Source organism: Magnolia sinica, chromosome 19, assembly GCF_029962835.1.
Source record: "Magnolia sinica isolate HGM2019 chromosome 19, MsV1, whole genome shotgun sequence".
In the NCBI taxonomy this organism is placed as follows: domain Eukaryota; kingdom Viridiplantae; phylum Streptophyta; class Magnoliopsida; order Magnoliales; family Magnoliaceae; genus Magnolia; species Magnolia sinica.
The window spans coordinates 20,685,241-20,829,419 of NC_080591.1; the positions used below are offsets into that span (position 1 = coordinate 20,685,241).

Sequence of the window (144,179 nt, forward strand, 5' to 3'; positions counted from 1 at the left end):
TAATTATTTTGTTAAACCGTATGAATGCTTAAATTGGATTGTATGCTAGGCACTTAAACTTGTAAGCACACACAAGCTCACTATCTTTATAAACTAGTTGTTTGATTGGTAAATCAATTGTAGTTTATGTGATTGGACCCACTTTGACTCAGAAGCCTTAGTGTTAATTGACTTAGTTAAATTAGTAATTTGTTTAAGTAGGCATTTGTACGCTTAATTAATAATTTTTAAATTGGTCTTAATTACCCCCTCTAAGACTTAACCATAATTCTATAGCTCTGCTTAGCTTCTGCACGTGCCATGGTATACTTTATCCCACCACGCAATTTCAAAACAATCATATTACCAAGTCGTAATCACAATTAGGCTTCAATACCCTCGATTTCCATAAAAACATGCAACAAAACTGTAGTTCATCAGTCAGACCGACAACGTGCTGTCGGTCGAACCGACTGGGACCGACATGTCCTACTCCACTCTAGTCTCCGGGCCCAAAAACTCCACACTATCGGTCAGACCGACTCCCTATATGTCAGACTGACAGTGTCCTATTTCCTGCTCTAGACTATATATAATCTATGGCATCCGCACAATAGTTAGCTTTAGGTTGAGCTCAAACCATGCCGATGTCCAAGTATGGTTGGAGTTGAGTCAATGATAAATCACACAATCCATCGACCCCAAAGATAGTCTACAATCTACAACTACTTTAAGTAGAACATCTTAATCATACAAATATGTGGGTCACAAGACGAAGACTTTTATAAAAAATAGGATTACTCGTTGATTAAGCAAGTTATACTATGAAGACCAATAAACAATCAACAATATGAATTACTGCATCTTTATTATCCACCTATTAGTTTTTGATTTTTTTTTTATTTGTACCATTATTGCCACTTGATAAGGGTCTTGACCAATGAAAATGAGCCGAGCGATTGCTACCTTTGAAAAGAATTGTACGTAAGTAAAAGCATTGAAAATACACCAATTAAAAATTTGCAAAAACAAAATTACCTCGAATGCATAACTATGATCATCATTGTCACTACTTAGAAACACATATAAAGATAAAGAAAGCACATTGGAGGTTTTTAATTCTCCATCACAAGAGGAAATAAAACATTATACAAACTATGAAATCTCTAGATTTGTTAGACTATGGTTTCTAGGAGAAAATGGATTTCTCAATAATTAGGGTTTGAGGTGAGACGGAGAATCCATACAAACCAAAATCCTATATCTATATTTATAGGACTCCATCTTGTAGAAATCTCAATTAAATACAAACTCCAATATCTCTTATGTTATGTGCTGGAGTTGTGTCCTTAAAAGCTATGTGTGTGTGGAGCATGTTTATTTTCATTATGGGTTTAAAAGGATTAACTCTAGATGTCCTTGAGCACCATGAGATTGGACACCGTGATCGATAGCCAATCAAGAGTTGTGGTCCATGGATGTTAATGCTTTGGAATTGACCATACAAGTTCTTGGACAAACATATATTACTCATGTATATGGTCATCTTATGAGAGGGAATTGATTTGATTACAAGATGGACTATCTTCACTATCGGAGATTGACTTGGTTTTGGCATGCATTCACCCTAAACTCCTATGAGTTCATAATTGAACCATGAATAGTACCCTGATGAGACCTTTAATCACTGGTATTAGAAAGATCACTCAAAGTATGTAGACCAGGATGCCTATTATGCCCATACTAAAAGATACTTGTAGTTACATTAGCTCTATCAAATCATTAGAATCGATGATGTATAGCCCAAGATATCCTCTTTAATAGTGCTTTAGCTCGATTTATGAGACTATCACATTAACAAAAAAAAAGTGGGCAAGTCGAAATGCTTTCGTTGGGCCATTAAAGATGACACGATCCAAAATGGGATGTACTTGGTATACCTAGGACATTAATATGTAATTTAATTTTCAAGTTTGGACTATCCATCGGGTACTTTAATGGTTGGCCTACACCTCTATAGTTTCTAATTGGTTAATCACAAATTTTTTGTCCTGAATGGTTTACAAATCAACAGAATAAGCTAACAACCTAACAAGTAATTATACGCATAATTCACAACATAAGCATGATACAAGTGAATACATATGAATCATAGTACGCCACATTACCACGTAAATGTTTTCTTTAGTAAACAATCGGGGCCATAACTGCGCACAATGTCCGGCCTGCCAATGCCCATCTAACTGAGATCTATAAAAGCCCAACACGTGTAAGAGTTTACTCACATCCTGCTAGAGGTGGGCATCGAGTCGAGTCGGACCGGATTGGGTCCAACTCAACTCGATTCGAAATTTTCAATGAAGTGACCCAAACTCAATCCGATACGGGACCGAGTCCGGGTCATCTGACTCGATCTGATCTGTTGCACTACTGGCTTGACCCGAACCAAGTCAACTCAGTCAGGAAAACCGAGTTGGATCGAGTTAGGTATGGTTTGGATCGAGTCTTCTTTTTTTTAAAAATGATTTTCACCATCAAAAATTCGTAGGGCCCACCATAATGTTTATTTTCCATCCAATCTGTTAATAAGGTCACAACTATATGGATGAAGAGGAAAAACAAATTTCATATGGATCCGAAACTTTTGACCCCTAAAAGAGTTTCAATGGTAGACGTTCAACCCCCCGCTATTTTTTGCAGTGTGGTCCACTTGATCTTTAGATCTGTCTTATTTTTTGGCTCAAGCCTTAAGATGACCCTGCAAATGGATGGATGGTTGGGATATAACACATACCTCATGATGGGACCCACAGAACTTGTTGACATCAATGCACCAGCTGGTGCATGGTACACCTACTCATCCGCTTCCTCACATCAATACACTGTCAGAGTGTCAGGATTCAGAGTCGGTGCTCAAGACGCCAGCTGAGAGGACTGAGGAGACGGATTGACTACTCCCCGTGCCACCAACCAATTGTTGGTGGTCGGCGCTCTGTGGACCCCACCATGATGTATTTATTTCATCCATGTCGTCCATCTATTTTGTAGATCATTTTATAGTATTAAAAAAAAATGAGGTATATCCTAATCTCAAGTGGACATCATTATAAGAAATAATGTTGAATAAATGTTGTGAGGATCGAATCAGATCAAATCCGATCGGATCCCGGATCAAATCGGTCTAGATTGACCATTGACCTGAACTCGACTTGATGTACGGTCGGATCTGAGTGGGCCAACTCGATCCGACCTGATCTTGGCCTTCAGTGCTGGTCGGATCGGATTAGACCGATCGAATCAAGTTGGATTCTTCCCAGCTCTACATCCTACACAGACGTTGGCTTGAGGTATCACACATACTGTATGTAACTATATAGTCTGGTAATGAGTGACCCACTCTAGAGATGGCAAAACTCCTTTCCCAACATTAACCGTTGTCCACAGAAGAGACCTTATTAGTATTAACTCGTGTTCCATTGGGAACTCTGCACGAGAATTTAAGGGATAATATGATCCCCAAGTTGTCTGGTGTTCTCAGAATAACACATCAAATAAAAGATAGTTGTATACATAAACATATATTAATATATTATAAAACTTAAGTAAAAGTAAGCATGTAATGTTATACAAAGCATGCGAAAAAATCCATCCGTGATGGTGACTACTTACCCATAACATTCATTCCTTATTCGACCATTTTGACATTTTGATCATTTCCTCATGAATTTGATGGCTGCACTCAGATCTACGGTTCATAGAAAGTTTCATTTTTTGAGTCATAGTTAGAATACAAGCATCAAGTTAATTTCTTCCTTACTTAGTATCCATTTTATCTTATAAGACTTATAAAAATAAATAAGATTCTAAGATCTAAGCCATATATAGTCGATTTAACATGTTTCTAACTGTAGATCAAATGTATTAATCTTTGTTAGGTTTAACTTATTATCACGATCTACCTTAAAGACAATTGGATGTTAAGATAAACCCTATCCGACCATTTATTTTCTTATTTTTCAAGATTTTGGTTCAATGGTCATGATTGATCTTTAGAAAGAGAGAAATCATTCATAATCCAAGAAAATATGTAAAGCTTAAATATGTAAGATAAATTCAAGAAAGATTATGCCAATATTTGAAATTTAAGACAATCAGCAGAAGAATTAATACCAATTAAATTTAACAATAAAATGAATGAACCCAAATGTTAGAAATCTAAATAAGGGTAGTAAACAAAGACCCTGAGTTAGAATGGAAAAATATAATAATTGTTTTCAAAGAAAAATGGTTAGACCCAAGACAAAAGGGCTATACCAAAAGTAAATGAATCTGATCACAACAAAATTTTATTACAAGAAGAAAAACATCTAAAAAATATTTAAATTTTAGAAATGATGAAAGAATACTTGAAATAAGGTAGAGGAATTAAAAGTGAATATCACTCATATTGAAAATGAACTAAATAAGAATATAAAACAATATTATATAACAAAATATGGAAAGAATGTGATGAATCACTCTCCTGAGGAATGAATCTAAAACCTATATTTTAGCCTTCATTCTCTCTCTCTCTCACTCACTTTCTATCTCTCTCCCTCCTTATATCACACACACCCTCCAACACCCCCATCTCAAATCCCTCTTTTATAAGAAAAATACTAATCATCCTACCTCTAATTCTTCTATTTTTTTCAAGTCATCCACGTTGGTGGTGTAGACATACATCGAAGGGTAATTTTTACTCTTTTATATATATATATATATATATATATATATATATATATATATATATATATATATATATATTATGTATGTATGTATGTATGTATGTATGTATAATCGAATTTCAAGGAAACATCAACACAAGAATACATCTTTCCATTTTTTAATTGTGTGTGTATATATATTTATATTCATTTTTCAACAATACCACTGCTGAAATATCTTTCATCGACAAGTAAGGTAGATGATTTTCTTTTTTATTATAATATTTTTTTTTAATATCAATGTACCATCGCCCATCTCTCACATGTTCATACACACACATGTGAGATGAGAACTAGTGATGTTTTTTACTTTCAAAAATAATAATAAAAGAAAATTAAGATAACATTGTTGTTGCAACAAAAGAAGAAGAAGCCGGGCATCTTTAGAATTTCTAAAAAAATGAAAAGGGAGTGTCAGCCTTGGGCTGTCCCACACGTGTGAGGTGGGGTTAGAAAATGTTTGAATACCGTACACATGCCGTGTATTCAGGAGTCCCTCTAATGAACAATTTATATCAACATAATTTGGGTTCTGCTTTGATATTATTAAATGGACATGTTATGTTTATTTGGAACATGGTTGAATAATCGGGTATCTGGTCCACATAGTGTATAAGTGCCCTCAAGACACCCCTTAATGTGTAATATAAATCAATGCGAAAAGCATACCTTGGTGTGGATCATAAGGGATAGTCAAAGGGCTTTTAAGCCTCACACATTTTCTTCATTCTTATATGGGTCTCATAAGATGTGTGAGCAGTTCCTCTTTAAACTAAACCGGTATACTCGAATAGAACAATGTATACCATTTAATTGTCTATTAAAATTTTGCTCAAATGAGCTATTTGATGGCTATTAAAATATATATGATGAATGGTTTAATGAGTTTGAAAATAAGATTTAAGTGGACCATATGGTTCTTCAATAGATAGAGAGGTCACTATACAGTCAATCTTGTAAACAAATAACCCGATTGTGAGATATGGGGAGATATATGTAAGCATGTATATATGCATGGTTTCTCTCCCTTTAAAAAAATATAAGATTGCCACCAAAAGGTATCAAAGGCTTGTGGACTTCAAAAACAGGTCTAACCTTGGTCTGATGCAAAAGGTAACTTGATAGATTCGTTGAATATATATATATATATATATATATATATATATATATATATATATATATATATATATATATATATATATATATATATATAAGGATTGTCATAATGATTTTTGTTTGATTTTTGGTTAATTATTATATTGATATGATGAAACTTTTTATAAACCATTGGAAACGATGATCTAAGAATGGAGATTAAGGATGCACGACTCAAATAATTTGAGTGGCCATTCAGTAAATTTTTTACTAGAATCGGACATGTACATATGGGTCTTTTATGGTCAAGAAGTGTGGGTGTGTGCACCATTAGATTTTCTAAGTAATTTATATATATATGTGTAAGGTCCTTAGATCGTGATTTTAACAATATGAATATTTCATATAATGTTAAGGAGTAAGATAAATGAATCATAATCTCAAATGGATGTATGTATGAATTGATAAAATTACCTCATAATTGGCTTACTATGATCGAGTAGTCCAAAAGTGAATTGAATGATCTGATAGCTTAATCTAATAATGAATAGTTATTTCAACGGTCGGTTTGATAAATGGTCAAATATACTAAGGTATAAGAAGGCATGATAATTATTATGGTGTGTATAAGCATATAAGTGTGTGTATATGTGCACACATCTATATATCTTTTTCTCCTAAATTTAATAAAAAATTATTTGTTAAAAATAAATGTTAAAATACACGAGTGGATGAATACTCAAGAATTTACATGTGCACAAAAAAATTGAGTCATTACACATCTTAGTCACTAATCACTTTTCTTAAACCATTAATTTGATCACACCTAGCTTGTAACGCCCTGAAAATCGGGGGTCGAGCAGGAGCCCAACTCCCAAGTTCCAACATATCACTTATGCAACATACATAATGATGATTAAATGTTGTCTATATTAGTGCCTTAAACATGAATGGGATTATAGCAAATCAGCATATCATACTCTAGAGACAGTTAAATTACGCAAGCAAAATGCTGTGATAGATATATAAGATATATAAACTGTTGTAAGTCTCCAGAGTGTGAACATGTCACCAGGTCAAATATATACATGTATACTCAAAAACTGAACAAAATGAATATACATGGGTGTTCCAAAAGTACAAAATGACAAGTGTAATGGCATCTATTCAGTATCCCTGTAACCCCGTCGATCAGAACATAGTCTACGTAGACCACCTGATAAGTGCAAGTAGGAGAACACCTCCTCATCATCATCAAAATTCGGCTCCGCTTCGTAAGCATTGTTATCATCTACAACTACAACAGGGTCTGGTTAGTGTTTAAAGCATTGTCCCAGAACGTGGGACTGAGTGATCAACTCAGTAGAGCTATAAAGCAAAGGTTAATATGTTATCAATTCAATCAAGCAGTAATGATAAAGCAGTACAACACTCATTCCTAAGTACTCTGGTTAATGCAAGGATAATATGCGATAATGATGTATGCCCTCCCCTGCACTCCCTCTTGCTACAATATCTCACGATCGCGGTATGTAACACTCCTGCTGTGCTCAACTCCAACACCAAAGGCACATGCAATGCGGTGCATGTGCATGATTAGCCAAGTTCTTTATTAAGCATTTCATACAGCAGGATTGAGAAACTAAGGTACCTCGCTTATATCAATTTCTAAATAATAATCCATTCTAGGGTCGTCAGTCCTAGTAAATCTCATACGATGTTGCGGTTCTAGGTCACTACAAAGGGCTCTTCACCTGATCAGTGTAGACCTAGTTTATACTCTAGTTGCTGCGGAAAGGCTCATCACCTCAATGTAGTCTCAGAGTATGCTCGAAGTCACTACAAAGGGCTCGTCACCTGATCAGTGTAGGCCGACAGCTCAAATACAGTGTCCTATACCACCGTATTCGGCCCACGAGGCGGTGTTGCTCACTGGTCACTACGGGGAGGCTCGTCGCCCTAGCGTAGGACGACAGCTCGACCACGGTGTCCCATACCACTATGTCCAGCTCATGAGGCTTAGCAGATTAAGGTAACAAGATTAACGGGGTTTTCACTGGTGAGTTTGGTACCTTAGGTTCAAGCAGTAGCGTCCATGCATGGTGAACATACATTGGGCCAATCGGGTTACTTGACAAGCTTGACTGGTACGAGCATACGTTGAATTGATCGACATAGAGCGCGTAAGCACTCCACGTGGCCTAACCATTGTCAGCAATCTCCGTACGACTCGGATTCCTCGAACATATCCGTTGTGGCGAGGCTAACTCAACCACTCGTTCGGGAGCTATTACCGATAGCCTGGACTATATAGCAGTCCCAAACACATTTAAACAAAATAGGCTAACATGTGTGATGAGCATTTCAACATTAAACAGTTAATTCAAAGAACGTAAGCATTTGAGCATTTCACAAAATACAAAGTAAGCATGTTTCACACATATGCATTTCATACTAAATCACACAGTTTTAAATCTAAGTTGCATGAAGGGATTTATACACATAGCTAAGGAAATTGAGAATCTCACCTCAACACCTTCATAAAGTACAAGTTTTCGAATACTTACTCAGACATTTTTACAAACACTTAGACACATACATGGCGTATGTTGGCCATAACACGTATTAGGGCAATTCCTTTCACCAAGGAGTGGTCACACATGCAACCATCATGTATCCACGACGGATAATCATGGCAAGCACGAATCCAAATTCTAAACTCATTCAAACATTTCAACAAATACATGAAATGCACTATACTCAACATAGTTCATATATATCTGTAAAGCGAGTGAAACATCGCATTTAGCATGTGAAATGACACCCAAGTCAGTTATAAATTATTAACCAATATTAAAAGCCTTGAAAACCATAACCTAAACGTTTACAGTCTGTACCTTACGCCTGTAAATGCATAACGAATTCAGTTTAGACACTAAGTCTTTGTTAACAGTAGAATGACAACCTATAACATGAAATAGGTTAGCTATTTCATCACTTACACTATTGAAAATCCTAAAACAGATTAGAATTAGGTTTTCTTACCCAAGTACGGAGTTGGAATTGCCGAAAAAGTGATACAGGTGTGGTGGTTAAGCACGTGGAGTGATGGGATTGAATCCCAGGAAGAAACGATGACTCCCTCTTTCACTCTCTCTCTCTTTCCTTCTCTTTTCTCTCTTCTCTCTTAGGGCTTTCCAAATTCATATGGAATGTGAGAGAGAGGGTTTAAGGCACTTATATAGGCCCAGAACTGATGGGAATGGCCCTAGGGCCATGGTATACTTAGGTTATAGCCAAATAATGGTTGTTTCAGTCCAACGGAGCACTTCTGGGGGCCCCTTTTCTGCGTGCGGTCGAACTTAAGCTCCCTGACATTGGATCTAGGTCGAACTAAGTTTTCAGTCCGATCGAATTTACAGATCGACCGTGGCGAACCAGTTTCAGTTCAACGGTCACCGGTGCTCGATCAGGGCCACAAGTGTACTGACATGTGTTGGAAATTTTTACTGATCCGAGAGTGTAATTGGGTCAGATTCTGACGGTCTGAATCCTTAGATTTAGCCTGCAAGTGAAACGACTCAATTCACTTAAGTCCTAGTTCATTTCCTAAAGATATTCGCGTTTCTCACACACTTTACTCCGAGCTCAAGTTGTGCGTTTCTGGATATTATTAGGACTTGATTTTCGAGGTGGTAGTCAAGTCCAGCAAGGCGGTCATAACCATATGGTTTCGTAGTAATCGGACTTTCGACGCACGGTTCAGGTCCGATACGGAGTTTCGATGTGCTCCCGAGAGCAACTGGGATTAGAGATTAATCCTAAGTTTTAAGGTAATGTAGTAGTAATGATTCTGCACATTTTGGGTCTTACAAATCATATTTAAAGTGATTAGTATTAATTTCACAGGTACTCTAGTTAGCACTAGCTAATTCTTGCATAATTTCTAAAGCATTTGGTCCTAAGTGATTTCTACCTGAGGTGAAACTCGGGTCTTTGTACGGATTTTTCTGAGACGTTACATAGCCAGACATGTTTGACTCCATACGTGCACACTCATGAATCTTAATACTCTGATTATTATATACACGTATCCACTTTTGAAAACAAATGAATTTTATCTTCACAAATGTAATCAATTCAAACTTGTTAAAAATATTGATAGCAATATTAATGGCCTGTTTAGTTTTACAATTGTAATGATAATTGGCTAAAAATGGATAACAATTGCCTCGCCCTATAATTGTGTGGTGAAATCAATTACATTTTATTATAATGATTACATTATACCATTATATGTTTAATACGAGTATCACTGTAAAAATGGGCTATATAAAAAATAATGAGTATAATTTCCTTTATTTGTTTACTTTACATGTTTATTTGGCTATCATTTTTTGTGTTGTAATTATCTCTTAAGCAAACACTCTGCAAAGATAATAATGGCTTATTTACTTTGAATCCAAAAATTAAAAAAACCTGACACACCCTTATATTTTTCCAAAATAGTTTGCAATAAAATCTAATCATTCAATCCGATGGCTTAGATAAGTTTCTTATGTATCATCACCATTGTACGATCATTTATGATATTTCTTTAACTCATTTATGTAGCTTGGTTATAATTTGACCACTTTCATAATGTACTTCTGACTCAGTAAAATTTATGCATGTGATGTATGCCAAAACAATATTGCCTCGTTAATTACAACTTTGCCACATAGTGTAGAATAATAAGGACACTAAAGTCACCTATTGTCACACCTCAAAATTTGGCATCTGAGTATAAGGACTCTTATATCGAATTTAAGGTGTGAGATAAATAATGAATAAATACTTGGCATCTCCTTTTTTTTTTCCCTTTTTATCCACTTTTCGCATTCACACTCGTATTAACATCCGCGTTCATTCATTTCTTATATAAAGATACTAATAATCATTCACCATAAACTCAAATATTATTCATAACGCTCATCTACTAATCAAATGATCAAGCCGTCAATAGTTTAAATCTAATCATTATGTAACATTATTATATAAATATTTTTAAAAGAAATAAACTATGATGAAGTCTTTTAGTATCCTTCATCTTTAGGGAAATTCTCCTCAATGTCATCACCTAAAACTAATATTCACAGTAAAGTATAAGCTACATAGGTCAAAAAGATAACCTCAATTAGTTTAACATATAATTAGAATTATAAAATCATATAAATAGATTTTCACATAAATACAATATATTGAGTATTTAAATTCAAAATAGTATTAAATCAAGTCATTAGAATATGCATGTAATGAAGAGTATGTAAGTATGTATCAACTTTCTTAGTATGTTATCGGTAAAATTCTAGAGCTAGTTTCATTCAGTCGAGCCTACACTATTAACAAATCTTCGTCGGGCCTGCAAAGTTGATATCTTGTACACACCTAGGTACTCACTCAATTGGCCACAAGCAACGGAATATCGACCGGATACGATAGTTGGTCTATCGCACACACTCGGGCACTCACCCAACTTAGTGACAATTGATAGAGTAAACGGTCTATTACATATACTTAAGCGCTCAACTAGAAAATATTGCACACACTTGAGTGTTCAACTAGAAAATATTGCACACACTTGAATGCTCACCTGAAATTCACAGAGATTATTATACACACTAGGCACTCAACCGAAAAATAATTACTGAGCCTAAAGATACTACGTTTATTACACACACCAGGGTGCTCACCCAAAAGTAATAGCTGGAATTTTCAATCGTGCAATGCATGGATCAAACAAATCATTTCTAAAGCCTTTAAAAAATAATTCATCAATGCCCAGCCTATCTAGGGCATCAAATCACAATCATAATCACTAATAATCACATAATTCACATATATATAATGTCGTTTAACAAATTTCACATAAACTATCAAAATTATAGTAAAACATATTGTTTTTGTATAAATTCAAAAACTGTATACTGATACGAATATAAAATCCAAACTTTCAGTAAACAGCCAACACTAAAATAAAATATAAGTAATAACTAAGGATACACAAATCAAGAATTCGGATTCTACATTGATAAGATAAACTGAATACAATTCTAATGTCAATATTAGAAATCAATTTTAAACAATACTAAAATTAAAATTTTAAATAGGAGAAAAAGAGAAAATTACACATTAGAAAAAGAATATGACAACTCACTATGTTGGAACTAACTCAAATTGATTTGACTCAGTTCATAACTCAATAGTTTAAACCTAAGTCAACGTAACTCAATGGTCAACATCACTTCACTCTCTCTCACATACTCCATGCATTAGTTACTAGAGTTTTCAGTCTCTCATTGGGGTTTCCAACACTTTGTGAATTTAAATTTTAACTTAACTAAGAGTAGACTCCAACTTAGTAAGTCATGAATCAACTTCTTTTCTCTCATTATTTCTCTCACCTTCTCTTAGTCTTATTATCTGGTTTGTTTCTTTTGATCTAGTGTTGTTTTTATAATCTTTGAAATGTCATTCTCTCCTTTTTGGTTTCAAATTTTGGCTCGTATAAGAACTTCTCAAAAAATTACGTTTAAAGCTTTTAATGAACGTTTTCGTCACTGCATTCATGGTGTTTGTTGTTATTACATATTGGTTTGATCTTGATTAAAATTTTAATGGTTACATGTTGAATAGATGGGCCCTACAATGAATGGTTTGGATCTTAAAATAAGGCATACTCATGATCATACGGTGGTGGTTTTATGCAAGGAAGACAATGCATTTTAATGGCATATTTGTGCCCATGGCATAATTTTTTAAAATAAAGCTTATGGATGATTCAGATTGGTCACTGGAGCTTATGGACGTGGTCGTTGTATTCCACAAGTGGAGGACGCGACTTTTGTTGTTTATTTTTGTGAGAAACATAGAGAAACCATGTTGTTTCTAACTCAATTGGAATCCAACTAAGACTTTATGATCGTTCTGGTGAAAATTAGATGGTCTGAATTCGGTCTAGGGATCTCTTGGAGGTTAGGTTTCTAATTTTTTTGAGCAAGAGAATCGGTAAGGAATATCGTACGTTGTTTCATATTAACTAGTGATCCAAATGTTTTCTGTTTTGGATGGCTAAGATCCTCCTAATTGGACGGTCAAGATCATTTTACCTTCACACATATTGTGAGTATGTTGGATTCCTGATCGAATGAAGATGGAGAAAAAAATCACTCTTCAAATGCAACATCACATGCTATTGCAAAACCCTGATTTCTTTATACGCATGCATGTGTTATGCACGCGTGATCAACTAAAGGCTACACTAAGGATGATCAAAACTTAGAGTATATAATAGTCCACCAATCATGTAGTCTGGATCGTTAAATAATGTTTCCAAGCGAATCATCTAACGAATATGATACAAAATTCGATGGACGGTGAATCTGGGGAGTTAGATCCCGAAATTGATAATGTGTGGTTCAATTTTTGTAATAAGGCATTGTTTGAAATTTCATTACGATCGATTTCGTAAAAATAGATTTTATGAAAGCTAAGGTCGAGTGTGAATATACATACCGTGAAAAACTAAAGATGATAAATTGTACGTATGTAACCATTGGGATTGTATTTTAATAGTCTAAAATACTCCTAAGTACATTAGGATCATGATATATGGTTTATATTTGATAATAATCACATATGAAGACTTAAATCGTATACATAGTCTGTTTTATGAAGGTATGATGGTATATATATATCTAAAAGTTAACAGTTGGATAGCTATATCTATTAATGAAGAGTACTCTCAGTGGTTAAATTTAAGCTAGGTTATAGATGAATATGTAATCTTAGTATAAAAAAGGGATTTACATGAGTATGCTTAAATAGATGTAAGTGTACATACTTGCGTGCATGTGTACATGCACCAAAATTTTCGGTCATTACACCTATGGGGTTAGCATATTCACACAAGTATATTGGAATCGATCATTCGCTTGTAAATAATTAGTCTTGCAATACATATAGCTTAATTCATATATGATGAATAATTAAGCGTTCATCATCTACATGATCATGGGATTTATCTAATCAAGTAATGATCAATCTTTCTTATAATGCATAAGCTTACATAATCTGATTGGGCATTTACCAATCGTGCCAATCTATATTAGATCTCTTCCTGATCATCCCATAAATCAAGGTGGAGGTACATCTTACATGTACAAGTATCTTAATATATTATTCTTGTTATGCAGACTTGCACGATAGTCTACGTTGGGTAAAAAGTGGACTAAGCCTCTAATTGACAGATGTTAACCATGTCTCGTCATCATGGATTCATATGCGTATATTATCATGAAACAATCGCATTCACACATATAAACCTAGATAACAGAAAAATCTCAATATAAATCAATAGATAAATATGCACTCGTGTCAACAACACTTTGATAATTATTACTGTAAACATCTCGCCCGAAAATAAAATAATCAATCATGTCCGATTAAGATGATCACTTTTTACATGAAAACTATAAACCACACACCACTGTCCAAGTCTATATAAGTCAGTATAAGCAACCAACCAAATTACCCCCAAAACGAATATCTAAATTTGTTGTCACATCTTCTTTTCTAAAAGCTGATAAGTGTCATCACAATCAATGGCTAAATAGTTAAATGTCAGTATTTAGAAAAACATCATAAGTGAAAATTAAATTTCTTTTTTAATAACAATCCGGTTATGATATTATTTTCTAAGTTTTCAAATTTTCTATCATTCGTCCCATATCATAAGTCATTTTAAAATCTTATTAAAAAAAAAAAAAAAAAACTCGTAAAAAAAAGTCAATTTACATCTTTATCTATAAACTTGACCTGAATTACAAGCTAACCACCCATATCATTTAATAAGAAGCCATATGTTCAAGAGTTTTTAAGAGAATCATTAAAAAAAAAACCCATGTGATACTTTGCCCCTCACATACCCACTAATAAACAAAATATCATCACTTCTAACTATATACACATCTCCCTCCTTTCATTTCCAATACTACAACATAATAACACCAACACAACTAAAAGGCTTTAAAGATTAGGTGAGGACGTTTTGGAAAAATTCGTAAAATGTCTTCCCGCCCTTCTCTCTTTAAGACCATTCTCCCATAGATTTTAGGTGAGAAACCTTAAAGGCCAGGTGATGACTTATTACATGTTCTGTGCGAGAAGGTTGTAAGAGTAGGCCACAGATCGAAGAGCTTCAATAATCTTTTTTAATTAAGTGTTGGTGTTTTTCTTTCTATGCTTACATCTTTAACATTGTGATTGAAAACTTTGTAGACTTGGGAGTTCTAAAACCTCTTATCATCTTCTCTTAAAGGAACGTCAAAGTTTTTCTTTGTTTGCTCATATATCCATGCCCTTACCAATAAGGGCAGTTCATCTAATTTGTTCCTTTACATGGCTTTTTGTTGGTTGCGGTGCTATATTTTCCTTCTCATATAATTCTTTGTTATAATTTTACTTTATTTTCCGTCATTGTTGATTTCCTCACTTAAAAACAATAATCTAGACCTTCAATTTTAATTAATCTCAAATTTCATAAAGTAAACACCATATGATCTTATGGAGGTGGGAAAAGTGTTAGATACATTTATTCTCTATAAAAAGGGCTTTTATCTGAAATATATAGACAAACCACATTAAGTTATTTAAATTCAAATGGCACATTTTATTCGAGATTTTGGCTAGTGACATTTCCCTGAATCATTTTTCATCTCTTTCTGGTCTGCATCCGCCAGTCTATTTCACACCCGCACAAAGTCTAGCACTGATTATTTCTAAAAACCAGAACACGCTTAAAGCATGAGGTCTTAGTGTGCACCTTATCTCAATAATGCAGTGGGCTCCTCCATCCATTTGGCCGTGATGCAAAACTCAAATTTATTGACTTTTCATTGTGGCCCACCAAAGTTGATTGGTCCCTGACATAATTTTGGTTAGAATAAAGGCATATAACAATCAATTCTGTAGGCCACTGGTTAAACCAATATTCCATGGTATGATTTTACCCACGTTGAGGTCCACCACGTGAACTCTCCAGAACCGTTGCACTGTATAGCTTTTAGAATAGAAGAATTATACGGCCTTGATGCATGGCATCTTGATCCAAACCGTAGACACGATGGGTCCCACATGACACGATGATGGAAAATCTTCTAGATTGGAATATCCAATGTGGAGTCCGGCTCCTCTGCAACACTTGTATGATTGGGGGGTTATTTTGATACTCTGGCTGTGTATGACACTTGATATACAGGCACTTAGAAATGGTAAAGAGGTTATATATTAACTCAAATTAAATGGACCACTTTGTGGAGCCTGCTTTCGCTAGGTTAAAATCTGAAAATCAGATTAGTTGAATAATCTTAGCCTCTGATTTATGGGCAGTTGTTTATTGAAACAAGACCGTTGGATATTTTTCATTTTAACTGTACATTAAATGCCATAAATCTAATATATTGATATCCAAACAATAGTAAATATTGGTTTTTGATACATATAAACCTGGACCAATAATTTGGACGGTTTAGCTTGAATTACTTATATCCACGCTTGCAATTTCTTGGTAATATCTAACTGCCTGCGTATCATCTGTTGCCTGAGCATCAAAGTATTTCACTAGTATGATAAGCGTGATTTCAACCCGAATCCCAAAAGCCAGTGATATCAAAACACGAAGGCGAGTCGCACTACGGGGAAACAATTTGGGATGGAGATCCCACCATTAAAAACTCCATGATTGTATTTGGAACCCATTAGGTTTTGTATACTCCATCCAATCCATTCATAAGATGTGTCTCATCAGGATTAATAGGAATTTCGAAAATTAGGCCATTATACATCTCAGGTGGTCCACCCCACGTGATTGTCATTATACATCTAAGGTGGGCCACACCACGTGATTTTGGACGCAAGTTTCAATTCAAGAGTTCAGGCAACCCAAAGCTCTGTGGCCCCACCCCACTGTCGTGTGAAATCCATTCCAGCATGTCTTTTGTCAGCTCAGGTTAAGATGAAAGCCCAATAATAGGGAAGATCTAAGGCTCAATTGGCCACACCACAAGAAAAGCAAGGATTGAACGGCCACCGTTGAAACTTTACCGCAGCCAACAAAAGTTTTAGACCAAGCTGAGGTTTATGTTTCCCCTTCATCCCGGTGAGATGACCTTATGAATAGGTTGGATGGCATACAAACTTCACAGTGAACCACAAGAAGGTTTTAATGATGGGTGGTTCCATCTATACTATTTCCTACTATGTGGCCCACTCGAGTCATCTATCTACTTTCATTTTGGGCTCCCAACATAGTATGAGTTAGAGAAACTGATGTACGGAGCGGATTTCACGTAGACATTATAGTGGGCCCACAAAGGTTTGGATTATGGGAAACTCCATTGATTTTAGAGGTTTTGAGTATGATTTTACTAGTTCACCTAAGTCTTGGGTCTACCTATTTGAGTACACATGCGAACTTGAAGTGATAAACCAGATTGTTGAATTGAATGTTATACACATATCACCATAGGCCCCACAAATCACCTTGTAGGATAAGCTTGTTATTTTATAATTTTTTTTTTTTAAAAAAAAAAAAAACAGTATAGTGGAACTGGCCTTATCTCATCCATTGAATATTTAGACTTCAAAAAAAAAAAGATTATATACCCTTGTTACTAAATTTCTTAACTTTGCTCTCGTGGGCCTGCAATCAAAGGGCTGTATCTCCCCAATCCAGGAGACTTTTGGTCATCCTCTATCGTTGATCACGCCTATTAGAAAATGGTTTGGCCATCGAACCAGGGCCCCACTCGCAGAGGCCGAATATGGGGGGCGCGCCTTCGATGGATCCCCGGATCCTCTGAGGGAGCGGATTGGATACTGAAAACATCAGTAGCCAAAACGCTACTGAAGTGACGTGGTGAAATACAATTGGTTGAATACTAATAGCATGTTCTCTTATAATTAATGCTCTTTTCATTGGAGATCAGCTAGACGTCTCTCTGCGTTTGCCCGTTCACGGACTCGACCGTGTAATGGTAAACTTTATTTTCAAGTCTTTTTTTTTATATCTTTTGCGCTCCCCTGTTGAAGTGACGTCACCACCTTTTATGGTGCCACCATAATGTATGTATTGTATCCACACCGTCCATCCATTTCATGATATCATTTTAAGGTATAATCCAAAGAGTGAGAAAGATCCAAATTTCAAGTGCACCCCACTGTAGAAAACAATGGAGATTGAACACCTACCATTAAAACCTCTCTAGGCCACGGAAGCTTTCGATCGACTTAGTATTTATGCCTTACCTTATTCCATGTCTTTTTCAACTTATAAAAAGGTTGGATCTCAAATAAACATCATGGTCGGCTCCAGGAAGGTTTCAATGGTGGCCATCACCTCTCACTGTTTTCTATGGTGGGGTCCACTTAAACTTTGGATTTGCCTAATTCTTTTGCGTACTCCCTAAAATAATCTCTCCAAATGGATGGATTGTGTGGATACAACACATACATCATGGTGGGCCCAAAGAACTTAGTGAGGTAACATCCGTCTGGTTCAGAAGCCAACCAGCTTCCTTTTCCAACCGTTCCAATTGCGGCCAAAGCCATCCGCATTAACTTCCTTTTCCACAGCAAGCTAGGTGGGGCACACAATGATATTTGTGAGAAATCCACTCTGTCCATCATTTTTTTCATATCATCTGATGATGTAGGCTAAAAAATGAGGCAGATCTAAAACTCATGTAGGTCGAACGGCTTGGAAACAGTAAGTGGGGGAATTCTGTGGTTGAAAATTTCCTGGGTCCACCATGATGTATTGTTGAGACTCAAATATTGCATAATTTTCCTTATTTATATATTGATTTTATGAACATAAATTATCTTAATATTTTATTTTACTCATGTATGTGTTGCAAGGTAAATTTAAGAGTCTTGATTGAAAAGGGGTGCTAAAAAATATGGATTTGATGCTCAAGAATCACCAAGCAAGGGATGGATCTTAGGAGACCAAGATTGAAGAATTCACATGCCAAAGATCTAAGAAAACCAAGTGAAGAATGAAAAGAATCGAAGATTTGAAGTGAAGAATCCTGAAATCGTCCTGAAAAAGTGTAATATGAAGCTGTGAAGTTTATTTTGGGAAACTACACAGCAGAAAGTCTATTTTAAACGAACTATGCAGCGAGAAGTCTATTTTGAAAAAATACGTATATTTTAGATGGTTTCTAAGGTTTTTCAACTTTATACGAAAATTGGAGTTCCCTACTTATGAATAGGGCATTCCTAAACATCATTAGAAGCATTCAAGAGCAATATTTAGAGTTTTTAAAGAGTTTTTAGTTTTATTAAAGCTTTATAAGTTGTTTTTTTATTTTAGATCTTTTCTATTTGCATTTTTTTCTTTATTTCTTGTTATTTTTAATTTCTGCAATTTAATTATGTTTTTCTAAGTTCCCTCTAGCCCAAGTTAGAAGGGAAGCACATGCGTTTAATATTTCTTTAAGATTATGATGATTGATTATTTTAATGATGAGAAGAATGGTGTATGCATGTTATCTATTATTTAGGTTTTATTTTTTTATTCTCTTGTGAGATCCATATGTTTCCATCATATGAGATCCACATTGATGGATAGGCTTACCCTAGATCAATCAGATTTCCTAAATAGGAGATATTCTCAACCTGTTATATTTCTTTGATATTCATTATCCTATAGATATTAAATACTTAAAATCACTGGCGCTTGAGAATATATGTCAATGGTGCAAATCCATTATTTTCTAATCTTTTATATCATTTATTAAACTATTTAAACTGTTTTATTTTCCGATTAGGCTGACCATAGTGCTCAGATCCTAGTTGTGTTATCTAAGTCATCATGATTTTGGAACATTAACCTATGTGTGGAACTTTAAAGCTTGGGTGTTATTTTTTTCAGTTGAATTACATCCATTCAAATATCTCAAAATTAAATCATCAGATTAATTTTTATTATTCAGTTTGTTTTGCATTTGATTTTTTTCTTCTCACAATTCATCTCCCTGTGGGATCGACCCTGTATTCAAGGGATACTACTTACGAAACTCTGCACTTGGAGGCAAGCAACCAAGTTTTTAGCGTCGTTGCCGATGAGAGACTGAGATAGATCAGAACTGTGCAAGATAGCTAAGGTAAGTTTTCTTCTAAGGTAAGTTCTCTTTTAAACCCTCCAAATTTTCTGTAGATTTTTTTTCTTTTCTTTTTCTTTGAAAATAAATTCAGTTGGGTCTTTCAAGCACTAACTATGACATAAGGTTGCCCTACTTAAGATTTTATCACCCAAGTGCTATGGTTGTCCTACAGTTGATGTTTGATCACAAAGATCATCCACTGAATATATTTTTCAAATTAGCATAGTTTAATTTCTGCATTTGTTTTACTTTGTTGATTTATTTATTTATTTATTTATTTATTTTATTTATTATTATGCTTTGTGGACTGAACCCTCATGGTCGGCCCTGCCACCTGGGTTGTTGATTTATTTTGCTTTGTGGACTGAACCCTCATAGTCGGCCTTGCCGCCTGGGTTGTTGGTTAAGTTTTTATTTTTATTTTAAGTATCATATTTGCTATTTGAATTAGTGGTATTTGTTGTATGGTGTGGATGGTTTATGTCCCGTTGGAGTAGGGATCAAAACAATCGACTCTCCTCTGAAAGGAGACTAGTTCTAGGCCTTGATCATTCACTTAGAAGAGGCACTCAACATCACTTGGATTCTATGGCAGACCCAGTTGATAATCCAAATCCAAATCTGTCAGATTCAAGTATAAATCAAAATAAAGAAAATCAACATAATCCTCCTCCTGATGATGAAAATGAAGTTCATAGGAATGTGTTAAACCAACCACGGACTTTATGTGAACATTTACACCCTGAGTGATCAACTTTACCATCTTGCATAGTGTTCCCTACTCACACAGGGAACATTAATTTTAAACCAGGTGTGATTCAATTAATTCCTAAATTTCATCACTTGGATTCTAAAAGCCCCTACTTGCACCTCAAGGACTTTGAGAAAGTAATTGCAACGTTACAGGTAAATAATGACAATAGGGATGTACTTAAGCTTAGGTTATTCTCATTTTCTCTAAAGGATTGGGCCAAAGCATGGCTCAACTCTCTAAGACCTAATACTATCACTTCATGGCAAGCCTTAAGTAGAAAGTTTTTGAAAAAGTTCTTTCCCGAGCATAAAATAAATGCACTAAAACAAGAAATCATATCATTCTCCCAAAAGGGAAATGAACTATTTTTTCAAGCTTGGGAGTGCTTCAAAGACATTCTAATTACTTGTCCACATTATGGTTATGAACCATAGCACGTGATTGATGCTTTCTGAAAGGGGCTCACCATGGATACCCGTCAGTTCATAGAGATGATGTGTGGTGGAACCTTTCTTGACAAAGATCATAATGAGGCTTGGGATTTTCTAGATATGTTAGCAGAAAATATGCAGACATGGGATGTCTCTGCTAAATCAGACCAAACTAGACTCATTCCCAGAGAGAAAGCGGAAATGTATGTCCTAAAAGAGGAAGACGACATTAATGCAAAATTCGTTGCATTGGCTAGAAAGGTCGAAGCCTTGGAAATTAGGAAGGTTGATATGGTTAAAGCAAACGCTTTCTTAGGTAATTTTTGTAGCATTTGTGGTGGTACAGACCATGACACAAAGGATTGTCCAATAATCTCAGTTGTACAAAATATCACACATGAGCATGATCAAGCAAATGCTATAAATAATTACCAAAGGTCAGTTATGCAACCAATAGGAAATACGTAAAATCTAAATTGGCGTAACCATCCTAATCTTAGTTGGAGGAATGGACCACAAATTAATGCGCCCAATGCACCTCAAATGCCTTCACAAAATAACTTCTTTGGGGCACCTAACAATGCCCCATATGTGCCCTCACCAAAGCGATCATCTGTGGAGGATGCATTGACCACATTCATGAACTCTCAAGCTCAAATGAATCAGTCTCTAATCCAATCAAATCAGGAATTAAAGACAGCTGTGGCTATGATTGAGACTCAACTAAATGCTAGGGAAAAAGACACTCTTTCTTCTCAACCTGTGTCAAACCCTCGAAACACACATTTAATTGGAGACTCAAATCTAAGTGAGGTACATCATGAACAAACTAAGGCCATTATTATCTTGAGAAGTAGAAAAGAGGTCGATAACAAGATAATGTAACCGGTAGAAATACCGGAGGATGAGCTACTGTCTCAAGAAAATGATGAACCGACTATGGTTCAAGAGCCGCAACAACAAAAGGATAAAGGGACTAAGTCATATGAGCCTCCAGTTCCATTCCCATCTAGACTTCAGAATCCGACTGTCCCCATGAAATATCAAGAGGTGTTGGATGTGCTCCAAAAGGTTACTGTTAATATTCATCTATTTGATGCCATTAGACAAATTCCATCATATGCTAAATATCTCAAGGACTTGTGCACTGTAAAGAGGAAATTAAATGTGCACAAAAAGGCCTTCCTTACTGAGAAAGTGAGCGCTATCATTCAACAAAGGGTTGTACCCAAATACAAAGACCTAGGAAGTCCCATTATTCCTTGTGTTATTGAAAATTTTTAAATTGAGCATGCTTTACTAGATTTGGGTGCAAGTGTCAACTTAGTACCTTATTTAGTTTACAAACAAATAGGGTTAGGCGAGTTTAAACCAACCACGATTACACTTCAACTCGCTGACCACTCTATTAAGGTACCAAGGGAAATTTTAGAGGATGTGCTAGTCCAAGTGGAGAAATTCTACTTCCCCATGGATTTTATTGTACTAGACACTGAACCATGTATAAATGCTAGCGCTTAAGTTCCCATTATTTTAGGCCGCCCATTCCTAGCAACTTCAAATGCAATCATAAATTGCGAGAATAGAATGATGAACTTGTCTTTTGGTAACATAACTCTAGAGCTAACTTATTTTCAATATATGTAAGCAGCCCATTGATAATAATGAAATCCATGAGCTGAATTTCATGAACTGCTTGATAGAAGAAGAGGAATTAGAACCTAGTCTGACTGAGGAATTGATTCAAGTCATTGGGAACTTGAGAAATTCTAATTTAGAAAAAGTGTTTGCCGAAATTTGTGATGATAATGAGAGCACTACCACCGAAGACATTAGTATGTACCAATGGAGATCGCATACTCAAATCCTATCTATCGAGGACTTGCAACCTCTGTCATCACCAACCAATATTCCAAAGCTTGATTTAAAACTACTACCAAATGAGCTTAAGTATGTATACTTATGTGAAAATAAAATTTATCCTATGATAATCTCTTCATTTTTAGATAAGGATCAAGAGATTAAATTGTTAAAAGTTCTAAGGGACCACAAAGGAGCCTTGGGCTGGACCATTTCTGACATCAAGGGTATAAGCCCTTCCATATGCACCCATCGGATCTACCTCGATGAGGATGCCAAACCAATTAGACAACATTAAAGGTGTCTCAATCCAAACATGATGGAAGTTGTAAAAAATAAGGTGATCAAATTATTAGATGTGGGAATCATCTATCTAATATCTTATAGTATTTGAGTGAGTCCAACTCAAGTAGTCCCAAAGAAATCTGGAATAACTATTGTGTAGAATTCTAATAATGAACTCATACCAACACGTGTCACCACTGATTGGCGTGTTTGCATTGACTACAGAAAATTAAACCAGGTCATAAAGGACCATTTCCCTCTACCATTCATTGATCAAGTTTTAGAGAGGGTAGTAGGTCACTCATTCTATAGTTTTCTTGATGGATATTCCGGATATAACCAAATAGAGATAGCCCTAGAAGACCAAGAGAAAACCACGTTCACTTGTCCATTTGGCACGTTTGCTTTCAAACGGATGCCATTTGGATTATGTAACGCCCTAACAACTTTTCAATGGTATATGTTAAATATTTTTTCAAATATGGTTGGAAAGTTTCTTGAGGTTTTCATAGACGACTTTTCTGTAATTGGGAGTAGTTTTGAAGAATGCTTCAATAATTTATCTCTTGTCTTGTCTAGGTGTGAAGAGAAACACCTTATGTTAAATTGGGAGAAATGTCATTTCATGGTTCAAAAGAAAATTGTTTTGGGCCATGTTATCTCCAAAAATGGGATCGAGGTAGATCGCTCAAAACTCGACATTATAACTAATCTACCTATACCCCAAACTGTTAGAGATATTAGATCACTTATACGGCATGCTGGTTTTTATAGAAGATTCATCAAGGACTTTAGTGCCATTACTAGACCCTTGACTAATCTTCTTCAAAAGGATGTTCTATTTAAGTGGACAGATGAGTGTGTAAGTGCCTTTAATAAAATTAAATCATCCCTTACCACTGCACCTATCATGCGTCAACCAGATTGGACACTTCCTTTTAAACTAACGTATGATGCAAGTGATTATGCCATAGGGGCTGTTTTGGGCCAAAAGAAAGATAAACGGCCCTATGTTATTCACTATGCGAGTAGAACTCTAAACTCGGCCCAAGTGAACTACTCAACAACTGAAAAAGAGTTACTTGCAATAGTTTTTGCTTTGGATAAGTTTAGGTCCTACTTATTGGGATCTAAAGTGGTCATTTTCACGGACCACTCAGCTTTAAAATATTTGCTATCTAAGAAGGATGCAAAGTTGAGACTTTTGAGATGGATCCTCTTACTCCAAGAATTTGACTTAGAGATAAAAGATAAGAAAAGAGTAGAAAACATAGCGGTCGATCACTTTTCTAGATTGGTGTTAGATGATTCCACTGAGGAGATGCATATCCAGGATTCTTTCCCTGATGAACAATTATTTGTGATCTCCGAATTGCCTTGGTATGCGGATATAGTGAACTATCTTGTAACGGAAAAAATGTCATATCATTGGAAGTCACAAGATAGGAAGCGTTTTGAAACCGAGGTTAGGAACTTCTTCTGGGATGACCCATATTTATATAAATATAGGACTAATCAGATTTCTAGACGTTGTGTCCCAGAGGATGAAGTTCAGAGTGTTATTTCCTTTTATCACATGGAAGCATGTGGTGGCCATTTTTCTGTTAAGAAAACTACTGCAAAAATCCTGCAGTGTGGTTTTTACTGGCCCACCATATTTAAAGATACCCATGCTTTCTGTGTTGCTTGTGATAGATGTCAAAAGTTGAGAAGAGTGTCCCGACACAACATGATGCCTTTATTCCCAATTTTACCATTAGAGATTTTTGATTGTTGGGGTATTGATCTATGGGCCTATTTCCATCTTCTTTTGGATTTCTTTGTATATTGGTTGGTGTGGACTATGTTTCAAAGTGGATTGAGGCAGTTCCAAGTAGGACCAATGACAATAAAGTGGTCATAAGATTCCTCAAGGAAAATATTTTTGCTAGATTTGGAACTCCAAAGGCCATCATTAGTGATGGCGGGTCTCACTTTTGCAATATGACATTTAAGGCTTTGATGAAGAAATATGACATCAAGCATAAAGTGAGCACCTCATACCACCCACAAACGAGTGGGCAAGCTGAGATTTTTAATTAGGAAATCAAACATATTTTTGAGAAAATTATAAGGCCAGATAGGAAGGATTGGTCCCTCAGACTATCCGACGCTTTGTGGGCTTATAAGACTACTTATAATACCCCGATTGGAATGTCTCCATACAGATTGGTGTATGAGAAGGCTTGCCACTTACCTGTGGAATTGGAACATAGATCCTACTGGGCAATAAAGAAATTAAACTTTGATATGAATCAAGCAAGTGGACAAATGAAATTAGAGTTGAATGAATTAGAGGAGCTGAGGAGAGACTCCTATGAAAATTCTAAAATCTACAGAGATAGGACCAAAGCTTTTCATGGCAAAATATCATGAGGAAGAATTTTGAACCTCAGCAAAAGGTCCTATTGTACAATTCCCGTCTCCAGTTCTTTCCGGAAAAGTTAAGATCAAGATGGATAAGACCCTTCATTGTGAAGAATGTTTATACTCATGGGGCTGTTGAAATTAAGAATCTACGTAATGGTAATGTGTAAAAGGTTAATGGTCAGAGATTGAAACCTTATATGGAAAACTTTCATTTGGGAGAGGAGTCCATCCCTCTTTATGAGCCAAAATATTCAGATTGAGAGCATTTGTGTAGGATTTGTATCATATTTAATTTTTTTAGTGTCACATAGCAGGTGAGTTTTTTATGGCAGGTACTATCCATCCTTTCTTTTATTTTTATTGTTCTCTACATTACATTATCATTACATTGGGGACAATATAGATTTTAGGTTGGGGGGTGTGGATAGTCATCCATGTGAAGTTTTTTTTTTTTAGGTTTCAGTTTATTTTATTATTATTTTTATTATTTTTAGGTTTCAATTAGGTTTAAGTTTTTTTTTTTTTTTTTAAGGTTTATGTAAAAAAAAATTCAACATTTTCAAAATAATATTTTTATATACAAGAATGTAAACATGATATTTTGTGAATTCCAAAGGTAAAGTTAATACTTAGTTTAGGTTGATAGTAGTCAGAATTTTGATAATTGAAAATTATAGACTTGAGTTCAATTATCTAATCACTAGTTTAAAGTGAGTTGTAATTTGATGTACTGAATTCACAATACACCCTAGCTAACTAAGTGAGGAATATAATATGTGAACTAGAATAATAAATTTTGATTCAAACAAGGTTGAATGAACTAATACCATTAATATATGCTTAAAAGAGAGAATATTGAAGAAAAAAAGTGATGAAAAAATAAAATTTTATTATACAGCATGAATGCAATGACCATAACAATCGTGTCAGTAATCCGGAGTAAGGATACCTAAGTATCCATTACTGTTACCATTACAAGTACGATACCTTATGTTATGAAGTAAACTCGATGAGAATCTTCATCTAAGGGTGGTCTATAATAATGTGGATATAATGATAAAAGAAGAAATGACATAACTAGAGATTTCATATTCTTGGAATGATTGAAAGAAGTTAGGATAGATAACATGCATATTTTTCAAAATTAGACTAGTGTCACGGAGCACCTAAGGATATCAAATCATAATTATTCTAAATTTTGATTAGGTCTCTGAACTCAAGGATTTAATGGATTAGGAAATTGAGATTATAACTAACTTCAGACTTAGGGTAAGTATTGTTTTTGGTTTGGAATTCATATGATGAATGGAGACATAATTGTATAAATTTCTGAGTGTTGAACTAGTTTTCATGTTTTCAATGTTTGTGGGTAACATTTCTGGAAACCCTCACGAGACTATAACTCGTCCACTAGGGAAAACTTAGGGGTTTAAAGGCTTGTTGCATATGCTAAATGCAATCGAGATTACCTACGAAAGTGGTGTAGTTAGAATTTTGTTTTTATTTTAATTTTATTTGTAGAATTATTTTTTATTCATATTTTTATTTTTTTCTTTGCTTATTTTGCTCGGGACTAGCAAAATGCTGGTTAGGGGGTGAGTTGAGACTCAGATATTGCATAATTTTTCTCATTTATATCTTGGTTTTATGAACATAAATCATCTTAATATTTTATTTTACTCATATATGTGTTGTAAGGTGAATTTAAGAGTTTTGATTGAAAAAGGGTGCTAAAAAGCATGGATTTGATGCTCAAGAATCACCAAAGCAAGTGATGAATCTTAGGAGACCAAGATTGAAGAATTCACATGCCAAAGATTCAAGAAAACCAAGTGAAGAATGAAAAGAATCAAAGATTTGAAGTGAAAAATCTTGAAATCATCCTTAAAAAGTGTATTCTAAAGCTGTGAAGTTTATTTTGGAAAACTACGCAGCAGGAAGTCTGTTTTAAACGAACTATGCAGCGAGAAGTCTATTTTGAAAAAATACGTATACTTTAGACGGTTTCTAGAGTTTTTCAACTTTATACGAAAATTAGAGTTCCCTACTTATAAATAGGGCTTCCTAGGGCATTCCTAAACATCATTAGAAGCATTCAAGAGTGATATTTAGGGTTTTTAAAGAGTTTTTTGTTTTAGTAAAGATTTATAAGTTGTTTTTTTATTTTAGATCTTTTCTATTTGTATTTTTTTCTTTATTTCTTGTTGCTTTTATTTCTGCAATTTAATTATGTTTTTCTAAGTTCCCTCTAACCCAAGCTAGAAGGGAAGCACATGGGTTTAATATTTCTTTACGATTATGATGATTGATTGTTTTAATGATGAGAAGAATGGTGTATATATGTTATCTATTATTTAGGTTTTGTTTTTTATCCTCTTGTGAGATCCATATGTTTCCATCATATGAGATCCACATTGATGGATAGGCTTACCCTAGATCAATCAGATTTCCTAAATAGGAGATGTTCTCAACCTGTTATATTTCTTTGATATTCATTATCCTATAGATATTGAATACTTAAAATTACTGGGGCTTGATAATATATGTCAATGGTGCAAATCCATTATTTTCTAATCTTTTATATCATTTATTAAACTATTTAAACTGTTTTATTTTCCGATTAGGCTGACCATAGTGCTCAGATCCTAGTTGTGTTATCTAAGTCATCATGATTTTGGAACATTAACCTATGTGTGGAACTTTAAAGCTTGGGTGTTATTTTTTTCAGTTGAATTACATCCATTCAAAAATCCTAAAATTAAATCATCAGATTAATTTTTATTAGTCAGTTTGTTTTGCATTTGATTTTTTTCTTCTCACAATTCATCTCACCGTGGGATCGACTTTGTATTCACGGGATACTACTTACGAACCTCTACACTTGGAGGCAAGCAACCATGTATATAAGTCATCCATATGGTTCGTGAGGTCATTCATAGTGGGTGATCTGAAATTCTAAGAACATTAACATAATCCAAAGCTTTTGTGGCCACTTGAATATTTCAGTGGCGGAAGCTTAATCCTAACCTTTTCCTATCGTGTGGCCCACTAGAAGTTTGGATCAATATCATTGCTAGGTCTATGTTGTAACATAATCTAGAAAAACTGATGGCCGGGATAGATTTATCCAAAACATTATGGTGGGTGCCACCTAGACATGTTACTACTTTTTAATACTCATGTGACCCCATTTTTGTAATTTGCAGAGGATGGGACTTTTAATTCTTTAAATTAAATAGAGTTTGGGCGCCGGTTGGCTACTGAACCAGACGGTAACTATTCTTGCTACTGATGTCACATCACCACGTTCTTTGAGCCCACCATGATGTATGTGTTGTATCCACACCATCCATCCATTTGGAGAGATCATTTTAGGGAGTGAGCAAAAGAATTAGGCAGATCCAAAGTTCAAGTGAACCCCACCATAGAAAACAGTAGGAGGTGACTGCTACTGTTGAAACCTTCCTTGGGCTGACCATGATGCTTATCTGAGATTCAACCTTTTTATAAGCTAGAAAAGACGTGGAATAAGGTAAAGGATAAACATTAGCTTGATCGAAAGCTTTCGTGGCCCAAAGAGGTTTTTATGGTAGGCATTCAATTTCTATTGTTTTCTATGGTGGGGTGCACTTGAAATTTGGATCTTTCTCACTCTTTGCATTATGCCTTAAAATGATATCACGAAATGGATGGACGGTGTGGATACAATACATACATCATGGTGGCACCTATGGAAAGTGGTGATGTCATTCCATTAGGGGAGCAAAGAAAAGAAATGAGTTGAAAATAACGTTTACCCCTTATTTGATCGAGTGGGTGCACCGGCAAACGGAGAGAGCCGTCTAACGGAACTCCAAAGAAAATTGCATTAATTGTGAGGGAACACGCTCAGGGCATTTAACCAACTGAATTTCACCACGTCACTTCAGTAGCATTTTGGCTACTGAAGCGTTCAGCATCCAATCCGCTCCCATCCTCTGAGGTGGGTGGGACCCTGATTGTGGGGCCAACCTTGATGTATGTGATTACATACACACTGTCCATCTTTAAGGCATGATAATAAATGAAGCGATTCAAATCTCAAATCTACCGTAGTACAGATAGGAAACAGTGGTAATCGACTATTAAAAACTTCATGTAAGCCATACAAGCTTTGGATCAAGATGATATTTGTGTGGTCTCATCATCTAGGTCTTTGTGACCTTATCAACAGGTTGGACGGAAAATAAACATTTCAGTGGAATCTAAAGTTTTTAATGGTGGGGATTCAATCATGGATGTTTCTTGTGGTGTGGTCCTTCTAAGATTTAGGTCACTTTCGTTTTTGGGATAGTGCCCTAAAATGAGCTGTTAAAATTGTTGGACGGTGTGGATTTAAGGTACATACATAACTGTGAGCCCCACAGACAGGTGTCCCACCTAACTCGGTGGATCGGGGATCTACCGAAGCCGCGCTAGAGTCTGTGACGACTGAAGTTTGAGTTTTTTATGAACGTATACCCCACTTTTCACCCACTGTCTTTTCTGTGCAACTCAAACTTTACTTTCCCAAACTAATACCCTAATGTAGGGATACACCACCATTAGTGGATGAAAATACCTCTTGCTTATAATTTGCATTCCTTTCACTCATTTACACCCCAAAAAACGTAAGAACGCATCTATATGAAAATATCCCTTCTTTTTACTCATTTTCTTCCTAAAATCTCCATTGAATCTCCATACACTATCATTATACATTTGCCATCCATCTTCCATTTTCCTCAGGGCTACATTCATTCCCTTAAACTAGATGCATCGATAAACATAGAATCTTGAAGGCTTTTCTCCATAAATTGTGTTTCACTTCAATGTACTCTTCTTCTTATTCTTCAACATGGATTTCATTGATATGACGGTTGTGGGAGGTAAGCATGTTTAAAATATGAATAATTTACCGAGATCTCAAGCAATTCCACGTATAAATTTATAAAGCTGATTGAGAAATCGGCGAAATACATGCTCAAATTCACTGGAACTCGGGCAACCTCATGAATTTCTCTGTCAAATTGCCTGAGTTCTCAGTCAATTTCATTAAGTTATCAATCAATTTCACCAGCTTCTTGGTCAATTTCACTAAGTTATCGATAATTTTCATGAAGTTCTCGGTCAATTTTATGAAGTTCTCGATCAATTTCATGAATTTCTCGCTCAATTTTGATAAGTTGTTCTTAATTTTGATAAGTTCTTAGTCAATTTCATGAAGTTTTCGGTCATATTCGTGAAGTTCTTAGTCAATTTCATGAATTTTTCGGTCATTTCGTAAAGTTTTTGGTCAATTTTATCCGGTTCTCAGTTAATTTCATGATGTTCTAGGTTAATTTTATTCAGTTCTCGGTCAATTTCAAGCAATTTTCGGTCAATTTCAAGCAATTTTCGGTCAATTTCAAGAAGTTCGTAGTCAATCTCATGAAGTTCCCGGTCAATTTAATAAATTTCTCAGTCAATTTTATGAAGTTCTCGGTCAATATCACTCAGTTCTCGGTCATTGTCATGAAGTTCTCGATAAATTTTCATAAGTACTTAGTCAATTTAATAAATTTCCGGTCGATTTCATCGAGTTCTCGGTCAAATTCAACGGCTTAGAACTCAATTTCACTTAGTTTTCGATCATTTTCATTACATTCTTTTCTTGGTCAATTTCACTCAGTCGTTGGTCATTTTCATTACGTTCTCGGTCAATTTCAACGGCTTAGAACTCAATTTCACTCAGTTCTCAGTCATTTTCATTACGTTCTTGGTCGATTTTATTCAATTATTGTTTATTTTCATTACGTTCTCAGTCAATTTCATTTAGTTTTCCGTCAATTTAGTGGTCATTGAAATACACCGATAAGTTAGCCATATTGACCGAGAACTTCATGAACTCCCTGCAATTGATTGAGAACTTGAAAAATTTGACCGATAAGTCGGTCATATTTTGACCTAGTACACTGGTAAATTTCCTATTACTTGGTTAATTTCACCTTATAGATGTGAATATGTATTCAACGAGTTCTATCTTATAGTTTAATCCTATTATGTAATGATTCGATGCGAATGTATCATTGTATTTGTTTTAAGAAAATGGTTCGAAATTATTGTATGCTCTTATGGCGGGGAGTTACTAAGTGAAAACAATCGATACATGTATAAAGGTGGAAAGTCGAAAAGTATTGTTGTGGGCGTTGAGACTACATGTGAGGAGCTTTTATCTAAAATGTATAGGATTATGAAAAGTACGTCAAAGGATTATGATATTAGGTTGAAAGTACCGTACCCTTGCTCAAACCAATCAATCCCTTCAACTAAAATTGAAGACGACGAAGATGTGTGTTCTTGGCAACATAGTCCGAGCATTCAGATAAATACATCCCTTTAATCATCCAGACAGTGCAACGCATTAATGAGACAATACACAAAGACCCCTCGTGGCTTATAATGGTGTTGAACATGACACCTTATCAGTTGGAAGTTTGGATGAGGAACATGGCATGAAATATGAATATATGACATTACCATCACAAGTTTCTTTAAGTAACGCTCCACTTCTCGAGCCACTCCAAACGTCAAACTTCATGACTAGTCAAGTGAGCTAACTAGGTGACCTTAACCTCATAAGTGAATATACGGCATCGTCTTTATCTACAAGAGTAGATTTACCTTCATCATCCAATGCCAAATATGTACGGGGAAGCGAAGTTTCACGCCCAAGTAGGCTCTAACATCATACTTCATCACTGGTCAAGTTAATATGACTTTCGAGGATGCTGCATTCACCAGTGTCTTTCGATAATATAGTTTAACCAATATTTAGGTTACTTTCATTCTTGTGATCCTGTCCTAAAATAATATGTTAAAATGGTTGGATGGTGTTGATTTAAGTTACATACATAACGGTTAGCCTCCCACCCAACTCGATGGATCGGGGATTACCGAAGCCGCGCTATGGGACGACTGAAGTTTCGTAACCGCATGCGAACCTCTCTCGGATGCACCTTTACACGGTAGACACGTGATGACATTACATCTATTTAGGACATCTGAACCGTTCACAAGATGGGTCTCACCACGAAAGAATATTTGGCATGAAAATGGACCCGCGTATTAATAAATAAAGTTACACGTGCATGATTAATTTGGACGGTTTTCGAGTCCTTTTAAATCATCCGTGGTTTTGTATAGGGATGGCCCACCTGATCACTAGAATGATCTTCACGCCAGATCATCTCCAAAGTGGAACTCCCACCGTATACAGCAAATGGGTCCCACATGCTGGCGCATGCATTGCGTGGAAGAGTGCGTTGATGGAGCGACCTTGCGTGGGGCTTTATTTTTATTTTTATTTTTATTTTTTATTTTTACACACGCATACACACACCACGCACGCACGCCGTAGTGGAATTTCACCACCTATGAGTACTCGAACCCTTGACCCGGTGTTGAAACTCCGGAGAGTCTGTCTACCACCCGAGTAAGTGTTAGGACCCAGTCCTTGCGTGGGGCTAAAGAGGCATTATAACCTCTTCTTGTGTGCATGATTCCGTACATGTGGAGCAAGTTTCTAGGTGATCCAAACCGTTGATCTGATAAGATGGAAGTAGATGTAGGATACTCTGAAATCCTTTAGTATCAGAAGATCCCAACTCTTCAATCACTGGCCCACGAAAGGATGGCCATGGAAAAAGGTCCATAAGTTCAATGATCAATAGGTTTAAATTCTCCAGTCTGGTGGTTTTATAGCTATTCTCCATCCACAGTGAGGCCATTCGAATAAACGGTTTGGATGATTGAAACACGTCCCCATATGTACGAAATTATGCGTGTACCAAATGGACGCGGATTGTGTGGTGGGTCCTAGCGTGACGTATGTACTTTATCCACTCTGTCCATCCATTTTTTTCAGCTCATTTTATGCATGAAACCAAAATTGAAGTATATCTGAAGCTCGAGTGTACCACATCACTGAAAATGGAGTGGATAATAACGTCCACCATTGAAACCTTCCTAGAGCCCACGACAATGTTTATTTATCATTCAAAACCTGTTCATAAGACCCCAAAGACTTGGATGAATGAATGAAAACACAAATTTCATCTTGATTCAAAACTTTTGTGGCTCTTAAGAAGTTTACAATTGTAGAAGTTCAATTCCCACTATTTCTCGTGGTGTGGTCCACTTGAGCATTGGATATACCTTTATTTTGTATCATATTATAAAATGATCTGAAAATATGGGTGGATTGTGTGGATAAAACATATATATCAGAGTGGGCCCCATAGAGTCTTCACACCACGGCAGGGAGTGGCAAGCACCTCACCATTAGAGGTGTACACGAACCAAATTAGCTCAGTTAGCTTGCTCGTCTCAACTTGAAAAAGCTCAATTCGGCTCGATTCAAAGTTGAGTTTGAGTTGAGTTGAGCTGATTTTTTTAACTTGAAAATCAGTTCGAGTCGAGTTCGAGTTGGCCCTAGCTCGACTCAACTCGGTTGAACCCAGCTCCAGTCAAACTCAGGTTGAATCAATTCAATGACTCAATTACTATGATATTGATGTTGCTCATCAAGTGTTTGATGAAATGACTCCACGAAGTATGGCGGGTGGCATGGAAGGTATGTATATAAAACAAATATATTTTTTTTCTTGATTTTTATGTTGCTTAGAAAGTGTTTGGTAAAATATTTGAAAAACCTTTGCTAGTGTTTTACGTACAGTGGGTTTTTGAAGGTGTAGTTCTGGTTCTCATGAAAATACTGCATAGATGAACTTGGCTCGAATTGTTTCAAGTTGCTGACCAAAATGAGCTGAGCTGGCCAGCTAGGCTCAAGGACTGAGTCCATCCGAGTTCAAGTTGAGGTCAGCTAGTGGCCGAGCCGGTTCGATTGGATGTACACCCCCACACAATTCGCGTCCCTCACAAACCGGCGGTGTACTGGTTTTGGGGATGAGGGGACCTTCAACGTACCGGAGTTGGACTAGTTTACCACCATTTTACGGATGGAAATGATTCTTCAACGGCACACAAGGATTGATAATTCATTCCAATCATACTGATGACCCATTTATGGATTGACCATATACAAATCATTATATTGCGCTGAGAAGATAAAGTAATATCTGAGATCACCTTTTACATCTGGACCATTCACTATTTTACTTCAATCCATCCATTTGCTAGCCATCAATTGGATGGTTAGGATTTCTTGATTCGTGTAGTCTCAACAAATGCTCATGTCCCTGACAATCTGGATGGTCTAGATGGCTGTACGTGAGTTCCATGGCACCACATACGAAGATGAATCACCACCACCCTAATCGCGAACTATCACAGGAGTAGATCTATCCGTCAGGAAGCATTTTGTCTGTGGGCGCGGATTGAGTGTCACCCGGGTGACAGCTTAGTGGGTGTTACCCTTACAGTAGGGCCCACCTTGATGATATGTTGTATATCCACTCCGTCCATCTATTTTTTCATCCCATTTTAGTTCTTATAATCAGAAATTAAGCATTCTAAAATCTCAGGTGGACCACACCACAAGAAACAGTGATGATTGAATGTTCACCATTAAAAAATTCCCAAGGCCCACTCTAAGCAGATCCTTAATGTTTATTTTCCATCCAACCTGCCGATAAGATTAAAAAATCATGATAAAGGGAAAATACAAAGTTTGTATTGATCCAAAACTATTGTGGACTACAAAAAACTTTTAATAGTTATTTCCCACTTTTTTCCAGTGGTGTGATCCACAATAGATTTGGATATGCTTAATTTTTGGATTAAAGTCCTTAAATGATCTTAAAAAACGGATGGACGGCGTGGATATGAAACAAATTCATCAAAGTGGGCCCCACACGGTAAGGGTAACACCCACTAAGCTGTTACCCGGGTAACAGCTAATCCGCTCCCTTTGTGGAATTACCGCAGCGCACCAGCAGATAATAAACACTGACTTTCGTAAGTCGCGACTCGGGATCTAGCGCCCACTGGGGCCCACGCGCTGAGTGGTCCAATGATCAGAACCGTCCGTGTTTTGTAATCTATGCTTACAAGCCATTCTAAGAATTTGTTATGAAACCGAGCATCGCGACCATCACTATCTCTACATGAATTTTGAAAAATGAAAAGGAAGTTTTCGATGTCCCGCATGGATCATCACAGATGCGTAATTATATGGACGGTTCAAACCATCGGACCATCTCTGCACGTGGGCCCGGTTACTCGCAACAGACGCTTGAACCTGAGTCGCGACATACGATAAACGAACTCGAGAGGAAGAAACAAGTGTTCTAAAAGCCAAGACTTCTCTCCTTCCTTTCTTCTTCTTCATCGATCCATTTGAAAGAAAAAAGAAGAAGAAAAGCGACATGATTTCGACGGTAATTACGATACTGCCATCCATATTCTCCTCCTGCATTCGTATCTGCATGCTAGAATCCAGGGACTGAAATGGAAATCTCTCTGTTTTTTTTTGGTTTTTTGTTTTCCAGCAGAGAAGCCTTTCAGGGTCATTACAAAGCCCTAGATCTCCTTCAACACAGCCGTATTTATCTGTTTCCGTAACTGACCCTGTCAAATTGGGTAATGGCGTCCAAGCATACATCTCCTACAGGGTTATCACCAAGGTTATTATCGTAATTTCTCATATCCATTTCTTTTTCCCCTTTTTTGATTTAAAAAATACTCAGAAATCTCTGCGCTTTCCTCCAGCTTTCTATCCGTTATTCAAAGCTCTTGGAATCGGCATTAGGGTTTTATCGTTAGTTTAATCAACGATCTGGACCGTCCATTTTGATCGGAGTGCTATTCATGGGCATCTGATGAGTAGTATTTGGAAATTGGACAGTCTATTTAGGTCTAATCGACAACTTGAACCGTCTGTTCGCCTATCTGGGTTGAGGAAGGCAGGGATTTATTTAGGGTTCGTTTGGATGCCTGTAAATTTTGTAGGTGGTAAATGATTTACAGCCTGTTGTGTTTGGCTTTAAGTTGTAATATGTTTACAGGTAAATAGTTTTCTGTGTTTGGATACCCTGTAAATTGTTTTGAGGGATTTCACTGGCAGCTAAAAGTTCAAGATTATAGCTATTATGCTTTAAATGATTTGTAGGCATTGTTTAGAGTATCCCCGATATTATTGAAATATCCCCGATGTTATCCAAATATCCTTGATATTATTTGTATCTCCAGCCCGGCGATGCTGATAACACTGGTAGTAACGCAGGGGCATTTTCACACTGGGCTCGAGTGGGGTGGCTTGTGGGATGCAGGGGCACACTCGGGGTGGGTGGCCCGTGTGAGGCGAAACCCATGTGAAGTAGGGCCACGAGGGGGGGTTCGGCTGAGGACCTAACCCATGAGATGTGGGGCCTGGGCTATAAGATAAATGGATTGATTCACCACGCTCTATCAGTTCGAGCTTTTAGAGCGAGTGGTTAGTTGTCCTGCGTCAGGTAGTCTCAAAAATTCTAGGTATCAACGATATATTGCTAAGTATCGCCAATGTATTGATATCACCAGTATTTTTGACTGTGTAAATTCCAAGTGTTGCTTGTATTTCCAATATATTGACAATATTTCAATAATATCTCTAGCGTATTGATATCGCAGAAAAAAATGTTTATCAAAAAAATTTTCATTTCAATTTTTATTTTTATTTTTTTATGGGCGCATGGTTATATGCAGTGTGTAAATAGTCGGCGATAATATCGATCATATCGTGATATTATTGTTATCACAACATGGGCGATATCGGGACTATAGTTTTTCGTTTCCTTTCTAGTTGGCGACGATTTCAAATATTGTGTTGTCGATATTTTGAAATATCGATGGATGGTTGAGTTGATTTCTTGCGACAATACATGTTTTTTTAGGCCCCCATTAAACGAAAACTTATTATGTGTGCATTTTTTTTTTGCAATTTTTTCATTCCTAAATATGCAAATATGTTTATTTTAGCATCTAGTGAAGTTTCGCTGAAAAATTCCACCGTTTTCCCCATGTTTCCCCAATGTTTCCCCATGTTTCTAGTTATCGGCGATAATATTAATGATATTGATATTGTTTCTGTATCCCAGGCCAACGAAACTTGTAGCAATACCGATAGTTCGAACATTGTTTGCAGGTAAATGAAATCACAACTTTTTAGAGGGATTTCATTTGCAGCTAAAAAGCTGTAAATGATTTGCAGCCTGTAAATTTACAGGCATTTTTCAACATCCAAACACTGCTTGTAAATTATTTACTTGTATTTCATTTACAACTAGCCCAATTTATAGGCATCCAAATGACCCATAGGGTGTGTTTGGTTTTCTAATTCCATAATAAATGAGCCATCACTATCATTTCAAGGTGTTTGTTTAAACAAGAATTACGACTCATAAATCGAGAGTTAAATACACTTTCAAAGGAAACATGTAAATAAAATTATAATCATTATGTTTTTATATTATAAAACTATCATTTTTATAGTGATGTTTGGGAAAAACAAACAATGGTAGCAAACTTATCATTGCAGTCAAATATAGGTAATGTCACCGCACGCTTACAGGAGTAAGTAATCATTACCCATTTCAAGCCAGTTACCGTTGTAATTGGAAAAACAAACATGCCCCTAGGGAAGAAATATTACCTTCTCCCATATCTGACGGAAGGAGATTCCCAGATGTACTCCCTTGCATGAGGGGGTCATAAGACCGTCTTTGGTTATGGGGGAGAGTCTTCTTTGTAGCTTTGTATTTCTTCATCTTTGGTTCTAGTCAATCTCTCATCATCATCATCATCTAAGCCTTATCCCAATTAGTTGGGGTCGGCCACATGAATTCCAATTAAGTCATCTCTCCTCTTGGTATTAAAATAAAAAAGAAAGAAAAGAACAAAAAAGAAACCTTGACCTCAGTGTTATATTCACTTCGGTTCATCACCTCTATCGTAAACCCAAACTTCAAGAAATGGTCATTTGATTCTTTGCTTTCCAATTAAGAATGCATTATATTATTAGGCTAATCCACATTGGGGACTTAGGTTTGTTTCATTTGCATAGTACACAAGCATTTGGGTCCTAGATGATCACGCATCTGTCTGTGAAAGTGGAGTATGTTGACTGTCCATCATCAGATGACCGCACTACCTGCTATTAAGAAAAGCTGCATGCGTGATCTTCAAATGAGTCTATTATCATTAAAGGACACTTGTTTACTCAAATGGCCAGCTGTCCATCGAAGGCTATACTTGTTATCTTTAATGGCCAACTGTCCATCAAGGGCTAACATTTGCTAATGGCCAGCTCTTCATCGCGCGGTCCACCGATCAATGCTCCATTGCCATGCGGCTCACTGATCGGCGTTCCATCGCCAAGTGGTTCATGCACTTGGGCACCCCATCATCAGATGGTGTGTGCTTCCCAATCAGATGGATCATTCTCCTGCATTCAGGCACCCCATCATCTGATGGTCTGTGCTCCCCTTGTTAGATGGATCGTGCTCCTCATCCATTGGCCAGTATTCACTGTTTAGTGAGCAATATTTAGAGCCTACATTCACTGCCAAGGAGATGGGTAGGTTTACTATTTTATAAGATAGCTTAATCTATCAGTGCTCAATGTCCTGGGAATGGAGCTGTGCTTACCATTCAGAATGCAGCCCAGGGAGTTGTGATCATTCATTGCCTACTGTACATTATTCTTTTGTTTATTAGGGATCATGCTCACCTGTGCTTACCCTCGCTTTATCGAGTACGGGGTCTAGAACTAGTTGGGCACATGCAAGGGGCATGGCCATGCATTGACTCATCACCATCTTGCCTTAGAGCAACTCTGTGCTTGATGTCCTTACATAGCCTCATGCTGTTACCAAAGACACAACCTTGTTGATGCAGGACATGGAAAATTAAATATGATATGCAAGATTGCAGGCTTAGATCACACCAATTCAGAAACAATCACACAAATTCCACATCCCACATGAAAATCCAAACATTCAATGAAAGGGGAATCTATGCGGGTCCAAGCCGACACAGGCTAGGACTGGACCAATAAAATTATAAACCAAACAATGTCAAAGGGAAATAAAATCAACTACTCATGCATAAAAATCAGTCCCTAATCTAAGAGATTCCCTAATTTCAATTCAAGGAACCCTAAGGTGATAAAAAGGGGCAAATCAATTAGGGATCATGTAATATAGGGTTAGGATTCATGAAAAAATGACTATGAGAGGATAAAAGAGGATAAAAACCTGAGCCAAAAGATGATCCCACGTGTGGACAACAACAATGGCCCAAACGGACGTGCGTGTGATCCAGGCCGCACGTGTGTGGGGCTCACTATTCAGAAAAAGGCCACCTTGGCCCTGGTCGGCCAGGGATGGACTCCAAAACCTCTAAATTTCAGCTTGATCCGATGTACGGTTTGTGCGTGGTGCTCCGCCGAAGTTTCAGCTCGTCTGCGGGCCGAAATCTGGAAACCTGCTTCAATGAAGAAATCTGATGCAACAAAAGGACAAATTCAAAGTACGGATGGTGGGGGAAGATGGAAAAAAAAAGATGATGGAAGATGGGGGTGAATTGGGATCGATGTGGCTTCGCACCACGGTAGTTAGCCATTCGAAAAGGGAGGGCTTCGCACCCACTTTTGAATTCTTCCACAACTCACGAAGAGAGCAGAAAAATAAAGCAGGAATTTTTTATTAACTTCAATGAATGAAAAGAACTACAAAGGGTGCCTATTTATAGGGAGAACCCTATACCCAAAAACTCGCACCATGTGCGGCACCTATTACTTGGCGATGAAGTAAACTAAAATAAAAACCAAACAAGGAAATCTAAAACGTTCACGATGTTCTAAATAATAACAATAAGCAAAACTTAAAATATAAAACCAATCCGACGAGTGGGCCACGATCATGAGATCCCATGGTGGGCTTTTCTTGACTATCGGGCCACTTTTCTGAACCAAAACTTGTCTTCTAGCTAGGAGGCCCTCCCTGGACGTCGTCATCGAGCCAGATCGATGGTGGGGTCCTCCTTCTGCGTACGTACGTGCGTAGGGGTGGTGGTGTGCGGGCGTGCGTGTGCACGATGTCCTCATCAACTCTCCCCGGCTGCGAAGATTTCGCCACTGGCGAAATAAAACTCCTGAACCGCTCTAGGATGTCTGGATCAAGTCTCTGAAGCTTCTCCTCAGTGAGCCACGCGCTGTCCGAAGTTGGGCATGACTTCCATTTAACTAGGTATTTCTGAAACCCGCCATCCGACGTGGAAATCATCTCATGGTCCAAGATATCCTCTATTTCCTCTCTGGGTGTGTGAAGGCTAGGTATGGGAGGCAGAGGCTGGGATGAAAGGTCGGGAAGATGCCATGGATCAAAGGGTAAGGTTGGGACATCAGGATGGGTGGGCGAAGGGCTGGACAAAGTATCAGTGGGTCCCTGAAAAGCAACTAGATCCTCCACGTTGAATGTGGAACTAATTCCCATGGAAGGTGGAAGATCTACCTCATACGCATTGAGACCGTTTCGCTTTATAATTTTGAAGGGCCCAGCGCTACGCGCGTGTAACTTACGAACGGCCCCTGGAGGGTACCGCTCGGGCCTGATACGGACCATCACAGAGTCCCCAATATTGAACTCTTTGAAACGTCTATGTAGGTCTACAGAAAGTTTGTAATGCTCATTACTAGTAGTGATCTTTCGCCTGATTTCTTGATGCAATGAATGTATGTGATGCGCAAAAGACTCTGCAGACTCTGATGGCCTATGAGACAATGACATGGGGATAAGATCAATAGGTTTCCTAGGCTTAAACCAGTAGCGACTTCAAAAGGACTTAGACTGGTGGACCTTACAGAACTATTGTATGCAAACTCGGTATGGGTAGTACGGCGTCCCATGTCTGGTATGCTCCCCACTAAACATCGAAGTAAACTCCCTAGGCTCCTATTAACCACCTCAGTCTGGCCATCGGTCTGAGGGTGGTAAGCAGAAGAAAACTGGAGCCTAGTATTCATCATGTGCCATAGTGTCTTCCAAAAGTAACTCATAAATCTCATGTCACGGTCAGACACTATGGTTTTTGGTAACCCATGCAGTTTGACAACCTCACTAAAGAATAGCTTGGCAACATGAGAGGCGTCGGAGGTCTTAGAACAAGGAATGAAGTGGGCCATTTTAGAGAAACGGTCCACGACAACGAATATGGAGTCATGCTTTCGAATAGTCTTTAGAAGTCCAAGCATGAAGTCCATACTGATGTCCTGCCAAGGGATGAATGGGACTGGCAAAGGTGTATATAATCCTGTATTCTGTTTCCTTTGCTTTGCCAGTTGACAAGCACAACATTGCCCTATAATTTTAGCCACGTCCCGCTTGAAGCTTGGCCAATGAAATCTATCCTCCACTAGGGCAATGGTCTTGTCACGACCAAAATGACCTGCAACCCCCCCTGAATGTAACTCTCAGACAAGAAAATCGCAAAGGGAGGTGCGTGGTATGCACAAGCGGTCACTCCTAAACAAATATCCGTCCAAAATCAAATACTCACTGTTAGCTCCTGATGGACTCTCTAATAAAGACGTATACACAACTCCAAAATCTGGACACTCAGAATACTTTTCTTTGATGCGCTCAAGGCCCGTAACTTCAACGTTCATGGAGTTGAGTAATGCGACTCGACGACTCAACGCGTCGGCAGGCTTATTCTCTACACCGGCCTTGTGCTTAAGCACAAAAGTGTACTCTTGAAGGAATTGAACCCATTTAGCGTGCCTGGGGCTTAATTTCTTTTGAGAGTTCAAGTATTTTAAGGCCTCGTGATCTGAAAACAAGACGAATTCTTGCGGTAATAGGTAATGTCGCCAATGGCGTAGTGATTGCACTACCGCGTAGAATTCCTTATCATAGGTGGAATATCTTTGCTTCGCCTCATTCAGTTTCTCACTAAAAAAGGCGACAGGGTGCCTTTCCTGGCTAAGTACTCCCTCTATGCCGACTCTTGACGCGTCACATGCGACTTCAAAAGCTTTTGAAAAATCTGGAAGTCGCGTAACTGGAGCTTCGGTCATCTTGACCTTTATCTCCTTGAAGGCCTTCGAGGCGGCCTTTGTCCATTGAAACTCTCCCTTTTTTATGCAGTCCTTGATGGGAGCCACAATGGAACTGAAGCCTCGAATGAACCGCCTATAAAAGGTGGCTAAGCCATGAAAGCTGCGCACCTCATGAATATTGCGGGGTTCAGGCCAATTAGCGATGGCCTTGACCTTCTCGGGATCCGCCGATACGCCCTTAGCTGACACAATAAAACCTAAGAAGATCATACTACTAGACAAGAACGCGCACTTCTTTAGGTTGGTGTACAACTTCTCGGCCCTAAGGATCCCACAAACCTGCCTCAAATGGTTGAGGTGTTGCTCCTTAGTCATGCTATAAATCAAGATATCATCAAAGTATACGACCAGGAACTTCCCCATGAAGGGTCTCAACACTTGGGTCATCACACGCATGAAAGTGCTTGGGGCATTAGTTAACCCAAAAGGCATAACTAGCTACTCATATAGCCCATCCTTCGTCTTGAAGGCCGTCTTCCACTCATCACTAGGGCGTATACGGATTTGGTGATACCCACTTTTGAGGTCGATTTTTGAGAAGATAGTAGCATTAGCTATCATATCTAGCATGTCATCAAGACGCGGTATGGGAAATCGATACTTGATTGTAATTTTGTTGATGGCCCTACTATCAACACACATCCTCCATGTGCCATCCTTCTTAGGTTTAAGAAGGGCGGGCACGGCACACGGACTCATGCTCTCTCGAATGAAACCCTTCTCTAGGAGTTCATCAATCTGCCTCTTCAACTCAGCGTGCTCCTTCGGGTTCATTCTGTAATGTGGGAGGTTTGGTAGAGTTGCCCCAGGGATTAAATCAATGGCATGCTGTATATCCCTCATAGGGGGAAGCTCATTCGGTAAATCATCAGGAAAAATATCACGAAACTCATGTACTACCTGAATGGCCTCAGTGGGCAACTCTACGCTAGTCTCCGGTACACTTTTCCTAGCCACAAGGGCGTATATCATCGAGTCCACCTCCGTCTCTCGCTCAAAGTCTTTGGCATTCAAAATATGGAGCGGTTTGGACTTGGACTTCAACTCCACTTCTTTTGGGCCGCTCACACCACTCTGTGTGGTGAACTCTTTTCCAGTTGTATTCTTGGGTGGCAGAGGATTTAGCTTGACCTTCTTACCCTCAAACCAGAATGTACACACATTTGAACGACCAAATATGGTAACATCCCTGTCATAGAGCCACAGCCTACCCCAAATGATATGGCCCACATCCATAGGAATAACATAACACCAAATTGTGTCTTTATATTATCCAAACTGAATAGGGACAAGACAACGGTGAGAGATTGGAATAGATGTTTCATCAACCCAAAGAGACTCTATAGGGTTGAGGATGGGCTTCCAACTTCAAACCCAAACGACTCACAGTGTTAGTCGATGCCACGTTGGCACAACTACTACTATCCAAGATCATCTTATAGATCTTTTCCCCACATTTTGCATAAGTGTAGAAGATCGTATTGCGGCGCCAGTCATTAGCGCTCTTGGCTTGAGCCAAAGTGCAACACACACAGTTGCGAGGGTAGCAGACTCTTGCGTTCCCTCTTCCTCATCACTAGGGGTTTCGACTGGCTCATATTCCTCCTCCTCACTATCACTCTCTGGGGGCACTACTTCTACTTGCCCATCAATAAGGAGTACTTTGGTGCCCTCTCTCGTGCCGCACTGGTGAGCAAAGTGACCAAACCCCTGACACCTAAAACACCTAGTGGCCCCACTTCCACGTGAACTAGACCCGACAATCTCTTTACCCTTATCATCCTTAGGTCTGGGCTGAACATTAGGGGAAGGTTTGTTTTGGAATCCCGTGTTAGGTCTAGCCCCAGAGGGGTTGGCCTTAGTACCGGATTCGCGAAAGTCAAACCGCCTTCCCACAGATGCTTTAAGGTATTGCTCGACATCTAACACTAGTTGGTACAACTGTTCGATAGTGTCTATGTCTTTGGCGAGCAATTCTCTCCTAATGTCAGGACGGAGGCCCATTTTAAAATGAGTGAGGGTGAGTACGGGGTCCTCATTAATCTCACAGCGGGTCGAGTACTCTTCGAATTTCTCAATATAGTCAGCAACACTCATGGAACCCTGTCGAAGAGACTGCCACTCCTCAATCAACCGCATGCGATAAGAGAAAGGGAGGTACTTCTCTTTCAACGTTTCTTTCATTTCTCCCCAATGGACTATTGGAAGTTCCCTCGCTCTTTCTTTTTTTCGCTCAACCGTCGCCCAAAACCTCTTTGCTTGACCCACAAGCTTCATCTTGGCGAATCGGATTCGTCGAGCATCCGACATATCATACCACTCAAAATAGTGGTCCATATCCGCCAACCAATCTAAAAAAGCTTTAGGGTCCAAGTGGCCATCAAAAGTAGGAGCATCTACCCTAACTCTCTTGAGGAGTTGTGCATCTGGGTCATATTGATCATGATGTCCCTCACGGGGTGGGTGCACAGGTACGCGCCCATGACCAGCTCCTTGGCCGCCTCCATTCCTTGGTCTAACCTCCTGACCAACTGCCTGAGATTAGGCATCCTCCCCAGTGGTGGGGTTTGCCCTGAAGGAGGCCTCTATTTCTTCAAGGCGTTTATCTATGTGTTGTTCCAAATGCTTATTCAAGGACTCAACTTGCTGGGCTAACTTGGCCACTGTTTCTTGTAGTTGCTCCATGTTTAGTGTGGGGTGCAAACCGAAGCCGCGACCCGTACGTGTGGGCATACACTGACTTGCTCAACCTAAGGACCTGCTATGACAACTATATGCGTCTAAAAACTAAATGACTCTACGAGACTCTATATGAAGGAGACTACACACTGTTACTAAAATTCAGCTATATATGATGGACTGAATGCATGAAGGACTCAAACTAAACCCTAAATATGTTGTGAATTCCCCTACAAGAACCTTAGGCTCTGATACCAATTTGATGCAGGGACATGGAAAATTAAATATGATATGCAAGATTGCAGGCTTAGATCACACCAATTCAGAAACAATCACACAAATTCCACATCCCACATGAAAATCCAAACATTCAATTAAAGGGGAATCTATGCGGGTCCAAGCCGACACAGGCTAGGACTGGACCAATAAAATTATAAACTAAACAATGTCAAAGGGAAATAAAATCAACTACTCATGCATAAAAATTAGTCCCTAATCCAAGGGATTCCCTAATTTCAATTCAAGGAACCCTAAGGTGATAAAAAGGGGCAAATCAATTAGGGATCATGTAATATAGGGTTAGGATTCATGAAAAAATGACTATGAGAGGATAAAAGAGGATAAAAACCTGAGCCAAAAGATGATCCCGCGTGTGGACAACAACAATGGCGCAAACGGACGTGCGTGTGATCCTGGCCGCACGTGTGTGGGGCTCACTATTTAGAAAAAGGCCACCTTGGCCCTGGTCGGCCAGGGATGGACTCCAAAACCTCCAAATCTCAGCTCGATCCGATGTATGGTTTGTGCGTGGTGCTCCGCCGAAGTTTCAGCTCGCCTGCGGGCCGAAATCTGGAAACCTGCTGTAATGAAGAAATCTGATGCAACAAAAGGACAAATTCGAAGTACGGATGGTGGGGAAGGATGAAAAAAAAGATGATGGAAGATGGGGGTGAATTGGGATCGATGTGGCTTCGCACCACGGTAGTTAGCCATTCGAAAAGGGAGGGCTTCGCACCCACTTTTGAATTCTTCCACAACTCACGAAGAGAGCAGAAAAATAAAGCAGGAATTTTTTATTAACTTCAATGAATGAAAAGAACTACAAGGGGTGCCTATTTATAGGGAGAACCCTATACCCAAAAACTCGCACCATGTGCGACACCTATTACTTGGCGATGAAGTAAACTAAAATAAAAACCAAACAAGGAAATCTAAAACGTTCACGATGTTCTAAATAATAACAATAAGCAAAACTTAAAATATAAAACCAATCCGACGAGTGGGCCACGATCATGAGATCCCATGGTGGGCTTTTCTTGACTATCGGGCCACTTTTCTGAACCAAAACTTGTCTTCTAGCTAGGAGGCCCTCCCTGGACGTCGTCATCGAGCCAGATCGATGGTGGGGTCCTCCTTCTGCGTACGTACGTGCGTAGGGGTGGTGGTGTGCGGGCGTGCGTGTGCACGATGTCCTCATCACTTGTGCTCTCCATCTTCAATTTGGATAGAGCTGTATGTTGATCCTCTTCATCTTTCTTTCCACTTTCCTGCCCCAACATTAGTTCAGTTACATGTTGGATACCTTGTACTGGTGGGAAAGTTACATGTGAGCCCCTTCTTGCTTATTTGAGTGATCACTTGGCTTCTGGGCATCCCTAGAGATGCCGCACTCCTTAACAAAGCAGTGCATGCACCTTTATTTGGCTATATGGGATGTGATGTGAAGGCTAATGTACCCTTGATGCTATGGAACTTATCATGCAGACAACCTAGCTCTCCTTGATCTATTGCCTTAGAACTTCTCTCATGTGTATCTTGGCAATGCTGTGGAAATCACATTAATTTCAAAATTAGTCATAACTTGTGTAAATAGGCACGTTTCCTTCTGGACTGGTGCAATGTAAAGTAGATCAAAAGTAGCTCTTTTTGTTAATAGCTTTTTGTTATTACTGGAAGCACCAAAATTTAGAGGTGCATGTTTGTATTTTGGCAGCAACTCTTTCTCTACTTTTCCCTGTTTATCTTCACTGTGCAATGAGGAGTGTGATTAGGCCATTATTCGCATGAGAACTGATCACCTACAGATGGTTGTAGTGAACTTTACGACCTTTTTTACAAGAATTTTCCCTTCATTTATATGTAAGGCCTAAATTGGAAACCACAATGTTTGAAGGCATAAAAAAATGGATGGTATCATTCAGCTGGTTGTAGGTGATCAGCCCTCTTTGTATTCCTTTCTAATACTTTGTATTTTGGAAATTAACTTTTTGGCAGACGAATTTGCCTGAATATCAAGGTCAAGAGAAGATTGTCATCCGTCGTTACAGTGATTTCGTGTGGTTGCGTGATCGGCTTTCTGAAAAGTACAAAGGGATTTTTATTCCTCCTCTTCCAGAGAAGAGTGCTGTAGGTAAATAGTTCATAACTTTTTTTTTTTCATGTGACACCATGTTACATGCCATATTGCCATGACATGTAACCAAGAAAGGATTCAGATGACATGGCCACAAGAGCACAGTCTGGTGCTGGCTATCATGCAAGAAGTTGTGTATTGAGCTCCCCATGTGTTCTCTCATTCCTGGTTAACAAAGTCCCGAAAATGGTTGGAGCTTGAAACCGGTTTCTGTGAGAAGAAAATCCTCCTGCTTTCCAAGCTGTAAGTCTGTTTATTGGGTGGACCATCACAAGATTTGGGTAGAGTCGATTTTCTGCTGCTGATTTTTTTCCCAAAGGTGACACTACTAGGGATTCAACCCTGAGATCACTCACACACAGCTGATTTTCTGCTTCTGATTAACATGCTCAAGTTTGCTGAATTGTATGATGGTTTAGGATCCAGTCTGAGTTCAGTCCATTTAGTTAATGCTGTCAACCCTACAAGAACAAACCCTTGATTTGTGCACTTTGGGATGGATCTGTAGGCCAGTTAGTGGACTATATCTTGGACGAGCCATAGCCCAAAAATTCCGCAGATTGAAAGTTCACACTTATTAACTATCTGATCCATCACCCATTTTTGGATGGTCAGGAGAAGCTTCGAGCAACGGTTGAGGAAAACGCCTTTACTTTATATGGTCAGAGCCAGCCACCATCACCACCATCATCATAGCATTGTCCCAGTTATTTCAAGGAATTATTAATAACAGTCCATCACTGCAATTTCTTTTACCATTGCCTATCCATGAAATGGTCTATCAGTTGTTTACTTGGTTCCGATGGATCTATACATTCGACAATTGTAGTTTAAGGATTGATAGCATCTGATATATGCCACTGGATGAGCACTGGATTCCTCCTCATAATGGCTAATTTCCATTTGTTTCAATTAGTGTCCTTATGTGCATGTGAAATGTTAATTAGAAATGGAAAACTGTTTCAACATTGATATGAAGAGGGAGATGTAATCCGTACCTCAATTTCATCAGCAAAGAATTCAATAAAAAATATTATATTGGACTTCTGAAAACGTTTTATCAAGAAAGAGGCTCCCAAAACCTTGTGCAGCTAAAATATTAAAGAGAAATGCAAAGGTAGTTTGGAGAGTAGTGTGCAAGATTTGTGCCATTCATCAAGTTGATTCGTGTATATGCTTTGATCTAAGATCAGGTTAGTTGGATGATTGGGTGGGTGCATGTGTACGAACAATGGATGTTGAAAATAGTTGATCACTGGTTCACATTTGATGTTAGAGGCTTGGATGTTCAGCACATGTGACATGTTGAAACATGCGGGGAGAGCATCTTAAATCCTCATGCCATCAACAAAAATTCTAGTGTCCTTTATGAGGTTGTTTAAACTAAATACCTTTAGAAAATCTTGTGATATCATGGTTCTTTTATAAAAATGCTTATGGAGGATGAGGATACTACCCATTAACATTTAATTTATGGTAGAAAAGATGAGGCTGAGAGTAAGAGATGTAGAAAAAGGGAGAACAGGAGAGAGAAGAAGAGGAATAGAGAAAAGGGTTTTAGGTTTAAGGGAGATGTTGTGTTGGGCTAAAATCGACTAACACACATCTTTATATTAGCTTAAGAGGAAAAAACATAACATACTCTGCAAGAGTACCAAAGACTATGCACACACATGCGCCCAATTTACTTATATTCCATCTCCTACACACTCATGCACAATTTACTTATATTCCATCTCCTACTTGTCAGTCATACGATAAAGAGCATCTTGACTTAGAGATTTAGTGATCATTCAAAAAAAAAAAGACTTAAGAGTTTTTTTTTTTTTTTTTTTTGTTTTGAAGAGTGATAATGATTTTATTAAGAAGAATCCCCAACAAGCTGGAAAGGAAAAAAATACAAAAAGGATATAAAGCAAAAAACCCCATCAAAGGGAACAAAACAAAAACAGAACAAGCTTCTAAACGGACCACTTCGACAACAGCACCAACGTTCCTGTCAGCACGATGTGTAAGGAATGGGATTGATTGCAAAAGCATCTTCGATATCTTCCCCCCCAAATGGACCACCAAATCTCAGGAAGAGTTAGCCTCCAACTCAAAGAAAGGTGCTTGCTCCCTGCTCCCCCTGAGGGAACAAAAAAGGGATCTCAATCTCCTTATTAGCAACTTTGTCCTGTGTAAAATTAAAATCAACCTCAATGTAGTTAGTATGCTCATGAAGTACTAGATTGCTAGCAATGTGGATCACAGCTTGATTATCATAATATAATGGAATGAGACTCGAAGAAGGATAGCCAAGTTCCTATAATAAGGTTTGTAGCCAAATAAATTCACATGTAGCATGAGCCATCGCCTTATACTCACCTTATGTAGTGAATCGAGCAATAACTGATCGCTTCTTTTCAGGTGACATTTTCCACCCACAAAAGTGCGATACCCTGACATTAGTGGTGTACATCGAGTCGAACTATGTCAAGCTGGCCTTAGCTCGCTCGGCTCGGCCACTAGCTGACCTCAGCTTGAACTCGGCTCGGCTTGGTCCTCGAGCTTGATTGGCCAGCTTGGTTTTGTTTGGTTAGCAACGCGGGCCAGTTCGAGCCGAGTTCGCTTGTGCAGCATTTTCACAAACACTTGGACTGCACCTTCAAAATCTCACTGTATTTAAGACAGCGGCAATGGTTTTATAGGTATGTTATCAAACACCTTCTAAAGCAACATAAAAATAAAGAAACAAAGGGTATTGGTTTCATATACATACCTTCCTTGCCACTAGCCACACTTTGTTGGGTCATTTCATCAAACACTTGCTAAGCAACATCAATATTAATAAAGGGAGGAAGATCGAGGTGAGTGACTGAGAGAGGAGGGAGAGACTAGAGAGAGAGAGAGAGAGGGAGGAATACCGGAAGAGGGGAGCTCGAGCTCGGGTTAGGGTTTAGGGGCGAAAGGGGATAGGGTTCGTGTGGCAGTGCGGGTAAGGGAAAAGGAGTAAAGGCAAAAAGGTTGTAGGTCTTATTTTTATTTTATTTTTTTAAATAAATTTGAAGGGTACATATACCCCTGCACCGAGTCGAGCCGAGTCAAACCGAGTTGAGCCAAGTCAAACCGAGTTGAGCCGAGTTCGAGCTGGATTCGATCCAAGTTGAGTCGAGCTGGGGCAAGCTCGAACTTGTTTCCGAGCTCCAAAAATCAGCTCGACTCGGTTCAAACTCAGCTTCGAACTGAGTCGAGTCGAGTCGAGTCGAGCGAGCCAACTGAGCTAGCTCGCTTCGTGTACACCTCTACCTGACATAGACTGTCAATCATGAAAACTTCCAGCACAATCAACGTCAGAGTAACTAGAAATATGAAGATGACCATGTTGTTGAAAATGTAAACCTTTGCTAAGACCGATTTTAGATAACGAATAATTCAATATGCAACAATATGTGAGTTGTACGATGAGCATGCATAAACTGATTGACAATGCCCATAACATATGAAAGATCAGGCGATGTAATAGTCAAGTAGATGAGTCAGCCAACCAACTGGTGAGTGGTGATACATACTAGGATTAGAAAGCTCTCCATCATTAATGCTAATTTCCTTAGTAACATCCATCGGTGTAGCAACAGGTTTACACCCTAGCATCGTAGTCTCTGACAAGAGATCAAGAACATATTTTCTTTGAGATAACAACAATTCCGGAATTGGACCGAACAAACTCAATTCCAAGAAAATAATGAAGAGTCCCAAGATCTGTGATTCAAATCTTGTCTTGAGGAAGGATTTAAGTACAACAACACTCGTGGTAACATTTTCAGACAACCATTGTTATTCACATAAACAATCAAAACTATAGCTCTAGTGGACTAGTGACAGATAAAAAGAGAATGATCGGCATGATTGCGAACAAACCTAAAGTCCAGAAGAGCATGACTAAATTTGTCAAACCAAGCCCAATGGGACTGCTTGAGATCATAAATAGCTTCTTCAAACAACACACAAGATGTGAGTCACTTGGCAATTGGCACAATGTTCACGTGGCATAGAAAAACTCGGTGGTTGATCCATATAAATTACCTTTGTAAGATTTCCATGTAAGAAAGCGTTCTTTACATCCAATTTGAATAAAGGCCAAGGCAAATTTACTGCCCAAGAAATAAGCACATGAAGGTGTTATGCTTGGTCAAAAAATGTCTCAAAATAATCCGCCATATGTTTGTGTGTAACCCTTGGCGACTAACCGAGCCGTATAACTATCAATGGAACCATTGGGAAGATATTTGATTGTATAAATCCTTCAACATTCAAAAGTCTAATTTCCCTCATGGAAAGAAACTAACTCCTTTTTTTTCTTTCTTTCTTTCTTTCTTTCTTTCAAGGGCCTGCATTTATTCCATCATAGCTTATTTCTTGTCAGGATTACTCAAAGCTTCCTTCAGATTCCGAGGAACAAATGAGGAGGATATGGAAGTTGCAAAATACCTTAAAAATGGTGAAAGATGCTGGAAGGAAACAAAATTATTGATATAATGTTTAGTGCATGAATGGTTTGCATAAGGCAATAAGAAGATTATCGGGAGATTGAGAGAGTGCCTAAAACGCCAGTGGAAGTAGGTGGAATGATGGAGGGTGGTTCAGTGAAGGATTTCTTTTTGGCGTTGGACCGTTGGTACACAGAAAGAGGGTTGGTGGATCTAGAAGAAGTGGGAGCATCATCATCAAGAAAATGGATTGGAAGCGGTATAGAATTACACGACAGATGCTCTCCCTGACTGGTCAGGGGATCATGTAGTGAATATCTTTTAGAAGAGAAGGGATATCCTTAAAGAAGGTGGCATCGACCAATACATTTTTCTTACAGGTCAGCGGATTATAACATGTATACCCTTTCCGAGAATGAGAGTAACCTAAGAAGACACTTTATAGCTCGAGGACTCAACTTATCATTTCTACCATTAAGAATATGAATAAAACAAGTGCACCTAAAGACCGTAGGAGGTAAAGGAAAAGTTTGTCATGTGGATGCAAAATTTTGAAAGAGGTCTTATTCAACGATATTCTAGATGGTATACGATTGATAAGAAAAATGATTGTAAGTATTGCATCATCCCAAAAATATTTACAAATATTCATACCAAGTAGGAGAGTACACGTGACCTCAAGAAAATGACGATTTTTCCTCTCAACAACACTGTTTTGTTGGGGGGTCCTTGGATATGATACCATGGTCCTGCAAAAATGACAAGAAAGCTTTTGACATATATTCACCACCATTGTCAGAATATAGAATTTTAATAGGACATTGAAATTGAATGGTAACTTCATTATAAAAAGCCTTGAACATATCAAACACCTCATGCTTAAATTTCATAAGATAAATCTATATCATCCTAGAATAATCATCAATAAAAGAGATAAGGTATTTATAGTTTGAAGCAGAGTTCACAAGATCAGGACCCCAAACATTAGAATGAACTAACTCAAATGGTTTGGATTTCCTCTCGGATGAACTAGGAGGAAACAGAGTTTGGTGATGTTTAGAAAACTCACACGTATCACAACATAACGACTTGGTAGTTGGAATTTAAGGAAACATGTACTTTAACTTAGATAAAGATGGCTATTCTAAATGATAATGCCATATGGACAAATACTGCATATCCAATGATAGAGCACTGGACACTATCATAGGTGCATTGTCCAAAAAGTAAATCTTCCCATGTGTATGGCTCCCATTAGTTGTTTGCTTCATCTAGAGGCCTTGAAATATGCAGTGATAATAATAAAAAGGTTACACAACAATTTAGATATTTTGTAAGAGTGCTAAAAGATAAAAAATTAAGAGAAAAACTAGGTACATGTAGAATAAACGATAGATGCATGGTGGGAGAAAGATTGATGGAACTAGTTCCAGATATAGGAGACTGGTTACCATAAGCAACAATAACAAAATGTGGCTGACTAGAAGATTGATAAGATTTGAACAAATAAGACTTGCTAGTCAAAAGAGAAGTGACTCCAAAATCAAAGACCTAGGAAGAAGGGGAATATACATGGAGAGCAGTACTTAACTAGACCATAATGGCTTTGGAAGTAGCAGTTGTGTCTTGAACATGAAACTACATAAAGGTATCATAGGCCTATTAGGACAAGGTAATAGAATCACCTAATGTAGACATTACTTGAGGCCCTACAGAAGTTTCTTATGGAGTCTTCTCAGAGTTAAAGGAGGCATTACTAGTTAGAAATGCTCCTTCCATGAAGGATGACCAATAATATCCCAACATCAGTCAATAGAATGATTCATGCCACCATAGTGGGTGCACACACGAGTAGATCCATTATGGTCATGGCCACGACCACCTTGATCACGATTGCCACATCCCCCTGCCTTGATTACCATATCCGGAATCGCATTAAAGATTATGTGCGCCCCATCCTGGGGGTCTAGGGCAAGGGCTATAAGAAGGACGATCCTCACCAGTGCAAGCAGATTTGTCAGTCATTATAGGAGTAGCGGAAGATGAGGTAGCAACCCTCTGAACAAGAGCATAAATGACAATAAGAGAAGGGGTTCTATAACATTAATCTGAGCGCAAACACCTTGATATTCTGAATTGAGCCTAGAAGGAAACTGCATAATTTGAGTTTCTTCTTGTTGCTGCCAGGTGAGATCATATAATCTTGAGTGCAATGAGAGGGAAGATGGTGGTGATAAATATATAACTCATCCTACATGCCTCAGAGGGCAGTAAAGTATTTCTTCAGGGTTCTAGAATTCCGTTGAATCTACTAATATTTGAAATTAACTTATACACCCTAGATATGTTCCAAGCCTCTGAATATGTGGCACGAATGGTGTCCCATGTCTTTTTGGCGGATGTCAGAAACATAATGGAGTTACTATAGAGGGTTCCATACTGTTGAGTAGCCGAGCCATAACTTGATAGTTTTCCTTAGTGCACTCCTAGTTTTAAACTTCGCATCCATAGGGTTAGGAACTTCAACCAATATATTTGTGAGCCTATCTCTACCTCTTAAAACAACTTAATTGATTGAGCCCATTGCAAATAGTTATTACTATTCAACCTTAATCAATAGAGTGTGGGATTTAGATGGCCCCACAATAGATCTTGAAGAAAAATTTTCTTCCATATTGGTACCCAACTTTAATAAAATTTGTACACAACACCTTTCTAAAAGAAATAAAAGACCCAAACTAGGTTACACAACTTCAGCTCGTATACCACATATATGGTGTATAGTCTTTCACATCAAAATAGCCCAAAAGAAGCATCAAGGATGAAACCTTAACATCGCACATCAACAACTCTCTGGATTAATGCATTGAACATCTTCACATGACTTTAGAAAATACACCAAGTATCTGGTGTATTCTAGGGATGAAAAAGGCCCAAATGCAGTGGAACAGGTCCAACCTACCATTCAAAACAAAGCTATGGATAGCCTATTAAGGTCAAACCGATCTAACCTATGTTAGAATTTCTTAGAAACAACATATGATTTGGGAGAGAGCTAAAAAAATTATGATTTTAGGGCTTTTCCATTGGATGCAATGAATGGCTCAAACATACCTAAAATCAGTCCAAATAATTCCACAAAAATCATAACATGTCTTCTAAAATCAAACTTCATCAAACCATTCTTTTCCTGATCATTTTGTCCGTAAAGATTGTATAGATGCCGACATCAGTTGGATCCTATAGCAGAGATCGACGTGAAGATTCCACGCTCTGATACCAAGTAGAAAAGATGAGAGAGAGAGAGAGAGAGAGAGAGAGAGAGAGAGAGAGAGAGAGAGAGAGAGAGAGAGAGAGAGAGAGAGAGAGAGAGTTGTTGTGTTAGGTCAAAATCGACTAACACACATCTTTGTATTACCTTATGGGCCTGTTAGTTTCACAATTACCTTAGTAATCTAAAGGAAATGTGCAATGATTACAACTTACTTTACCCGTCTTCTGACCACATTTGCATTTGACTGTTGATTCTCGTGTTTGGTTTTATGGGTGGTAAAATCATAATGATGCCATTTTTTTTTACATCACTATCAAATCATCACTAAAACACACTGATGTCACCGTTTGGATTCAAGATTTTCACGGTAATGCCATAAAAAAAGTGCAATCATTACAAATTCCTTTACAGTCTCCTGAATACATTTGCATTTGACCATCAATTACCATGTTTGGTTTGGCAGTGGTAAAATCGTAATAGTGATGCATTTCCTTCACATTACTGGGGTAATTGGTGAAACGAACAACCTAAGAGAAAAGTGTTACATACTCTGCAGGAGTACTAAGGACTATGCACACGCATGCACACAATTTACATATATTCCATCCCCTATATTTATAGTATCTGTTACTCCATCTCTAATTGTTTTGACTCATTTTTTATTTTAATCTCTTTTACGCCCAGAGAAGTTCCGCTTCAGTGCCGAATTCATTGAGATGAGGCGTCAAGCTTTGGATATATTTGTAAATCGAATCGCTTCGCATCCTGAACTGCAGCAAAGTGAAGATTTGAGGACCTTTTTGCAGGAAGATGAAGAGGTAAGGTCTTTACGCAAAACACATTTTGTAGGATTTAATGAATTTCCTCTTCCAGTCAACATATAGAAAGGAATTCACTCTATTACTGAATGGGCTAGACTGTGTTGTTTGCCACCTGCTTATGCTTAGCTTATAACTGACTTGCATTTCGTATACTGGTAAATGTGTACAAGTTCCGAGGCTATCAGAGAACTTTGGGGAATGAAAATAGAGAAGTTATAAGAAAAGTCTACCAAGTTTCCCCTGATTACCATTTTTTTTTTCCCTATAAAATCACTCTGATCCAAGAATGTCCAATCAGTGTAAAGTTTGCGGCATGGGCCATCCGCCTATCTGACGATTGCTTTGATGTTGCGCATGTTCCCCATGTGTATAAAAAGCCAAGTCCTTGATGAGTTAAGCGACATTTTAGTGTTGAAAAATCTGAAAAAAGCATCAGATTCTCCTACCTAACATGCCTGTCATGTGCCGGAAAAATGAAGAAAATGTAGATTTCTTGTTTCTTCCTTGTGATATGCCTAGGTATTTGTGGGATCACTTCTCCTGCCAGTTTGGGGTTGTTTTGCCTTAAAGACTCTCTCCCCACACTCTTGAGAGGATGCACTGTGGTGTGGGTTCTTTTCAATAGAGAAGGTGCATTTTGTGGAGAACGCTACCCAGCGGCATGTTGTGGGTTTCTGGGATTAGATCCATGGTCAGATGATCTATCTGGACCAAATCGTTGGTCTCATTGGAAAATTGGGACCTATAGGCCCATATGGATGGCCCTGACTGATCACATGTGTCTTGAGGTTCGACGACTCCATTTGTATTGAAACAATTGCAGAGTTTTCAGAAATTTACTATAAGGTTCTACTCATGGTTCGATTGTATAAACAACCCACAACGCATGGCTCTTTTGGGTATTTACCTTATAATTGGTGTCAATCTATTTCCCTTTCTAGAGTTTTTAGTTGGTCCTTTATTTCCTTTTTCCAAGTCTTTTTTTGTTCGTTTGTTTTTGCCTGCCTAAAATAGCACTTGCTAGATTTGAGAGATCTGATGGATATCTGTATTTAGCGTATAAAAGGTATTTCTAGTCCATATGTAAATAGATCGGCCATAAAATAATGGATTTCTATGATGCTGGCATGTCTTGCCTATATTAGCAGTTTTTTTTTTTTTTCTTCCTTTTTCGGCTGGTGGGTGTTACTTTTCTGTAACATTCGGTGCGTTCTCATACCCTAAACAGCCCATATAATAATCCAAATCTCTAGCCTGTTTCGGCCTAGAGTTCCAAATCAACAGCCAATTCACAGTCCAGCTGAGAAAAGAAGTCCCTAGATCTTCCATCCTAGCCCATATCGAGGCGTTGCACAGGCCTGGAAATTAAACAACACACACCAAGAGCCCATCTATCCCAGCTGTACAGCCTTCTTTCCTAACCTACCCAAAGTGAATCTGATTTTCAACCCAAAGACACCATAAAACCCCAACTACAGGCCTGGTTACAACCCAAAGTCTTGCGCCCCAGTTCCTATAGCACCCACTCATTTAACCATAACCAACCTTCACAGTACTCAACCTCAGCTCTACCGATAATCTGCCCTATTCCAGGCCTTAAGCAGTCCCATAAACAACCCCATTGCCAACCCTATGTCATCCCCAAGGAGCACCTCAAACCTATCTGGCTATCCCTAGGTTTCTGCGTATAGCCTGTCAGTTGTTGTTGAGATGGGAAGAAGAGCATATCTGTAATACTCCATACTGTTATTCCTATCCGGATTCCTGTACTACAATGTTCCTCATCCGTCTTCCTTTCATCACATCCCTATTCCACTTCTGAATTCTATAGGGATAACTCATGCCTATCACGATAGATTTGTACATGTCTTCCTATGGCCTCAACTCATATCCATCTTCCTATGGTTCTTATGGGGTTCCATATCGATATGAGTGACCACAACACAATATGTTGGTAATTGTGACAGGTTCTATCTTAAGGATCCATGTGACAGCCCAAAGAAGATTGAGAAATGTGGGTGGTGTTCAATGGACTCAGGGAAGATACTGATAAATATACAATCATTGAAGAAGGTTGTCCGAGCTTTGCATAGATTCCCTGTACTGACAGGTTGGGTCTCAATCCATTGAATTGAAAGATCCAGAAGAAGATTTATGTGAAAGTGTTGTGGTTTGAGATCAATCCACTACTGGGTTGATTGATGGATCTGCAGATGGAGCTGTTGATAGACCTACAATTGGATTATTTGGGTCTAGTGAAAGAAAAGAGAAGTTGACAGATGAATCAATGGTAGAGACTGATGGGACAGTTGACAGGTCTATTGTCAGGTGGATGGTTGAGAGGACTGAAGAAGTGTCAGACAACACAGCTGTCAGATCCCTGAATTCTGACGAGGAATGTATGAAAGTTGAGATGGGCGTGTCAGTCACCCCATTACAACAATTGGCTCGTCCAAGACACTGCATCTCACTCTAATATGGAGTCGAAGGATGATTGAGCCAATCCAGTGGCTATGTCTTCACCATCAGGTACTGCTGAAACCGAGGAAGATGTGCTACAAAGTTGGATCATTGTGATGGACAACTATTGGCCTTAACTTGAGGATGATTGCTTTTTAAGACTGGTGGGAGTTGTTGCATCTGGGACCCAGGAGAGTGATCAATGATGCACCATGCAGTATGGTCTACCTGTTCGAGGATCAAGCCATCAAAAGGCATATCAGGCCCATCCAAGGGCCCTTATTGAAGAGTTGACATCTCCAACCATCCAAATTGAAGATCTGGACAATCCAAGTATCCAGAATGTAGATCTGGACTACATGGATTGTCTAAATTAGTTTGGTTTAGCTCCTTGATCCGATCCATGGTCTGATGATAGATCTGGACCAAATTGATGGTTCAAATGGAATATTTTTGGATGGCCCTGAGTGATCACACATGGGGCTCGGGTTTGTGAATCCATACAGATTGCGACAATTGTAGGCTTTTCAGGCTTCCCATGCTTCTAGAGAGTGTTATATTCCGATTGCCAGTGAAGAGAAGAATTTCGGGCAGCAATCCAAAGGGGATCTTTTTTGTTAAATATTGTGCCCCACTGCTGGATGAGGACTGCGGGTCACCTCAAGCTAGTTACAAAATGATCTGGAAGGTTCCAATTCCATTGAAGGTTAGGGCTTGCATGGATTGCGAGCCTGGAAAAATTCCTGACCACCAATAACCTCAAGAGAGAGGAACGGTGCTGGTTAATTGTTGCGAGATTTGTCTTCACTCTTCGTCAAGAAGAGTCTGTGATTCGTTTCCTGGTTAGCTGCAATTTTTCTTGAGAGATTTGGGCAAGGGTGTTGGGGAAGTTTGGTTTGAATTGGTTGTTACCTGGCTTGGTGAAAGATGTGATCATGGGTTAGTGGATGACTGTGGGTCACCTCATGCTAGTTATAAAAAGATCTGAAAGGTCCCAGTGCCATTGAAGGTTAGGGCTTTTGTGTGGACTGCGTGCCTGGAAAAATTCCTGACCAGTGATTACCTCAAGGGGGGAATAGTGCTGGTCAATCCTTGCGCGATGTGCCTTCATCAAGAAGAGACAATGGATCATCTCCTGGTCAGCTGCATTTTGCTTGGGAGATTTGGGCAAGGGTGTTGGGGAAGTTTGGTTTGAATTCGGTGTTATTGATGTCGGTGAAAGATGTGATCATGGGGTGTTATGTTAATGCGTGGAGTGAACTGGGGAAAGTCCTGTGGAATGTCTGTTTTCACCACTCTGTGGGGTATTTGGTTGGAGACGAATGGCTGGATATTCACGGGAAAACAAGCAGACGTAGGTGGGGTTGCTAATAAGGTGTTCAGGGCTGTTCTAGACTGGGTCAGAGTGGTCCCAAAATAAAAAAATATCTCTTGCATGCTCCTGGCATGTGATTGGATCAAAGCTTTTAAATGGAACCCAATTAATAGGGGCCCTCATTTTACTCGGATCCCTCCTGAAGCTGGCCGTTTTAAGGCCAATTTTGATGGCTGCACTTTTGGAAATCCGGGCTATTTTGGGATTGGGGATATGCATCACAAATCACGAAGGGGATGGTTAATGGAATTTTTAGGTCTGGTCGGGAAACAGAATTCACGACGACTCTTATGTGGAAGTTGCTGCGCTACTGCGGGCATGCAAGCTGGTAATAGCTAATGAGCTACGGCCAGTGACAATCAAAGGGGATGCAAAGAACCTCGCATTGTGGGCATTGTTGGGCGGTGATCCATGGAGAGTTACAGGCATGATCTATGAAGTGTTGGACCTATGTAGAAGCCTCCCCATCTCCTTCCAGCAGGTGGGGAGAGAAGCCAACGATATCACAAACTCCCAGACTAAAGAGGGAGCCTCTTGCTCGGAGTTAAAGATCTGGGATTTTAAGATATGTCTAGGCCTTCTTTCGGCCCCTCACTGATATGGATAGGATTTTCTCTATCGGAACGATGAACAAGATTGGTCCGATCGAGGACTTGTGCAAATGGGAATCCTGGTCCCCTTTTGGATCTAAGGATGTTTGGTTTCAGTTTTACGGCATTCCTCTTGAATTGTGGTTTAGAGATTTTTCATTTCTTTGGGTTCCCGTGTATGTGAAGTCCTACAGATTCATCAGGCTACCGAGAGTTGGGAGGATCTCAGCGACACCAGAATGCTGATTAGAGTTGGGGGTTCGACGGAGATTCCCAGTGTTGCGAAGGTTCTTGCGGGGAAAAGGTCCATGGAAATCCGGATTCAGAGGGAGAGTCGGATTAACAATAGGGAGGCCTGCACTGCTCAAGTTCCAACTTCCATATTCGCCAGGGAAGATGGAGTACCCATGGAGATGCATCGCGGACTACAACAGTACTCCCCTCGCTCGTGTCCTCAAGAGTGTGAGGATAGACATGATGTCTTAGCTTTAGATGAAAGACACATGGAGAACCCTTAGGCACCCGATCTTGTTCAAATCTCATCCCTATCAAGATTTTTCGAGAAGTTGGATGAGTTCTCGTCTCATGAAATATTGGGCTTTGACTCATCTCTTGAGATCCTTGCGATTCCTGCTAATCGAGATAGAGCTGGATCTCCTTTGATTGTCTTAGGAAATGTGCTAGAGAGAGGTATGCCACATGAAGCTACGGTTCCTCCTTTGTACCCTGATAGGGTCTCCTTGATGGACATGTCTCTCTCGCTTATTTCTGCTTTATAGCTTGGGTCTAGTCACGCTGACCTTGCCTCTTTTGTTGACAAGAGGACCCCTCAGAGTCATCCATTCTTCAAGACTGCTCAGAATGCTGACACGCGGCCATGCTCTAAGGTAGCTATCCTCCCTACTAACGTCCTCTCGTTGTACGTGCCAAGCGTGTCTAAGGCGAAACTAGATCAAGATTTCTCTCAACCTCCCTCCCAGCCAAATTCAGTCCAAATTCAAACCGAGGAGGATTGAAGTCAGATCCCCGTCTCTCCTTCCATCGATCAAGAGTATAGGCCAGTGCTCTACGCGATTGCTGATCAAGAGTTTCAAGATCGTTTGCCCTCCTTAGAAGAATCATCCAAAGTAGATTGCTCAGATTCAGAGTCAAATTATGTGGATTTTGACTCGCAGAACCCTCATCTCCAACAAACCTCTTGACTCTTCTTTAATCTGGTGAGTCTCAGATATCCCACGCTGGGTGCTCCTCTGTAGGTTCTTTGAAGCAAGGACCAGACATCTATGCCACTCCGCATTCCTCCCCTCCGTTTCTTTCCCATCCTCCTTTGAATTCACCTCTTGGTCGAAGTTCTGTCTCATTCTTGGTTGGTCCTTTGGCCCTTATTCCTGTTGCCCAGGTGCGTCCCTCGCACTCGAAAAATTCTTTTGACCTGTCTAGTGAAGTTCTGGAAGATGCCTTGGATATTCCCCCTCTTAAAACAACCTTCTCTGCTAATTCCTCCCCCAACTGTCATAAGGAGCCCTCCCCTCCTTTCTTCAGGGAAGTGTTGGGTAATCTGATTGAGGTGATTAAAAAGAAAAAATGGGTTTGGGATGTGGTCAGCCATGTCGGGAGGTTACTCGGTGTAGTCTTTGGTGTTTCTAATGAAGGCTAAATTGTGCTCTTCAAGCTGGTAGTTGAAAGGGGTCTGTGAGTGACTGTCGAAGGGATCCCTCTCTCTGGTCCAATGCTTGCTGTCAGCCCCAACAGGAAATTGCAAATGCTGGGAGTGGACCCAGAAGGCTTGCAAGAGGCCATCCCCTGTAAGGCTAGAAAAGTGGGAAGGGTTGCGTTGGTGCACCAATGAAGATTTTGTCCTGGAATGTTAGGGGGTTGGGATGCCCCCAGAAAAGATCCCAGGTTAGATACGTGCTTTTGCTCCATAGCTAAAATTATTGTCTTGCAGGAAACTAAGTTATAGTCGATGGACGGAGGTTTTGTCAATTCCCTTTGGCGTGAAAAGGTAAAGATTGGTTGGCCCTTGATTTGGTTGGATCGTTAGGCTTCTAGCCGATCTGTTGAAGATAGCTGGTTGGGCCTGTTCTCCATTAATGTTTGGGTTTTTTTATGGACCTTCTCTGCAGTCTATGGGCCAACCAAATCTCAGTTTCACACCTCTTTTTGGCTTGAACTCTCGTCTGTGTTTTATAGGTGGAATCTCCCTTGGATGGTTGGTGGTGATTTCAATTGTATCTGCTTTTCCTACGAGTGCTCTAACAGTTCAAGAATTACTGCCTCCATGAGAGATTTCTCTGATTGGGTTTCCAATCGTGGCCTTACGGACCTGCCGATAGCAGGAGTCAATTTTACCTGGTCTAATAATAGAAACCCTCCCTCGATGTCTCTCCTGGATAGATTCCTTATCTCCTATGATTGGATTTCCTATTTTTCCTTTGCTCGTCAGAGAGGTTTGCCCAAACCAATCTCCGATCATTGCCCAATCATTTTGGAGACTGATGAATTAAACTGGGGGCCGAATCCATTCATATTTGAACTGGCATGGTTTCAATTTGATGGGTTCAGTGATCTTGTTTTGGATTGGTGGAAATCTTTTGTTATTGAAGGGCAGCCGGGTTTCACTCTCTTTAAAAGGCTTCAAATGTCGAAATCAAGGTAAAATCTTGGCACAAAGAGATTTTTGGATCAAGAGAATTAGAGATGTCTTCCCTTCTCTCAGCCATCCAAGAATTAGATATTAAAGAAGAGGCGTGCCTCCTTTCTGAGGAAGAAAGATCCTTAAGATTCCAACTTTCTTCTAATTATTGTGCCAGGCTGAAAGAGGAAGAGATTAAGTGGAGACAACAATCCAGGGCCTAGTGGCTTAAAGAAGGAGATCGCAATATGAAATTCTTTCATAATTATGCTAGTGACCGTTCTCGTGTTAATTCAATTGCCTCCCTTGAGAATGACAATGTGCTGGTCACAAAGATGTTATTTGTAATTCCATTGTTCAATTCTATTCTAGTTTACTGACAGCTGACAATGTGGATTGTCCTAGGATTGACGGCATCCCTTTCCAATCCACCTCGGAAGAAGCGTTGATTTGAGAAAGACCAGTGGACATGGAAGAGATTAAAGACGCAGTTTGGGGTCTAGGAAGTGACAAAGCCCTGGGGCCTGATGGATTTCCAATTGCCTTTTTAAAAACTTTTTGGGAATTGGTCAAGGAGGATCTCCTAGCTTTTGTGCTAGAGCTGTTTGAGCATAAGAGATTGTATCAAGAATTGGGAAGCACGTTCTTGGCCTTGATCCGAAACTAGGAGCTAAGAACATTAAAGACTTCCGACCCATCAACTGTTCCTTTGCCCCAAATCTGTGATTGCTAGAATTGACAAGATGTGGAGAAAGTTTTTGTGGCACAGGGAGAAAGAATCCTTCAGGTTCCCGTTGCTCCAATGGAAGGAAGTCTGCATCCCTTATAGCGAAGGTGGCACGGGCATAAAGAACTTGGAATTGAGGAACAAGGCCCTTCTAGCCAAATGGATTTGGAGGTTTGGGATTGAATCCAACAGTCATTGGAGACTAGTTATTGCTGCCAAATATGGTACCTCTGGCTCTGGATGGTGGATGAAGGAATCCTCTTTGTATAGAACGTCATCCCTTTGGAGAAATATAGTTAAGCTAACCCTGTGCATTACTGATGATGTCTGTTTTTCTCTTGGTGATGGAAACGGTATCAGATTTTGGTTGGATCAATGGTGCGGAAATACCACGCTGGTTGTCGCTTTTCCCTCTCTGTTTTCAGTCTGCTCTAACCCTTTTATTCCAGTCGAAGTTTTCTTCTATCAAAATGGTCAAGGAGGAGTTTGGATCCCTCCTTTCAGAAGAAATTTTACCGATGAAGAGATTCATGAGTTCACGTTGCTTCTCTCTCTCTCTCTCTTGCAGGAGGTTTGCCCCAACCCCACCCACGAGGACCCTTTGTCATGGAAGTTATCCAAATCAAGAGTCTTCTCAGTCAAGTCCCTCTACAACTATCTTTGCTCGGAGATTTCTTAATCTTACTGCCACACTGGTCACTGGAGCAGTTTGGACCTATGGACTTCCTCCTAAGGTGGCTGCCTTCGAATGGCTTGCGAGCAGGAATATAATCCTCACAATTGACAATTTTAAAAAGAGGGATGATTCTGCCAAATGTGTGCCTCCTTTGCCTAATGGATGAAGAATCGGTGAATCACCTCATCCATTGCTCATTCTCTTTAGATATTTGGCAGTGTTCTCCACCTAGCAGGCATCTTGTGGGTTATGCCTATAGAGAGTTATAGATGTACTTTTATATGTTTTTTTATGTGTCCTTTTGTGTGTGCATGTTCACACAGTGTTTGGTGCTCCTGCCGAGCACTTTATTGTAACTCACGTATTATAATAAAAAGGTGTGTGGGGTTGGGAGCCCTAACACGTTTTCTCCAAACCTCTCTCTCTCTCTCTCATTCTCAATCTCTTCCCTCACTCTTCCATTTCTTCCATCTTCTTCCTCCAATCTCTTCCTCTTTACTTGGTATTAGAGTGTAGAGACCTCATGTTGATTGGAGTTGTAGGGGCTTGCTAATGTTAGCAAGTGTACGTACTGTACGGACAATTTTGCATCGAGAAGAACATGATTTAGTAGAGCTTGATTTTAGAGAATTATGGTGATTTTTGTAGGATTGTTGGAGTTGATTTGAAGCGTGTTTGGGCCGTTTTTCACGTCCAGTGGAAAGACCCCAAATCTTTGTATTTTTGCAATCTCTCCCAAATTAGTAAGGATTTTTTTTTTTTTTTTTGGGATTTCTCCCTAGGGTTGGTCGGTTTTACCTTACAAAGGTATCCATGGGAGTTTTCCTTATCAAGGGGAGGTATTTTGGCATTTTCCGGCCACTTTAGATGTGCGGCTCCACCGTTTTTTGGCCCCTCGGGGACCCTGGACATACACTGCATGATTTGGTGTATACCTGGTTTGCTCCTTTTTCATTTTGTGGCAATGTGATGTGTTTATGCGACCCTCTTTGTGGAGTTTCCTGCTGGTTCATCACTTTTCTCTTCTTTTTGGACCTATAACCCATTGTTTAGGACCTCTGTTATATTGAAATCTGTCTAGAATAATCCAACGATTGTTCTTATTCTCTATAATCCTCCATAAGTGCCTGTGGATCATATGGATGATAAAAGTTCTTCCGGATCTAGCGCGCCACGTCTTTGGATTCACACCCATTGTTAATTACAACTGTCAAGTTGGAGGGTAATAATTATTTACAGTGGGCTCAGTTCGTGAAATTATTTTTGGGAGGAAGAGATGGACTCACCTACATATTAGATGATGCTCCCGACCCTACAGATGGACATTACAAAACCTGGACCAAGGAGAACTACCAAGTCATGACTTGCTTACTTAACAGTATAGCTCTGTTTGTCAATAACTTTTTTATGTTTCTATCTTCTGCAAAAAAGATATGGGATACCCTGCATGACATGTATTCAGAAGTAAGAAATTTATTAAGAGTTTTTAAGTTGATTTCGGATATCGGCAGATTTCAAAAGGATTCCCAATCTTTAAATGAGTACTTTTTTGCCCTTCGAGGTATGTGGGATGAATTGGATCTCCATCATCCTCTTCCGTTCGAGTCCAAGAAAGAGTATGATCTTGTTTATAAACAACGAGAAGAAACCCGAAGCATGTAGTTCCTTTCTGTCTTAACTTTGAATGTAAAAGTGTTCGTGAGCAGATTATTGTGATGGATCCTCTTCCCCCTTTGACATCAATTTATGCTATGGTCCAACGTGTTGCTACCTTATCCACATCAACCTCCGTATCATATGATAATTTTGCATACGCAGTTTGTGACCGGTCCTCTTTCAATCTTGCATCTAGAACACCTGGGCGTGGCCATGACTTTTGGTATAACAATCAAGCCCGGGGCCGTGCTATCGATCGTGGTGGCTACTGTGGCCGAAGTGGACATGGACGCAGCCGTGATGAGTCTCGCAGTTGCACTCATTGTGGGGGCACAAATCATTCTATTGATCGGTGTTCGAAACTTATGGGTCGTCCACCCTGGGCGAGTGCATTTTTGGCTAGTAGTGCACCTTCTGATGCTGATCCAGCTTTGCAATCTACACTTGGAGAACATAAAGAGAAGTCTCCTTCTGGTGATACTGTCCTCGTCTCCTGAGAGATCTATGATGCCTTTATGCGATTCCATGTTCGTGATTATCCTGATGTTTCTGGAGCCGCTGTAGCCCAGTTAGGTACCGCTCTCCATGTATCCTCCTCTCCTTCATCCTGGGTCATTGACTTTGGAGCCACCTTGTAAATGACTGGTAAGCCTCACCTGTTTAATTCTTACCTTTCTTCTAATCAGTAGCATTTTGTTACTATTGTGGATGGAAACCAAACCCCTGCATCTAAGAGCGATACCATTAAGCTTTCTTCCTCCTTGCATCTGTCGTCTGTTCTAGATGTTCCTAGTTTTCCTCTCAATCTACTATTCGTTAGTTCTCTTCCAAAATCCTTGAGTTGTTCTGTGACATTCTTTCCCTCTCATTGTGTGTTTCAAGACCTCCAGACGGAGCGAATGATTGGTAGGGGCTATGAACGTGATGGCATTTACTTCCTAGATGATGCACCGACCATTGGAACTAGTGCTTTATCCTTAGATAAGGAGTCCGTGTCTAGGTGGCATTACTGCTTAGGATACCCTTCCTTGTCTAGATTAAAGTTCTCATTTCCTTCAATCTCTGTATGTAAACCCTTATGCTGTGAGACTTGTGAGTTCTCCAAACATCACCGGATTGTCTTCCCTCCTAGTTCATTTGATAGGACACTTAGACCTTTCGAGCTTGTCCACTCTAATGTGTGGTCCCCTGCTCCTGTTATCTCTCTTTTTGGATATAAGTATTTTGTCACATTTATTGATGATTGTACTCGAATGACATGGGTGTATCTTCTAAAGTCTAAAATGAAGTGTTTGATATGTTTAAAATATTTTACAATGAGGTGGTTACCCAATTTCAATATTCTATTGAAGTTCTTCACTCTGACAATGGGGGTGAGTACTTGTTGCATGTCTAATCTGCCTAAACGTTTTTGGGATGATGCCTTGCTTACTGCTGTATTTCTAATTAATCGTATTTCATCTCGAAATATTGTCGCATTAGTTTTCATTTGAAATTTGTTATCCACATGCATCCTTTCCTTTACCCCCTAAAGTTTTTGGATGCACATGCTTTGTTCAAATTTTCAATTGAACTAATGGCTAGTTGAGTCCATGGGCCACAAAGTCCGTCTTTTTAGGCTACTCTAGATCACAAAAGGGGTACAAATGTTATGACACTCGGACTAGTAAGAGATGTATCCACTGATGTGACGTTCTCTGAAAACATTCCATATTTCTCTGATGAAGGGAGATCTTTACAGTCCTCTTCTGAGTCAGAGGGAGCATGTGCAATCTTCCTCCATACCCCTTCCCGTCTCATGTCTTGATGATGCTCCCACTCCGTCTATCTCAAAGCCCATTCTTGTGTATCATTGACGCACTAAATCCTCAATTGCTCAATTGCCCCTCATCTCATCTGCTTTTGCTGGTGGTTCAGGTATACCTTCTTTACCTCTTGATGATGATCTTCCTGTTGCCTTGCACAAACCTGCCCGCTCATGCACTAAACATTCCATTAATAATTTTGTTTCATATCACCATCTTTCACCTTTACTCCAGTCTTTTGCAACTTTCATATCCTCCACTATTACCCCGCATAACTTGAAGGAAGTTATGAGTAGCCTTGATTGGACTTAGGCTATGATGGTCGAAATGCAAGCGTTGGAAAGGAACAAGACTTGGGAGTTAGTTCCTTTACCTGAAGGCAAACAAATGGTTGTTGGTGGGTCTATACCATCAAGTACCTTCCCGATGGTTCTATTGATCGACATAAGGCCCGGTTTTATACTTAGACATATGACATCGACTACTTTGAGACATTCTCTCCTATGGCCAATCTTAACTCGATTCATGTGGTTATCTCCTTGGTGGTCAATTTATCTTGGCCCCTCGACTCGATGTGAAGAATGCCTTCTTACAGGGCGATCTCACCGAGGAGGTTTATATGGATCACCCCCTAGGCTTCTTTATGGCTTCTGACAAACACTTTGTGTGTCGCTTGAAGAAGTCCATTTATGGCCTTAAGCAGTCCCCATGCGCTTGGTTTGATGAATTGAGTCATGCTCTCCTGGATTTTGGATTTATTTGCAGTCAAGCCGATCACTCTCACTTCATCTGTTGTCGGCCTACTGGGATCATGGTGCTGATTGTTTATGTAGATGACATCACGTTGTCTGGCGATGATATCGAAGGGATTCTACAACTTAAATCTTTTCTTGAGACTTGATTTGAGATAAAAGGCCTAGGCACTCGTCGGTATTTTCTTGGCATAGAAGTTGCTTGATCTAAATCTGGGATTGTGCTCTTACAAAGGAAATATGCTCTTGATCTTCTCTCTGAAACTGGGACGCTAGAATGTAAGCCTACTACCATGCCTATATATCCTACTTACAAAATTAGTCCTCATGATGGTGAGCTTCTCTCTAATCCTGGGATGTATAGACGTTTGGTTCGTAGACTAATCTATCTCACTATCGGCCGGATATCTCATATGCTGTGGGAGTTGTAAGTCAATTCATGCATTCACCTCAGATCACACATCTGACCACATTATATCGTATCCTCCGATATCTCAAGTCCTCCCCAAGCAAACATTTACTTTTTCAACGATATGGCTATCTTCATTTGTTTGGTTATTCTGATGCCGACTATACTAGAAGTACACATAATCGACGTTCTACGTCCAGGTACTATATGTTCGTAGGTGGCAACCTTGTAACTTGGAAGACCAAGAAACAATCCGTCGTCGCGCGATCTTTTGCCGAGGCTAAGTATCGAGTCATGGCTCATGCGACATGTGAACTTATTTGGTTTCAAACCCTCTTACAAGAACTTGTTATCCTCCTTTGAATCCCATTCACTTGGATTGCGACAGCCAAGCTACCATTCACATTTCTAGCAATCTGGTGTTCCATGAGCGCACATAACACATTGAGGTTGACTGTCATTTCATTCGGGAAAAAGTTACTACAAAGGAAATTTCTACTCCTTTCGTTCGCTCCGGGGACCGGTTGGTCGATGTTCTTACCAAATCTCTGAGTAGGGATGCGCTTCTTCGTATTTCTGACAAGTTGGGCATGATCAATATCTATGCTCAAACTTGAGGGGGAGTATAGAGAGTTATAGATGTACTTTTATATGTTTTTAATGTGTCCTTTTGTGTGTGCATGTTCACATAGTGTTTGGTGCTCTTGCAGAGCACTTTATTGTAACTCAAGTATTACAATAAAAACGTGTGTGGGGTTGGGAGCTTTGATACACACTTTTCTCCAAACCTACCTCTCTCTCTCTCTCTCTCTCTCTCTCTCTCTCTCCTTGTTAATCTCTTCTTTCACTCTTCCATTTCTTCCATCTTCTTCCTCTTTACCATGCCCGCTTCCCTTGATCACTTATTCTGCTCTTAACATCCGGAGCTTGGAGGCATGCTTGGCAAAAGGAAATGGCGCTCGATCATTTTGGTGGTTATCTGGGCGATTTGGGCGGAGGGAAATAATTGTGTTTAGAAACCATAGTGTCTCCTTAGCATTTGTGTTTTCTAAGGTTCTGATTTTGTTTCGAGATTGGGCGTTTTAATTCCTCAGGCTAGGCATGTATTTTGTTTCGGGTCTGTATAGTCTGTTTGATGGTTTCAATTGCATTTTCTTAATAAAGTTTCTTACCTTTCAAAAAAAGAAAAGAAAAGAAAAGAAGATAATTTGATGTAGGATGATGGAAACTACTCTAGGACACAAGATGAGAGATCAATTTAAACATTAATTTTAGCAATCAACATGTGAAATCAAACATAGCCACATAATAGATTTGGAAATTCAGATTCATAACACAAAGGTCCTACGTTATCACATACGCGATACACAAAAATATAAAATAATTCAAGAGTGGCCCACTTGGAAGTAGGGACTTCCAATGTAGCGTGGGTAGTGTAACAATCATGTGGATAGACGATGATGCAATCAAAATTCTGATTTGGGGAAAGTTTCACTAAAAAATCAGATTTTCATTAGGGTTTTGTATTCATGGATGGAGATTTAGGAATGGGGTTTCTAAGGATTCAAAGGATCTATGAATTAGGGGGGTTTGGAGGGAAATCAAAGAAGGAAAACACCAATGGGGGCCCACACGTGGCTGCTCGTACGGACGCACGTGCGTGCGTGTGCACATGGATAAGAAAGGGGAAACAGAGAAAAGTCTCTCTTTTTCCTTTTCAATAACTCCACCAGGGTTGGACGTCCACCTCCCTCCGTGCTTTTATAATGAAATTTCAAAATAATTACAATTATGCCACTCACTTAATTGAAATGGCCCATCATTCAAAATAAGGAAACTAAAGCACTTATTATCAATCTCAACTGTCAAATAAATCCTAAAAATAACAAAAAATATAAAGGAAACAAGATCAGCATCCAAGGGGTCCAAATTTGGAAGATTTGGTGACCCGGTGGCCTGATCGACAAGATCCAATAGTCGGATCGACACGAAATAAAAAACCTGACTAAAACGGTCTCCTAAGCAACCCATATGCATCATCCGAAAGTGGGGTCTTCCCGATGTACGTCCAATGCATGTGGGGTTGTCAAAATGGCCAGGTGGGCCCCATCTGGAACTTGTCTCCCACCCACAAAGAAAGCTGCGGTGATGTGGTGGTCACTTTCGTCTCTGGTACACTTGAGTAGGTCCTTTGATGTCCCCATCATAATTGTGTAAGGGGGCTTGTTCTCGGGTGTGATTGTTGTTTGGTCAGATGTTCTATATAGGCTCTTTGTTGGGTTGATTGTGTTGTATTCTTTTTCCTACCTTTTTTAAAAATAAAATTTCTTATCTTTAGAAAAATGTAGAGTTTTCAGAAAATTACTAAAATATCACTGCATGGCTTCATGCCAGGGAGGTCAAACATTGAAGCTATTTTCCTAATTAGACAATTGATGAAGAAAATACTTGCTGACCTATGTTATAGCAGTCTAGCTAAGCCCTTGATAGAGTGGAATGGCGAAACATGATTCATGCAGCTAACCACAATTAATTGGGATAAGGCTTAGGTGATAATTATGATGATGCGACAATTGATGGAAAAATATGGGGAGAGGAGGGAGGATCTCCACATGGTTTTTATCGACTTAGAGAAAGCATATGATAGAGTCCCAGAGAGCTAATTTGGTGGGTGTTGGGAAAGAAAGGAGTTTTAAGAGTATACATCGACTTGATTAAGGACATTTCTGAGGGTGCGCTTGGGAGCACTTCTTTGTCCTCTTTCATGCCAATTGGGTCATGCTGGAATCAGTTGAGGAGCTCTTATGGGCTTAACGCTGGGGTAGTGAAATTTGGAGGCTTTTTATTATGGCTATTTTTTTGGTTTATCTGGGGAGATTGGAATAGTCGTTGTTTTCATAACAAGGGATCTTTTGTGGGAGCGGTCATTAGCAAAGTTAAGATTTCTATAGTGGAATAGGCATCCTTTGAAATTTCGGCAAGGTCTTCTAATCTCCCCTCTTTTTGAGGTGTAGAATTGGGTTGTTTTTTTCTCTTCTTTCGGTGAGTTTTGTAATAAATTATTGTTATCTCTCAAATTAAATAAAATAATATAAAAAAATGAGGACCACTAGTGGAGAGACAAGTGAGTTCTCAATTACTCTAGGCTTGTACCAAGTGTTGGCATTGAGCGAGTACCTTTTTGCATCGGTTATGGACAATTTAACGAGGCATTTGTAGGAAGAGATCCCATGGTGTATATTGTTTGTAGATGACAGAGTTTTAATTGACAAGATGAGGGGGGGTGTAAACGTGAAGCTAGATTTATGGAGGGATGCTTTAGAATCTGAAGGATTTAAAATTAGTTGGACTAAAACAGAGAATATGGAATGCAATTTTAGTAACAATAAGAGTGGAAATGAGGAATTAGTTTAAGACCGTTGGCCAAGAAGTTTCCAAAATAACCACTTTCAATATCTTGGGTCGATAATTCATGAGTGAAGAGATTCGGAAGGATGTTACTCATAGAGTTAATAAGTTGAGGGTGGTTTGGTCATATGCAATGGAGACCAATAATTGTGCTGGTTAGGTGTGAGCCAGTTAGGAGTGAGTTGGTACAAGTTGAAGGCTCTAAAAGGGCAAGGGTTAGGTAGTAAGAAAAGACTTTATGACCTCTGGTCTAACTGAAGGTGTGGCCATTGATAGAGTGAACTTCTGTCATAATTTAGAGTTGATTTATTTCCCTTTGTAAACTCGTATTTATTTGGTTGTTTGTTTCCCTTTTTAGAGTCTTTATTTGGTTGTTTAATGTCCCTTTCAGATTTGGAGATTAAATGGCAATATTTGTAGATTTAGTATAAGCTTTAGGCCCCAAAATAGTAAAGACTAGAATTGTGAGATTTCATGCAACTCTTCTTGCATTTAGGCCTATAAAAAGGGACCTTTAGTCCATATGTAAACTGATTATGATGATGATTGAATAAAATAATGGAATTCTTTGGGTAATGTGGTCTTCGGTCTCTCTTCTTTCTCTGTTCTACTTTCATGCCAATGGATTATTATAGTTTCTTGAGTTTTTTTTTTTTGGCTGAAAGTCTGGTACATATAGGTTTACGATTCAATTCCTACTATCTTATTGCCTCAGTAACCTGGGAAATTTTTTATTGAGGAAACTATCCTCCTCACTTGGTCACACGCACACCAAACATCCTCCCAAAAGCGAATCCAAGATCCGCCACCAATCTTCCCCACCTGTTTGCCTTTGAGATTCCACTCTAAAAAAACTGCCAAAAACCTGACGCCTTGTAATGTGACATGGCCCTTATATGCCAACCCCCATTTCAAAGAAATTGGATTGCGTACCAAGTTACTTAGTACACTTTTATCGTACTACGTAAATTCTGTTGGGCCCACCATGAATGTATGTGGTTTATCCATGCCGTCATCCGTTTTTTTCATCTCATTTTAGGGATTGAGCCCAAAATTAAACCATATCCAAAGCTCAAGTGGACCACACCACAGGAAACACTGGGAATAATGATTTTCACCATTGAAACCTTGCTAGGGCCCACAATGATGTTTATTTGTCATCCAACCTGTTCATAAGATCAAACAGACATGGATGAAGGGAAAACACAAATATTAGTTTGATCCAAAACTTTTGTGGCCCCTAAGAAATTTTCAACGGTAGAAGTCGATTCACACCGTTTCCTATGTTGTGGTCTACTAGAGCTTTGGATATGCTTCATTTTTGGGCTCAAGCCCTAAAAGTATTTGGTAAAATGGATGGTCGAGGTGGATAAAATACATAAATCACAGGGGACTCCACAGGGTTTACTCAGTACGCTTAGCATACTGAGTTACTCTGTACGCAATCTGCTTCCCATTTCGAATCTTGTATTTGCATGCGATCAAATGCTTCTGTTGATCATACTGATTATGGTATCGTAGTTCCTGTAACTATGTCTATCAAATTCTATTTTGATCTTCTGTTTTCCAGCCGAAAGGATACAGTTTTCAGGATCACACCCAATTTCTCTCAACAGATCTAGTTCCTGTAAAATCCACACTTTGTTTTACGTGCCTCTCCAAACTCAAGTTCCTCTATCAGAGCACCTTGAGTTTGAGGGATGATGTTAGAGACAATTTTTTCTTTGTTTCTTTTTTAGGTTTGTTTAATTTTGATAGGACCTAGACTTGACACCCATTTAGTACTTCGGGTCGAACTATTTGGACCCAGACCTGCCCATAGGTCTAAATCCTTGATCTAGATCCACCAGTTTTTGGGTTGGGTCCAATAACCCATCGGGTTGACCTAACCCATCCACACCCTGATATGTTCGTGCCCCCATGTAGAGATGTGGGTGTAGGATTTGCATTCACGTAGAATTAAAATTTCTGGGATTCTGCTTCCACTACCATACTTAATAGATTGATGGTCTTAGATTATGAAACCATAGGTCCACTATCATAGGACCAATGGTTTGGGATCTACCAATACAGAATTAATCGAAAGTCTATAGACCAATGGTCTGGATTATCGAAAGATGGGCCCAAAAAAATTAGGCCGGACAACTCTTCAGTTAGACAGCATGAAGGAAAACTTGCCAAGTTTATTTATTTATTTACAATTTTTAAATTGCCAAAGTGGGACGTATCTAATGAGTTGAATGCCTCATTTTTAGGCCAAGTCATACATGGTGCACACACTTGATATACACCTTGACTACCATGATCACAATCCAACATAGATTTCATTGAGTTCTAAGAATACCATACTCCACTGTCTTGAAATCTATATCTAGGAAGAATAAGCTCTACTTTTGTCATGAAGGAAAGTCCAAGAGGATTGACTATTTTTAATTTGAGTAGGCGAAGTAGGACAACTACATACATTCCATCAAGCTTGTGGATTAATTATGGTGAGGATTCATCGAACATATCATTTGATTTGCAGATATAATTTCTTAGGGCCAATACTCTTCACTGAGATATTTCTATAATGCTCTTTTATTTCAGTCCATTGTTTGAGCGGCTTGTGACTTGCTAGAGAACGTTGCATATAGTTGGTGGTTATTATTATTATATTATCACCTACTTAAATGCCCAATAGGAGTGAGAACCTTGAGAGCTTGACTTTTCCCTTTCAGACATTAATTATATTCTTGTGTTGTGTATTATTCTGTCAAAGAATATTGGTTTTAGCACAGGTATCCTGTCAGGAGTTTCCTGATTATTTATTAGGCTGATGAAATCACTTATAAGTTATATCTACACTCCCAACTAGGGGTGTTAATGGGCCAGGTTAGGACTGGGCCAAGCTCTATCCAGGCCTGGCCCGCATTGTTAAATCTAAAGGCCAAACCCGGCCTGGGCCCGTGACGGGTCAAAAAAAGTCCAGCCCGAGCCCAACCCGTAAGGTTTATATAGGGTCTGGCCTGAGCCTGGAACTATAAATGAGCAAATAGGGTTAATCTGATGATTATCTGATGCACGTGAAATGTATTATCTCACTCGTACATGGGGCCACAAGGACCTGTTGCTGCGGTGGCCGAATGCCTTCTACTGCAATGGCAATATAGATTGCTCGGTTGGAGCAGAGAGAGAAGGTGGAGGTGTGGGTAGGAGGTGAGATCTATGGGAAAATCTAGATCAACTTAATTAAAACCTTGCTAGTAGCATAAGCATTAACATTAGAATTCCATGTAAGGGTCGATGATACTATGTTAGTTTCTTAATTTTTAAAGTATCGTTGCCTTGTATAAAAATTGCTTGCTGTCAAAACAAAGAAGAAAATGCTAAAGGCCCAAATTTTGAAAAAGTCAGGTTTGTGTCGGTTTGAAGAAAAAATAGCTAACCTGTTAATTTAGTGGGTTGTATGTGTTACAAAAAAATAGCTAACCTGTTAATTTAGTGGGTCGGGTCTGGGTCACACGACCTGTTAATCACATGGGTTGGGTTTGGGTCAAGTCCACGCAGATAATGTTCCTATTAGTGGGGCTATCAATTTTGATGGTAAAAAGATAAAATGGCTAGTGGTCAAATTTCAATGTGATTTGCGTTTTTGTGTGTGTGTGTGTGTGTGTGTGTGTGTGTGTGTGTGTGTATTCTCTATCTCTTCTTACATCTTCTTCCATTCTCTTCTTCTCATATTGCTGCTCTTCATTGGCCCTAAACTATCTTTTGCAAGGCCACACCTCCAAAACCATTTACCAACTAGTTGATGCAGGATGGATGATCTAACTCATGATGAAGCAATAAATTCAAATAACGGATTACCTTGAGAATTCAAAGCACAAAATAAAACTAATCTACCACAAATTCGAGGAATTCAAATGTTAATTCAAACCAAACAACAATCCCACAATGAGACCTTCGGAGATATTAATCAATTAGGACCTATCAAAGGTAGAGCTTTCATCTAGCATAGGGATTAATCTTAATTCATAGGGAATCACTTGTCCTAGTAGGGTTTGGTAGGTTAGGATTAATTTAGGAGCTAGGAAATTGGGAATTGGATTAGGGTTTTGGGTTTATGTAAGCTATGATTTGGGAATTAGGGTTTTGGGAATCTAGGTTCTAGGTTAGGGTTTTATGCTTAGGGTTATGGGATTTAAGGGAAAGGAAGAAGGATCAAAGAGGGAGAGAAAGGGGGAATGGGCTGGCCGTACGGATGACTGTACGGTCACATATGTATGGTCATACGGTCAAGGGTGCGGATCTGTACGGTTGTATGGTTAGGGTAGGTTTAGGTTTAGGTGGGTTTTGGGAGATGATGGGGATGGGTTTTGAGGGGAAACAAAAGGAAAGTAAAGGAAGAGAGAGAGAGAGAGAGAGAGAGAGAGGGGTGGTTGAAGATAATACCTTGAGAGAAGAGAATAAGAGAGAGATAGGATGGAATCACTCCATGGCTACACACCACTCCAATTATAGGAGGTTTTCTTTGCTCAAGCAAAAGAGAATTTTTTATTCAATGCATTGTGTCTTTAGGGCATTCACACGCCCAAGCCTTAATAGTCTATTGTGGTGTTGTTTTTACAAAAACACCCTTGGTGCTAAGAAATGTCCAAAATATCTCTTTATTTCAATTAAAACATAAAATAAACTAAAATTCCTAAAATAAATAAACAAAACAACTAAACTAAGCCATCGAATGACTCCATCGTGTCCAATGGTCCACGATCAAGATGATCCCATGATCATGATTCAACGGTCCAACAAGTGAATCCAATGAATCCAACGGTCTAGATGTGTCAAATCAATTCCTATGTGTAGCCCACATGCTTCTTCCCAGTGTGGGGCCTTCAAAGATGCACAAATGTGCATATGGGGTCTTCCAACACCGTTACGTTTTCGATTTGGACCCCATATAATGATCATCCACCCATAAAGATGCTGGAACTAGGGCCAAAGCCTCCTCCTCTGGTATACTCTAAATGGTGCTTGGATGTCCTCATCAATAGTGACATGTTCATTAACTTCAGTGAATTAAGCCCCTCCCCTTACCCTGTTTGATTAAAGGATTATAGGTGTCTCACTATTCTACAGACTGGAATTTATGCCTCCCTTCTGTAACTTTTGAGAGAATCTCTAAAAAATCCTCCAGACTTTGTATCGCACTAGCTGGCATTGAGAGATTTAGTCAAGCATCATCTAATACCTCATCATTATCCATGATGGGATATCCCTCATAATTTGAAAATCAAAGTCAATACCCAATTCTCTTCATATTACATAGAAACTGACAGGTAGAAATGTGGGATAAGAAACTAACACATATTATTGGAATAAAGTGGGAATTTTGTTTATCAGTTTGATATACAAAGCCAATCATGTGGACTAAAGATTGGATGGATAGGAAAAGAGGAAAACACGTCTTACTTGCAACTTGCTTATGCAAAAAAGCATTATGCTGTTAGAAGTGGGTTAAGGTTGCCTTCCGATCATATATCCATATGCATGTATAGTCTTTCAATACACCCCAAGCTTTAGTAAATAATAATAAATGGCAAACAATTATTGACTCATGGTGGTATTTCACCTCATTGTACACTGTTTTTTAAAAGGGATTTAGAGCACAATCAACTTCTCTTCATTCCTATTTTAACTCTATTTAACAATCATGTTTTGAGGTGTGGCAAGGGATTATAAATGACAAAAAATTAGAAGAACATAGAAACGCTAAAAAGAATGCTAAGAAAGTAGTGAGGCTAAACTTTAGGCATATAATGATTTGTACAATAGATTGGGGACAAGAACGGGCGAGAAAGATGTCTTCAAACTTGCAAGAATGAGAGAGAAGGTTAGGGACCTAAATCATGTTAGATGCATTAAGAGTGATGCCTTGAGGGTATTGGTTAAGGATGACGAGAACAATGGAAGGTGGAGAAGCTATTTCTCTAACTCATTAAATGAGAGCCACTTTGAGAGTGTAAGAATAAACAGAATCATAAAATCAAATTAAGCCAGAGAGAATAGATATTTTTCAGGATTAAGATATTTGAAATGAAAGAAGCTTTGAGAAAGAGGACATGTAGGACTTGATGGGATGCTCGTAGAGGTTTGGAAGGGCATCAGATGGATTGGTTTATTTTGGTTGATGAAGTTGTTCAACAAGATTGTGAGATTGAAGAAAATGCCTGGCGAATGGAGGAAAGGTGCCCTGGTACCTATTTATAAGAATAAAGGAGATGTGGAGCTACACTAACAATTGTGTGATTAAGCTTATAAGTTATATACTCGTATTATGAAACTTCGGGAGAGATTGATTGATCAAAAGATTAAGGCATGAAATGAATATATTAGAAAAACAGTTTGGATTTATGCTAGGAAGGTCAACCACTAAGGCCATTTTCCTACTTGGGTAGTTGACGGAGAAATATAGGGAGAGGAGAAAGGACTCCAAATGGTCTTAAGAGAAGGCAAGTGATAGGGTTCCTACATGGATAGATGTTGTCTTGGAAAAGATAGGAGTCTCAAGAGGATATATTGACTTGATTAAGGATATGCACGAGGGAGTGTTAACAAAATGTAATGTAAGCCCAAGGCTCACCATAGGGTCCAACATGCACGATTCCTCATTTTCTAAGTTGGCGAATTTGTTCAAGTATTTGTAAGAGAAGTAGTTTGAATATAAATAAAGTTATTTCTCCCTCTCTACTCAAACATTCTTGTTTGTGTACTTTTCTCCATTTCTTTGCGATTCTAGTATGAGATTTCATTTATTCGATAATCGGGTTGCACCGAAATTTGAGGACCACTAGTGGACAGACAAGTGAGTTTCAGGTTACTATGGTCATACACTAGGGGTTGGCGTCAAGCTTGTCTCCTTTTCATTGGTTGTGGACAAGTTAAGATGGCATTCCCAAGAAGAGTTCCTGTGGTGTATGTCATTTGTAGCTGACATAGTATTGACTGACGTGATGAGGGAGGCGGTAAATGCAAAGATAGAACTATGGAGGGATGCTTTATAGTCTAAAGGTTTTAAAATCAGTATGGAGTAAAGAAAAGTATATGAAATGCAATTTTAGTAACAATAGGAGTGGAAATGAGAAGTTTGTTAAGATTGCTAACCAAGAACTACCCAAAAAATGACCATTTTCTATATCCTTGGTCGATAATTTATGAGAGCGGAGAGAGCGAGAAGGATGTTACTCATATAATTTTGAGATGGGTGGATGAAATGGAGATGTCTCTCTGGAGTTTTGTGTGATCACCGCATACAAATCAAACTAAAGGGGAAGATTTTGTAGGATAACTATAAGACCAGCCATGCTTTATGGGGCAGAATGTTGGGCAGTCAAGTAACAACATGTTCATAGATGTGCAACTGAAATGAGGATGTTGAGATGGATGAATGGCAAGATGAGGAATGATATAATTAGAAATGAATGCATTAAAGGGAACTTAGGTGTAACACTAATGGATAATAAAATAAGGGAAAGTAGACTTAGACGGTTAGGAGTGAGTTGGTTCAAATTGGAGGCTCTAAAAGGGCAAGGCGAAGGCCCAAAAGGATGTGGTGGAAACAGTAATAAAAGATTTAATGACCTATGGTTTAACTGAGGATGTGGACCTTGATGGAGTGGAATGGTAGAATGGGATTTGTGCAGCCGACCCCAATTAGGTGGGATAAGGATTAGATGACGACGATGATGCTGAAGAATTATGGAGTACCAATTGAGGGTAGATATGTAACTCTATCCCATTTTCCCACAAGGATTCAATAACTATTATTGCAAATACAGATCCCTACCAGGGTGCCCCATATTGGTTAGGTATCGGCCGTAACGGCCAATACGTAATGGTAACGGTGGGGTCTGTTACGCGATACGGGGTCGAAACGGGCACCCCCCCGATTTTGTGACCGTAACGGCCGTTACAGGCCATAACGGCCGTTACGGACCCGTAACGACTGTTACGGGCCTAAAGGAAATAGGGGAAAAAAAAAAAGAAAAAAAAGAAAACAGATACCTTTTTTTTTTCTTTTCTTTTCTTTCCTTCTTCTTCTTCTTTTTCTTCTTCTTCTTCTCGGGCTGTGGCTATGGCCCCGCCTCTCGTTTTCTCCTCCTCCTCCTTCTTCTTCTTCTCGGGCTGCAGCTGCGGCCCCCCCCTCTCGTTTTCTCCTTCTTCTTCTCGGGCTGCGGCTGCAGCTCTTATTTTCCCCTTCTCTCTCGTTTTCTCTTTCTTTCCCTCTCGTTTTCTTCTTCTCTCTCCATTTCCCTTTCTTTCCCTCTCATTTTTTTCCCTCTCATTTCTCTCTCTCTCTCGGTCTCGGTCGGGAAAAGAATGGAAGCGGATTGGCTGGTGTACCACACACCAGCTATATCGCTACCGTAGGTACGTGTCGTGCGAAGACGAGAACTGACGCTCCTCGAGCTCCGAGTTGTACGAATGGTTTAAAGGAAATCAAAGTTACATGGGCCCCATAGTGATGTGTTTATTATATCTACACCGTTCATCTATTTTTAGAGTTCATTTTAGAACATTAACCAACAAATGAATCATATCCAAAGATCATCTGGACCACACCATAAATAGTTGCGGAGATAATGATTTTCACCGTTAAACAATTTGTAGGGCCCACCATAACGTTTATTTTACATCCAATCTGTTCATAAGGTCAAAAATACCTAAATGAAGAGGGAAATTTTTTTACATATTGATCCAAAACTTCCGTGACCCCAAAAAGGGTTTCAATGGTAGACGTTCAATCCCACACCGCTTTTTGCAGTGTGGTCCACTTGATAATTAGATCTGTATTATTTTTCGTGTCAAACCTTAATACGAGCTCGTCAAATGAATGGACGGTTTAGATATAACACATCTCATGATCAAACCCACAGGACTTGCTGACGTCAAATGAATGGACTGCGTACACAGCACGGTTTTATCGGACGGGTTAATAAAAGGTACACGTGCCACATGGGCCCCACCATGATGTATGTATTTTATCCATGCCGTCCATCCATTTTGCCACATCATTTTAGGTCATGATCCAAAAAATTAGTAAGATCCAAATCTCAGGTGGACCACAACATAGGAAACAGTGGTTATAGAATGCTCACCATTAAAATTTTCTTAGGGTCCACTGTAATGTTTATTTTCCATCTAACCTGTTAATTGGGTCACACTAATGTGGATGAAGGGAAAACACACATGTCAGCTTGATCTGAAACTTTTGTAGCCCCCAAATTTTTTTTAATGGTGGACGTTTAATTATTGTTATTTCTTATGGTGCGGTCCACCTGAGCTTTGGATCTGCCTCATTTTTGGGCTCATGCCCTAAAATTATTTGGCAAAATGGATGGACGGTGTGGATATAACACATTCATCACAGGTGGGGCCCAAAAAACTTTGACACTCGTGTGCTACACTTCACAATCCAAGTCCCGCCTAATTCGGGCCCTTAAAAAATTGTACACGAGACATGTATTAACTTAAAATTTACCAATTAAATTATGGACTATAATTGCTAACTCACAATGCCAAAATCAAATTGTTTGAATAGTTTTAATTGTTAATTTGTGGATGCTTATTTTTTAAAATAGGGCCTTTTGATTTTTTTCATGATTCACTATCCAATAAATGTCCACCAATTCATAAGTGGGATAATGCCAATAAATTGCATGAATTTGAGGTTGATTTGGGGCATGTATTGGTCCTCCAAGTCAGCTCCAAATTGGCAATGACATCTACCTAAATTTAATTTCATTTTTAAAAAAAACTATTGGGAGAAATGATATCAAATTGTTGAATATATATATTAGATATTTAGAAAATTAAATATATGAATTTTGTAGTCAAATTCAGGTTATCTGGTTCATAAATTCATTAGACAGTCCAATACAACTTCTCACCAAAGAGTGGACCGTTACACCACCATAAACATGTTCCAATTTATAAATGAATGCATATTTGGAATGCTTAGAATATTTCAGATTTAATCCATATTTTTTCATATTTTTTTGGCAAAAAAAATTTTTTGCGCCGTTACGCCCCCGTATCACCGTTACACCCCCGTATCTGTATCGGTATCGGAGGGCACTGTTACGCCAACCGATACCGATACGGGATACCTTGATCCCTACTAAAGATCCTCATCTAAGAGACATAAAACAAGACTTACATTTCTAAATTACCTCCTTAAAATCTAGTCTACCTCTTTTTTTTTTTTTTTTTTTTTTTTTTTTAAATTTAAATTTTAAATAAGCAACTTGACAACTAGTACTGGCGCCCTTTAAGCCTTGACTGCACCACAAAATCTAAAATCTTAAATGTTAAGATCCCACAAAATAGGTATTAAATCCTGTTCAAAGATCCTAACCGCTTATTAGACTTCTGCATGCTAAATGCACACGTGCAGGCCCCACCAAAGTGACATGTAGACTCGGACTTTGGCAATTGTAGGATGAGGCCCACCTGGACTAAATCTTATAGAAAGAAGAAAGAAAATCATAGTATTTGCCATATTTGCATTGATTCTGCACTCTATATAATGACATTATTTACTGCATTTGTTTATGCTGTAAGTTATTTGTAGTAATTATCAAACTGTTAGTGAAATCATTCCTTGTCCTGAAGTGATCCATATGGCTTTTGGGTTAATTTTATGAAATTCTATAGGGTGATTTTTACTCGTTAAGATTGTGCAAAGGAGTGTGGTTTCAATAAATAAACTCTGATTCATGCTTCCACACGGAGAAAATTCTCCTCTTATGTTAACATTGCACGGATTCCTCTGTGGACATTTTATTTGATATCTTGTTATCTTAATGTCTATGTGAGAGTTTAAAAGTGCAAGTTACCTCTGGGTTATCATGATATTACCTTAAAAGATCCTTAATTCTTCACATTCTGAACTTAATGATGAACTCTTGCTATTATTGGATTTGTTGATTTGATATTGGTGTTATGATAATTCTTGTAGACCATGGATAGATCGAGATCCCAGGAAACTGGTATTTTCAAGAAGAAGCCAGCTGATTTTATGCAAATTTTCAAGGTAGATTTTGTTTGAGATTTCAAAGAGATGAACACAGAATTTTCTAAGGATGAAATATACATCTTCTATAGAGCATTTGCTTGGTCCAACAGAGTCATGCAGGGCCTACCTTTTGGTTAGTGAAATCATTCATGTAGTGGGGCGCCATGGTGGATGGGTGATACAGATACTGCTAAATCTCACCCATCAGATGATCCTTACAGCTCATTTGGGCTCACTTTAAATATGAAGCATTGATAGTTGTTGCCCATTTTCATTGGATGTTGGGGATATTGAGGAATGGCTTTTTCCCATGATATAAATGTTACTCACCGGGTTCCTGTCTCATTGATTGCTTTTTTGCTTTTGAAACTGCAGATGTCTCTGTGTTTCCAGAGGAACTAACTTTATTTAATGGTTTTTTCTTTAATTAATTTATTTAGAGCATGCTTCCCAAATTGTTTTATGAACAGAGGAATTAGGTGATCCTTATACTCCAGATATTCCAAACATACTTGGGCTTGAGTTTTTTCATGTGAGGCTCATGGTTGATATGGAGGTCCACCATTGCCCAACCATGCCCCAGAAATCTCCTAGATTCAAGGATCCTGATTCTTTGATCAGTGGCTTTTAAATTGATGATTAAAGAAAGCAGCAGTGGCCCATATTTTTCAGAAAATAGACTGGGGGCTGGATGGCTAGGACCCCACAATCTGGGAAGCTTTTTGGGACATGGTGTTTCCGCAGCAGAGCCCTGGACATCAATGGTCTGGATTACAGTAATGGGTCACCATTTTCATAGATTTAAGGCCCAGGGATATCATACAACCCTTCTGCTGAAGATCTTATGGTTGCTCTGATTAAGAAGAATTGCCTGCTTCAACCCAAGACTGTATGTAGCGATCTGTGACTTGGGTAGTATTTGCATGGATGTTTCACAGGATGTGCAATCAAAGGTAAGTGACGTTGTCCTTGGAAAGGAGAAACCAGTGGAAGAGTCCACTCCCGAATACGAGAAACTAAAACACTACATATTTGAGCTTGAAGAGCACTTGGCAGAGGCACAGAAGCAAGCTTTTCGTCTTGTAAAGAGGCACCGAGGTGATAAGAAATTCATTTCAATTTTCTCAACTGGAATTATATGGCCCTTGATGCATCTAGACTGTACATGGTGGGCCCATGTCCAAAGATCTTGATTGTTCACCAAGTTGATCAGTGCGAATGCTCAGAAAACATCCCAGATTGGAGAAACCTAATTCTTTGACCAGTGGAAACAAATTGATTATTAAGAAAAGAAGTTCGGCAATGGTTCCAAAAAAAGGCAAAGATTGGATTGCTCAGATTTTCACTATGGAAGATTTTCTGGGTATCTCCCAGACACAGTGGGGTCCATCAGATCAACTGTCTGGATCACTAAACCACGGGCTCCATCAAATCAGCTGTCTGGATCATCGAACTATAGGCTCCATCTATTGGATAGGGGCATCTGAGCACTGCACTCACTCCTTTTTCAATCAGTTCCCTTATTTTTCTCAACCATTTTCTTACAGAGTTGGGTCAATCTCTATCGGACTTCGGAAAGGCAGTCAAGCTCCTTGGTGCTTGTGAAGGAAAATCTCTAGGGAAGGCATTTTCTGATCTCGGAACAAAGTCAGAAGCCTTGTCAATGAAGCTTCAGAATGAGGTACTCCTTGCAGTGTTCACTCTATATGCTGCACCGTTCTACTTTCTAGAAAAACATGTTTTAAGTTGATGTCTCAGTTGTGCCTTTACTGTCGATGCAGGCCCACAACCTGTTAATGAATTTTGAAGAACCTTTGAAGGACTATGTGCGTGCAGTGCAGTCGATAAAGGCGAGTTTGACTCTTATCTTTCATTTGACATTTTTTCTGAAAGGCGATAATTTCATTCACCAAAAGGCCGAGGACTCAAAAAATTACAGAGTGGACCAAGAGAAAGGAAGCATAAAATTTACAGCTAATACATTTGAAGCTATTGCCATTCCATTACATTTGATTTTTCCCTATTGAAAACTTCTGGAATTTTCTCACTCCGATTCCTAAGGCAGTGATTATTTCTTTCCTAAAGCAGTGATTATTTCTTTCTCCCCATACAAACTGCTGTCTGGCCACTGATGCCATTCTCCATAATGCCTTGTGAATCTTACCCAAGCCAACTCCATGCCACTGTAAAAGAAAACTCTCATTTGAACTTGGTGATACCCATTCCATTCCAAATGGATGAAAAGGTCTGTTCTAAAATATCTATCGCAAAAGGGCAATGGAGAAAGAGATGATCTATCGACTCGGCAGTACAAAAGCACATCACACAAACATTCGGGAGAAGATTCCTCTCTTGTGAAGGTTGTCCACTGTAAGCACCTTCTTTATTCCCATGTCATGCCAACGCCAGAGGACTGCCATAATGCCAAACCGAAGCAGTGGAGCTGCATTGGCTGCCCATGGAAGACCTACTCAAAGCCTTTACCAAGCCTTCATTGAGAAGTGCCCAGATTTACCTTTAACCCACGCCATCTCATCCTTCGCTCCTCGCGAAGGATTCACTCTATGTAATAGCAACAAGAGACTAACCAAATCATCCGCCTCTATGTCCGACAAATTCCTACGACATGGTGGAGCCCAAATCACTTCTTCACCTATAAACGAAAAGCAATGAGCCACCGATATGTTTGCCTTTGATGAGATTCTTGCTAACCTTTAGAAAAACTTCAATCAATGCCTTGTCACCCAACCTGGCATCTCCCAAAAATGAATGTTCTTATCATCTCCCAAGGAAAAGCGTACATTCTCCATAAACTGGCTCCTCAAAATCACTATCAATTTCCACACCGATGACGCCCTTTACAAGGATGTCTCCCTTGTCCACCACCACCGTATTTGAACCCCATACTTCTTTTCAATCACCTCTCTGCATGGATTTCCCTTTTCTGCCCCAGATCTTCAGTTCTATTTCCCTAATAGAACCATGTTCATTGCTTTGGCTTCCGAAGATCCGCTCCTCTGTGAACGCTTGCACACCTCTTCCCAGTTACTAGATGAAACTTGTGCTTTTCTTCTGACCCCTGCTATAAGAAATCCAGCCTTAATTTTTCCAACCTGGACAATACTGCTTTTGGACACTTAGAAAAGAAATAAAGCTGATCGAAAGATTAGACAGCTGATTTGATTACGTCAACTGACCTCCCATGGAAAGATATCTGCATTTCATTTGAAATATCATTGTTATCTGGTTAAAACCATAGTTAAAAAAGTCGAAAACTCGACTTGACTTGATATCCAGTCGAGTCGGGTTGACTCGAAGACTCTATTCAACTCGACTCGATATTTAATAATTAAACCAGGAATATAATTACACTTACTCAAAATAGTATGAATATAAATAAGTGCAATCTAAAACAGAAAGACAGCTTTTGGTCAGTTGGTAGATTTGTTTACTAACTTGATTGAGGTTGTGAGTTTGAATCTCGTTACATTTTGTTTTTATTTAAAAGCATCTTGATTCGATGAATCAAACTGGAGTCTGAACAAGTCAAACTCAGGAGTTTCATTGTGACTCAGCTTGATTTCTGGTCGAGTTTTGAGTAGTCGAGTCACTGAGTTTTAGAACTATGGTTAAAACTGCTTAGTCGCCGTTTGGGTGTCTGCAAAATTGATATTTGCTAGATATTACCATGGAATGGATGCTTATGCATGCTGCTATGCATCTGGAGAGGCCCAAAATGCGAGCATACATGAATTTAATTCTGCCCCAAGTCGTGGGTGCGATAAACATGGGGTCAACTGTTTTATCTCACTAGTGATTAGCTTGGAAATGTACCACTTCGGCTATTATATCTGAATATCATATCATATAACATGTCTTGGAATTCTAATCTTGACACAAAAAGCATGAAACTGTGAACATCAAATATTTGCTTGAATGGCATAAGAGTTAAAAGCTCTGTCGTTTCTGTGTTTCTAAACAGGTCACTATGGCAGATAGAGCCAATGCTTTCCGGCAGCAATGTGAGTTGGCAGAAACCACCAGGCTGAAGGAGATTAACCTGTATGATTAAGATACATCCAACATGTCTCCTTTTCAATTGACGCTAGTTTTGTTACCAACCATGAATCATTCACATCACATTTTTATATCCCAAAAGAATGTTAGCTTACATGCAGGAATGAATTGAATTGTGAACTGTTATTTTGATCAAGAGCAACTGATAAATGATGACTGCATCCCCTTGTTTTCATAACTAGGAAGTAGCCCTCAACTGTAGTTACATCTCTTTCAAGTTCAACTTGAGAATAATGTAATTAGTAGTTTGGGGCTCAGACCCTCACTATGAACACAAAGGGAATTATTTTCCTGTTCTTTCCACTTCATTAGATGAACAATTGCAATTCAATTTGATACTGCATCCAAACACACCCTTGTTTCATGAGTCCATTGGAGAATTTCAAAAGTCAGAAAGTGGCTGCTGCTGATTCTTTGTACGGTACCGATCAGCTTGGGGAGCCTTATACCTAGAAGCATGCCATTTCATTTAGGGTTTGTTCGGATTGGAGGTAAAAAGTAAGGAAAAGAAAACAACCACTGACATAAGCCATTGAAAAGCTGAGATCAACGCAAAAGAAAGGGAACCCTACATGTTTGTTTTGCTATAGAAACTCTGTTGAAAAATGCTTTTCCTTTCCATTTTCCAGTGTTTTGCGTGCAATTTTGAAAGGAAAGCCTCTTTTCCCACAGGTTCTGCCACGTAAAACATTACACCATAGGGAAACCTTTTTTTCACCATTTAACTTTTTAAAGAGATGGTATTACTTACTTTTTGAGGAAAGTAAATCTATTTCTGTCCTTTTATGTTTCTCAAACAAAGGCTTTATGTTTCTCAAATAAAGGAAATGTTACATTAAAGGAATACATTTTGCTTTCTTTACTTTTCCAAGATTTTTATTCAATCCAAACACGCCTTTAGAAGGAAAAATGCTGATACCATGAGCGTGTAAGGCATGGTGTGTCATAACGGCCGTAAAAGCCATTACGTAAAGGTCATGGTGACAACCTTTACACATTACGGGGTTATAACGGCCATAATGGCCCTTATGTAAAAAATTACCTATAACAGCCATTAAGCCCTTTGCAAAGGCCATAATGATTCATTAGGGGTCCGATACAGTTTTGTTTTGGGTTTTTTTTCAATTAAAATAAAAAAAGTGTAATGACCGTTACAAGGGCATAACGTCCTTTACAACTGTATCGTAAGGGTAAGGGTGGTAGCCATTACGGTCACCATTACTGTTATGGAATACCTTGGTGTAAGGGGCATAAATGCTCACTTTGATTGGTTGAATAGGGGGCAGCAACGTCCTAGTTTGGTGTCCTTTTTTTCTTTCTTCTTTTTATTTTTATTTTTTATTTTTATTTTTACTTGGGTTGATCAGCAATGAGACAAGAAAGTCATTGTTTCTGTTGGTTTTTACAGTGACAAGCTAATGCTCATGCGCTCTGATAAGGCAGGAGAAGCAGAGTACGAATATAAAGAGGTAAGCGATTAATGTAAATTCCCCTATAACCGCCGATGTATAAATTTCTTCCTCTCGTCTCACACATGAATCTCGACTTCGAGTCTGATGCAGTTGAAGGCAGAGAGTGAGGAGGCCACGCGGAGATTTGAGACGATTGTTAGATTGATGAATGAAGAGATTGTGCGGTTCCAAGACCAGAAGACATCAGATATGGGTCTGGCTTTCCACGAATTTGCCAAGGGGCAGGCAAAGCTTGCAAACGACATTGCGGATGCTTGGAGGAGCCTACTGCCTAAGCTTGAAGCTTGTTCTACTGACACATGACTCTGAATTTTTAGTACAACTAGGTCACTTTGTAATGACTGGCTGAGGAAGATCTTTGTATAATTCGCAACAAATGTTTTGTATGGCTGACTTGGGAGTTTTTTTATACACTTTGCAATTTATGATTGTCACAATGATCAAGAACTTTCAAGAAATTCATTACTTGGATTTTGGGCATGATTTTTGGACTAGGATTGATTGGGGGTACCAAATCCGAGTCGAGTCCTATTGGACGTGTCCAAGTCTTATGGTTTTGGGGCCGTTGATGAATATTAGATTGATTGAACATATCAAATGAGGAAGCATATAATTCTCAGTCCAACTTGCAGTTATTAATTATTATTATTATTTTAATAAACCTGTGCCAGCATTCTTTACAAGTAGGCCATCTTTCGTTGATTCGGATTTTGATCATTCATTTGGTGACCCGTCACTAGTTGTATTGTACGGCCAATGGACCAACAATCTTAGCCATCCAATCAGTGGACTCGCCAATTTGTGTATTGATGCATGACAGCTTATCAGCCCCAATACAACACATGGGAGGAAGAGATGTTCAACAGTAGTTTGGGTAGCAACACATTAATAGGTGGAGTTGAGCTGGTGCATGCAATAAAAGGAGCCAGGTCCAAGTGAGGTTATAGGAATTGTAGTTACTTGTATGTTAGAAGAATTATGGGAATAAATGGGGTTGTGCTTAATATCCCCAGAGGGCGTAAAAAGGGTGGAACTGACCACCTACAAGCAGTTGTAGGGTAACTTGACTTACAACCCAGATTTAAAAAAAAAAATTCATTTTGCCCTTGAAAAGGCGCAATATTTTTGTTGGAGATAGTGGTAGTTTTGTTGGAGATGGTGGAAATAAAAATGTATTGGCTGTCGGTGATTACTTCGCCAGTATAAAAAGGATGGTTGTTATGGAGTTAGGATGAGAGTTTAACAAGATAGAGAAGTCAGTCAGTTAAAACACACCAGAAAATAAGATAGAGGAAGCTATCAGTAAGATGTGGCAAATCGGGGTAGGCAAGCCACTAAATCAAGCTGTCCAAGTTCGTTGTCTAAAATCCATGTTTATTTAACCATTCTAACCTGTAATTAATATGAATTCGGACAGTGGACATTTTTCTTAAATATTCCAACACGAGCTGCTAACCTGATGCAGCCCTCCTTTATCCGGGTTTTGGGCCGCCGATTAGATCGGAAAACTCCCACTGGCTGAATTGAACAAAGGAACAAACTCAACTCATTCAAAATGAAAGGTAGCTTACGAGGGGGAGAAGAATCCCTTGATTTTCATTATATTACCGCTGGCTATATTTTGATCTGTAATGGATAATGTAAGGATCAGTTGCTTTACATGACGCTTTGTGCGTCTACTTCCATGATTGATGACACCAAAGAAGGAAAAAAATAAAAATCCTAAGATCCTCATTAAGAGCTCCGATGTTCGTTTTCTTTGTATTACGTGCATTGCACATCACCTGCCGATCTCTGAAAGCTGACATAATCTGTCCCTTCTCATTTCTTACAACTCCATCCATCCATGAAAATCTTCACTGATTCCTCAAGTAATGGTGATTCTGAATAACCCACATTGATCAATCAGACGGATTCAACAACATAAAAGAAAAGAGTGATTCTTTGGAGTCCTTTTCCATAGTTTCTGATGTTTGTTTTTCTTTGCATTACATGCATTACATTACTCCTCGTCCCAAGAAAGCCAACAGAGTCTGTTCCTTCTCCTTTCTTACAACCCCATCCATCCCTGAAAATCCTTCTGATTCTGAACAACCCGCAACTTGAAAGAACTTCTGATTCTGAATAACCCGCAACTTGAAAGAACTCCTGATTCTGCATAACCCGCATTGATCAATCAGACAGATTCAACAACTTGAAAGAACGATTGGTTCTTAGAGAGTCCTTCCTTTCCATAATTTCCGACGTCCATTTTCTTTACATTATATGCATTACATTACTCATGGACCTGAGAAAAGCCGAAATAATCTCTCCCTTTTCATTTCTAACAACATCCATCCATGAAAATCTTTTCAATTCCATGAGCATGAGGATTCTGAATAACACACATGAATCAATCAAACAAAGATTCAACAACTTAAAAAGAAAGATTAATTCAGAGTCCTTTGTTCCCACCTAGCAGGTTTCAATTATTGCTTTTCAACTCCATTGCACATCAGAGACTGAAACTCCTATGAATGCCATCTATATTAGGATTTGGTCTCTCTCTAAATCACCCAATATCAGAGGCGAAGGGTGCGCATCCTCCACAAAATCTTGCATATACCGTCGGACGCCCACTCGGCCATTTGCCCGATACTTTGAGATACGTGATTTTGGGTGACCCATAAATCCCAGATAAGCAAAGAGATAGTTCAAATGAATCCCACTCTGCAGATAAAAGATGGTCCACATCCACCTCCATCTCCCTACACATAAATGGTCCTGATCAACGGACGTGAGCCCCACCAGTACATCATGCTGGCCTGAATAAAACCATCGTCTGATCCGGCATTTTATCTATTTCCATCCCTTGAATATTCCTGTTTCTCCTACAACCATTTACAAATCAGGGACCCTGCAATTCCCCTCCTCACTACAAATTGATTCGGTGAAAATCCTCCACACCTTCAGAATCCATCTCTCCATCCGAATCCAAATCCTCAATTTCAGCAGCTGGTTTCCGGCTCCGCCGGTCTCTCAAGATGGTCTTTGATTTGTCCATCAATTCAATGTACTTCTTCCTCACCTCCAAGATTGGATGCTTCTCGATTGCTGAATCCTTGCTATAAGCTTCTTTTAGAATCACAGTACAGGTCTTGTTCTTCAACGAAAGGTAGAAAATGTGAGGATGCCGCACAAACACCTCTGAGAACTTCTGCGGCAGCCGCAGATGCTTGCGGAGGCAGATCAATTTCCGCCTCTCCGCAGCGTGATCAACGAACAAGCTGAGTAGCTCATGGAGAATGCCCACAGCCCGCTTCTCTGAAACATCGGTATCTGCCCGCAAGTGGGAAGAATCCTCATAAGGGGATACATATGGCAGCTTCTGGAACTCATCCAGCCACACCTCAATCTTCCGCTTCAACCGCAGGCCTTTGGATGGAAACAACGGGAATGCAATTGGTGAATTGGGTCCCGCCAAACATCCCATTCTCGCCACAGCATTCCTCTGAACAACAGAAATAACATCTTCCCCGCTATTGACAGCCCTCAATCCTTGAACCCCATCTCCCATCTCTACGAATTCAAAATCCCCATCTGGGTTTTGTATGAAATCATTGGGCAATCCCAAATACCATCCCATCCCTCGAATCACGCTCAACGGGAGCTTCTTCTCCTTTGACATGAGTATCAGCCTCCTAAGCCGGGCAGCTAATTCCGGCCGCCGATCGCGGTACACGGCCCACTCTTCTCTATCGAGATCGATGGCCTCGTGGGTCAATCTGAACCATGGAAGATTATTGGGCTCACCTCTAAATTCCTCAAAAAAAGATGGGTATTGCCTGATGAACTTGCAAACTTTGGTGGGGGCATCAAACTGGAATTTCAGTTTGGAAATGGCTGAAATTGGAATGCAGGAATTGGGGTGTGTTTGGATGTCGTTTTTGATGGAAATGATTGATTTGAGATGATTGGATTTTTGGATGGGTTGGATTGAATCGTAGAAAGGGTCCTTTTTCCACTTCATCTTCACATCAACGTAGTGGGATTTGGGGGTGTAAATGGCCAAAAAAAGGGGGCGGAGAGGGGTTTTCTTGAATGAGAGCATGATCTTTTGGGCTGGTTTGTAAAAGTTTCCAGGGTTTTAGCAAGAATAAAAAAGGGAGGAGGCTTACCTTATTTCTCTGAGAGATAGAGTAGACGGTGTGACTTCTGCTGCAGTTGTAGGCTGCATCGCAGGGTTTTGCAGATTTCTTCCAAGCTGAAAGGGTAAAATGGTCTTTTCATGTGGGGCCCCAAACGGGTATCTGGACCCGCATATACCCCTGACCTGCCCCGGATTTAACGGGCCCGTCGGGCATTTTTACAAATCAGGTCGGATTCGGATCATCCGTTTCGGACCCGGTTAAAATAGGGCCTATTGGGGTTCAGTTGGGGGCGGATAAGGTGTTACCCGGGCCTAGCTTGATGCTTTTTTGTATATCCAAGCCGTCCATCCTTTTCTTCATCCAATTTTAGGATGTTTACCAAAAATTAAGCAGATCCAAATTATAGGTGGCCACAACACAATAAACAGTGCTGATAGCGTGCCTCACCATTAAAAATTCCATAGGGCCATGGTAAGTTTTCGTAATGTTTATTTTCCATCCGACCTGTTGATAATGTCAAGAAGACCTGGATGAAGGGAACGTATAAATATCATCTTGATCAAAATTTTATGGCCCACAAAAAGTTTTTTAATGGTTATTCATCATTATTTCTAGTGGTGTGGTAGACCTGAGATTTGGATCTTCTTAATATTTGGGATCACATACTATAATGAGATGAAAAAATAGATGGGTGGTGTGGATATACAACAAATACATCAAGATGGGCCCCACACGGGTAACAACTAATCAGCTCCCGTTTGGTCGGTTGCATGGTTGATTGCATGATCTCAATTCTTGTCAACATAACCGGTGGAAATGGGCTTGACCAAGTGTTGGGTCGGGCTTGGACCTACTAGCTTTAACCATGTGTTAGGCTTTGGACTTCACATGCATGGCTAGATCAATGTTTGGATTGGAGTTGGGCATATGGTCATTTAATGTCGAGCTCAACGCATTTAACTTTACATGTGCATGTGTTAGATTTTATAAATATGTTATTCTAATCTTATGTTTCATAAATCAATCATTTTGAATTTTGATTGTCAATTTCATCTTTTAAAATGTGTATTTCTTTTTATATGTATTGCCCACTAGATCAACAGATAGGCTAGAAACATTAAGGTGGAAAATAGGAATTTTATCAACTTTCGAGCTGGGTTGAGTCGGCTCAAGACGCAACTAATATTATGGACTTAAGCTTGGGCCTTATGTAGAGGTGTACATGAACTGAGCTAGCTCAGTTAGCTTGCTCGACTCAACTCGAAAAAGCTCGGTTTGACTTGGTTCAAAGCTGAGTTCGAGCCGAGTCGAGCTGATTTTTTGAGCTCGAAAATGAGTTCGAGCCGAGTTCGAGCTGGCCCCAGCTTGACTCGACTCGGATCAAACCCGGCACGAATCGAACTCGGATCGAACCAGTTTGGTGACTCGGTTACTTTGATATTGATGTTGCTCACCAAATGTTTGATGAAATGACTTAACGAAGTGTGGCTGGTGGCAAGGAAGGTATGTATATGAAACAAATACCTTTTTTTTTTTTTCTTGATTTTTATGTTGCTTAGAAGGTGTTTGATAAAATACCTGAAAAACCTTTGTTGCTGTTTTACATATAGTGAGATTTTGAAGGTGCAGTCCAGGTGTTTGTGGAAATGCTGCACAGATGAACTTAGCTTGAACTGGCCTGAGCTGCTGGCCGAACCAAGCCGAGCTGACCAGTTAGGCTCGAGGACTGAGTCGAGCCGAGTTTGAGCTGAGGTCAGCTAGTGGCTGAGCCGAGTTTGAGCAGAGGTCAGCTAGTGGCCGAGCCGAGTCGAGCTAGCAGCTCGACTTGGTTCGACTCGATGTACACCCCTGGCCTTATGTGGTAAGCCCATGCTCAGCTCTGGCAAGGCTCAGGCATTTGGTCTTCAGTGTTGGGCCATGCTCAGGTATTGGGTCTTCAGTGTTGGCCCAGGCCAGGCCCTAGCCTGACCCAGCCCAAATACGGAACATTGCAAACCTTAATTAAAATAGGGGTGGATTTTTTTATTTTTATTTTTCCTCTCAGCACTGTAAATTACGGTGCTCTTAGTTGCATCGAGTAGCTTAGACAGTTCAGTAGAACTGATTTTGATCTTAGTTGCATTGGTGCTCTTAGTTCCATTAAATGATCACATTTCAAGGGCTGCCATGCGAACATGAAACTGATTTAGGCCTTATTTTTCTGGCCAGTCTTTTTCTAACCTATGAACTGGATGATTAGGATTGTCTCACAAAAATGATCCTTAGAATCATGAGCAATCCATGGTGGAACCATGTAATAGATGGGCTATATTTTTTGTTAGACCTTTTTTTGTTTGTTTTTCTTTTCATTTTACAAATGAGCTTGACTGTCCTTATTAGGGGCCATTGATCAGATGGTCAGGTTGCTAGATGGGCGTGACATCCCCATGATAGCCTATTAAATGTCTTAGACCCAATGGACAGTATGGATCAATCGAATGGACTATTTAAGTGTCCCAATACAACGGGGAGCACCATCACATACATGCCCCAATATATATTGTTGGACATAGGCTAGTGGGGCCCACCGGTGGCAATCACTAGTGGGTGGGTCCCATATGTTTAGGCCTCTTCCAGCCTCTTCTATTAGAAGATGATTTTCAAATATAAATTTGAACGAGAATGAGGAGATAGGGATAAGACCATATAACTTGTTATACCGGTCTCATCCAAACTCCCATCATTTCCTATAAATAGAATGAGGCTATCATGTGAAAAAAACATCAAGAAATACCGAGAGTTACAAAGAGGAATAGTGGTTGGTATATAAAAATTTGTCCATCTAGCTTGTCTTTGGGACGATCTAAGCCATAGATCGTAATCCGGGGCCATTTATACCATAGAATTAGAGGGGTGATGATTAGACCCATATACTCCAGTAGTGAATAAGCTGGCTGCTGGATTTGAACCGTTCATCTTCAGCTTTGTGAAGGTTCCATATCGTGTGGACTGTCAGATCTTGAGGGCTCACACTTCTGCACATTTTATTAGTGGTATCAGAGCCACTCAATGGCGGATCTCCGATTTAGGAAGAAGGGAAACTCGTGTGGTGTTGAAGTTGTGACAGTTGAGACCAGAACTAGCTACATCGCTCCTTCAAAATTTCCCATGAAATTCTAGTTTTTTTTTTTTAAAAAAATTACGTAAACACGTGTTGTAAAGACTAAAGTGCCCCTGGTCGACGAAATCGCCATACCTGGCTGTCTTGATCTAGTAAGGGTATTTCGGTTTACAATAGATAAATGGTTTGGATCATTGTTCCTATGATACCAAGTATTTCGGCCCACGCACTTTTAATTCGTGGTCCTTCCATGATGTGGCCCAACAGATATATGGTCTGGATCATTAAACCTAGAGGGATCCATATGTTGGACTCAAAAATCAGGCCGATCCCACCACCACATGTGCCACTCGTAGGAACACTGATTTTCGTGTGTGGCCCATCTATGGACCTACATACGTGTGCCACTCGTAGGGACAATGAACGTTTGATGACTAAATTATAGCATTTATCAGCGTTTCCTTCTTAATAGGAACAATAACTCAGGTGGGGCCTACACTGGGGATCCAAACTGTTGATCTCATGCTATCTAAAATGAATTGGGGATTACCTATAAATCTCCCAGTTTTTATATCTCACCAACTAATTGAAGGCAAGAAGGGGAGTGGCGGGTTGGGTGAGACCACGGCCTCACCTAAGACGTTGCGGCCCTTACTGTGGGGCCCACTTTGATGTCTGTGTTCTATATTGGTATCCAAGCCGTCCATCCGTTTTTCCAGATCATTAAGCAGCTTTCAGAGATTAGAGAGAGGGAATAGCTTCATGGGTTGTGCCACATCTCTCTCCAATCTTAGCCGTTGATACTTTCTTTCTCCAATCTCAGTTGTTGATATTTTCAAAGATCAGAGAGAGGGAATGACTTCATGGCTTCTCATGGGCCAGATCCAGACCGTTTATCAGGATGCGAACAAATCAAAGTGATCACCTCATAAGGTGGGCCATGCGTACACGAAAGATCTCTGATCCGATGGTTAGGATCTCGTGAAACAAGTATGCCACATTTTGGGCTATAGCACATGAAAAGAATGGCCCACTGCTTTTTGGATCATGAGCCCATGCGTGTCACGTGTACAATTTCTGAGTGGCCGCGTATTTATAATCATACTCCGCCAGAGCATCAAAACATTCCTAAAATGAGCTAAATGTAATGTTCATTTGTCATCCTACCCATTCGTGGGGTCCACCGAGGGTTCCCACCTTGATGTTTTTGTTATTTCCACGCTGCCTTTCCACCTTGGCAGCCGAGGTAGTATGGGAAGCTATCATTTTGGGTTAATTTTAATGGAATACGAACGGATTGGATTAGATGCAAACATCATTTTGGGTTAAAGAAGGTTTCAGCTGTCGGCATTTTCATTCTCACTCTTTTACGTCATGTGGCCCACCGGATTTTTGGATCTGACTCTATTAGCTCCTGTCTTACTGTCAACTTGAGAAATTGAGTGGATTTCTCATGAAAATCATGTGGGCTCATGTAACTTTGGCAAGTACGGACAAGTGAAGTCCTGTGTGCAGTGGATGCATGTATGCTTATGATATGATGGGCCCTGGGATTGGCATACTACTCATATTGTCAGTTTTGAACAAGTGGGGCCCATAATATCAACTGTTGGATCACTGAACTATGGTCCAGTTGCTCAATTGTAGAAACCCAAAACCCTAACGGCCTTCTTGTAAGTAAAATGTATATTTCACGTGTTTTTTTTATTTTTAAAATTATTATTACATGTACATATACATGCATGTGAATGTGGTTTCCTTTATATTATTCTATTCACTGTTGATCAAGAGATCATTAGTGATCGAAACGATCATCAACCATGATGATCAATGTTGATGATAGGATCCATCATCAATAATGATTATTAACGGTAATAATCGGATCCATCGCTAATGGACATGATCACCGGTGATGATAGAACTTTTTTATATCTTAACACTTCATTTTTTTTATCTGATGATAATGTTTATATGTATGACATAATTAGGCTTGATGTGATTAGATCTAAGCCCATTTTTCATTAGAAAATAGAAAACTTAGTCCTAGAATGCTCCCTAAATATAAATGTTGAGCATAAACTGAGTGAGAGTTAATTCTCCTCCACCAAATGATGCATGCAACCTGTAATGGAAGGTTGTACGTTATACAAATATATTCTTATAAAAGCATTAATTTCTTTTTAAAAAGAGAACTTGATTGATCTACACCACCCATTCGGGTATGTGGACTTTCAGATCTCTTTAAGATATTTTGACTACTTTTATACCTTGAAAATTTGAATAACACGTAGAAATGCTGATGATTAGTGTCAATACCTTAGATCATAGCTAATTAGTGATACTTGATGCAATGTAGAGATGACCGCCAAAGCTTTAATCACTGAACAACTTAAATGACAACAATTCGACGGTAACAACTATGAAGATTGGTCATGCACGGTACGAAGCTTTCTGGACGAGGACGACATATCGCATACACTTGATAAGATTAAAGAGGAATCTATATTGGTTGAAAATAAAAATTTAAAAGAACATAGGGCTGCAATGACCAGTTACAATATGTGGTGTAAATAGAATCTTTTTGCCCGTAATGTCTTAATTAGTACTATGCACAAAGAACTTATACCAACTTATGAAGTGCATGACATCGCTACGGGAATTAGGGAAGCACTGACAAATGCCTATGAGCAGAAGTTAGATGCAAAAGTTCAGGCAATAAAATTAGAATTCCAGGAGTATAGGATGCCAGTCGACTGCCCCATCAAAGATCATATCCGTACGATGGAGTAGATGATAGGTGCCCTTAGGAATGCTGGGTGTAAATTGACTGAAAATCAAAAAGATAATAGTAATGCACCATTCATTGCCTGAATTTTGGGCTCCAATCAAAAGAATTCTGAACCATAATGATTCTATTATTATGTTCAGAGACTTTTGTGACCATTTGGTACAAGAGGTTGAAATAAATGCAATTCAGCCAGGTCTAGCTAAAGCCTTTGCAGTAGAGACCCATAAGCGAAAAGATAACAAGAAACGGTTCAAACTACGCAAGAAGGCGAAAAAGAATAACCAAGAATAGAAGTCCACAACACCTCCTCCAAATCTCAAGAAGGGAAATGGAAAGAAGAAGAAGCAGAAAAAGACTAACATAATCTGCTTTGTTTATGGAAATTCCAACCATTATGCCCGGTAGTGTGCCCATAAAAAGACGGTAATTCCTAAGTCACTAGAAACTTTGTATATAGGCATTTGTTCTGAAATCCTTTCCGTTGATACTAAATCTAAAGAGTGGATTTTGGATTCAGGCACAACAAAGTACGTGACACGGAGTTATCGAGGACTCAAGGAATTCCGACCTATAGTTAAGAGAAGTTACAAGGTGTATATGAGAAATAATACTGTTGAAGACGTACTAGGGATTAGCGTTTCCCATTTTCATACGTGCATAGGGCGAACAATAATCCTCCGTGATACTCTTTATGCACCGGGCATGCGTCAGAATTTAATTTATCTTTTTAGGTTATTATTTGGTGGTTTTGATATTCGTTTTTTTGGGATACGAGTTTCTTTGAGACTAAATAACCTCATCTTTATATGAAAAAAATTTAATTTCAGATTTATTTATTATGGACATAGATAGTGATAATGCACCTCTTGCTTTATCTGCTATGTTGAATGAAACTATAGTATCTGAATCTCTAAAATGACACTCGAGGTTAGGATCGCATAACAAGACTAGTACGTTTTAGTCTGTTAGACTCCTTATCCAAAGTTGATTTGCTATTTTGTGAACATTGTGTGTTCAAGAAGACCTCGAAGAAACCATTTCCTAAAGCGGCTAGGTCCAAGGGCCCACTAGAGATAATCCATTCATATATCTGTAGACCCTTCAATGTACATGCCAGAAATGGATGTCAATACTTTGTCACTTTTATTGACGATTACTTTCGCTATAAATATGTGTATCTTATCTCACATAAATCTGAGGCTTTTGATTATTTTCTTAAATATAAAGCTGATGTGAAAAATCAGCTTGAGAAAAAGATTAAAATCCTTTAATCTGATAGAGATGGTGAGTATACATCTGAAACGTTTAAATTATATTGTGAAAACATTAGTATTGTTCGGCACTACACAATGACTTACACTCCACAACAAAATAGTGTTGTAGAGAAAATGAATAGGACACTATTGGACATGGTTAGATTAATGATGACATAAGCCAATCTCTCTACCACATTCTGAGGAGACGCACTATTAATAACCATTTATGTCCTTAATAGAGTCCCATCATAATCCATTCCTAAGACCCCATATGAGATGTAGTATGAGAGAATTCCTTCTCTAGCTAACCTATGCCTTTGGGGATCTTTGGGATATGTTTTGCTGCTTACTCTACATAGAGGTAAACTTAATAGTAAAATTATTGAATGCGTGTTCATAAGGTACCCCATGCATTTAAAGGGATATGTTCTAGTTTATGAGGACCATGGACGATGGATTCAGATAGAATCTCAGGACGTGACCTTCGTCGAAGATAGATACCTCAGCCAAATAAAGAAAAAGGTTCCAATAAAACTTTTTGAAATATCCGATGTATCTTAGGAGAGTGAGAGTTTTGCTTTTCAAAATGATGATGCTCCTATAGTTCGTCAGGACAGTGAGAGAACATCTTAGCAGGCTCTTGAGTTACGTCGAAGCGAAAGATGATTGATTCCCTGAAGATACTTCAATATTGAAGGCTAGACATTCTCTTGCATTGTAGTTGATGATGATGAACCTGATTCGTATCAGGATGCATTATCATCTTCTAACTCGGCCGATTGGGTGACTGCTATGGACGAATAGATTGCTTCCATGGAGAAGAATGAAGTCTGGGAACTTGTTGATCTGCATTCCAATCGCAAAGCGATAGGTAATAAGTGGGTACTAAAGATAAAAAGAAAGGCAGGTGATACAGTGGACAAGTATAAAGTACGATTATTTGCTAAAAGTTTTACACAAAAAGAAGGCAATGATTACGAGGAGACATTTTCACCTATTACAAAGTTCTCCTCAATCCGTATGATCTTGTCCATTGTCGCAAGTTTAAACTTAGAGTTATATTAAATGGATGTAAAGACCGTATTCTTAAATGGTGACTTAGATGAAGAGATATACATGCAACAACCTATGAGTTATGTGAACAAAAAACATCTAAAGAAAGTCTGCAAATTGTTGAAATCTATATATGGGCTGAAGCAATCTTCAAGACAGTGGTACATGAGGTTTCACTTAGCCATCACTACTTTTGGATTCACAATGAGTGAAGAAGATCATTGTGTACACATGAAATGGTCTGAAAGATCTTTTCTGATACTATCTCTATATATAGACGATATCTTGGTAGTTAGTTATGACATGCAATTATTGATATTGACTAAAGATTGGCTATTCTTGAACTTTGAGATGAAAGATCTCGGTGAAGCCAACTTTATTCTTTGGGTAAAAATCATCAAGGATCGTCCTAAGAAATTTGTAGGCTTGTCTCAAGCTACCTGTATACAAAAGATCTTAGAGTGGTTTAGGATGAAAAATTCAAAAGCTATTGAAACCCCTATGGATAAAGCTACCAAGTTAGACAGAAAATCGTGTCCCCAGACTAAAGCCGAGAAATTGGCTATGTCCTCAGTACCTTGTGCAAGAGCAGTAGGGAGCTTAATATATGATATGCTTTGTGTCACACCTCAAACTCGGAGACCAGACTCACAAAATTCTCGATCGCCGAATTCGGCGCCGACAGCCTCTATAGTACCCCATTCTCGGCTCCCGACACCCATATACCAGGTTCCAATCCTGGGATCCTACAAGGAGGATTTTCAATATGAATTTGATTTGTAATAAGCAAAACCATAAGCATAACCCACAAACAACAACCAACAACATCATTACAAATTTACTAAGATTAAAACTTTGAGTACATGCGTAAGGGAAATACAATATCGATAATCAAAAGCCTCAGAAGTCGGCTGTACACTCTAAGCTCAATGCTGTTACGGCGTGCTAGCGTCACATGCACGTATCAATCGTGCATAAGCTTATATCAAGCTTCGAGGGCGGTGAAAGTGTGCGCACGATAGAAATGTAAGTATGTAATATCAGAGTAATGCGAAAATGCTAGTAAGTCCATGAATGCTATCAGCCATACTAAGGCCATGCGATGCAAGGCATGAATGCTATCGGTCATGCCAAGGCCATGCGATGCGAGGCATGAATACTATCGGCCATACCAAGGCTATGTGATGCAAGGCCTACAGGGCCAATATCATATGTGAGGTGTAACTCAAGCATACCAAATCTCATCTGAATCCTTATATCAATACATTTTATCTCTGAAATATATATCACCGAGGTCTAGTACACTATACATCATATCGCCGCCCACTGGACGCGCAACCATGCAAGTGGAAGAGACCTCACTATCCGCCTACCAATATCGGCCCAGCCCGTTGATAGCGGATCCATTTATGAGCTGGTTAGACTCAGCCTAGTATTGCCCCTACCCTCGATCGGATAAGGCCATACCCCATTCCAATCAACCATGACACAGTGGGAGACACGGCCTACTGGTATACAACCCTTGTGCGCTCATGCATCCACTCGGTCTCGACGTTGGGTCATCCTCTGGTACCATCGGGTTTAGGGATTTTCAGGCAAGGACATCTATGACACCCCGATGCTAGTAACAGTATTTTCGCTGTCCAATCCTGTCATCCATGATATGCTTGTGGAGGCTATGGCCCTGATGTCGCTAGGGCGTATAAGAATCATATCACACAAATGCGAGATGCATGAATCATACTATCCAATCATGCAACAATCCTACGCGTAGCACACGCTCATGTGGGGCAACTCCTCATATTAGGGAGTCATATAATAATCTGTCCAATGGCATGTGCTATGATAAATCACTCCTCATATCAAGTATACATATGATGCGCATGGGCATGGATCGTGAAGCTATATTAAGTATGTTATATGATGATGATGCACTCTCTTTATATTAAGGATGGGCTTAGATGGCTTACTCATATCAAGAATGGGCCTAACGATCATGGGGGCCCAACGGTTTGGGTTAGCCCATTAAGGGGAGGTGAGAATGAGCCTAACAATGGGCCCTAGGGAGAGTTACAATGTGGACATTTAACCATCATTGCTCTTACAATGTGGATATCAAACTATCATTGCTCCCAAGGCATATTCCATCATAACATCATTACATACATCATGGTGGAATCACACATCACATTGGTCCTCATATACATCGCTTTAGGCCTCACCTAAGGGTCTCACATACATCGCAATGGGCCTCACCATCTAGGCCTCAAATACATCACAATGGGCCACGTCCCATGGGCTTCGAATACATCACAATGGGCCACATCCATGGGCCTCTCATACATCACATCGAGCCTCACTCATGGGCCTCATATACATTACATTGGGCCTCACCATCTGGGCCTCACATACATCACATTGGGCCTCACTCACGGGCCTCACATACATCACATCGGGCTGCATCACATGGGCAGCAACAATGAGCCTTATATACATCAAGCGGGACCCATCATCCTAGTTGGACTATCTACACCAATCATCTATTTTTAGAGATCATTTTAGAGCATTACCCAAAAAAATGAATCATATCGAAAGATCATTTGGACTATACCACAAATAGCAGTGGAGATAATGATTTTCACCGTTAACAATTCATGGGGGCCACTTTAATGTTTATTTTCCATCTAATCTGTTCATAAGGTCACAAAGACCTGATTTAAAAGGAAAAACAATTCTCATATTGATCCAGAACTTATGTGACCCCCAAATGGTTTTAATGGTAAACGTTCAATCCTCCACTGATTTTTATAGTGTGGTCCACCTGATAGACAAATCTGTTTCATTTATCGTCGCAAGCCTTAAGACGAGCTCGTGAAGTGGATGGACGGTTGGATATAATACACGTCATGCGGGACCCACAGAGTTGCTAACGTCAATACAGCAGCTATATAGCTTGCGGAGTCCACAAATGGACGGTTTAGATGTAACACATACATATACGGGACCCACAGAGCTGTTGATGTCAGTGCCACTATATAGCTGGTGAAGGTACTCCAGCCAATCCGTTCCAGGCAAGTGGGTCCCACCATAATATGCATATATATTATATTATATATTAATACATATTATATTATTATACATACATAAATACATACATATACATACACACACACACACACATATTATTCATTCCTGCTCCAGCGTCCAGGGGACTAGACGGTGCGGGCTGCCACACATGCAGCAGGCCCTACCGTCCATGATCCCACGGATGGTGTGGATGGAATCATACATCAAGGTGGATCCCACGTCCTTGCTGGATGGTGAGGGTATACCACATACATTAAGTTGGGCCACGTGGATGGGGTTCATGTTCCAGCAAGGGACGGATGGTTAGGATAAAACCCATACATTAGGTGGATTTCCACCATCCAGACAGTGGATGTTGTGGATATATAAATCATGGCAGGCCCCATGTGGTGGGGATACAACACATGTCAGATCAGGGCCCCACCGTCCCTCACTGGACGATGGATGGCATGGATGAAAGGTATACATCAGGTGGGTCCACACATGTGGGACCCACTAGCTTTTTTTGGAAAGAGCTAATATTTGTGTTTTCATCTGGTCCAGGCCAGCTGGATGTCCAGTGGACGAATGGCCTGGATGAATCATGGCATCTGGTGGGTTCCACGGGGACTTGACCCACCAAGACTTGGATTAAGCTGATATTTGTTTGTTTCCCCTTCATCCTGGCTGGCCCAAAAATGGGCAGCAAGGCGGGCCCCATTCGCTAACAGCTGTTGGACGTCAGTCCAGTAGCCTCCTCTGATGGACGGTACAGATAAATCACATCCTTCAAGGTGGGCCACACATCAAGAGAGAGAGAGAGAGAGAGAGAGAGAGAGAGAGAGAGAGAGAACGGTGTGATGGAGGGGCCCCGCCACTATGGGCCCCTCTAATACATACATAAAGATGGGTCCCAAATGGGATTCATACCATCAATCGGTAGGCCCCACTTGGTCCATCACAAAAACTGAAATATAATCTTACAAAACACCCACTGATTGCCTTCTTCTTTAGCTCCTTAGAATCCTTGGCTCCTAAGCTTTGATTTTGATGAAGGATGATGAAGATTAAAGGGTTGGTGGTGAGATGTGGGGGTAGGAAGTGAGCCTTGATCTTTTTCTCCTTAGAGCTTTTTTCTCATGGAAGCTTGAGAAATGGTGGAGAGAATGAGAGAGGAGAGGGTGTTGTAAGAAGGATGAGATGAGAGGGATGAATGTTGTAAGAAGAATGACATGGAGGGTATGGGCTTGGTTGAATTTTGGATGAGAGAGGGATGAGTGGAGAGAGAGAGAGTTGACTTTGGGAATGGCTTGTGTAAGAGAGGGATGGGTTGTGTACTTGACTTGTGATTGATTGATTGATGTGATGGGTTATAGAGATTTTCTTTGGATTTACAACGCGCGTCGTTTTCCTCGAAATAAATGTGCGCCTACAACTCCTGGCCTGGGTATCGCATCGGTGTGCAAGATGCGGCGTTGGAACCATGACGACGGCGCGGTCGCTAAGGTACAAGTCTCGGGTCGAGTCGATTCAGATATATGGGATGCGACTTAGGGTCATGTGCAAATGCTAATTATAGGTCACGGGTTGTCAGAATTCGAAGGGGAGGATTACGGAAGTCTAAGGAACGGTACGGACTAGGACATAAGCCTTACACTTTGCACCAGACCAGATATTAGCTACGCAGTTGGCATAGTTAGCCGTTATCAGAGTAACTTGGGATAGTCTAATTGACAAGCTGTCAAACGAATATTTTGCTATCTCAGAGGAATAAAAGACCTAATGTTGTGTTATGAAGGCACAGGCCTCGAGCTCAAAGGATATTCTAATATTGCTTGGAGTAATGATGTCGACGAGGGAAAGTCTACTTCAGGATATGTATTCTTACTTGGAGGAGGAGCTATCTCATGGTCGAGTAAGAAACAGACATCCACAACTCTTTCTTCTATGGAGGCCAAGAATATTGCATGTTGTGCTACAGTTCAGGAGTGTGTATGGGTTCATAGATTTTTACTAGGTCTGAGTGTTGTATCGAGTGTTCGTTAGCCTATATCACTGAAAATTTATAATACTTTTGCCATTGACTTGGCAAAGGACCCTAAATACCACCAGAAGTCTAAGCACATTGAGATCAAGTATCATTACATCTGTGATCAAGTGAGAGATAAGAAGGTCGCTCTCAGCTACATTCCTACTAAGGAGATTATGACTGATCCCATGATGAAATTTATAGCCAGAGATCTATTTCAGGTTCACGTCAGGAAGATAGGATTGAGGAAAGTTTGAGTGATATGCTTGTACTTAGTACATTTGATCTTTCATTAATGAATAACATATTCCATTTATTCAGTATTGAGTACTAATATAAACTAGGTAAGTACATCATTGACATTTTTCAAGAGATCATGTAGGATTTCTATTTTTTTTTGTTATCAGGTTGGTTACCCACTGGCACGGGTTGACCAACCTTGAATGTATAAGAGAGGTACATTTGAGGTGATGTTCATACACTGAGGTATGAGCTTTTCTTTATTGTGAATAATAAATGATGAGGATATGAGTGAGTCATATCCGGCTACAATCTTAAAAGATTGAAGATGAGATTGATAAAGTCGAATAACATAATCGCACCATTTCTTTTCATGCAATTAATGTTTTGGCCTGAATTGATAGCCAGGTTGTGAGTTTATGAGGAGAGTCGTACCCGACATACACCTATTATTATCTACTTTACAACATGGATAATAGCCATGTGCTGAGACCTTTTACCTACAGATTGCTTTGATTCGATCTAATCATTGCAATCTGTAGGTAAAAGGTCCCAGCACGTGGCTACTATTCACGTCGTAAAGTAGACAATAATAAGTGTATATCGGGTCTATAATACGTAGGTCATTCTACATGAGGTATGACTCATCTCATAACCTCACAACCTCTACTCAACGACGGATCTCCGATTTAGGAAGAAAGGAAACTCCTACGATGTTAAAGTTGTGACAGTTGAAACCAGAACCAGGTACATCGCTCCTTTAAAATTTCCCATGAAATTCCAGTTTTTTATGTAAACGCGTGTTGTAAAGACTAAAGTGCCCCTGGTCGATGAAACCGCCATACCTAGCTGTCTTGATCTAGTAAGGGTATTTCGGTTTACAACAGATAAATGGTCTGGATCATTGTTCCTGTGATACCAAGTATTTCGGCCCACATACTTTTAATTCGTGGTCCATCCATGATGCGGCCCAACAGATATATGGTCCGGATCATTAAACCTAGAGGGATCCATATGCTGGACTCAAAAATCAGGTCGATCCTACCACCACGTGTGCCACTGGCCCATCTATGGATCTACATACGTGTGCCACTCATAGGAGCAATGAACGTTTGATAACTAAATTATAGCATTTATCAGCGTTTCCTTCTTAATAGGAATAATAACTCAGGTGGAGCCTACACTAGGGATCCAAACTGTTGATCTCATGCTATCTACAATGAATTAGGGATTACCTAGAAATCTCCTAGTTTTTATATCCCACCAATTAGTTGAAGGCAAGAAGGGGAGTGGCGGGTTGGGTGAGACCACGACCTCACCCAAGACGCTGCGACCCTTACTATGGGGCCCACCTTGATGTTTGTGTTTTATATTGGTATCCATGCCGTCCATCTATTTTTCCAGATCATTAAGCGGCTTCCAGAGATCAGAGAGAGGGAATAGCTTCATAGGTTGTGCCACCTCTCTCTCCAATCTCAGCCGTTGATACTTTCTCTCTCCAATCTCAGCTGTTGATACTTCCAGAGATCAGAGAGAGGGAATGACTTCATGGCTTCTCGTGGGCCAGATCTAGACCGTCTATTAGGATGCAAACAAATCAGGGTGGTCACCTCATAAGGTGAGCCATGCATACACGAAAGATCTCTGATCCAATGGCTGGGATCTCATGAAATAAGTATGCCATGTTTTGGGCTATAACACATGAAAAGAATGGCCCACTGCTTTTTGGATCATGAGCCCATGTGTGCCACATGTACAATTTCTGAGTGGCTGTGTATTTATAATCATACTCCGCCAGAGCATTAAAACATTCCTAAAATGAGCTAACTGTAATGTTCATTTCTCATCCTACCCATTCGTGGGGCCCGCCGAGGGGTCCCACCTTGATGTCTTTGTTATTTCCACGCTGCCTTTCCACCTTGGTAGCCTAGGCAGTATGGGAAGCTGACTATCATTTTTGGTTAATTTCAATGAAATATGAACGGACTGGATTATATGCAAACATCATTTTGGGTTAAAGAAGGTTTTAGCTGTCGGCATTTTCATTCTCACTCTTTTACGTCGTGTGGCCCACCATAATTTTGGATCTAACTCTATTAGCTCCTGTCTTACTATGAACTTGAGAAACTGAGTGGATTTCTCATGAAAATCATGTGGGCTTTTGTAACTTTGGCAAGTATGGACAAGTGAAGTCCTGTGTGCAGCAGATGCATGTATGCTTGTGATATGATGGGCCCTGGGATTGGCATACTGCTTAGATTGTCAGTTTTGAACAAGTGGGGTCCATAATAACAACTGTTGGATCACTGAACTATGGTCCAGTTGCCCAATTGCAGAAACCCAAAACCCTAACAGCCTTCTTGTAAGTAAAATGTATATTTCACGTGTGTTTTTTGTTTTTTGTTTTAATTATTACATGTACATTTACATGCATGTGAATGTGGTTTCTTTATATCATTCTAGTCACCGTTGATCAAGAGATCATTAGTGATCGAAACGATCATCAACCATAATAATCAATGTTGATGATAGGATCCATCATCAACAATGATCATTAACGGTAATGATCGGATCCATCGCTAATGGACATGACACCGGTGATGATAGAACTCTTTTTATATCTTAGCACTTCATTTTTTTATCTGATGATAATGTTTATATGTATGCTATAATTAGGCTTGATGTGATTAGATCTAAGCCCATTTTTCATTAGAAAATAGAAAATTTAGTGCTAGAGTGTTCCCTAAATATAAAGGTTGTGCATAACTTGAGTGGGAGTTAATTCGCCTCCACCAAATGATACATGCAACCTGTAATGGAAGGTTTCACGTTATATAAATATATTATTATAAAAGCATTAATTTCTTCTTAAAAAGAGAGCTTGATTGATCTACACTGCCCATTCGGGTATGTAGACTTTCAGATCTCGTTAAGATGTGTTAACTATTAATGTAATAAGGTTTGAGCCATGTGGTTGTAAGAGACCCCATTTAAGTACCACCAATATCTTAAATTGTGAGCCGTGTGTGACTTAAAAGCTGAACACAAACTGAGCTAGCTCGATTAAGCTTGGATAAGCTAAGCTCGACTGGACTCTGCTCAAAAGGTGGGTTTATGCTGAGTTAAGCTTTTTTTTTTAAAAATTATTATTATTAATTTTATTAATTTTTAATTAAAAAAAATTTTTAGCTCGAAAAATTTTCAAGGCAAGTCAGAGCTAGCCTGAGCTCAGCTTGGCTCAAATCGAATAGACTTGATTCAGTATGGCTTGACTTGGCTAAAAAATTTTACTTAATATATTATGTGTGTGTGTGTGTGTGTGTGTGTAATATATAAAAAAATAAAATGCTAAAACCCTATTGACCGACCCGAGTGACTGCCCCCGACTGAAATCCCTAAATCCCCCATTTCTTTTGTTCGATTTGTCAGGCACCTCACTCCTGCCTCATCCCTATTCATCGTCCGAGCACCGTATCCGGCTATTCGAGTACCCCATCCCTATTCGGTTGTTTGAGCGCCTCGTCCCTATCCAAGCATCTTGTCCGACTATCGGAGCACCTATTCCCTGTGGATCCTACTCGAGGCTCTGAGCACCTTGTCCCCTATTTGGGTGCTCGGGCGTTGTAACCTCTCAAATTTTTTGATATTTTGAATTTCTAAGAACCCTTGAAAACCTTCGATATGACTAGCTTATGCTGTTGCTTATTGGCCCTTGATGCTTGAAGCAAACATTTACACGGGTGATATTAGTAGAGAACCACACAAATCTGATCAATCAGCTGTAAGAAGCCAATGAATCCGCCGGATCACTTAAACATCGAGCTTAGCTTCGGGATTTGTTCACGTAAGATCCAAATCCAGGCGACCTATCACTGACTAATCAAGACTACTGTAACTAAATAAAGATCTAACCAAAGTCGAGACAAGTAGGGATCAGATCTTAATTAACAAACCAAATCAATCCAGTTACTCCTTTAGCCTAAAAATCAATGGTTTAGGGTTAGTAAGATTGAATCGCCGTTTTCGCTAATTATAAATTGGCCACATTTTAAACTTAACTAATCTAGACCCTAATCATTATGCACAAGAAATCTCGTTACCCGATTCATTCAAAAAATTCCTCAATTACCTGAATAAGCTCTAGGTCGCTCGTTAGTGGGCCACTAGTTCTGAAACTATAGAATAATGTCCGTCTCGCTGTGCATGACCTCCATTACGGGTGGGGAATCAAGATAGTACCCATAACTGCGCAACTTGGGCCAGAGATCGAGTGCTTGAAATGTGCAAATACCCTATGCTGAAGCATGAAACTTAAGTGAAATATATTTTTCACTCTTTCATGAAGTTGTATCTTTTCGACCATTAGATCGCAACCAAACTTGAGGTATGAGTTAAGGATATTTCCCTGCTCATGTCTATCTAGCCGCGGCCTCGATCGATCATTAATGATCGTCCATCGTAAGTGGGGCCCCCACGGTTGATCGAAGTATCCGATTATTGCCTAATTCTAACAAACCATAGATCTTATAGTGGGCACCTTTCCCCTGACACGGATGAGCCAGTGAGCCCTTGAAAAGACCCTATAAGTGGGAAACAACCTCCCTTAGGGTTAATATAATGGATGAAGGGCCATTAGGGCCATTTACACCACTTCTAGCACTATATAAGGGACTTGTTTGGGCACCCTCTCCTCCCATAGGAATTTCAACAAGAGATTAAGGGAGAAAGGGAGAACAGAAAGAGGAGAAAGGAGAAGAGAGAGAGAGAGCTTGGGGTGGGAGTGTTGGTGCACCTCCACCCTCTCATCCCCTCTCTAGCCACCTCGTCGTAGCCGGAGTCATCGTCGTCAGAGCTTTCCTGGCAATGGTTGGAGGTAAGTGTTGAATCTCAAATATAATTTAGGGTTTCAATAGTTGTTTATCCCTAATCTCATAAGCTTGTATGCTTGTTTAGGTCTTTCAACGATTTTCTCTAAAAACCTAACCCTAGGGGCTTAAAATAGGAGATTCATTCTTAAAGATGCGGACCATTATGCCTATGTTTCCATTTATTGACCCTTGATGTCTCAGTTAATGATGTCTTATGCTGAATGGGTTATAATAGCTAATATGTTCATATTTCATGTTTGATTGTATTATATGCTATTGGTTGGATACGGATGCTCGCATGTTCAATGAAATGTCTAAGTGGTAGAATGTGTTGCTTTGTCGATGTTCACGTGCTTGATCTATTGTCTAAGTGATTGTATTACTTTATGCGTGCCCATATGTTTGATTTAATACTTTAGTGAATGTAATATCCTATGGATGCTCACATGTTCGATGAAATGCTTGAGTGGTTATGTAGTAGAACCTATGCTATAATTATGTGATGTAATGTTCAGTTCATAGCGATAGTTAAGATTTTTATAATGTTGGGTTAGTTAGCTAACTGCTTGAACTAAAGGAGTGACTCGAATTGGGGTGGCCACCCTAGGCTTATTCGTTCGACCTGCGATGAACATGGACAACCGACAGTAGCTGGACACTCAATGCCTATTGCGCCGGGGTTCTCCCATGCCAATTAAATTAGTCTACTAGCCAACTGATCATGTATGTTCACAATGTATAACACGACCAAACCGAATCTAGGATACCTCGTTCCCAGTGGATGAGTCTATTCATAACTGTTAGTGCAATACAATCCCACTAAGACTCATGAGCCGGGTATGGTGGTATGAGACACTGTGTCCGAGCTGTCAGCCTACGTTAGGGTGATGAGCTTCCTCGTAGTGACCAGTGAGTAATTAAAACTCATGAGTCAGGCATGGTAGTATGAGACACCATGTCTGAGCTATCAGCCTATGATGGGGTGATGAGCCTCCCCATAGTGACCAGTGAGCACTGATGGAGGTGATAAACTATTGTTCGAATGACCTCCGTCAAATTACCCGGCCAATGGTTGCATGCCAAATTATCGTTCAAATGACCGGGTATGAATGAAATTGGGTGACATGCTGTAACGCCCCAACCACTGTTCATCCGGGCTATGGTTCGAACGTGGGTTGGGGTGAGCCGTTTGATCCGGACCCCCTTCGAAAATGGCGAATAGTAGTTTAGTTTTATGTGACAAGCCCGCACCTTAGAACTGAGTGACCACACTCGGTGTTTGGGTGATGACCTATATCGGGTTGATCCTCATATCTTTGGGTATCATGTTGTACCTTTGATATAAACAGGTGATGCCTAAAGTTGGATCAAGAGACACTGGTTAGGAATCGCTATGTGTGACAACGAGCCACGTTCGGATAAGGACTCGTAATATAACGTTGGTATCCTCATTTCGCCAATATGCTGGATGAATGGAAATTAATAATTACTCGACTAACATACACATCAATCACATTGCATTAGATAGGATGTGGTGATTTGATGTTGGAGTTGCGTGATGAGAGAGTGTTGGCATATGCGAAAAGGCATTGAAGTCGCTTGGGATGGAGTGTTGTTTGGAAAGAGTATGCATCATGTCATATCTTCACATGTGCATTTAACAAGAGTATATAGGAAATGCTTGATTGGTTGTTTATCATTACCTGCACTGATTGGGTTGATAATATGTTTAACTTAGAACTAATGGAACCACTGAGTTAGCTACTCGCTCCTAACTGGGACGGTGTTTTAAAACGCCAACCATGCATTATTGTTGATGTAGGTTCTAACGAGGTCTCCGATGAGTAGGCTTGTATTGGCTTGCACTTTTGTCCTGATGTCTTGGGAGCTTCGGACGAAACTGGAAGACTTTGCTTCTATTTCAGTTTGTGCATGTATATGTTAAAGTCCTCGATCGGGCATGCTTTATGCGTAAAATTTTTTGTATATTCATTGTGGCTTGTATAATCCTCATTTTGGGCAATCACCACTATTGAAATTATATATACATACATACACACACACACACACGCACACACACACACACACTGTTAGCCCTATATTTATTAATCTTTCGTTATCTCTACCTCGCTTTGGATCCGCTAAGTGAATTGCGTTAGTCTGATTATCTGTGTAGAATGAATGTGAATCTAAATGAGGTTACAGGTGCATTCTCATTGGGTTAATACCTGAGAACTCGGGATCGGGGTCTCTGTACTCAGGTGCCGATTTTCAGGGTGTTACAGGCGTTGACCATGGTAGCTCGATTGCCCCTTTTCTCCATGACAACCTGATCGTTGTTAATGGCAGCCTGGTTGTCCTTATCTTTATTTATGTTTGGTTTATTTGAAATGCACTGGAATCCTCATTTTGTGTTTGGTTTAAATGCATTGGAATTTGGAATCCAAATCTTTTATTAGGGAGCTTATAATTGGAGGACATTAGAATTCTTTGGTATATTCACATGACTTAGATTTCATTAACTAAATTAGCTTTCATATCCCAAATGAGTGTTGACTGTCAAATATTGCATATTTCCTCCGGTTTATACCTTGGTTTTATGAACATGATAAACACTTAATCGATATATTTATGCATGTTTGTCTTATGATGTGATTTTGAGGGCTTAAGGTGAAAAGGATGCTAAAAGCATGAGAATTGATGCTCAACAATTACTAAGGCAAGGATGGATCTTTAGAGATCAAGATTGAAGATTTCAAGAGTCCAAGATCCAAGAAAACCAAGTAAAGAAGGAAGAAAATTGAATTTGCAAAGTGTAGAAAATCAAAACTGTTAAACTTGACTTGTCGATGCATCGAACACACTTCGATGCCATTGAAGGAGGATTGATCATATTGGGATTTTGAGAGAAATCAAGTTTGGTTGCTAGACAATTAGGTGCAAAGTTCGATTCCATCGAAGGAAATGTTCGATATCATCAAAACTAGTTCGATGACATGAAGAATTCTAGATTTTCAAGCTCAACTCGCTGGATAGATCTGGACCATTTTCGATTGTTGATGACATCGAAGACTATTCAATTACATCGAAGATTGGATGATGACATCAAAGGACACGCAGTGTGAAAATGCACGCAGTTTGAACTAAACTTGGATTTCCACATTCGATGACTTCGAAGATGCGCAGAGTGCATAAATTTGCGGCGGTTTCTAAAGTCAGCTGAACCAAGCCTGTATATTTGGGTTCTTCAAGGAATTCTAAGCACGAATTAGGGTTAGAGGAGTAAAGCCAAGGGTGTAGCAGCTTCCAATGAGTTCTTTCTTCTTCCTTAGTTTTTCATGTTTTGTTTAAGAGTTTTAGCTTAATCATGTCTAAGATTGGTTGATCTCTTAGCTAGAGGTAAGAGGTGAAGCTTGTAGCTTATTGTAATATTTTTTTTTACTTTAATTTATGCTCATGAAGTTTCTGTTAAATATTTTATATTATGGTTTGAATGACATAAGTGTTTTTTATAATTACTTTGGTATAACGTCGACTCCGAGAATGGTGGATGCTTAGTAACTTAATGAATGCTCCTTCCATTTATGAGTGTTTGATCATTAAAATTCTTTGATCTATCATTGATTACGGGCATACTTTGATCTATCTGCAAACATGTTGGGCAACAGTACCACGCCCAACTGCAATGGGATTCAGATGATGACTACGAGCCATCTCGTTACTCCATGTGGGGATGAAATATTGTTGAAAATGTGTACTTTTTTAATTTATTTACTTTTACATGTCTTAATTATTGTAAACTATCTGCATTTGTATTATATAAACTCATTTTGGTCATAGTTGGAGTGATTTCTTATGCCAATGCATGCTTTTTGAACCCCATTAAATAAAAACTTATTATTTAATGCATTTTTTTTTATTTTTTATTTTTATTTTTGCAATTTTTCATTCATGAATATACAAATATGTATTTTTAGGCATGTCTTGAAGTTTCACTGAAAAATTCTACTGTTTTTCCTATGCTTCCCTCTTTTCCCCTGCATTTTTGGTTATCGGCGATAACAATATTATATCTTTATCTCCGACCAACGAAACTTATAGCGACACCGACTTGAACACTATGTGCATGTTGACTTTTTATTTCATTCATGGAATTTGTTTCACATGGATATTATAACTAGATGAAAATATTAGACTTTAGCTTATTTGGGTTGACTACTACTAATCGAGAGACAACCAAATTTTCATGTGCACCTCGTACAAATTACTTGATGATTCAGAATGTCCAGCTTTCTTTCCACAAAGTGGACCACATCAGGCAAAGAAGATGGGATAATGATGCCGACTATTGGTCGTATGTGTTATAACACTTAAAAGACATGCATCGTTAATGGAGCAATTGACTTGCTCAAACTTTGAATGTAACTACATTATAAAAGAGTTGTTGGATTATTATTATTATTATTATTATTATTATTATTATTATTATTAATAATTTTTAATACCAAGTCATTGTAACTAATGATTAGATGGCTTTCATCTACTTTTTATAATGCTTTATGTTTGTGTGAAAATCCAGCTAACTATTCTTATTTAGTGTACACCTTGAAAGTCACGTTTTACTTAATGTAGCTCTCTGTTGTAACCAAATGATGGTTAATCCGCCGCCAGTTGTATACAACCTTGCCATATCCTTTCCAAACACCATCCATATATATATATATATATATATATATATATATATATATATATATATATAGAATTCGGATTTGATAGCGACTTCGGGAATCGGGTAAGATTATGGTTTTTACACTACTATACAATCATAATGATGAATACAAACATGCTCTAGTAATGATTTCAAAACGAAAAGATTTTAAAGATTAAGAATACTCTTGAATCCCAAATCCTCTCAAAATTTTACTGCCAAACGCACCATGCATTCTAACTATTCTTGAATTACCATGCATTCTAACTCTTCTTAAATTACTAAATGCTTAATGTGGTTCACTTGAGCTTTCGATTTGCTTCATTTTTGGGCTTCTACCCTATAATGAGCTGAAAGAACTGATGAATGACATGGATAAAACAAGAACACCACAATGAGCCCCACATAGTCATGCCACCAGGGATATTCCTGATGACCAAGTTACCATGCAACCCACGTCCACAGCATCTAGCCTATCCAATTGGGTTGCCTTAACATAGAAGTTGGATGCCTCAAAAATAAAGCCCACCCAACTGCCATGTATGCCTCCAATTAATATTTGAATATAATGGCCTGTTTGGGAGCATGGATTTGAAACCACCTGGATTCGGAACCACCTGGATTTGAAACCCCTGGATTTGAAATCCTTTTGTTGTGTTTGGCACCCAATATTGAGAATAAGGCCGTGTTTGTTAACGCTGAATTTTTGCACTTAACGCGGAATGGGGAAAATTTTTCATGTTTAGTGGTGTTTGTTAACGCGGAAGACGGAAAGCGCCATAGTTACCAAACAAGTTTTTTGACTTCAGATTTTAGATTCAGGCTTCAGATTTTAGATTCAGGCTTCAGATTTCAGATTTGGTCTTTAGACTTCAGATTTAACAAACGGGGCCTAACTTTAATCCAAAAGTAGCTATTTATAGTATATTTGCAGGGGTTTGAATTTAATTACTAAATCAACTTTAATATCTCTAATTAGTAAACTTGCGTAATTGCACAATGGTTGTAATAAGCCTGCTGAATTATATACTTTGCCAAACAATGATGAAATTCTAAGTCTCGGATGAGCCACAAGCACAAGATCATGTCCAAGTGACTAACCAACGATTTTTAACCATTAACTTAAATGGACAATGTTTGGACTGTGATGATCATTATATTAAAATAATTATAGTGATGCAATTGATAATCTAATTATTTTAGGTTATCATTAGTGGGCCATGTGTCCAATAGATTAATAGTTCAGTGATACACATTTGAAACCCCCATTTACTTTATGGTGCTAAACAAATAGGGGATTTGAAATCCCCTCAAATCCCTTCCAAATCCATGGTGCCAAACGATCCCTAGGGGTTTTAGACGATTGTCCATTGTTTTCTATACCATGATAATTGTATAGGCCTGATTTTTGGGCATCCCATTACCATGGTGTGGTTCACTTAATTCCCATTTTGAATGTCATGTATTCACATGATAGGCCCCACCATAGGAAGATTAAACAACCCTTGAAAACTTTCAGACTCAAATGGTGGCCCGCATTATGGTTTGGAGGGTCTAACTTTTTGTAGTGTTCATAAGCCATACGCATGGGGACACATGGGGACACGGATTAGTTAGTGACCCTGCTACTATCCAATGGCTAGTGGTCAATGCTCCGTGGCCCCTCTATAATGTATGTTTTTCATCCCTGCTGTCCATCCACATTTTATATCATTTTACAGTATGAGCTAAAAATGAGGTAGATACAAATATCAAATGGACCATATCATGGGAAACAGTGTTGATGGAATGCCCACCATTAAAAGCTTCCTGAGGGTGACAGCCTTGGATCAAACTTATATTTATTTTTTACCTTCGTCTTAGTCTGTATGACCTAATCAACAGGATGCATATAAATATTACAACGTGCCTTGGGAGGTTTTTAATGGTGGACATTTAGTCACTACTGTTTTCCTACTGTGTGGCTCGCATAAGATACAGATCTACCTCAGTTTTAGGATCAAGCCCTAAAATGGTATGGGAAAATGGATGGACAGCATGGATAAAACACATACATCATGGTAGGACCCACAGAGCACCAACCGCTAGCCACAGGGTCATAGCCATACCGAGTCCCCACAAAGAGCTAACACAGGTGGGACGTTGGATGTCAGGTACAGCCCGGTGGGCCTCACACGCAACACCTGTAAAATAAGTTCATTCTACGAGTTTATTCCAGAGGAATTGCATGGAACCGGCCTCCACCAGTCATGCTTGTAAATTTTGAAATGGTTCATCGCACTCTTTCCAACGTCCAAAATTCTTGGAGAGAAATTTTCCAGTAAGAAGCTGATGATCCATAATCCTGCACACAGCAATTGTACACTTGTCATACATGTACCTTAAAATATATGGTTTAGATCATTCCTATCCCTTATACATCGGTTGTACAATCCTAACTGGAGGATCTTTGTACATTTAATAGATGATTAAAACATAAGCATGACCAACGGTCCAGATTAAAAAACAAATGGCCATCAATCAAACATCAGGACCTTTTAGTCCATCCAAATTTTGGCCTTTGCACTATCTACAGAGGGCCCCACTATTTGGATCTGGTCCACATGATCCACTATATAACTGAGTCGATACATATCAAATAACTCAATTCTTTGATTATTATTATTATTTTTTCTTTTTTGAGGTTGTTTGATCATTGCAACGGACAGCCGAGAGCTAACAAATTTAAAATTCTCATGCATGCATGCAAGAACTTGAAAAATCAGGAGAGGACCAAAGATTGCTGCACGAGTAAAAGACAAACGATGGAAATCAAAATCATGCAAACTGAAAAAATACAAGGCATTGCACAGTACACTCCGGTTTTGATTTCTGAGTAGTGGGGCCCTTTCTTCGATGATCCAGGCCATTCGTCTGTTGATTCAAACCATGGATCGACCATAGAAATTGTGGCCTAATAAACAACGGTCCACATTCAACTGAAAAGGTTCATATTCAACGGTCCACCTTCCAATATAGGAGAATTTTGGAGCATGATCCATCCACGTAGGAAACTCAATCAGCCTGGATAGAAACCGACGGGTCAAAGCTTAAACCCGACTAAATGTTCAACTCGTACTCGTGGATCAGTTGGACCCGACCACCCTATAATGACAAATCAACGCTCCCGATAATTTGATCGGGATTGTGGTCCATCTCTATTTGCCAGACCATGATGGAGCTTATGCCGGCTGCAAAGTCAGGTGATCTTGACTGTCCATCTGGTGCGTTCTACTGATAATGGGTGACTGGAAAATCCCGATTGCCTGCATATTAGGCATCAAACATGGGTGCTGGCCATTTTCCAACTGTTTGTTTTAAGGACGTTATTCGAGCAGATAAGATTGATCAATTAATGTAAATTTTCACTAGGTCCTCATTAACTGTAAGAACAGTCACAGTCATGTGGACAGTTTGGATTATTTATACATATATCCATATATCCGTGAGGGTAAATATGGATTGGCCAAGAGAGGTGGACATCAACTGCGATGGACCAATATTAGTCACTTACGTTCATCGCCTCCGAAGGCCCACTGTATTGTTTATTTGACATCCAATTTGTTAATTAGGTCATAAAGGCCTAGATAAAGGGAGAAAACAGAGATCAGCTTACTGAGATGCTCACATGCCATCCATACCATTCATAACATCATTCCTACTGAGATGGACTGAGAACAAAAAATACTAGCCTCATTCAAAATTTCTGTGGCCCCACGAATATTTCAACTGTGGCTGTTTAATTCTCACATTTTCGGCCCACTTAAGTACTGGATCCAGTTCTTTTTTGGCCTTAGGTCCTAAAATAAACTCACAAAATGGATGGACGTGGTGGATTTATGAAAAACACCATGGTAGGCCCCATATAGGTTCCCACCACTGGGTTTTCACTGGAATCCGCCTCCTCCACCATTTTGCAGCGGTGATGACTCATCACTACAGATGGGATACTTGCAAGTAGATCTGCACCTTCCAAAACATAGACTCAATCTTGAATGGAGCATACCACCTTGACTATCGTATCCTTTCGCTCACCGAAATCTAAACCGTGCTGTTTTATTTTGGGTCCACTCATTTGAAACCAGCCGATCACTCTACCAGTGACAATTGAGCGGTTCAGATTTCCACACATGTCCATCATGTGTACATTGGATGAATTATACCACCATTTAAAAATGGCAATGGGCCCTCAAATATTCTAACCCCAAATAAGCATTCAACTTAGAGCAGTTATATGATACTTAGGTTGCGTATGAAACTTGACAAGCGGGCACTCAGGAATTTTATGGTAGTACGTATCAAATAAAACCTACAAATCGTGTAGCCCACGATATATGACCAAGTCATAATCCCAAGATCAGACTGGTTGAACGGTCCTGACCTCTGATTCGGGGACACTTCGTTGTGAAAATAGGACCGTGGGATTTCTTTCATTTTTAACGGCCCAATAAAAGTCCACCAATCCGATAGTCAGACAATCAAATAAGCTTAAATTTTTTTTATTCACAATACATCTACACCCGTACCATAATTCGGACGGTTTACTTTAACTACATTTGTTCCATGTGTGCAATTTTTAAGTGCATGTGTATCATCCATCACACTACAGAGTATCAATGTTTTTTTCTTCAAGTCGTTAGTTAGCTGGAATTCTGTTTGGAAAAAAAAATATATTCGATCTTTGGGTTACATGTTTTAGGATAGGCGTGTAAACTGTACCCAATCCAAACGCGGCTTACCTTACCATGGTCCAAGCAATACAAAGTACTGTATATAGATGTATATAGATGTGGTAGATGATTGGAAGTTCAAAAATTCAAAAATACCAAAAAGAAAAAAAGTAAAAAAAAAAAAGAAAAAGAAAAAAAAAAGAAGGCTTCATTAGATGAGTCCTGCATTCCTTCAACTACAAGCATTTTTTTTTTTTGATAAAATACACATATTTGCATAATTAAGGCCTGTTTGATTTTGTGGAAATTGCAAGTAATTGCCTGTAAATAAGTAATAATTTTTTATTTGGAAATTTCCTCATTGTAAGATGTTGATAGGTAACATGAATACCATCTACCTGGCAAAACTCTGTGGTCTCCACTATTATTTTTTTTTTGAGAAAACTTTTTCCATTCAAAACAACCCTAAACGGCTGTACAAAATGTACAAAACATTCGGGCAGCCCCAGCAACAAAAGGAGCTTGGGGGGCCTATCATAAAGGGTCACAGCCCAACCACCTATTTACAAAAGTAAAACAGAACACAACCTGCCTAAGGGGCGGACGGTTCTGACCTGATCGACTCTAAACCGACTTCAACTACAAGCATGAAACCATATAGTAAGATAGAATTGAGAAGTGCCTAATTTAGGGTTAGTTACACCAAAATTACTTATACATTGGGAAGTGAAGAAAATCTAAGTTTGTTTTACCCACAAATTGCAATTTTCTTGATTGATTGTAATTTTAGAGTTTCGATCTTTTGGAAACCTGCGTTTGGATTTTTGGCTGGCTAAGGGAAGTGAAATGGAGCTTATGCCGAGGTACATAGTTTTTGCAACTGTGTTCATGAAAATTATGTTATTATTATTATTATTTTTTAATGCAAGTATGAATACTTTTGCATTTGGATTCGAAAGATTTCTTTTGAACTACACGCATAGCAAAATTGAAATTAAAAGAAAGTAGTTAAAAAAAAAAGTATAAACCACAACACAGATTTATGCGGTTCTCCATATGCGGATCCTTACTCTTGCTCCGGTGGTAGACTGAGGAGTTTCAACAACCGGTCAAGGGGTGAGTATCCATAGGTGGTGAAATCCCACTATGGCGTGAGTGTGTGGGGAGTGTATGTGCATGTGTAAAAAAAAAAAAAAAGAGGGTAAAAATGAAAAAAGCAAATATCAACTTAATGATGCATTTCTCTATATATAATATATATTACCTTGAATGAATTAAGGCTTACATGATACTCCATGTGAAATTATATAAATAATGCACTTCTAATGATCAGGTTCCATATATAGATCTTAACAATATTCACAACTTCCCAACTTGTGGTTATGTTTCTTTTAATTCCAACTTGAAAGCGATATATTTGCAATTTGATACTGCACATAAGCTAGTACTTGGAAAAGCAAATGAAATGCTTTAATGAAAATTCCCAAAAATTATCATAGAAATGAGGATAAGGTTTTCAAAAAGAAAATTATGAAAGTATCTTAGGGTGTTTGGACATAGGAATGCTAGATTAATGCAGGTAAAGAAATGTAACCTAAAAGCCTTACTAAAGTGAAAACCATTGATTTTAATTTTTCTTTGCTTTCTTTAAAAGATACCAACTTTACATGGATTCGAGGTATGGTCACCTTATGGGTCATCTCTACCTTGGAAATGGATGTAACCCTTTTTAGTTGAATATCCATTTTTCTAGGAAAAACTAAGAAATGGAAATCAAAAGAAGTTTCTAAAGCTACTTTTTATCTCAAATGGAGAGATAGTGAATTTTTCATGAAACTTTATAAGAAAATAAGCCTTTTGTCTTAGTTCAATACGGTGACAAAGAAGTTAAAATCAAGGCTAAAGTTTTTAGTTTGATGTTGATTTTGCCTCAATTATTCAAACCGGTGCCGCAAGCCGCAACTCTGTGATAAAAGTTTTAGCCTTCGTTTTCAGCAACCACCTTTTAGCCTCGTGTCTTCAACTGAGGCTAAAAGAACCTTGTAGCTTTGATTCACATTAAAGTTGATTTTGCTTTTAGAGCTTCCCACATTGCCAAACACTTCTTATGAATAGAGAGAGAGAGCCTCATATGGCATAGAAATAGTTTTGGGTTTAGTTTCTGATTAGAGTGGGTCGCGGACAGTTTCATGGCCAAGATGGATTAGAAAAGGCTCGGTCGATGACAAAAGTGATCCACAGTGTCAGACCTTTAGTCAAGCATATCTCGGAATCCAGAACGAGTTATCAGGCGTAAAATATATGATTTCGGGGTAGAACAAGCTACTTTGGTCACACAACCCCGCTATGTCGGGTTGCGTAAGGTGAATTTGGGAAATACCACTAGATCGACGGTCGTTTCCCTATTTTAATTCTGTTTTTACTATAAATAGTAAGTTTAGTTTGATTATAACTCTTCATCCATTGGGCTTTAGGAGTTGCGCCCAATGTGGGAAGTGCTTAGAATAATTAGGAAAACAGCTTGGTGAAGCCAAATAGGACACTTACTATTTTTGGCTGAAAACCCTGCACACTAGTAGACATCACGATCGTTTATAAATATAAGTTACGAATTCTAGGAGTTTTAGTTATAGTTTGATTCTAATTTCTCTCTCATTGCTTAGTATCCCTATTTAAAGGGTTGTGAACTCATTTATTTCATTCATCAATCAATTACGAATTTTTAATGGTGGATATTTAATTACTGTTTTCCCACGGTGTGGCTCACATTAGATATAGATCTGCCTCAGTTTTAGGATCAAGCCCTAAAATGATATAGGAAAATGGATGGACAGCATGGATAAAACACATACATCATGGTGGGGCCCATAGAGCACCAACCACTAGCCATAGGATCATAGCTAAACAGAGTCCCCACAAAGAGCTAACTCAGGTGGGACGTCGGATGTCAGGTACAGCCCGGTGGGCCTCACACGCAACACCTATAAAATGAGTTTATTCTACAAGTTTATTTTAAGAGGAATTGCATAGAACTAGGGGTGTACATCGAGTCGAGTTGGCCTCAGCACGAGATCGACTCGGCTCAATCCTCGAGCCTGACTAGCCAGCTCGACTTGGTTCGGTTAGCAGTTTGGGCCAATTCGAGCCAAGATCAAGCCGAGTTCACCTGTGCAGCATTTCCACAAACACCTGGACTGCACTTTCAAAATCCCACTATATGTAAAACAGCAGCAAATGTTTTTCCAGGTATTTTATCAAACACCTTCTAAACAATATAAAAATCAAGAAAAAAAAGGGTATTTGTTTCCTATACATACCTTCCTTGCCACCATCTACACTTCGTTGAGTCATTTCATCAAACACTTGGTGAGTAACATCTAGGCTGTCTATGAGCCAAGCTAACTCGAAAAGCTCACTTGGCTTAGCTCGATCTAGCTTGACTTGACTCGACTTGAACAATGATTCGAGGCGAACCAAGCTTCATATGATGCAGCTCGTTTTGAAAACAAGACAAGTTCGAACATAGTAGAGCTTGACTTAACTCGACTCAAGCCCGGTTCGGCTCGACTTGAATATATATTATATTATATTATATTATATTTAAAAATTAAAAAATGAAAACTTAAACCATACCCTACCACTACCAAAAAATTGAGTAAAGGCTACGGACTTTGAAAGTTTTTCGTTACGGATATAAATCGCAGCTATATTACTACGGTTTTAATCCATAGCTAAAAGCTACCACCTACTCCGTAACATAGCTAGAGATTGACGCTTTGTAGGGGCTCTATAGGGTTCACCACAGTGTGTATGTTATATCTAAGCCGTCCATCCATTTTGACACTTCGTTTCAGGCATGCATGTAAAAAAGGAGGTAGATTGAAGGCTCAAGTTGACCACATCATAGGAAATAGTAGAGATTAAGCACCTACCATTGATCTGTGGTGTGGTCCACTTGGGATTTCGATCTGCCTCATTTTTTGGATGATGCCCTGAAAATATCTCTAAAAATGAATAGACGGTGTGGATAGACCACATACATCACAGTGGGGCCCACGCAGCATCTAATAAGACCGTCAGTTTGCTGTTCGTCCCGCTTCGTCCCTTGAAACCCAACTCACTCATTTTTATTTTTATTTTCATTTTCATTTCCCCCTCTTAAGAAAAAAAAAAAAACCTAGCTCTCCCTCCCCTTTTTTCGTTTCCCCCTCTCAAAAAAAAAAAAAAAAAAAAAACCTAACTTCCACCTTTTTCATCTTCTCCTCATCTCTATCTCATACAAGGAGATAGAAGATGACAAGGAGGCCCTCTCGAGAGATCGCCGGCCTATGGTTGCATCTCCAGAGGGATCTTACACATGCCAGCGAAGATTCCTCCGAAGTTATATCGTTGGCCACAAGCCTCACAAGCAGAAACTCCTTCTCAAGTGTCTCCCCAACACGACCGACGGGGATGAGGGCCGACTCCTCATCTTTTCCCTTTGCTCCTCAGTCGTCCGATTAGAATTCGACCCCTCATCCATCCGATTGTTGTTCGATGACCCCTGCGTCCAATCAGCGGCCCTTGCTTCGTGCCCTGTCAAGCAGTGGAAGTTGATGGTTGTAAGACCCGTGTCCTAGCTCGTATCGTTCCGTAGGCTTCCGCGGTCTTTCCGGTCGAATTCCGGCGACCCACGATCTTTTATCGGTAGTTGCGCGCGACCCCGATTCGTATTTTATATTTCAGAGTCGGCTCGACCCGAGACTTGTATTAGTGCGACCGCGCCGTCGCCACGGTTCCGACGCCGCGACTCATGTACCGACTCGATACCCAGGCTAGAAGATGTCGGCCTGCGTTCAATTCGAGAAAACACTGCGCGTTGCGAACTTCGAGAGAATCTCTACTAAATATCAAATCAATCCCATCAATCAATCAAGTACACAACTCATTAAATCAAGTACCCTATCCCATCCCCAAGTACACAACACCATCCCAAAGTCAACTTTCCCATCCCATCTCTTACACACCCCCATCACTCATCCCATCTCTCTCTCTCTCTCTCATTTTCCTCCCAAGCAACTCACGTCCACCTCCATGAGAGAATGCCATGTGTGGCCCACCTTCCTACCTCTCATCTCTACCATCAAAGCCTCATCTCAACCGATGGATAACATTCTTTGGAGCTATAGAAAGCGTTGATGGAAGAAGGAAAAAGAAATCTCGAGGTGGGTGTTTCCTAAGGTTTGATTTGTATGATTTGATGACTTGAGGGCCCACTTGTGGTGGGACCCATCTTGATGTTTGTGTTATGATCTAGGAGGGGCCCATAGTGGCGGGGTCCCTCAACTATACCGTCTATCTCTCACTCTCCTTTTTTTTAATATGGCGTGAGCCCCACCTGATGTGTACAGCACATCCAGACCACCACGTGGACCGCACTATGGTGTATGTATTTTATCCATGCCATCCACTTATGTGGACCCCACCATTTATGTGTTGTATGCACACCATCCAGCAGCAGGCGCTGCTAGACGTAGGCAAACACAAATATCAGGCCGATCCAAACCTGGTGGGCCACACTGGCATGGTCCCACCTTGATGTATTATATTCTAAAACCGTCCATCTTCTGGACGAGCAGTGCACAACTGCTGTATTTAATGTCAGCAAGTTCCATGCGTCTGACCATGAGGCGCCTGTATATCTAAACTGTTCGTATGGTGGGCCAGATGCCCAGCAGCTTACAGCTGCTGTATCTGCGCCAGTGAGGTTTGTGTGGGCCCGATCAGCAGGTATATGTTATATCTTAACCGTCCACCACGATGGAGACCCAGCAACATGTAGCTGCTCGATTGATGATGTTAACAGATCCGTTCATCCAATGACCAGTGCCTGGACGTTGGACATTTCTGAAATAAATAATAATATTATATTATTTATATAGCTGCTGTATTGGAGACAGCAAGTCCAGTGGAACCCACTTGATGTGTGGATCCCATCCTAGCCGTCCGCCCATCTGGATGGAGCCCACCTTGGTAAATGTGTCCTATATCCTTACCGTCCAGTGTCTCTGGACAGTGGGACACCTTGATGCATGTGGCTTATATCCACACCTGCCGTACATGTCTCTGGGATGTGGGGCCACCTCACACGTGTGACTCGTGTGAGGGTGGGGCCCACCTACATGCATGTGAATACCCCACCTTGCTGTACGTGCCTTACACCCAAACCGTTCATCCCTCTGACCACTGGTCAGTAGTTTTTTTTTTTTTTGTTTATATATATATATATATATATATATATATATATATAGGTGTGTGGTGGGCCTAATGTAGGACCCACGGTTGATGTATGTGCCACATCCAAACCGTCCATCACCTGGACGTGGACCCCACTTGCTGCAAGATGTCAACAGCGTGTGGGTCTGATCATGGAAGTATGTGTATATCCACACCGTCTGTCCATTTTGTTAGACATGTGGATCACTGTGATGTATATGTTTTATACCCACGCCGTCTATCTATTTTTCTTGTGGTGTGGGGCGCACTGAGATGTATATGTCTATATTCGCATCGTCCATTTGGACGGTGCTGATTGGAGCCGGCCTTGATGTATATGGCCTTCCATGATGCATGTATTGTATTCACACCGTCTGTCCATTTTAATAGACATGTGGACCACCCTATGTAGGTGCTGTCCAGCACATGGGCCACCTTGATGCATGTATTGTATTCACTCCATCCATCTGTGCCAGACAATGTCTGGACAGTGTTGATAATGTTTGGGCAGTGTTGGACAAATGTTTGGATGGTGTTGATTCACCTGGACAAAGGTTGGATAGTGCTGATCATCATTAGTGGGCCAGGTGCCCCAAGGAACGATAGTGTACAGTGGTGCACATGTTGCACCTACCATCATTGAAATGTTTTTTGGCCTGGTCCAAGCCCACTTGAGGTCCATTGGTGCGGCCCATCCACGAAGCCCATTAGGATGTATTTTTGACTCATGTGCAGGGCCCGCCTATTGTGTATTTAAAGCCCATGGGCTGTGGCCCATTATGATGTATTCGAGGCCATGAGTGAGGCCCAATGTGATGTATTCGAGGCCATGGGCCCACTATATGTTTAACCCTATGTGGGCCACTCCTTGGGAGCAATGTTGGTTGGATGTCCACATTGATGGGCAATGATGGTTTAATGTCCACATTGTGACCTTCCCTTAAGCCTTGATCGATCGATCCAGATTGTTGTGACCGATTGCCGACTTTGATTGATATAATCAATTTGTCGAGGCTGATTATCGATCGAGGCAGGTTACCGATTCTGATTTGTCGTGGCCGATTGCCGATTATCGATCGAGGCTGATTATCAATTGAGGCCGATTACCGATTTTGATTTATAGTGGCCGGTTGCCGATTATCGATCGAGGCTGATTATCAATTGAGGCCGATTACCGATTTTGATTTATAGTGGCCGATTGCCGATTATCGATCGAGGCTGATTATCGATCGAAGCCGGTTACCGATTCTGATTTATCGTGGCCGATTGCCGATTATCGATCGAGGCTGATTATCGATTGAGGCCGATTACCGATTTTGACTTGTTGTGGCCGATTGCCGATTATCGATCGAGGCTGATTATCGATTAAGGCCGATTACCGATTTTGATTTATCGTGGCCGATTGCCGATTATCGATCGAGGCTGATTATCGATTGAGGCCGATTACCGATTTTGACTTGTTGTGGCCGATTGCCGATTATCGATCGAGGCTGATTATCGATTGAGGCCGATTACCGATTTTGACTTGTCGTGGACGATTGTCGATTATCGATCGAGGCTGATTATCGATCGAAGCCAGTTACCGATTCTGATTTGTCGTGGCTGATTGCTGATTATCGATCGAGGCTGATTATCGATTGAGGCCGATTACCGATTTTGACTTGTTGTGGCCGATTGCCGATTATCGATCGAGGCTGATTATCGATTAAGGCCGATTACCGATTCTGATTTGTCGTGGCCGATTGTCGATTATCGATCGAGGCTGATTATCGATTGAGGCCGATTACCGATTTTGATTCGTTGTGGCCGATTGCCGATTGAAGATTATCGATCGAGGCCGATTATCGTGGGCGATTACCGATTATGATTGTCATGGCCGATTGACCAATTATCGATCGAGACAGATTATCGTGGCCGATTGCCGATTATGATTGTCATGGTCGATTGACCAATTATCGATCGAGGCCGATTATCATGGCCGATTGCCGATTATGATTGTCATGGCCGATTGACCAATTATCGATCGAGACCAATTATCGATTATGATTGTTATGGCCAATTGACCGATTATTGAGCGAGGCCGATTATCGTGGTCGATTACTGATTATGATTATCATGGTCGAATGACCGATTATCGATCGAGGCTGATTATCGTGGCCGATTGACCGATTATCGATCGAGGCCAATCATCGTGACCGATTGTGGATTCCGATTGTGATGTATATTCTACTCGTATTTGAGGCCTGTTATGATGTGTATTCTACCCATTTTTAAGGCTCAATGTGATATATGTGAGGCCTATGTGATGAGGCCCTTTGTGATACATTTGAGGACCAAGCTATGGAGCCCATTATGATGTATGTGAGGCCCATGAGAAAGGCCCATTGTGATGTATTCATGGCCCATTTGATGTATTCGAGACCATGTGTAGGGCCCACATATCATGTATTTGAGGCCCATGAGCAGGGCCCGCCTGTTGTGTATATGTGGCCCTTAAATAAGGCCCACTGTGTTGTATATCAGGCCTTTGTGTGAGGCCGTAGGCCCATTATATGTTTAGCTCTATGTGGGCCATTCCTTGGGGGCAATGTTGGTTAAATGTCCACATTGTCGAGGTCGATTGTCGATGCCGGTTGTTGGTACTGATTATGAGTATGTGACAGCATAACATCATCATACATGCCCATATGCATCATTTGCATGTTTGTTATGAGATGTGGTTGACCATTACATATGTCATTGGACAGGTTGTTATGAGACTCCCTGATAGGCGGAGGTTATCTCACTGAGCGCACGGTATGCGCATAATTGATGCATGACTAGATTGTATGACTCATGCATCTTGCATTGTGTGCCCTAGCGACATCAGGGCCGTAGCCTCCACAGACATATCGTGGATGGTCAGATGGGACACCGGAAATGTTTAGTTCTAGCATACGGGCGCCATAGATGTCCCTGGGTGAAAATCCCTAAACCTCCGAGGCCAGGAGACGCCCCAACGTCGAGACCGAGTGGATACATGAGCGCCCGAGTGCCAAATACCAGGAGGCCGCGTCTCCCACTGTGTCGTGGTCGGTTGGGAGGGGGTGTGGCCTTACCCGCCCGAGGGTAGGGGGCAATACTAGGCTGAGTTTGACCAGCTCGTGAATGAGTCCGCTGTCGACGTGCCGGATAGGTATTGGCAGACTATTGGCCAGGCGGATAGTGAGGTTTCTTACGCTCACTTGGACTGTGCGGCTAGGAGAGCGACAGTGCCATTTGGAGTGTACTAAACCCCGGTGATGATCCCAGAGAGGAACTGTACTGATATGTGGACTTATTGAGTAAGAGTTGCATACTCATGCATTCATTTCATTCACCATCCACTCGGGCTGGTGGTGCATAACTAATTGCTGTGTTCCTTCGCATGGCCAGGATTTCGGTTGGGCGCGCGACTAACTTGAGATCAGGAGTTTACCACATTGAGTCTGACTATCCAAATTTAGGTATGGGACTGGTTTGGATAGAAGTCCCCTGTGATGGACCCCTTAACTTGCGATACTACGTACTACCATCCCGACTTCACTCAAGCTTGGTCATTTCATTCGCACCACATATTACATTGCATATGCAGTACTTAGCATTTCGGATTACCGTGTTTCTGTATTTATGTGGTCTCGGTACAACTGACGCTATTCGTGAACTCATCAGGAATTACATATTGCATCGCATCCTCGACATCTGACATTTAACTCTTTATGACTCCTTATTTGCATAGCTGTCTGATATTGCGTATTCTGATATTAATTAACTCATGGACTTGTCTGTATTTTTGCTTACTCCGTTATCATATGATTTATGATCTTGTCAGTATTTCTACTTACTCTGATAATTCATGATCTTGTCCGTATAGCTGTTTATTTCGATATTGTACGATTTATGGATTACAAGTATTTCCAGTACCGTATGATGATGGCATTGCATTGAATACTTGACACTTATCTTGTGCACACACTTACACCACCCTCTAAGATTTTTATAAGCTTATGCACGATAGATGCGTGCAGGAGATGTTAGGCTGCAGCATTGTTGAGCTTGGAGCGTGCAGCGGTCTTCTGGAGCTTGATTTTTGATATATGTATTTCCCTTTCAGCATTGTATTCAAATGATTATATTAGTGGATATGTGATGATGATGTTGCCTCTATGATTTGGGTATACTTGTGGTTATGCTTATTACGAGATAAATGTATATTGGCAAAAATAAAAAATAAAAAAAAATCCTCCTTGTAGGATCCCAGGATCGGAATCTGGCGTATGAACGCTAGGATCCGAGAATGGGGTACTACGGAGGCTGTCGGCACCAGATTCGGCAATCGGGATTCCTGTGAATCCGATTTCTGAGTTTGGGGTGTGACAATGGTAGTATGAGGAAACATTCCGCTTAGGGAGCCACGTTTCCAGAGGCGTTCCCAAAGCATTCCCCCATTGGGTAAGTATGGTTCATTTTTCAACAACGGGTCCACACTTACAGGAGCACCTCAGAGGTAGCAGTTTGAGGTTTTTTTTTTTTTCGTAGAGCTATTGGAATTTGAGGCGATGGTTTATAGAAGTGGGCTGATGATCTGTCGATCTAGATCGTTAGTTACTGGGTTACACTATAGATGCTCATACACCAAACGGTTTCTCTTTTCTTTTCCCTTTCTGTTTTTTTTTTTTCCTTTGGGACCATCTTATCTTTTCAGTTTGTGGCTTACAAATGGACAATAATTAATAGAGATACTATGAGGTTTGTAATTTCACATTCAATTGAAAAAATTGCTGAATGTAAGTGGATAGATACTGATAGTCTATATAACTGAATCATGGGACCCACTTATACAAGCTAACAACCTGACGTAGAGGTGCATCCTGACCAAAATCCTTGGGTTGGGGATCTGGTAATTTCAAGAAAGAAAATGAAAAAAGTAAAAAAGTTTTCGATGTCCCTGCTATAGTTCACTTGTGCAGGATTCTGTGCATGGGATGCGTACTGGATATTTGACCAATTGGGATTTGAGGCCTTTGAATTGTGATTTGTACTGGATGTTCGATGAAATGACAAAGGGAGACATGCATACCAAATGTTTGATATCATAACTAACAGAAACTTAGTTTTTTTTTTTTTCTTGTTGTTTTGTGTTTCATGTGATTCCAACTCCATACCAAAGAAAGAACAATTGTCATGTTCTTCTTTTTTGGTAGCATTGGACATTTTAACTGTGACCTTGCTTTGCATCCTCTAATTCTTTTATTTATTGTTCAGTGCAGGGATAGGTGTGCTCAACATGGCAAAGTAGGCAGTTTCAAGAATGATGGGAAAAACTGATGTAAGCTGAAGCAGGGGGTTTTGGCATAGGACGAGAATTGGAAGGTAGGAAATTCGCCTCTATTTTTTTTTTCCTTAAAAATTTGTGTAAATTTTTTGCCAATGGGACTATTTTTGCTTGAAAGAAAGGGAATTTGGATTTTAAGTTGCTAGAAGTACCCATACAAAGGGTTTAATGCCTTTTCAATAATTGTTTAATGATCATCTCAGTTAAATGATATAGAAAAAGCAGTTGAAGAGGTGATGTGAATGACATGTGAAACAAGGCCTTTGTTGTTGCTTATGGTGAAAAAACTTTTAGCTTTCTGAAACTAATTCAAAAGAATGTTATAATATATGTTATATAGATTAAACCATGATTTGTGCAACTTAAAAGGAATATGAGTTCAGCAAGAAAACGAGGCCTCCTTGTCAGGATGTGTGGGTTCTGATATTAGTTTGTTTACCACAATCATCTTGTCATGACCCTCCACAATGATCAATCGTGGGTATTCTATTTGAGAAAGAAAATAATAATGGCATTAGGCTCTTTGGTTTCTCCTTTATGAGCTCTGCAATGCCACATATGCATGGCTCTTTGGTTTCCTCACTTCGTTGGTTGTATTTCTCTGTGGTTAAGGCTGAGTTTGGCTTAGGCCATGAGAAAAATACTTTGCTTCGGGATTCCTACTCTTACTAGAAAAATTGGTTATAGCTACTTAGTTTACATGAAGTTGAGATAATGTTTTTTTTTTTTTTTGAAGAAAAAGTCATGAAAATTATGTCTCAGGATAACTGTAACTATACTGCAAATATAAGTATATGACTGGTATTTTTCCTTTGATTAATTTAAGTTTGATATGATGATGATGCACCTCACATTAAAAAGACTTAATTCCTTAGCGTAATGTTAGAAAAACATGAGAAATTGATAGTGAGCAGGGAGTTACTCTACTGCATCAACCATAACACATTTATGAATAGAGCTAGCTAGTCTTAATGTGGGTGTGTGCTTGTGCTTCTATGGCTGTGTGCAATATTCTACTTCTCTAATGCCTCTCACAGGAAAAAGAAAATAGAAAAAAAGAAAAGAAAAGAAAAAGACAATGCAGCCGTTAAGGGAATTTTTCATTATTTCTTTGCTATTATATTGCAGTTGCTTGAAGCAGCCTAGTGTCTGACTAACATAGCAGCTGGAGAACCAGAACAGACAAAGGCTCTATTGCCTACATTACCTCTGAATGTCCCTGTAAATTTCTTTATTTACTGCTACGTTTGAATGTCCCTATTATTTGGTTCTGATTCTCCCTATTTACTCAATCGCTATCTTCTCGCTATATACTCATCCGTCCCTTTTTTACCATTTCCCTTACCTAATTCGCTGCGCTCGAGCTCCTCTCTCTCTGCCGCTGGCCCGAGCTTGACTGAGCGTCTGCCCAACTTATCTCAGCCATATGACCTACACTTGCCCGAGCTCTCTCTCTCTCTATATATATGTGTGCTAATTGAATATTTGATTTGGGGGTTGGGTTAGTTGGGTTGGTTTGCTGGGTTGAGTGTTGGGTTGGGAGCAGACTCAACTCAATTTGGGATAAGCTCGCCTCAAATCAATTCACTATCTCGCCTAGAGCTCGACTCGAAAGGTTTGACAAACAAGCCAAGCTCCAATGGTAAGCTCGAAGCCAAGCTCGAGCTCGAGCTCGAACCTGAGGAGAGCATGGATGAGCTAAGCCAAGCTTGACCCACCTTGACTCGACTCGGTTCGATGTACAGCCCTAGTAACATCAATATCAAAGTAACTGAGTCATCGAATTGGTTCGATCTAAGTTCGATTCAAGCTGGGTTCGATCCAAGTCGAGTTGAGCTGGGGCTAGCTCGAACTCATTTTTGAGCTCAAAAAACTAGCTCGGCTCGGCTCAAACTCAGCTTCAAACCAAGTCAAATCAAGCTTTTTCAAGTTGAGTCAAGCAAGCTAACCGAGCTAGCTCGGTTTGTGTATACCTCTACATGGAACCTGCCTCCATGAGTCATGCATGTAAATTTTCAAATGGTTCATCGCACTCTTTCCAACGTCCAAAATTCTTGGAGAGAAATTTTTCAGTAAGAAGCTGATAATCCATAATCCTACACACAACAATTGTACACTTGTCATATATGTACCTTAAACTATACGGTTTAGATCATTCCTGTCCCTTATACATCTATTGTACAATCCTAACTAGAGGATCTTGTTGAGATGTGGAGCCACATCTGGACGGCCACTCGACCAGTCGTAGACTGGCTCGACTCAAAGTCCAGCGAACATTGGGTTTTTAGTTTCGCGGTACTCGACCGATCGAGGCCCATGCTCGACCAGTCGAGGTTACGCAGATTCGTTTCCTGATTTGATGCGGACTGAGAATTTTTTGAGTCGGTTTTCACAGAGGTGCAAAAGGGGAGTTGCCTAAACTATAAATAAGGGTCCCTAGGGCTTTTCTAGGGTATTGAGAGTTTTTCTAAAGTATGGGCAAAGGGTTTTCTTTATACATCTAAAGGGAAAAGGTTAGTACACTACTTGTAATCTTCATTTTTTCTTCATAGTGGAAGTTTACATTCATGGTTTTTTTACCCTTGTTGTGGGTTTTTCTATGTATATCTTGTCTTGGGGTTTTTTTGAAATGCTTTGGTTTTATTTTTAGTTTATATTTCTTTTTTGTTTGTTGTTTGTGGGTGAGACCGGAGATTGGATCTCGGTTCACTGCGTTGTTGGCGTGTTGTGCAACAACTGGTATTAAAGCTTTTGGTTTTAGTTCTATTGGGAGTGATGACGGAAGAAGAGAAGATTAGAATTGAGTTTAATGGTTCAAACTTTGCCTTCTGGAAGATACAAATGGAGGATTATCTATATCAGAAGGACCTCTATATTCCTCTAGGAGGAAAAGAGAAGAAACCAGAAAAGATGACAGATGATGAATGATTTTTATTGGATCGGAAGGCTTTAGGAACGATCCGACTCTCTTTATCTAAGAGTGTCGCCTTTAATATATCCACGGTAAAAAATAAAAAAGAATTAGTGAAAGCCCTAGCTACGATGTATGAAAAACCCTCAACATCCAAAAAGGTTCATCTCATGAAACGGCTATTCAACATTAAGATGTTAGATGGTAGAAGTGTGGTTGAACATCCAAACGAGTTCAATACAGTCACAAGCCAGTTGGAATCCATTGGCATTGTTTTTGAAGACAAGGTCAGGGCGTTATTGATCTTGCCCAGTTTGCCAGATAGTTGGGATGGTTTGGTGATTGCCATGAGCAATTCTTTAAGATCGACAAAGTTAAAGTTCGATGATGTGGCCGGTCTAATTCTCAGCAAAGAATCTAAAAGAAAGACATCATAAATTTTAGGTGATTCAGGGAATGCTCTAGTTGTTGAAGGAAGAGGAAGATCGCTGAACAAATGAGGCAATAAATACGGACGTTTTAAGTCAAGGAAGAAGTCTAAGGGACCGAAAGACAACGACGGGTGTTGGATTGCGGGAAGAAGGGACACATGAAATGTGACTGTATGATGCTTAAGAAATAAGAAGGAAGCTCTCAAGGCGAGAAGGATTCAGTAAATCTATCTGAGGAGAGTGACACAGAGGTATTGATCTTGTCTCTTAATGCGAGGAATGAGTCTTAGGTCATAGACTCAGGTGTGTCATTTCATGCCACTTCATGTAAGGAAGTTGTACGTGATTATGTGTCAGGTGACTTCGAGAGAGTCTACCTGGGTGATGATGAGCTGTGCAGTATTGTTGGAAAGGAAGATGTCCATATAAATCAGAAAGACGGAACGACTTTGAAATTGAAGAATGTCAAACATGTAACGATTTTGAAATGAAACTTGACCTCAGTGGGACAGTGGCCGATACTGGATATGTGACAACCTTCACCAGTGATTCCTGAAAGATCATAAAAGGTGCCTTGGTGATATCTCGAGGCAAGAAGGAAGGAACTTTGTACGTGACTTCAGGATCGTATAGTTCACTCGCAGTCGCATCAACTGGAGTGAATGGGTAGTTATAACATTAAAAGTTGGAACATATAGTGAGAAAGGGATGAAAGTGTTATTATCAAAAGGGAAGCTACCAGGGCTGAAGTCTATTGACTTAAAATTCTACGAGGACTGCGTATATAGCAAGCAGAAGAGGGTGAGCTTCAAGAAGACATGACCCGTTCCAAAGACACATCTATTGGAACTTGTACACACTGATGTGTGGGGACCGACATAGGTATTATCTTTTGGTGGCTCACGTTATTTTGTTTCCTTCATTGATGATGCTAGTAGAAAACTGTGGGTTTTTTTCTTAAAGCATAAATATGATGTATTTGATGTATTTAAGAAGTGAAAAGTAATGGTAGAAAATGAGACAGGTAAAACAGTAAAATACCTCAGATCTGATAATGGGGGAGAGTACTGTGATAAGAGGTTTGAGGAGTATTGTGCAGAAAATGGAATCAAACATCAGAAAATGATTCCAGGGACACTGCAGCAGAATGGTATGGCTGAGCGCATTAACAGGACCATCCTTAAGCGCGCCAGGAATATGAGGTTACATGTAGGATTTTCTAAGACATTTTGGGCAAACGCTATGAATACTACCACATATCTCATCAATAGAAGTCCCTTAGCACCATCGGATGATGGGCTACCAGTAGAAACATGGACTGGGAAAGAAGTGAACCTTACACATCTCAGAGTGTTCGGTTGCACTTCATATGTTCACATTGATGCAGAGCAGAGAAACAAGCTGGATGCAAAGTCCAGGAGGTGCATGTTTATAGGCTACGGGCAGCATGATTTTAACTACAGGTTTTAAGATATAGAAAATAGAAAAATCATCAGAAGCAAAGACATAATCTTTAATGAAAATGTGATGCATAATGACAGTGTGTAGCAAAATAAGGCCGAGAAGAAAGAATTCATAAAGTTAGAAGATTTACCGGACATGGGTGTTACAACGCCACAGGATGATCATGCAGAGGAGCATTATGAGGCAGAGCCACAGACACCGGTTGTGAGGAGGTCTACTCGGGAGAGGAGACCCACGGTTCGATACTCACCTTCCTTGCATTATCTACTACTGACAGATAATGGTGAACTAGAATGTTTTGAAGAGGCACTACAGTCAGATACACAGGTTGAGTGAGAGCAGGCTATGGATGATGAGATAGACTCTCTTAAGTCAAATCGTGTGTGGAAGCTAGTTATTCTACTTAAGGGTAAGAAAGCTTTTTATAACAAGTGAGTTTACAGACTGAAGGAGGAGCACGATGGTTTGAAATGGTATAAGGATAGATTGGTTGTGAAAAGGGTTTCAATAAAAGGAAGGTATCGATTTCACTGAAATATTTTCACCGGTAGTGAAAATGTCTACGATTCGCATGGTTTTGAGTATAGTGGCTACAAAGGATTTACATCTAGAGCAGTTAGATGTTAAGACAACCTTTTTTCATGGGGACCTTGAAGAAGATATATATATGTATCAGCCGACAGGATATGTGGCACCAGGAAAGGAGAACAAGGTGTGTAGAATAAAGAAAAGTCTATATGGCCTGAAGTAAGCCCCGAGGTAGTGGTATAAAAAGTTCGACAGTTTCATGCCGGAAAACGGTTTTAGGAGATGTAATGCAGACCACTGTTGCTATTTGAAGAAGTTTAATACGTCGTACATCATTCTTCTTATGTACGTTGATGACATGCTTATGGCTGGTTCAAGCATGAAGGACATCTCAGATCTCAAAAGACAATTGTCTACAGAATTTGCTATTAAGGATTTAAGAGTTGCAAAACAAATCATAGGCATGAGAAAAAAGCTTGACAGGAAAAATAAGAAACTAATTTTGTCACAAGCAGAGTACATAGCCAAGGTACCTGATCGATTCAATATGGGAGGTGCTAAGCCGGTTAGCACTCCATTAGCCAACCACTTCAAGCTTCTAAGGCGCAAGGTGTAAAGACACAGGAGGAATGAGACTATATGGCCAAAGTCCCATACGCGTTAGCTATTGGGAGTCCCATGTATGATATGGTGAGCACGAGGCCAGGAGGCCAGACATTGCTCAAGCAGCGGAAGTTGTTAGTAGGTTCGTGAACAACCCTGGGAAAGAACATTGAGAAGTTGTGAAGTGGATTCTTAGATACTTGGTAGATACTAAGGATGTAGGGCTGTGCTATGGTGGATCAAAAATCAAGCTACAAGGCTACGTGAATTCAAATTTGGCAGGAGACATCAATAGCAGAAAAAGTACTACAGGTTATGTCTTTACTTTGGGTAGTGCTGCAGTCAGTTGGGTCTTTTAGTTACAGAAGATAATATCTATCAGTGCAACAGAAACAGAATATATTGTAGTTACAAAAGCATGTAAGGAGATGGTGTGGATGCAAGGTTTTATAGAAGAGTTGGGTAAGAAGCAAGCAGATTGCAAGGTGTACAGTGACAGTCAGAGTGCAATACACTTGGCGAAGAATTCAACCTTTCATTCAAGAACCAAGTATATTGACATCAGATATCACTTCATACGTTCATTATTAGAAGATGGATCGATTGTTCAGGAGAAGATTCATACAAGTGAGAATCCTGCGAATATGTTGACCAAGGTGGTCACACGGGATAAGCCGAAGCTCTGTTCAGCTTTGATTGGTCTTTAAGCTTGAAGACGGGGATGTGGTGCACTCTAAATATAGAAGACGAAAGTTTATGGTGATGTGTCTCTAAGTGGGAGATTGTTGAGATGTGGAGTCACATCTGGATGGCTACTCGACTAGTCGAGTGCCCTGCTCGACTGGTTGAGTGGCCCACTCGACCAGTTGTGGACTGGCTCGACTCAAAGTCCAGCGAGCATTGGGTTTTTGGTTATGCGGTACTCGACCGGTCGAGGCCCATGCTCGACCAGTCGAGGGTCTGCTTGACCGGTCGAGAAGCCTCCTCGATCAGTCGAGGTTACATAGATTCGTTTCCGAATTTGATGTGGACTGTGGATTTTTTGAGTCGGTTTTTGCAGAGGTGTGAAAGGGGAGTTGCCTAAACTATAAATAGGGGTCCCTAGGGTTTTTCTAGGGTATTGGGAGTTATTCTAAAGTGTGGAAAAAAGGGTTTTCTCTATACATCTAAAGGGAAAAAGTTAGTACATTACTTGTAATCTTCATTTTTTCTTCATAGTGGAAGTTTACATCCGTGATTTTTTTACCCTCGTTGGGGTTTTTCTATGTATATCTTCTCTTACTTGAAATGCTTTGATTCTATTTTTAGTTTATATTTCTCTTTGGTTATCATTTGCTGGTGAGACCAGAGATTGGATCTCGGTTCACCTCATTATTGGCGTGCTGTGCAATAGATCTTTGTACATTTAATAGATGATTAAAGCATAAGCATGACCAACGGTCTAGATTCAAAAACAAATGGCCATCATCAAACATTAGGACCTTTTAGTCCAACCAATTTTTGGCCTTTGCACTATCTACAGAGGGCCCCATTATTTGGATCTGGGCCACATGATCCACTATAGCTAATTGGATACATATCAAATATCTCAATTCTTATATATATATATATATATATATTCTTTTTTCATGTTGTTTGATCACTGCAATGGACGGCCGAGAGCTAACAAATTTAAAATTCTCCTGCAAGAACTTAAAAAATCAGGAGAGGACAAAAGATTGTTGCACAGGTAAAAGACAAACGATCGAAATCAAAATCACGCAAACTGATCGAGAAAATACAAGGTATTGCACAATACACTCCAGTTTTGATTTTTGAGTAGTGGGGTCCTTTCTTCGATGATCCAGGCCATTCGTCTGTTGATTCAAACCATGGATTGACCATATGTATAATCAACTTGGTAGAATAATCCTAGCCATAGAAATTGTGGCCTAATAAACAATGGTCCACATTCAACTGAAAAGGTTCATATTCAGCGGTCCACCTTCCAATCTAAGAGATTTTTGGAGCATGATCCATCCATGTAGGAAACTCAATCAGCCTGGATAGAAACCGTCGGGTCAAAGCTCAAACCCGACTAAATGTTCAACTCGTACTCGTGGATCAGTTGGACCCGACCACCCTAATGACAAATCAACGCTCCCGATAATTTGATGGGGATTGTGGTCCATATTTGTTTGCCAAACCATGATGGGGCTTATGCCGGCTGTAAGGTCAGGTGATCTTGACTGTCCATTTGGTGCGTTCTACTGATAATGGGTGACTGGAAAATATCGAGCCTGCATATTACACATCAAACATGGGTGCTGCCATTTTCTAAATGTTTGTTTTAAGGTTGTTATTCGAGCGGCTAGGATTGATCAATTAATGTAAATTTTCGCTAGGTCCTCATTAACTGTAAGAACAACCATGTGGACAGTTTGGATTATTTATACATATATCCGTGCGGTTAAATATGGATTGGCCAAGAGAGGCCGACATCAACCGTGATGGACCAACATCAGTCTCTTATGTTCATCGGAAACGGATTGGCTACTCCTCCTGCGACCAGCCCGATGGCTGGTGGTCGGTGCTCTATGGGCCCCACCATGATGTATTTATTTCATCTATTTTTACATATTATTTTATGGTTTGATACAAAAAATGAGATGGATATAATGTTGTAGTTTGTTTTAAAATAATATTAAAATTTGATTTTCAAATTTTCGTTGGTTTCCCTCCACATTTAAATTTTGGTGTTTTTGGATTGTTAGTTTTGTCCCACTTCAGATTTGACAAAGTAAATTCTCTTATATATAAGATAGGCCTTTTGCTTTGGGGCTTGAGCCCCTTTCAAGGGGCATGTGAATTTGGCCCTATGGGGGAGCTATGCCAATAGCTCTAATCTATGCCATCGACCACACATACGCGCGCGCCGAGTCGAGCCGAGTCCGAGTCCGTGTCCGTGTGCGAGTGCGCGATGGGATGGGCTGGGGTGGGCGTAGGCATGGGCGCGAGCGCGGGTGCGGGTGCGGTGTGAGTGTACTCACGTGGGTGTATGTGTATGGGTACTTGCGGGACTTTATTTACGAGAGTGTACTCGCACTTGCTCCTTTTCGTTTTAAAACAGAGAGGTGTGTCCATTCCGATTGGTTGCACTGTTGGGTTTAAACCCAACGGATCTAACCCTTTGTAAAGGGTGCTTATGCACTACTTCGGAGTCTATATAAAGACCTTCAATTTATGTTTGAAAATATAAAAAATTCTTTTCTTATAAAACGCTCTCTGATATTTTGTTTTAAGCATTTTGATTGCTGCGTTCATCGCTGAGTCAACTCAGCACTTTCGGGTTAAACTGCAAGTGGTTCGAACCTGTGTACAGTGAGTGCACCGCTGGGACCGGGTCATAGTCGTTGTATCTTGGAGGTCGTTTGCTCTGGAAACCTATTGCACTTGGGATGCTGTCCAAGGGGAGCAAATTTGATTTCAAGCTGAGTGACTTAGTCACACCTCGACTTAATTCAATAAGTCCTTTCTCAAAAATTTTATTTTCTTTTTTGGTTATCGATTTTAATAGTCTATTTAATTCAACCAAATATTCCAATAATCTTGAAATCGAATTTTTTGAATTAAATAGACTGTGGCTACAGTAACAGTAAATGCCTTTGCTGAGTTAGCCAAAATCGAACCATTCGCAATGCTTTAAATGGTGGAAACAGAAATTGATGTTCGCATTGACCACCCTTAAAGTTTCATACATACTATCTGAATCATTTACTATAGATCTAGCAAATCAAACCAAAGTAGCAGATGAAAATAATTGTAAAAACTATATTCTAAACTCTCTGTACGACAAACTATATGACGTATATGCTTCTTAGGAATCTGCTAAAGACATATCGACTGCTTTGAAAAAAAAGTACATATTGGAAGATGCAGGTGCTAAGAAACATGCAATTATTAATTTCCTTCATTATGAAATGACAGACGATAAACCTGTCACAAATTAGATTCATGATTTTCAAAATCTAGTTCATGAACTGTCGAAAGAACTGTCGATAGAAGGAATTAAGTTGGATGAAGCATTTTTGTCAGGAGCACTAATAGAAAAGTTACCGCTATCTTGGAAAGAATATAAGAATACAATGAAACATAAAAAGAACGGTATTTCTTTGGAAACCACTATCATACATATATGAATAGAAGTGGCCAATAGAATCAAGGACCAAAAAGAAAACGGAAATGAGATAGATTCAAAGGCGAATCTTATTGAATCAAGTTGGGCAAATAATAAGAAAAAGGGCAACTGTCATAACTATGACAAACTTGGACATTATGCAAATGAAGACAGGTTCAAAAAGAAGAATGCAAACAATCAATTCAAGAAAAAGAAAAATTGCTAGAACTGCGAAAAGCCTGTGCATCACATTAAAATATGTAGGCTTAAGAAAAATAAAGATAAGCCGCAAGCTAATCTTAAAGAAACAGGAAATGAGTCTTACATAGTAGTAGTTGTGGTGTCAGAAGTCTTTCTTGTAAATAACTTGGAGTGGGTACTAGACGCTAGTGCAATTAGGCATGTGTGCAAGGATCGTAGCATGTTTATCTCCTACCAAGTATCAGGAGATGATGAATAAGTGCTCATGGGTAATGTTAAAATATCTCCAGTTGTAGGGAAATGGAAAGTACTTCTAAAACTCATTTCTGGAAAGACTCTGATGTTGAATGATGTCATATATGTGCTCGACTTTAGAAGAAACTTGGTCTCTGGTTTGCTCTTCAATAAGGTTGGTGTCAAGTTAGTATTTGATTCAGATAAGCTTGTAATGACTAAGAATGAAACTTTTGTTGGTAAGGGATACTGTAGTGATAGTTTATTCATTGTAAATGTATCCAGTGATAATAATAAAAAGACACCCAGTTCTGTTTATATCATTGAACCTTTTTATTTATGACATAGCAGATTAGGTCATGTGAATATATTATCTTTGAAGAAAATGAAAAGATTAGGTTTATTACCTAATATATCTAATGAAGAATTCGATAAAT

At 39.6% G+C, this 144,179-nt stretch overlaps 2 protein-coding genes and 1 non-coding gene across 3 annotated transcripts; 1 reads left to right on the forward strand and 2 right to left on the reverse strand.

Moving 5' to 3' along the window:
* Positions 1-21,121: 21,121 nt before the first annotated feature.
* On the reverse strand, positions 21,122-21,228 carry LOC131235915 (small nucleolar RNA R71). The gene has a single exon (XR_009166428.1). It is a non-coding gene; the product is annotated as a small nucleolar RNA R71 (small nucleolar RNA).
* Positions 21,229-36,032: 14,804 nt separating this feature from the next.
* On the forward strand, positions 36,033-90,142 carry LOC131235672 (sorting nexin 1). The gene is made up of 11 exons (XM_058232953.1): positions 36,033-36,186; positions 36,298-36,432; positions 47,859-47,994; positions 56,425-56,558; positions 84,054-84,128; positions 85,049-85,208; positions 85,658-85,791; positions 85,892-85,960; positions 88,093-88,172; positions 89,596-89,656; positions 89,750-90,142. The coding sequence occupies exons 1-11, from the start codon at positions 36,175-36,177 to the stop codon at positions 89,960-89,962; spliced, it is 1,209 nt and encodes a 402-aa protein (XP_058088936.1). The 5' UTR covers positions 36,033-36,174; the 3' UTR covers positions 89,963-90,142.
* Positions 90,143-91,461: 1,319 nt separating this feature from the next.
* Positions 91,462-93,801, reverse strand: LOC131235084 (protein WHAT'S THIS FACTOR 9, mitochondrial). Its single transcript, XM_058232192.1, has 2 exons — positions 91,762-93,801; positions 91,462-91,727 (listed from the first exon to the last, which is right to left on the reverse strand). The coding sequence occupies exon 1, from the start codon at positions 93,747-93,749 to the stop codon at positions 92,574-92,576; it is 1,176 nt and encodes a 391-aa protein (XP_058088175.1). The 5' UTR covers positions 93,750-93,801; the 3' UTR covers positions 91,462-91,727; positions 91,762-92,573.
* Positions 93,802-144,179: the final 50,378 nt, after the last annotated feature.

Excerpts from the sequence above, each read along its gene's own strand:
- LOC131235672 (XM_058232953.1), top strand. Across the intron at positions 47,995-56,424 it reads TCCAGAGAAGAGTGCTGTAG|AGAAGTTCCGCTTCAGTGCC; the intron begins GTAAATAGTTCA and ends TTTTACGCCCAG. Across the intron at positions 88,173-89,595 it reads AGGCTGAAGGAGATTAACCT|TGACAAGCTAATGCTCATGC; the intron begins GTATGATTAAGA and ends TGGTTTTTACAG.
- LOC131235084 (XM_058232192.1), bottom strand. The coding sequence starts at position 93,749 with ATGCTCTCATTCAAGAAAACCCCTCTCCGCCCCCTTTTTTTGGCCATT.